Source organism: Trichomycterus rosablanca, chromosome 5, assembly GCF_030014385.1.
Source record: "Trichomycterus rosablanca isolate fTriRos1 chromosome 5, fTriRos1.hap1, whole genome shotgun sequence".
In the NCBI taxonomy this organism is placed as follows: domain Eukaryota; kingdom Metazoa; phylum Chordata; class Actinopteri; order Siluriformes; family Trichomycteridae; genus Trichomycterus; species Trichomycterus rosablanca.
The window spans coordinates 32,953,134-33,063,573 of record NC_085992.1 but is presented as its reverse complement, the minus strand read 5'-3'; the positions used below and the strand labels follow the sequence as shown (position 1 = coordinate 33,063,573).

The 110,440-nt window shown below is 39.4% G+C and overlaps 3 protein-coding genes across 4 annotated transcripts; all 3 read right to left on the bottom strand.

The window, feature by feature from the left end:
* Positions 1-12,958: 12,958 nt before the first annotated feature.
* gabrg1 (gamma-aminobutyric acid type A receptor subunit gamma1) lies at positions 12,959-28,476 on the bottom strand. The gene is made up of 9 exons (XM_062996026.1): positions 28,306-28,476; positions 23,235-23,399; positions 19,871-19,934; positions 18,106-18,326; positions 17,744-17,826; positions 17,091-17,228; positions 15,237-15,389; positions 14,297-14,496; positions 12,959-13,234 (listed from the first exon to the last, which is right to left on the bottom strand). The coding sequence occupies exons 1-9, from the start codon at positions 28,383-28,385 to the stop codon at positions 12,959-12,961; spliced, it is 1,380 nt and encodes a 459-aa protein (XP_062852096.1). The 5' UTR covers positions 28,386-28,476.
* A 17,006-nt stretch (positions 28,477-45,482) lies between these two features.
* Positions 45,483-68,271, bottom strand: gabra2a (gamma-aminobutyric acid type A receptor subunit alpha2a). Its single transcript, XM_062995069.1, has 10 exons — positions 68,156-68,271; positions 66,240-66,311; positions 64,343-64,458; positions 62,726-62,793; positions 58,775-58,995; positions 55,250-55,332; positions 54,323-54,466; positions 53,977-54,129; positions 46,515-46,717; positions 45,483-45,776 (listed from the first exon to the last, which is right to left on the bottom strand). The coding sequence occupies exons 2-10, from the start codon at positions 66,296-66,298 to the stop codon at positions 45,483-45,485; spliced, it is 1,341 nt and encodes a 446-aa protein (XP_062851139.1). The 5' UTR covers positions 66,299-66,311; positions 68,156-68,271.
* A 14,371-nt stretch (positions 68,272-82,642) lies between these two features.
* On the bottom strand, positions 82,643-98,892 carry gng2 (guanine nucleotide binding protein (G protein), gamma 2). 2 transcript variants are annotated; one of them, XM_062995068.1, is made up of 4 exons: positions 98,851-98,892; positions 84,549-84,608; positions 83,570-83,693; positions 82,643-83,460 (listed from the first exon to the last, which is right to left on the bottom strand). In XM_062995068.1, the coding sequence occupies exons 3-4, from the start codon at positions 83,654-83,656 to the stop codon at positions 83,332-83,334; spliced, it is 216 nt and encodes a 71-aa protein (XP_062851138.1). In that variant the 5' UTR covers positions 83,657-83,693; positions 84,549-84,608; positions 98,851-98,892; the 3' UTR covers positions 82,643-83,331. The 2 variants fall into 2 exon arrangements, with proteins under 2 accessions (XP_062851138.1, XP_062851137.1); XM_062995067.1 differs by lacking the exon at positions 98,851-98,892 and adding an exon at positions 98,563-98,653.
* Between the last annotated feature and the right edge of the window lie 11,548 nt (positions 98,893-110,440).

Sequence of the window (110,440 nt, the reverse complement as noted above, 5' to 3'; positions counted from 1 at the left end):
GGGAAGTTAAACAAATATTAATGTGCAAATGAAATAGATATATATCAAAGTACTGTCACTGTTTATGTAATTATTATTTAGCTCGTTAACAAGTATAAATTACAAGAAGCTGTAATAGCCACAAAGGTTGGCTAACGCTATATTTATACTAATGGTTTTGGAATAGATAGTATGAGCCTAGAATGTACATCAAGGAGGTCTTATTCTTTTGACCATATAGTGTACATAAAAAGACAATATGTTTATATCAGAATTAAGCACTCTGTATCCAATAATATGTCAGGTAGAATTTACCTTACTAGTTTGCTAGCCTTTTCCTCTGGTGTTTAGAAATATTTTAATCACAAATTATAAATATCGCTGTTGTTAAAATGTAAACTAAAGGCGCTCAGGTGGCGCAGCGGTAAAACATGCTAGCACACCAGAGCTGACATCTCTAACTCATCGGTTCGAATCTTAGCTCTTCTACCAGCAGGCTGGGCACCTACACGAACAACGATTGGCTTGTTGTTCATGGTGGGTGCTGGATGATTCCTCATAACTAATGCAATTATGAATCTTCTGGCTGGTTGATGGCGCCTGCACAGTGACAACGGATAATGTGGTCAGTGTGTGTCTTTCCGTAAGCAAAGCTGATACACAACATGTTTGCATGACACTGGGAGAACATGCAAACACTGCACATAAAGGACCCGGACCGCCTCGCCTGGGGATTAAACCCAGAGGCGACAGTGCTACCCACCGAGCCACCATTATAAATAGAATTATATTTATTTATTGTAATATATTTAAAACACCAGTTACTAAGGATGTCACTGACCTGAACTTAATAATTAGGAGAAATGTTTAATCTCCCCAGACTAAGATCTTTCTGGAGATGTTAACATGATGTTTTTCAATAGCAGCCACTACGACTTCCCAAATACACTTTCAACCCTCTCACAGAAATGAGATCTCTATGGCAACAACAGGCCATGAATCAGACGTCTGTTTGTCACAGTAAATTGCAATGTTCTCCTCTGCTACTTCTGGCAAAGCTACAACAGGAATCATAATCAGAGATTAAATTGGAGCTCACATACACACACGCAAGCACACACACAAACACACAATGCAAAGAAAAAATTGCAAGGTAACAATAACAAATATTATATTGTTTTAACTATACAGTACATTAGCTCAATTATTATTATTACTAGTAGTTTGTTTGTTTGGATTTTTAACATCATGTTTTACATCCTTCGGTTACATCCACGACAAAAACGGTAGTTACTCGTTACACAAGATTCATTAGTTCACACAAGGTTATGTCGAACACAGTCATGGACAATTTTGTATCTCCAATTCACCTCACTTGCATGTCTTTGGACTGTGGAAGGAAACCAGAGCTCCCGGAGTAAACCCATGCAGACACGGGGAGAGCATGCAAACTCCACACAGAAAGGACCCGGACTGCCCCACCTGGGGATCGAACCCAGGACCTTCTTGCTGTGAGGTGACAGTGCTACCAACTTAGCCACCATGCTGCCCTAGTAGTAGTAGTAGTAGTAGTAATAGTACATATTAAGGCTTAAATTAAACTGTTGTCAGGGCTTGGATTAAAAACATCACCTATTTGCTCTAGTATTCCCTTCAAAAGGTGGTGAGGACTGCTCAACGTATCATTGGTACACAGCTCCCTACCATCAGAGACCTTCACCACCAGCGCTGTGTGCGCAGAGCACACAGCATCATCAGGGACCCTACCGCCTCAGCCACACACTGTATAACCTTCTGCCATCTGGAAAGAGATACAGGAGCATACGTGCCAGGACCAATCGGCTCAAAAACGGCTTTTTTCCCACCTCAATTACTTTATTGAACACCACTCTTCACCGTTAACACCACAACACCCTGGACTACACACTGGACCTATTATTTATTATGTATCATTTGCACCGTTAATACCATCAACACCCTGGACTACACACTGTTGTGCTGGTATGAGTGGATCAGACACAGCAGTGCTGCTGAAGATTTTAAATACTGTGTCCACTCACTGTCCACTCTATTAGACACTCCTACCTAGTTGATCCACCTTGTAGATGTAAAGTCAGAGACGATTGCTCATCTATTGCTTCTGTTTGATTTGGTCATCTTCTAGACCTTCATCAATGGTCACAGGATCCTGCCTACAGGGCACTGTTGGCTGGATATATTTGGTTGGTGGACTACTCTCAGTCCAGCAGTGACAGTGAGGTGTTTAAAAACTCCATCAGCGCTGCTGTGTCTGATCCACTCATACCAGCACAACACACACTAACACACCACCACCATGTTATTGTCACTGCAGTGCTGAGAATGATCCACCACTTAAATAATACCTGGTCTGTGGTGGTCCTGTGGCGGTCCTGACCATTGAAGAACAGGGTGAAAGCAGGCTAACAATGCATGCAGAGAAACAGATGGACCACAGTCAGTAATTGTGGAACTACAAAGTGCTTCCATATGGTAAGTGGAACTGATAAAATGGACAGCGAGTGTAGAAACAAGGAGGTGGTTTTATAGTTATGGCTGATCGGTGTATGTATAGTTATACATATTTAGCAATGTCCTTATGTAGTTATAGTTACAGTTATATAGTTATCTATTTACACATATTTTATTATTGTTACTGTTATCATTATAATACACACCGTACTAATATTTTATTATTACTGTTATTATTATAATATACACCTAACTAATCAGTTTATTCATATGCTTATTATTATTATTATTATTGCTATCTGTCTGTCTGTCTGTCTGTCTGTCTGTCTGTCTGTCTGTCTGTCTGTCTGTCTGTCTGTCTGTCTGTCTGTCTGTCTGTCTATCTATCTATCTATCTATCTATCTATCTATCTATCTATCTATCTATCTATCTATCATTTCTATCTAGTATCATTTTCCCCCTATTTTCGATCGATCGATCTATCATCTAGTATCATTTTCCCCCTATTTTCTGCCGTAAGCCACCATCTTAAAATCACTATCACATCCATTTATGAACACTACTTTCTCAGTGTCATTTCACTCACATTGAGGAAACTTATCACAAATAGCTGTATCACTTGTGCTGGCTGTTACACAAAGGTGCCATTGTTCAAGAAGACTAATAACATTAGTCGTGCTTCCTGTGGCAGCGCTCCTTAGATTTGATTTACGGACGTAATACTCACTCAGTGCTACCAGAGGTGAGTCCACACTAAAGCGTACAGAGATACTAGACTGAATCAGTTTATTGAATGATTGAGTAGAAAGGTCAGATTGCTTGTAAATGAACTTGGATTGTTCAAATAGGAGTCAATGAAAAAACACACTTGGTTAATACACTCAGTTAAAACAGTGCTACACCGAAGAGTAATGACGAAAGTGGAATGTCAGTAGTGTAATAGACACAGTACAGAAGTGTGCCAATATCCTCATAGATCACTGCAGATCTATATATCAATCTGTTCATTAGTCAAGTGACAGCTCGATCTCACTATACTGCAGTATAATAATGCACAAAGAGGAGCCAATGCAATTAGCAAATTACCTACAGCCTCTCATTCAAAATACATGTTGTGGAATACATAAAACCACTTCACCTTGATGCCAAGCTGGTGGCCATACTTTGTTTGCAGGTTACTAATTAAGCTTTACATCCTCAATGACAGAGATGAGGACCTACAAATGTATTGGACATATCCCACAGCGGATACTCTTGCAGAGCAAATTGGCCCCTCTTCTTTATATAACATTAACAGTTTTGTAATTCCATAGGCTTAGGATGTATAGCAAGCTCCATGTAATGTGTTATCTAGTGAAAGAAATTTGTCAAGACTAGTTACACTAGAGCTGCAGTTGAAATAAAATCACACTAAAATTTGATTAATATTCTATATTTCTATTTTTAAAAAACCCAAACCCAAAAATGCTGTAAAATGCATACAAGGGTTTTTATGTAAACACCTGAAGAACATTAGTGTGCCAAAAAGAGCCGCACACAAGGCTAGCACACAGAGGACCATGCTACTTTATCCATATTCTTTCACTGCTTGCTTAGTGCTTTGATCAAACAGTAGACACTATTGTTGCAGTGGCATTGAGGTGAATCCCCATGCAGCCTCACCTCCATCAACTGTGTCTTTTGAATGCCTGGTCAGGCATGGGAGAGACTAGACTCTGTGGGCTAGTTTATTAGACATGTTTCTTTTATTTATTTTTTTCAATTATAAACACCTCCTTGATTCGGTTAATGAAGGGAAGGAAAGGATCAAGGATAAAGACATCAGGGCTAAACATGTTTGTGAGATGGCCTTGCTTACTAAAGCAGTACTTTTAAGTGCCAGCACTTAATGATGATGTGTTCCCAACTGTGTGGGATGTTAATGTAATTGTTTAAACAAGGCTAATTATATTAACATAACATAAAAAATAAAGTCCTACATAAAACAATAATAGACCTAAAAGTTTCGAAGCAATAAAAAAAAAAACTTTCCATGCAGTACCGTTGAAGTGAATAGACGCTCAGCTTCTACGGGCAAATGCATTGACGCTACGGGAGTTAACAAAATCGAGTCAGTCGATTTGTGATAAGTAGCTGATTCTGAATGAACTCGTCTTCGAGATGAACATGTTCTAACGCATTTGTAGTCAATGAAATGTTAACACAGCTGTACATATTTGACCATTTAATTTTTGACATTTTAGGGGAAGCTGAGCATCCCTTGCAGATATATATATATATATATATACAGTATATATATATATATATATATATATATATATATATATATATATATATATATATACTGTATATATACAGTAGTGTTCAAAAAAATAGCAGTGATTTTAAAAAAGTGAATAAAGCACAAAATCATTATAATAACTTTTATTTCCATAAATGCAAATGCACTGAAAATACTACACTTTTAATTCTAAATCAAAACATTAACAACATTTAGCCAGTTTGTGTTCATCCTTTACAGAAAGTTAAGAAAAATGAATATTAGGCTGTTCAAAAAAATAGCAGTGCCAGCATTTTTCTTTAAAAACTCAAAAAATGTATCTATAAACTGAAAATGTTTGAGGTTTCACTTTACTTTAAATTACTGAACTAATATTTAGTGGCATAACAATTGTTTCCGAGATCTGTGTTGCATGGAGTCGACAAACTTCTGGCACCTCTGAACAGGTATTCCAGTCCAGGATGATTAGACTACATTCCACAGTTCTTCTGCAATTTTGGGTTTTGCCTCAAAAAACGCGTTTCAGATATCAGCCCACAAGTTCTCTATGGGATTGAAGTCAGGGGATTGGGCTGGCCACTCTATTACCTCAATCTTGTTTGTCTGTAACCAAGATGTTTTGGGTCATTGTCATGTTAAAATACCCATTTTAAGGGCATTTCTTCTTCGACATAGGGCAACATGATCTCCTCAAGTATTCTGATATATTTAAACTGATCCATGATCCCTCGTATGTGATAAATAGACGTAACACCATGGTATGAAAAACATCCTCATATCATAGTTTTGTACCACCATCATAGTTGTGCTTTACTGTCTTCACAGTGTACTTTGGCTCGAATTCAGTGCTCGAGGGTGCTCTGACATACTGTGTATGGCCACTTGACCCAAAAAGAACAATTTTGCTTTCACCAGTCCACAAAATGTTGAGCCATTTCTCTTTGGACCAGTCAATGTGTTCTTTGGGAAATTTGAACCCATTCAGGACACGTCTTTTTCTTAACAACGGGACTTTGCAAGGAGTTCTTGATGGTAAATTGGCTTCACTTAATCATCTTCTGTACTCACTGGGAACTTCAGATGTTCCTTGATCTTTCTGGAGGTGATCACTGGCTGAACCTTTGCCATTCTGGCTATTCTTTGATCCATTCAAACAGTAGTTCCACGCTTCCTTCAGCATCTTTCAGGTTTTGGTTGTCACTTTAAGGCATTTGAGATCATTTTAGCTGAGCAGCCTATCATTTGCTGCACTTCTCTGTATGTTTTTTCCCTCTAAAATCAACTTTTTAATTAAAGTACGCTGTTCATCAGAACAATGTCTGGAACAACCCATTTTACCCAGTATTTCAGAAGGAAATGCGCTATGACCAACCTGTGCAACATTTGCCACCCTCCTACCTTAAATAAGGGCCAAAATTGACACCCGTTCTTCTGCAGAATGAATGACTTCACCAATTGAACTCCTCACTGCTATTATTTTGAACAACCCCCTTTCAATCAATGCTTCGATTACTCAGAATGAGCAACATGCATGTCCTAATTGTTGGGTTTGTTTTGTTTTCATTACTCTACTACACTTTCAAGTACATTTTTTGCTATGTAGAAATAGCATTTCTACTAAAAACTTTACTGATTTATCAAGTTAATGGTGTTGGACTGTTATTTTTTTGAACACCACTGTATATACAGTATATATATATATACTGTATATATTCCCCAAAGAAAATAAGGATGTGACTTTTCTGCAGAGCTAGATTTGCATAAAATTAAGTCTTAGTTTAATGATACAATAAATACAGTAAATATATAGTGTATCACATAAGTGAGTACACCCCTCACATTTCTGCAAATATTTTATTATATCTTTTCATGGGACAACACTATAGAAATAAAACTTGGATATAACTTAGAGTAGTCAGTGTACAACTTGTATAGCAGTGTAGATTTACTGTCTTCCGAAAATAACTCAACACACAGCCATTAATGTCTAAATAGCTGGCAACATAAGTGAGTACACCCCACAGTGAACATGTCCAAATTGTGCCCAAAGTGTCAATATTTTGTGTGACCACCATTATTATCCAGCACTGCCTTAACCCTCCAGGGCATGGAATTCACCAGAGCTGCACAGGTTGCTACTGGAATCCTCTTCCACTCCTCCATGATGACATCACGGAGCTGGTGGATGTTAGACACCTTGAACTCCTCCACCTTCCACTTGAGGATGCGCCACAGGTGCTCAATTGGGTTTAGTCCATCACCTTTACCTTCAGCTTCCTCAGCAAGGCAAATGTCATCTTGGAGGTTGTGTTTGGGGTCGTTATCCTGTTGGAAAACTGCCATGAGGCCCAGTTTTCGAAGGGAGGGGATCATGCTCTGTTTCAGAATGTCACAGTACATGTTGGAATTCATGTTTCCCTCAATGAACTGCAGCTCCCCAGTGCCAGCAACACTCATGCAGCCCAAGACCATGATGCTACCACCACCATGCTTGACTGTAGGCAAGATACAGTTGTCTTGGTACTTCTCACCAGGGCGCCGCCACACATGCTGGACACCATCTGAGCCAAACAAGTTTATCTTGGTCTCGTCAGACCACAGGGCATTCAAGTAATCCATGTTCTTGGACTGCTTGTCATCAGCAAACTGTTTGCGGGCTTTCTTGTGCCTCAGCTTCCTTCTGGGATGACCACCATGCAGACCGAGTTGATGCAGTGTGCGGCGTATGGTCTGAGCACTGACAGGCTGACCTCCCACGTCTTCAACCTCTGCAGCAATATGCTGGCAGCACTCATGTGTCTATTTTTTAAAGCCAACCTCTGGATATGACGCCGAACACGTGGACTCAACTTCTTTGGTCGACCCTGGCGAAGCCTGTTCCGAGTGGAACCTGTCCTGGAAAACCACTGTATGACCTTGGCCACCATGCTGTAGCTCAGTTTCAGGGAGTTAGCAATCTTCTTATAGCCCAGGCCATCTTTGTGGAGAGCAACAATTCTATTTCTCACATCCTCAGAGAGTTCTTTGCCATGAGGTGCCATGTTGAATATCCAGTGGCCAGTATGAGAGAATTGTACCCAAAACACCAAATTTAACAGCCCTGCTCCCCATTTACACCTGGGACCTTGACACATGACACCAGGGAGGGACAACGACACATTTGGGCACAATTTGGACATGTTTACTGTGGGGTGTACTCACTTATGTTGCCAGCTATTTAGACATTAATGGCTGTGTTGAGTTATTTTCAGAAGACAGTAAATCTACACTGATATACAAGCTGTACACTGACTACTCTAAGTTATATCCAAGTTTCATGTCTATAGTGTTGTCCCATGAAAAGATATAATGAAATATTTGCAGAAATGTGAGGGGTGTACTCACTTTTGTGATACTGTATATATAATATGCGAAGAAAGAATTTCATTGTACTGTACACGTGTATATGTATATATGACAAATAAAGGCATTCTATACAAGTTTTGATACCTTTACATAAATTTGAGTTTAAATGAAAACATATACTTTTCTTGACATGTCTATGAGAACTATTATAAATTCCCTCAAGCCTCAGTACTTCATGAAATATCCTTTTGGTTTGATAGGCTCTAACAAGCAATTTTGGTAAGTGCAAACAAGTGTCTGACACCTGTCTTGTGAAATCTTTGCCAGGTTTTCATGTAAAAAGCTTCTGGTGCTTTGAGATTAAATTGCTTTTTTGCTGCAAATGCTTTCCCTAAATCATGCCAAAGATTTAAAAATTAAGGGTCATTTTTTAGTTCCCCATGGTTTAATTATCTTGTAACCCAACTACAGTTGATAGAGACTAGCAGTAGATTTTAAGATCAGCAGTATGCTGGGGGCTGAATAATTGTGACCAAAATATTACATCATCTATTTTATTTCTGTATTTGCTGCATCATTCAACTAAGACTTAATTTAACCAAATCTAGCTCTGCAGAAAAGTCACATCCTTATTTTCTTTGGGGAATTGAATATTTCTAATTGCAACTGTTAGTATTGTATACTAACTTAATATTTTTTTTTTACACAACTGTTACTTTTTTACATTACAAAAAGTGAAGTGTTGCCTTCAGGCAGGTGCTACAGGTCACTGAAAACGCAGACCACCAGACTCTCAAACAGTTTTTTCCCATGGGCCATAAGAACACTAAATATGCATAACCAAATAAGCTTACTGAGTAATAACCCCACAACATAGTAGCTGTTCCAACGATGTGCAACAATGTGTCTCCTGGTGAAACTGCTGCTATAGGGGTATCATTGTAATTATTGTAATCTATTGTCTGTCCTTGCACGTATCACATGGTCTGTCTGTTACATGTCTGAATGTCCGTATGCACTATTGCTCTCATGTTTGTCTTTAACTGTTTGGACCTTGGGATAGCCAACGTAATCTCGTTATATGCTCCATATAATGATAAATAAAGCTTCCTAATTTCTGATTCTGATACTAAAACACACACAAACAATGAGAAATTCAGATCATGTATGTCATTGAGTAAATTCAGACAAAATGTGAACTATTTTGCAGCCTCTCCTTCTACAACAACACAAATGACTTAAAAGTTCACAGACAAAATAATAACAATTTCAGACAAAATAAACAAAATTTCTGACAATTACAGTGCTTGGGTAAGTTATTCATGGGGCTAAATCTTGTCCTGATCCACCTGAGGCTGCAGCTGTGGCAGGCAAAAGTAGGAGATACCAGTTTGTTATTATTTATAGATTTTTTTTTTACTTGTGGCGGGGGAAGTGGTTTTAAAATGGTAGAAAGTGACTACAGGAGGCCACAAGAAATGTAACAAATCACAAATTATTGGTTTTAATGTATTCATCCAAAACTTTTGGGGGGGTTGCTTCAGGGATCTTCTTTAACAGAGAAAACATTTATAGCAGGTGTGATGTAAAAATTAGTGGTGCACAAAATCTGAGATTAAATTATGCAAAATAGATTTGGGGTTTAAAAGTCAATTAAGCTACTGATTTCATGAATAAGCTGATTTGTTAAAGGTCATTTTGACCCTTAGGACAAGGGAGTATATTGAATTTTAAACCTACATTAGAGTTAAGGCTTATTAGCTTCTTCATTTATCACATAACCTATTAAATAAATGAACATTACATAGATGAGTTGCTAAATATTCACAGCAAGCAGAAAGAGCATAAAAATGTATTTTATATTTGCACTTAAGTTTTTTACATACCACATTAATCTGTAAACATGTAAATACTGCAGTACAGAAAAAAGACTGACAATGTTTTAAGAGAGATATGGCCTTTAGACAAGACATGCAAGTCATTGACATTTATTCAGTAATTAATATTAGCAAACAATGGCTATGAAAAGTACAAGATTTTAATGATGCAATGTTCATCTATTCATACAAAAATATAAATAGATTGTATTTTACACATATCTGTTGCTGTTATAGCCTGTGTTCTGCATAGCATAAGCTAAATGTTCACTATGTACTAAGTGAATCAGTGTGTACTATTACACAGACATACTAGGCTAATACGTCACAACACAGATCTATACTAAATTCTACCTACAACAGGAAGAGGCTACACTGCAAGACTGATGAGGGTTTTAACATGTATTAATGTATATGGCATTTGTTCCAGTTAATAAAATAAGAAAAGTAACTAATACTGTATCATTAGTGAACAGCTGCTATCATTGCTTGGACAGTATGACACAGCAATATTGATCTGGAAGACTGGGGTTCTATCCTTCTCTCAATCCATTTTCCTATGCTTTCTCCATGTCCATGTGGGGTTTCTCCTTGTACTCCAGTTTCCCTCACATTTAAAAAAAGACCTGTAGGTGGATTGGCTGTGCTAAATTGCCCTCAGTTGTAAATGAATACATAAATGTGGGTGTTGCCCTGTGATTGGTATCAATGTTTGTATGTGTTGCTGGACCCACTGCAACACTGACCAAGATGAAGCAGGTAATTGAAATAAATGAAGTTATTTTAAACTAGAAAACTCACTCACTCACTTTCTTAACCTCTTATCCAATAAGGGTCACGGGAGGGTTACTGGAGCCTATCCCAGCTTTTCAATGGGCGCAAGGCACACAGTAACACCCTGGACAGGGCGCCAGTCCATCGCAGAGCAGACACACATACACACACCCATTCACCTGGGCAATTCAGTGTCTCCAATTAACCTGACTGCATGTTTTTGGACTGTGGGAGGAAACCAGAGCTCCTGGAGGAAACCCCCGCGGACATGGGGAGAACATGCAAACTCCGCACAGAAAGGACCCGGACCGCCCCGCCTGGGGATCGAACCTTGCTGGGGACCTTCTTGCTGTGCTGGCCACTGTGCCGCCCCAAACTAGAAAACTGAAATCAGTAAATGCTCTTTATCTACACTTTAACACATAGTTTCACCATGGATACCAGCTAATGGTCTAATAGGCAAAAATATACTAGGAGCTAAACTAAATACAAAGAGCTAAACTAAATACAAGAGCTAAACTAAATACAAGAGCTAAACTAAATACAAGGCATCAGTGGTTTAGACAAAAGCTCAAAAGAGTCTGTTGATTTTTTGTTTGTAGTTTTGTTAATAAAGCTACAGAAAAGACAGAGAAAAAGATAGTGACAGAGAAAATAGAAATGCTGCCTAGAAAAGCAACGTTTGGATAAATTATCTACAGGAATTCAGATGACTCATTAAATGTGCAAAGCTCACGTAAAAAAAAAAACAATTACAGACAAGATCTGCTTTCAATTTCAATTTCAAACATTACATGGTTATTAGTTTAATTACTTATGGCTTCATTAATGGCTATGTTTATGTTTACTATCTGACAATTATGTCAATTACATAATGACTAATTGTGTCATAAACTACAAAATAGTGAAAATTAATTAAATGTACATTTAAAACCATTTATGAAGAAAATCAGACCAATATTCTGTCTGGATCAAGAAGGAAGAAAACTTCTAAGATTCAACATAGTGGCACGTACTCAAGAAAATGGTCAGAAATAGGATTAACCTACTTGGCTCCATTTATTGGCTAATTCCAAAAAATGGCTTTACAGTAAATGTTTAAAAAGCTTTGGTTGGATCAGAATCTGAATATTGTCTTTAGGAGTGTCTTTTACTATACTATAATAGGCTAAGCTTTCCTAAAAACTTAACTACACACAGTACCTACTTAAAAATAGATCTTAGTGTTAAGCACATCATTTATTGTCACCAGTCTATGAACACACAAACACACACATTTTCACACTTAGGCCAATTTCTGTAGTTCATGTTCGCCTAAACACAAGTCTTTGGCCTTGTGGGAAGAAAACACAGGCACAGGAAAAACATGCAAACATCCCCTGACCAGGGAATCAAATCTAGGCCCCTCTTGCTGTAAGGCCACAGTGCAACCCATTGTGCTACAGTGCTACCCTTCATGGTAAATTGCTATAATCTATTACAATTTCAGATTTTTGTTAGCTACTTTTCAAGCTGAAGATTTTATAACAGGATTACCTGAATTATGTTCTTCATCACACCATAGATCAGTTTTAAATGGTTTAGCTTGGGGAGACAATAAACCTTTTACCTTGCTACCATAAATTGTTAGAAATGGCAAAAACTGTTGGATATGGTAGTATAAAGGCCCTGATTTACTAAGGCAATGCATGTGGACAGCTGTGCAAAGTTGTTAATGACAGCCAAAGAAACGTGCTGGCTGGTTTACTAATGGTATTACTACTACTGCTATCATTAAACCAGTCCTTAACTATTGTTACATGGCCGTTCTCAAAAAGAGACAGAGGGTTTGTGCACAGTAGTTATGCCCTTGATTCAGCTTAAGCTAACTGAATAAAAACCTGCTCTCTTTATTTATATACACTGCTGTATTTCATCAGAAGGACTCACCACATGACCACTGCATAATCAAATATGTAGTGATTTTTTGGGATCTTAGTAAAACAGAGCCTACATGCATTGTACAGCTCATCATAAACACATTGTCTTTTACCTTATTAACTCATTCTAACTCAACATTTAATTTACTTCCAAAGGCTGAAAACATCACTAACAAAACATTCGACTCACAAATGGTGTCAAACAGTGTATCAAGAGGATAAAGAATTAACAAATCATTTTTAAATATATCTTATAATTTGAGTAAGTCTACTACTTTCAGGAGCTGCTGCTTTATAGATACAGATATCCAATCCAGTAGACAAGGTTGAAGAGCCCAAAAGCTGTTGGAAAAAATATTCGAGAGTAGGAGTCAATTTTGGACACATGAACATGCATCCGGTTTTCACGCCACGCCCCTGAGCGACAGTCATCAAAGCAACAGAAAAAACTAATACAATCTTTTCCATCCAAACACTCATAGATGTAATCATCATCATTGTGGTAGGGTGCGATGTTGTTCATCTGGAGTAAAGATGTTCCTGGTCTGAGGTTCATCATGCTTGATTTCTAAAACCAAACCAGAGAATACAAATTCACATGAATATTCTGACTAAGACTTTGCCTAAAAAAATTGAGACTTATTACAATATTAACTTAATTTGGGGCCATTTTATCTTTAGATAATATGAAGTGTGATTTTTAAAAAATACGCTTTGTGTGGGTTTCCTCCAAGAGCTCCGGTTTCCCCCACAGTCCAAAGACATGCAAGTGAGGTAAATTGGAGATACAAAATTGTCCATGACTGTGTTTGACATTAAAAGACTTGAACTGATGAATCTTGTGTAACCAATAATTACTTGTCCTGTCATGAATCTAACCAAAGTGTGTAAAATATGATGTTAAAATCCTAATAAGTAAATAAATAAATAAGAATTACTTTAAGCCAAATGAATTAAACCCATTACATTGCTGCCATTTGTGTGTATGGTTAAATTGACCTTCATTTAAAAATAAAATGGCTGTGTGTTGAAAAGTAAGTTATAATTAGGCTTACAGACACTTGGCATGTACCATATGCCCTTGTAGTGTTTGGATAGTGTTTCAATTAACTGAGGACATTATTTTTCTATTATTCTACTACAGTGCAACTTAGGAGAAGTGGGAAAAAACAATTACCAAAATGTCAATAGATATTACTTAAAATTATTTTATATATTTAATATCGCCATTAGAACTTTTCTGTACTTTAATTTGCCCAAAACATGACTTTCATGGTTAAAAAATAAAAATACTACACATTGTCAGACAGTAACTTTGAGGCTGCACTTCCCCAGGGACAATGCTTATTTTACTTTAGCTTAATACCTATTTAAATCAGTAATTTATACCTTAATTACCCCTTAACATAATGGACAGGGATTCAAGCAGCATTTAAAGGAGTTAGATCTATGCACATTAGTATACATGCCAACAAGTAGTTAGTTACATAAATGTGGACATGTGGTTGGATTTAAGGCAGTTAGGCTTAAACTTAGTAGTACACATTTTCTATAATATTCAGAAATGATTTGTTTTTTGTTCTGTTTGTAGTGCTTGTTCATGCCCAACAGGGGAACAATGTTAACTCACCTGTGCACTGCTGGTCTTGGTCTTCTTGTTTTGCCGGTTACTGGTAAAGTAGTGCAATGTTCCATACTCCATTAGTGCAGCAAAGGTGAAAATAAAACAGACAGACACAAACAGATCCATGGCTGTCACGTATGATACCTTCGGTAGTGACTTTCTGGATATGGTGCTTAGAGTTGTCATTGTGAGTACAGTCGTGATACCTGAACCAAATAAAAGCACAAAAATGTCTCTGTTCATCATGTTTATCAAGTTTAATGAAATCTGACAATATTCATTTATTAAATACTAATGAATGTAACTAACCCATTTGTAATAGGACCAGCGCCTAGTGATATGATTGTTATTTTGTTTTAGTAGTCACAATTATCTGTACTATCATGGCATTTTTTCTGACTACTGCCTAACCATAAACAAGGCACTCATTATGATACCATTAATATCCAAAAATGTTGGCTGAAAAAAACCTGGTGTTAGGAGATTAACAATTGGAACACCAAGCTAACCCTGTCTTACTCTTTCTGGCTCTTTATAACTGAACCCTATTAAATTTGTTTACACTGTAACTAAGTACTGCATAGTCAAGTCCCCCACCCCAATTATTCTGTTAAGCTGCTTTGTGACCCCTTTTCCCACCGACCACACTCCACTTCTCTGAGGTATTTACATTATTTTGATCTGATTTTACTACAGTACTACTGTCTTTTTCTCTACTCTAAGTAAAAACATCACTTCTACACAATATGTAGTGACACTACCATTTTACTTTTTGGTAGGTTTTGGATGACTAATTTCTAGTGTAAATGTAAAGGTAATAAAATTTAAATATTGCTAGGTTAAAACTGCATGACCTCTAAGCTGGTGTACAAAGGGGAACATTTTAGCATGCCTGGCATACAAATGTGTCGTGTTGTACCAAGTAACATTGCATCTCATACATTACCTAATGATGTTCTTGCAGGAACAGCATCTTTGTTAATCCAGAAGGAAACCCAGGACAACACTACAATCATGCTGCAGGGGATGTAGGTCTGAATGGTGAAATAGCCCATTCTCCGACTCAGGTCAAAAAAGATCGTCATAGTCACATATTCCCCTAAAAAGAAATCAACATATTATGTAAATAATGTTTCTGCTCTAGAAGAGTTAAATAGATGTAAGCCTAGCACACACTACACAACTTTAAATGAATAATTGGTAAATGGTGCACATTAGGTGACTTGTAAAGTGCAAGGTATGCAACTCTTGCATGTGCATGTCAGTTTGAAATCACAGGGGAGTCCACACTACAAAATCAATTGCTAATTAGTGGGCTCACACTACAGTTTGTCAGTCCCGACAAATACATGCTGTTATAGTAAGTTAACTCACAATTATCTTGCAGAATCAGAAAGTAGTACTGCAAAAGATATGTTAATTAAAAAATGATTATAGCCATGTAAACAAACATCCTACAAAATAACAGAATTTCAAGTTATGCTTTTTAGGATGTGTACGACATAGAATATTTGAGTATAGTATCCAAAACTTACAAATAAATTTACAAATAAACTTACAAATAAACTTGCATAAGGAGCAGAGAAAAACCCACTGTTTCAGCTGTCAAGCTGGAGGGCGGTGTCTTATACCACACTATATTTACCTAACAGGCAATGCTTAAAACAGTAACCTCACCAAGACAAATTATAGGGACTGTCTCACTATACTGCTTAAAAGTAAATAAAACAGTGACAGCTAGTACACATTGCACAACACACAGCAGAACAATTCACAGTAGAATAATTCACAAACACTCGCATGCATATATTTGCTGCATATTTGATTGTGAGAATTATTTTTGTAATGGTTGCAATTAAACCAGACATTTTTACATTCTATAATGTTTTAACCAAACAGCCAACATTAGCATTTGAAGAGAGAACAAAACAGCATTTTAGTCATAATTAGTCATAATTTAGTCATAATTAGTCATAATTATTAGGAATTTCTTTCCAGGCATTATGCAATCTTTAAAACTGGCTATGTTACAGCATGCTCTGATATAAATATTATTTTCAGCATTTTTATGGGTATTATTATTTGTATTTATTCTTTACTATAAGTTAATTTAATAGCTTGCGAGTTACAAGCAAATGTTGTCTACATACATTTGCACTTATCCTTTTCTTCCAATCTAATCATTTCTACATTAAAAAAGCCAGATTCAGTTCTTATAAATTTATGAATCCCAACAGACCCTTGGTTTAAATGTATTCATTTATTAGGATTTTAACGTCATGTTTTACACACTTTGGTTACATTCATGACAGGACAGGTAGTTACTCGTTACACAAGATTCACCAGTTCACAAGTTTAATATCAAACACAGTCATGGACAATTTTGTATCTCCAATTCACCTCACTTACATGTCTTTGGACCGTGGGTGGAAACTGGAGCTCCCAGAAGAAACCCATGCAGACACAGGGAGAATATGCAAACTCCACACAGAAAGGATCCGGACCGCCCCACCTTGGGATCGAACCCAGGACCTTCTTGCTTGCTACCCACTGAGCCACCGTGCTGCCCTTCAAGTTCAAGTTATGCTTTAGGATGTGTATAGCAAAAAATATTTGAGTATAGTATCCAAAACCTGTTGTATAAGTAGCAGTACCCACTGAGTCACCGTGCCACCCAAACCCTAGTTCAAAATAACATATGTCTGTTTACATGTCTGTTTCTTTTGATTAATATTTACAAATTTGCAAGAACATCTTTCTGTATAGTGTCACAAGCCAACTTCACAGAGACTATACCCACCAGACTGGGTGTGTACCACATCAGAAGTGTTCCGCATACCAACAAAGGCAAACTGGTACAGTCTCCAGTATCGCTGGTCTGCTACCTCAACAGCACGTCGCTGCCATCTATACTGGATCTCATTCTTTGGATACCCATCTGCAAATCAACATAACACACATATACACAGGTTTAGTTACATACACTACATTCCATTTACTAAAACCTACACACTCAGCTATACAACACAGAACACACACAAACATAAGAATGGCAGAATGGCACTGAGACATACAACAATGAATTTATTGTCAAAACATGACATGTATTTTTCTCAAGTTCTGCCCATGGTGGTTGATGGCACGTATGAAAAGCAGAGAACGAGCACAAAGCAGATGCAAGGATGAAAAATACTAAAATACAAAGCGGTGTAGACGGCTGGAGAGGTATGAGTATTTTGCAGAACAATGGTACTCTCTTCTTCCTCATTGTGTTATAGGAAGATGGTATTCAGGGCAGGTCTGAGGCAATGTTGGGGAACCAGTTGGCCAAAATAGGTGGTAAATGAAGATTGGTCAGCTGAAAGAGGCAATGTGTGGGGATTATTTGGCCAGCAGCGCTCAAGGCAGGGCTGAGGCTAAGTGACAGACTGATGGGAACAGCGTAACACCTACAGCTTGAAAACTCCAGCGGACACGAATGTTCATCCATAGGAAAGTTATGCAGCTTAAGGTAGCATTCCGCATTAATAGTCAACCTGACAGAAACAGAATAAGATCAGAAGAACAAAAATACTAAGTCTGGCAACACTGACAACATGATTCTGTCCTCTTAGTCTAATATCCAGTTTCTACATAAATATAACAAAGAAATATGGCTTAAATGAGATAATGAATTTAACTATATGACAGCAGGGGCAAATTACTTTACAAAAGCGAGTGCTAGACAACAGGAGTACAGAAGCAGAGACTACAGCTGCACAAACAACAATTAACCAAAAACCAGCAGATGCATAAAAACAGGTAAAATGACACACCTCAGAGTGTACATCACTCGTCCATTGCCCCAAATGCGCAGGAGCCGGTTGGGTGTTGTAATCCAGTGCGCATCGGATTTGCGTGAGTTGCGGAAAAATGTGTCAGGGATCCAGATCTTTCCCACCATATTACTGTTCAGCATGAGAATCTTTATGGTGCTGTTGAACTTAAGCCGACTGTCATACCACGTCTGAGCAAAGAAGATGTCTATAGTGTACTCCTATAGACAAAAAACTAATATCACCAAAAAGCTTCATTGTTGTTGCAAATGTTACTGTAAAGACCCACCCCCGATTTTGAAAATTGCTGATTCAAATTATATACACTGATCAGCCATAACATTAAAACCACCTCCTTGTTTCCACACTCACTGTCCATTTAATCAGCTCCACTTACCATATAGAAGCACTTTGTAGTTCTACAATTACGGACTGTAGTCCATCTATTTCTCTACATACCTTTTTTAGCCTGCTTTTACCCTGTTCTTCAATGGTCAGGACCACCACAGAGTAGGTATTATTTAGGTGGTGGATCATTCTCAGCACTGCAGTGACAATGACATGGTGGTGGTGTGTTAGTGTGTGTTGTGCTGGTATGAGTGGATCAGACACAGCAGCGCTGTGAGTTTTTAAATATCCACTCTATTAGACACTCCTACCTAGTTGGTCCACCTCATAGATGTGAAGTCAGAGATGATCGCTCATCTATTGCTGCTGTTTGAGTTGGTCATCTTCTAGACCTTCATCAGTAGTCACAGGACGCTGCCCACTGGGCACTGATGGCTGGATATTTTCGGTTGGTGGACTATTCTCAGTCCAGCAGAGACTGGAGATGTTTAAAAACTCCATCAGCATTGCTGTTTACTTATCCACTAATACCAGCACAACACACACTAACACACCACCAACATGTCAGTGTCACTGCAGTGCTGAGAATGATCCACCACCCAAATAATACCTACTCTGTAGTGGTCCTGTGGGGGTCCCGACCATTGAAGAACAGCATGAAAGGGGGCTAACAAAGCATGCAGTGAAACAGATGGACTACAGTCACTAATTGTAGAACTACAAAGTGCTCCTATATGGTAAGTGGAGCTGATGAAATGGACAATGAGTGTAGAAACAAGGAGGTGCTTTTAATGTTATGACTGATCAGTGTATATGAATACTGCATTCAAATTAGTCGTTCCATCACAAAAAAGATTATGAGTTTCAGATTATTACAATCAGATGTGATCCTAGGCATTTGTTCTTTATTAGTACTTAATTTTTTGTAACTATTTGTAAGCTATGTACTTATTTGTACTTATCCTTTTTTGCCCCCAAACTAGTCCATTCCAATTCCCCATTGTAGTTCCAGTGCTGCTTGCACCTCCACTGTAAGAAAGCTGCGGTGGTCCAATTTACTGTTCACACAGAAACTTGTTAAGCCCTGTTTGATTTGCTCACTGCCTGTGCCGGTGCCTAGACTAGTCCCCGAAATCCAGGGGACGCGGCGTAACGTTATTATGACTTTTTGCTCCGTCTTCTCAGCACTTGTACCTGATTTACACTTTATATGAATGTATAAATGCATGTATACGCACATCAGCGCGTGCACGCGCTCGCACTTTTATTTCTGGTTGAACTGATAAAAAATGTTGATTTTGGAAAATTAAAATACAACCCGTTTTTCAATTTCTGCTTATTTGTTATTTGCTTTTTGATCTTAAAACGAAAAACGAATAACGCTCCGTTTTCTTGTATATGTTTGGTATGAGCTCACCATATTGATTGGATCCACTGGGCCGATGCTGTTCACGTACACGGCCGTCTCAATCACAGTGGGTCTCACTAAAAGAACACAAACTTCTATTATGATGTGGGTTTAGGTCAGACTTATACTTTCCTATTTCTTTTTGGATTTAAGTAATTCACATGCCCTTTCGTAAGTTCTGAAATATTTTATGCCCCACTAGTTTTCACATTACACTGAGTAATATAGAACATATTTATATGAAAATGTATGACCTCACCATTTTCAGCATATCAAAGCAAAATAATGCCGTTCGGAAAAGGACGATGAAACACAAAGAACCCACAGTCTATCTTCCACTCCCTTACTGTGGGCTCTGAGCACTAATGAACTCTACTGATGCTCTCTTGGGCCCATACTCCATCACTGTCTTTCTTTTTATCTCTATTTATCATTCAGATGCACATAAACACAGATAAATACATCAATACAGCTCTAACTGTGTTTTTTTCTCACTGTGTTTAAACAACTGAAATGATCAGCAGTGTCTTCTTTTAGCAATGTTGAGAGCATTAGCATATACCACTGTGCAGTAATACCCCATAACACAAAAAACTACATTACTTAAACAAGCCATTAGGTACATCGATAGAGCTTCATTAGTCTTTCATTATGTTTCATTTTTTATTTATGTGCTTTATTTTCCTTCTTCTAGTAATGTGACTTTCTATTTTAAAATCTTATTGAAATCACCCCTCTTTGGAAGCTATAATAGCCTCTGCCCTTCTGGAAAGGCACTCTAAAAGGTTTTAAAACTTTTGAGATGATGCCAGAAGGCTGTGCAGGCCAATGGTGTTTCTCCACAACAAACCCATCAAACCATAAAACCATGTATTTATGGGCCTCACAGTTGGCACAGGAGAGTAGTTATGCTGGAAGAGCCTTCCTCAAATTATTGACACAAAGCAAGCAATCTTTAAATTTTTTATAAGTGATTTTAAACATCAATGCAATGTGTGTGGCTAATACATATAAATTATCCAAATACTTTTGTACATTGTGTTATTGTGTATATATACAGTATATACAGTGTATCACAAAAGTGAGTACACCCCTCACATTTCTGCAAATATTTTATTATATCTTTTCATGGGACAACACTATAGAAATAAAACTTGGATATAACTTAGAGTAGTCAGTGTACAACTTGTATAGCAGTGTAGATTTACTGTCTTCTGAAAATAACTCAACACACAGCCATTAATGTCTAAATGGCTGGCAACATAAGTGAGTACACCCCACAGTGAACATGTCCAAATTGTGCCCAAAGTGTCAATATTTTGTGTGACCACCATTATTATCCAGCACTGCCTTAACCCTCCTGGGCATGGAATTCACCAGAGCTGCACAGGTTGCTACTGGAATCCTCTTCCACTCCTCCATGATGACATCACAGAGCTGGTGGATGTTAGACACCTTGAACTCCTCCACCTTCCACTTGAGGATGCGCCACAGGTGCTCAATTGGGTTTAGTCCATCACCTTTACCTTTAGCTTCCTCAGCAAGGCAGTTGTCATCTTGGAGGTTGTGTTTGGGGTCGTTATCCTGTTGGAAAACTGCCATGAGTTTTCGAAGGGAGTGGATCATGCTCTGTTTCAGAATGTCACAGTACATGTTGGAATTCATGTTTCCCTCAATGAACTGCAGCTCCCCAGTGCCAGCAACACTCATGCAGCCCAAGACCATGATGCTACCACCACCATGCTTGACTGTAGGCAAGATACAGTTGTCTTGGTACTTCTCACCAGGGCGCCGCCACACATGCTGGACACCATATGAGCCAAACAAGTTTATCTTGGTCTCGTCAGACCACAGGGCATTCCAGTAATCCATGTTCTTGGACTGCTTGTCTTCAGCGAACTGTTTGCGGGCTTTCTTGTGCGTCAGCTTCCTTCTGGGATGACGACCATGCAGACCGAGTTGATGCAGTGTGCGGCGTATGGTCTGAGCACTGACAGGCTGACCTCCCACGTCGTCAACCTCTGCAGCAATGCTGGCAGCACTCATGTGTCTATTTTTTAAAGCCAACCTCTGGATATGACGCCGAACACGTGGACTCAACTTCTTTGGTCGACCCTGGCGAAGCCTGTTCCGAGTGGAACCTGTCCTGGAAAACCGCTGTATGACCTTGGCCACCATGCTGTAGCTCAGTTTCAGGGTGTTAGCAATCTTCTTATAGCCCAGGCCATCTTTGTGGAGAGCAACAATTCTATTTCTCACATCCTCAGAGAGTTCTTTGCCATGAGGTGCCATGTTGAATATCCAGTGGCCAGTATGAGAGAATTGTACCCAAAACACCAAATTTAACAGCCCTGCTCCCCATTTACACCTGGGACCTTGACACATGACACCAGGGAGGGACAACGACACATTTGGGCACAATTTGGACATGTTCACTGTGGGGTGTACTCACTTATGTTGCCAGCTATTTAGACATTAATGGCTGTGTGTTGAGTTATTTTTAGAAGACAGTAAATCTACACTGCTATACAAGCTGTACACTGACTACTCTTAAGTTATATCCAAGTTTCATGTCTATAGTGTTGTCCCATGAAAAGATATAATGAAATATTTGCAGAAATGTGAGGGGTGTACTCACTTTTGTGATACACTGTATATAGTGTGTGTATATTGTTGTATATTTCATGTATTTTAACACAATATACACTGATCAAGCATTCCTAATATTGTGTTGGTCCCCCTTTTGCACACATTAGCTCATACAGTAGCTCGTCTGTTGGATCAGACCACACGGGCCAGCCTTCGCTCCCCACGTGCATCAGTGAGCCTTGGCTGCCCATGACCCTGTCGCTGGTTTACCACTGTTGCTTCCTTGAACCACTTTTGATAGATACTGACCACTGCAGACCGGGAACACCCCACAACAGCTGCAGTTTTGGAGATGCTCTGACCCAGTCATCTATCCGTCACAATTTAGCCCTTGTCAAACTCACTCAAATCCTCACGCTTGCCCATTTTTCCTGCTTCTAACACATCAACTTTGAGGATAAAATGTTCACTTGCTGCCTGATATATCCCACCCACTAACAGGTGCTGTGATGAAGAGATAATACACTTATACACTTTACCTGTCAGTGGTCATAATGTTATGCCTCGTCGGTGTATACCATAAGTGATTAAAGACTTCTTTTTCTCAACGTAATTACATTTATATGTTACATAAGTACTCCCTATTTTTAACTTCATACTTATTGTGCATTATTTTTACTTTTTTACTAAAATGTTTTGTATTAATAATCATAACCCGGCTCCCCATGTCATAAAACGTTCAACAGATTAGAAATAGAAATTATTCCAGAATTGCAAAGTACACTTGCCTCCAATATCTGGTCGCAGTTTGTTGTCATAGCCCTGTAGTAGTTTATTCAGAATCAAGGTGACATCACTGTCATAAACCTTTGGTGATAAAACCCAAGTTTTATTTATTGGAATGTCTTCATAATCTTCCTCCTCAGCTTTACTGGACCCAAATACAATGCTGGTAACATGCAGAACAAAATAAAAATCTGTTAGACAAGAGACAATATAAGGAGAGAGCCTAAATGTCATTAAGGAGTAGCCAAGGGCTGGTTTTCAATGGGTATGATTAATATTAATTCCAGTCTTTACAGTCAAATTGGTCAATAGCCATTGGTTAGTTTTTTATATTTAGCATTTGATATATAGCATAAATAAATATTTCATTTTATTTTCATCATCTGCTTTATCCTGGTAAGAGACACAGACAGTCTGGTTCAACCAGGAAACACACCTTGCCAGAGATTTCAGCCTCACCTTATGCACTCGTCATCTGTTTGAATATAAAATTGAGATCTGCTAAGAACTGACAACCTTGAGTGTGTTTATTCTTTCTGATCTTCTGGCCAGCAAGAGGAACCAAAATGGACAAACTGAAGTAAACAGAAAGAACCTTACAGTAAGTATATGCATTAAAGCCAATGTAACCCTGACCAGGATAAAGCTGTTAGTGATTTTCCAAAGTACTCCCTAGCCACTGTGGCTATGTCCATCACGGTGGCATGATGGGTTCTCAAACAAAACGGCCCAGTAGCTTGATGGTCATGCACATTCAGCAAGATGTGCCTGAATCTTTTTATGATATTATGAATTACAGAGTTAAAGGACCTAAAGTGGTGAACCACGACCCATCCTTAAATGCAAAGACTAAGCCCTTGGTGTATGTCCCTTTTATACTCAATCTTGACGACCTCACTTGTTACTAGTTAAACAGCTAATCGTGGAACCTTCTAGAACAGTGTTACTTATATAACTTTAGTCTTATTTTTCTTCTGTCACAGCTTTTTAAAGTGTGTTGCAGGCATCACATTATATTGTTCTTACACCTATTTTATAGAGTTATTGAGTAACAAGAGACAGATACACAGAAAGAGCCAGAGACAGAGAGAGAGTGAGAGGGAGAGAGAGATAAATTACAGATAGGATTGTTTTCAAGTGGAATATTTTAATAAGCTGAAAATGATTATCAACTTATCAAATATTAATGTATCAGGATAATCATCTGTTATATAAATGAATCATATCTTTCAGACAGTGAAAGTAATCTAACAGAGTGCAGCATAACAGACAATAAGCAGGTGATGTGATAGAAAAACAATGATTAATGAAAATGTGGTTTGGCTGGGGCTCAAAAGGAACAATTGAAGGTTAGAGTTTTAAATTATCACTCTTGCCATGCACTCTGACTTTATACATAAAATTTCAGATTCATGAAGCTTTAAAGATTTGTAAGATTCATAAAAATGTTTACAGTAATGTATTTATTTTTAACACATTGTGTCCTAATATTTTTTCAATGTTTCAGATGAGTAGCATTATTTATTATTATTTATCTTTGAGATCATGAACCAGTGATCAGTATTATTTTAGATTTTGGTTCATATCTGATTAGATATGACAGACAGATTAAGTTATAGATGTACTGTATGCTGTGCACTTGTCTGATTTTGACATATGATTGAGTTTTAGATATTTAATAACTGTGTGATTGACATATTACAGATGATTGTAAAATATATATATATTTTAGTGTAGTCAATTAGTCTTCCACTGCTGGGGGATTCCCGATTTTTTGCAGTTGAGGTGGGTATATTGCTGCTTGCGCCTCCTCCGACCCACGCGCAGCCCTCAATGAAACCCCATTCCACCCATGCACTCTGTACAGGCGCCTCTATCTGCCAATCAGGGTCCTTACACAGAGTTTGAAGACCCCGCCTACATATTCTGGTCATCCCTCCCTGCAGGCACTGCCAATTATGCCCGCTAGATGGCGCCCAGTCGACCGGTGGCAACGGCAAGTTTCGAACCGAGGAATTCAAAATCTTTAGATTTTTAATAGTTGTTATTCCGCTAGCACACCAGCGCTGGGATTCTGAACTCCTCGGTTCGAAAATCGGCGTTGCCACCGGTCGGCTGGGCGCCATCTAGCAGGCATAATTAGCAGTGCCTGCAGCAGACATGTTTCTGCTAGGGCGGGATGACTCAACTATGTGGGTAGGGTCTTCAAACGCTGTGTAAGGGCCCAGATAGAGAGGCACCTGTGCATAGGTGAAAAAGGGTTCCGCAAAGGGCTGCACGCTGGTCGGAGGAGGCATGAGAAGCAATATACCCACCTTGACTGCAATCAGGGATCCCCCAGCAGCGGAAGTCAGATTGACTATGCTAAATGGGAAAAAATGCATCAATAATATAGAAAAAAATACATATTTTTAATAATTGTGTTATTTTGACAATTACAGATTACTGAGCTTTAGATGTCTAATAGCTGTGTGAGTTTAACATATTGTCAAAGAAATAAAGCACAAATAGATAATGGTGTTCCAGAATATTACTATGACAGCTTCAATACATCTTGACATAGGTTCTCCAAATACTTTAAATGTACTTTTTTTCCCTTCATTTAGTGTTTTGATGAAGGTGGTAAAAGGTGCTGTTTAACATATCAGTCCAAAATAATTAGACTTGAGTTGAGTTAAAAGCTGATGACTGTGAAAACCATAGCATATCATTTCCTGTGCTTTGTTGATATTGCTAGTAATTTACATTACTGACAAGAGGTCAGTTCTCCTAGGACAAAGATGTTCCATCATATTGATCAGGTAATTTAGAATAGCCTTTATCTGTACTGACCTTTTCCTTTAAACTCTTCACCTAACAGCATTCAGTCCTCTACCATTAATTAAAGACGTATAAAGGGCTGTTTATGTCTCCTGAAGGTAGAACTCAAAGTAAATAATTATGGACTAAAACATGATTTTACCACCATCATCCTGGTCAGGGCTGTGTTGGGTGACAATACAGTAACACAACAGACACAACATGCCAATCCATTGTGGGCCCCCCCCGAGCTGACTTAGACAAAGCCAGTCATGTCTGTATGTAGACACCCAACCAGCTGAAAGCTTTTCATTTACATTTTACATTTACACCATTTAGCAGACGGCTTTTATCCAAAGTGACTTACAGTACTGTGACAGTATACCGTCTGAGCAATTGAGGGTTAAGGGCCTTGCTCAAGGGCCCAACAGCAGCAACCGGGCAGTGATGGGGCTTGAACCAACAACCTTCTGATTACTAATCCAGTACCTTAACCGCTAGGCTACAACTGCCCTACTGCTTTTCAAAAATTTATTAAAAATAAAAAACCTAAAATCAAAAGCATTCACTCTTTTTTTACTCTTTCTTACTTTGTAGATTATAGTTGCAAGTCTTTTTTGCACATCTGGATTTATCAGTTTATTTAATTGTTAATGACATATCCTTTTAAGCTTTATTGGATTGGATGGCAAGCTTCTATAAAACTGCCATATTCAGGTCTCTTTACAGCTGTGTGATGGGGTTTAATTATGAGCTTTTACTAAGACATTCAAGGACATTTAGAGATTTGCCCAGAAGCCACTTAACTATTATTCTGGCTGTATGCCTTAAGTCTCTGTCATGTTGAATCATTAACTGTTGCCCCTGTCTGAGTTGGCATGCGCTTTGGAAGAGGTTTTCTTTAAGAATGTTTCTCTATTTTACTGTATTCATCCACCCTTTAATTCTGATTCAGTCTCCCTGATACCCTGTTGCTTCCACCACCTAGGTGATGTCTGTTTTTGCCCTGCATTGTGCTTGCTGTTCTGCTCAAAGAGTTTTTGTCTCATCAGACAAGAGCTTCTCATTAGACTGTCAGAGGTAATTTACTCAACAGTGGCTTCCATCCTCCACTCCACTGAATTATAGAGTACTGCAGAAATGGGTGTCCGTCCAACAGGTTCTCCCATCTCTGCACTGGACATTTGGAACTTTCTAAATCGAGGCCTTTATTCCTGGATGTCCAATTTGGCCAGACAGCCCTCTCAGAATGATTGTGGTCACTGTGGTACAGGGAACTTTTTCTTATTGTTTTATACCCTTACCCTCCTTACCCTTAGATATTGTTTTATATCCTAACACTCAAAACCTTTTTTAGATATTGTTTTATATCCTTACCCTCCTTACCCTTAGATATTGTTTTATATCCTAACACTCAAAACCTTTTTTAGATATTGTTTTATATCCTTACCCTGATCTTGACTGCTGAGATTCATGTACACTTCTTTGGGATTAATGGCTTGGTTTATATCCTGACAATGCAGTGTAAATTTGGCTTCTTATACCATGGTAAACTATTGTACTTGGTATGGTATGTTAAATATTTGGTCTATATATTAAACATTATACTTTTGGACATATAATTTAGTGCATATGTACTGTAGAGCATAGTATCGAGTTTATGAAACAGTATCTGATTAACAGATACTATTTATATTTGTGCAGTTTTGTGGGGTTAAGGCCTCAAATAATAACAACACATTAACATGTAACAGTCAAAATTAAACAGACAACTCTGTTAGAATTTACAATATTGTTGTAATACAAGAAAATACAATGATGTTCATGCTGTTAATTCAAGAATGCAGTACAATTATATAATTATATTTAATAATTTAACACACACACACACACACACACACACACACACACACACACACACACACACATCAAGGATCTTTGCAATCAATACCTCATAAACACCACCACTGCCAATAATTTACTACTGCCTAATAGGATCTAGTGCATTATTGACATAGTATTGTGATACAAAGCTTTCTGTTAGTACTGTTTTGTGACAAGGTTTGTGGACTTTTATATGACAATTTTTTGATTATTAAATTTAAGTATAAAAGACAATCTTCACTGGGGGACAAAATTTATAACCAACTTAAATTTGAGCCAGTAGTTTAGCACATGTTTAACACATAAAGAAATACATAATGAAGGTTCTATAAGGGTCTGAAGGGTCTATAATCGACTGCATATGACAGAGTGAGATTCGAACTTACCAGACTCTGAGCAGCACAGATAGAAGCCAGATCCGAGCTTCTCTCCTCCCCGGTGAAAGCAGCACTGCCATCACGGACATCCACCAGCTCTCAGTCTCACACAAACTGCCCGCAATAGAATACCGAGCGTCAGAGAAAGCCGCCCATTGACGTGAATGACGGTGCTGGTGCTGGTGCTGGTGCTGGAGCTGTGGTTTATGTGGTTTATATGGAATTAGATCAGCGGCAGCGCTGTGATCCAGTAAACCGATCAGAAGAGAAGGAACGTGCCTTCACACGCTGAGACTCAGAGCGTGCGTGTGTGTGTGTGTGTGTGTGTGCGCGCGCGTGTGTGTGTTTACGCTGATTGCTGCGGCACTTGGTTCGTTCTTCCGTTCTGTGCTGACTGAAGCGAACTAGATACGCTGAGAAAGTCATAAAACAGCTGACCGTTCACCTCAAAGCCAACATGATTAATTAGTTTATTTTTTCATTCAAACTTTGTCTTTGGAAGATACATGGATGAGGCATAACCTTATGACCACCTTCCTAATGTTGTGTTGGTCCCCCTTTTGCTGCCAAAACAGCCCTGACCCATCAAAGCATGGACTCCACTAGACCCCTAAATGTGTGCTGTCGTATCTGGCAGCAAGATGTTAGAAGCAGATCCTTCAACTCCTGTTGCGAGGTGGGGCCTCCATTGATCGGACTTGTTTGTCCAGCACATCCCACAGATGCTCGATTGGATTGAGATCTGGGGAATTTGGAGACCAAGTCAACACATCAAACTTGTTGTTGTGCTCCTCAAACCATTCCTGAACATTATCCTGCTGAAAGAGGCCACAGCCATCAGGGAATACCATTTCCATAAAAGGGTGTACATGGTCTGCACTCTGCAACAATGCTTAGGTAGGTTGTACAGGTCCTTCTCAAAAAATTAGCATATTGTGATAAAGTTCATTATTTTCCATAATGTAATGATAAAAATTAAACTTTCATATATTTTAGATTCATTGCACACCAACTGAAATATTTCAGGTCTTTTATTGTTTTAATACTGATGATTTTGGCATACAGCTCATGAAAACCCAAAATTCCTATCTAAAAAAATTAGCATATTTCATCCGACCAATAAAAGAAAAGTGTTTTTAATACAAAAAAAGTCAACCTTGAAATAATTATGTTCAGTTATGCACTCAATACTTGGTCAGGAATCCTTTTGCAGAAATGACTGCTTCAATGCGGCGTGGCATGGAGGCAATCAGCCTGTGGCACTGCTGAGGTGTTATGGAGGCCCAGGATGCTTCGATAGCGGCCTTAAGCTCATCCAGAGTGTTGGGTCTTGTGTCTCTCAACTTTCTCTTCACAATATCCCACAGATTCTCTATGGGGTTCAGGTCAGGAGAGTTGGCAGGCCAATTGAGCACAGTAATACCATGGTCAGTAAACCATTCACCAGTGGTTTTGGCACTGTAAGCAGGTGCCAGGTCGTGCTGAAAAATGAAATCTTCATCTCCATAAAGCTTTTCAGCAGATGGAATAGCTAATAATATAAAATAATAGCTGATAGCTAGCTGCATTGACCTTGCCCTTGATAAAACACAGTGGACCAACACCAGCAGCTGACATGGCACCCCAGACCATCACTGACTGTGGGTACTTGACACTGGACTTCAGGCATTTTGGCATTTCCTTCTCCCCAGTCTTCCTCCAGACTCTGGCACCTTGATTTCCGAAAACAGTACTTTGAACCACTGAGCAACAGTCCAGTGCTGCTTCTCTGTAGCCCAGGTCAGGCGCTTCTGCCGCTGTTTCTGGTTCAAAAGTGGCTTGACCTGGGGAATGCGGCACCTGTAGCCCATTTCCTGCACACGCCTGTGCACGGTGGCTCTGGATGTTTCTACTCCAGACTCAGTCCACTGCTTCCGCAGGTCCCCCAAGGTCTGGAATCGGCCCTTCTCCACAATCTTCCTCAGGGTCCGGTCACCTCTTCTCGTTGTGCAGCGTTTTCTGCCACACTTTTTCCTTCCCACAGACTTCCCACTGAGGTGCCTTGATACAGCACTCTGGGAACAGCCTATTCGTTCAGAAATTTATTTCTGTGTCTTACCCTCTTGCTTGAGGGTGTCAATGATGGCCTTCTGGACAGCAGTCAGGTCGGCAGTCTTACCCATGATTGCAGTTTTGAGTAATGAACCAGGCTGGGAGTTTTTAAAAGCCTCAGGAATCTTTTGCAGGTGTTTAGAGTTAATTCGTTGATTCAGATGATTAGGTTAATAGCTCATTTAGAGAACCTTTTCATGATATGCTAATTTTTTGAGATAGGAATTTTGGGTTTTCATGAGCTGTATGCCAAAATCATCAGTATTAAAACAATAAAAGACCTGAAATATTTCAGTTGGTGTGCAATGAATCTAAAATATATGAAAGTTTAATTTTTATCATTACATTATGGAAAATAATGAACTTTATCACAATATGCTAATTTTTTGAGAAGGACCTGTATGTGTCAAAGTAGCACCTTCATGGATGGCAGGTTTCCCAGCAGAACATTGCCCAAAGCATAACACTGCTTCCGTCAGCTTGCCTTCTTCCCAAAGTGCATCCTGGTGCTATGTGTTCCCCAGGTAAGCGACGTTCACGCACCCGGCCATCCACATGATGTAAAAGAAAACATGATTCATCAGACCAGGCCACCTTCCTCCATTGCTCCGTGGTCCAGTTCCGATGCTCACATGCCCATTGTTGGTGCTTTCAGCGATGGACAGGGGTCAGCATGGTCTATGCAGCCCTATACGCAAATATTTTAAGATAACTTCAGTACCAAATACTATACCATTAAATAAACGTGGTTCAGTTTTGGATCTTTCATACTGGCAAATGGTCTCCAGTTCCCTAATGTTAAATGGGCCCATAAGCAGGGGGACTCTGGGAGATGTGATACAAAATGGTCACACCTAGCTGTTATTCCAGTGCACCATTCTGCATAAACAGGATATAACATCGTTTTTTTTAGAAGCTTTATTACATCAGACAGTCAAAATTAGCTCAGCATTTATTAATTAAAACTGGCAGACCTTAATAAACAAATATTAAGCATGTATTTATGTCATATGGTATTATAAAAGTTGTTTTCTGTTAAGCTATGTTTTTGTTAAATATATGTCCAATTTGTATATACATTTAAAACTGCACACAATGTTATCTGTCTCCAATACATATTAACAAATATGTGTTTTAGATGAATAAATAAGCTTTATGTGACATTTCCAATTGTGCTTGGCTTTGCTTTGTCTTTAAATTTTTTCATGGAGAATTTCACTAGAATTCCTATACTTTTAATAGGAATTAATTTAGAAGACTGTCTAGGACCTTTTGAGTTTTTCCCTGTATGTTTGGGTCATTGTCCCATTGAAATCTCAATAATTTCACTACATTGTCTTTCTTGGCTGATAAAATATTTTCATAATGTTATGTGTGGTAGGAGGTGAAATACCTGAATTATTTACAATTGTGCATTAAGAAAATTGCTTTAGCTTATCTTAGCCTTTTTAGTCTGTTCCCCTTCTCCTCCACAAAGAAGAAGCTCTGAGAAACTTCTCATCAGATTTTGAAAGTTTTCTTGGACCCCAGTTCCTTTTTGTCCTAGACCCCTCCTGATTCTTCAAATGTATTTGTAACAGCTTAAATAGCACTTTGAGTAACCAGTTTGCTGATTCCCCTTTGAAAGTGGCCTTGTTGATGTCTGTCAATGATGTGAGTAAAAGGCTAGCCGTAGCCTAGTGGTTAAGGAACTGGACTAGTAATCAGAAGGTCACTGGTTCAAGCCCCACCACTGCCAGGTTGCTGCTGTTGGGCCCTTGAGCAAGGCCCTTAACCTTCAATTGCTCAGACTGTATCTGTAATGTAAGTCGCTTTGGATAAAGCTAAATGCCGAAAATGTACATGTAAAAGTTGACTGTATACATATTAGCAAGCTTCCAATGAATTAAACTCATACAACATGTGTATGTGATGGTTAAGCATATCTTGCACAAACCTGGTGTGAGAGACCCTCTTTAGACCAATCATTCTAACATGAAATAGTAGGACAAATATGGGTGTTAGCAGGGATATTAATTAAAATTTTAATCCCCCTAGGTTTAAGAGAGCCAGATTCCTGTTATTGCTCAAATGTAAAGAAAAGATCACACTAAATATTTGCCAATTTGGCCTATAGAGGCTGCTTTTTTGTTACTGCATACACATTTCCTGTATTGTCTGGCTGTAGTCTAATAAGGGACTGAGAAATAAGTATATATGGTCATTTTTACTGGTCACCTTTACTAAAACAGTCTTAGTGGCCTAAGACTTTTGAACAGGACTGTATTGATATTTTAGAAACATTGCACTCTTAATTTGCTTCTTCAAAATAAAAAAAAATCTTACAAAATGCAATCAAGTTGGTCAGCCAAAACAATAAAAGTCATTTATTTGTACTTTTGTCAGTTAAATAAAAGTAGGGGAGAATAAACAAATTACAGATTCTTGTTTTCCTGCATTTTACCAAATGGCCCAATGTTTTAAAAATAGGCTTTGTATTATTTGTATTCAAACAAACAATAATATTTTTTCCAAAATCCAAAGTACAAGGTGAAGGTCAGTTTTTATGACTCCACAATAAAAAATAGGGAAAATAGGAATGTATGGAAGGGTAGTAAGGAGTAAACAACTGCCAACCAGTAGAGGCATCCGTGGTGGGAGTATTTCAGATGTTGAGACTACACATGTGTCAATACTTACTCAGTATGACTAATCTGTAATGAAACATGCAATCATAAAGTAAGCTATGTATAGATACTGGTAACAGGTCAAACTGTGGCTTGTGCTTTTCCCAGCAAAAGTGAGTTCTGGTCAATGTGCATTAGTTCCAAGTGAACTACTGGGGCTACTTCCCAGGAGCTACTCTGTTCATTAGTGCTAATGCATCGCACCTGAGCTCTGAACTATAAAGCCGCATTTTCAGCTCAGTGCAGTTATTTTCAGCTTAGAGTTGTGCATTCAACCAGACTAAGCCGGTAAAGTAGACGGCCTATTAATCTCTGAGAGCTCGCTCATCGATATAAATCATTTTCTAAAACATTAAAGCCTCAAAGATATATGTCTTCCCCTGCAGCCAAGGCAGTTTGTGAATGCCCGCCTTCCTCATCCCAAACCTGAACCCCATGCTCGAAGAAGTCGAGGCTCCTACAATGGTAAAGAGAGCATCACGATTGGCTAGTTTGAAGCTCCAGTTTAAAAGGCAGGGTCAGTCTCAAGGAGGGGGACCTGTCCATTGGACATAAGGGATTTTTCTAAAAGCCACTCATATTGGGCTTCCAGGTTGTAGCAGCACAATCATACAACATAATGGTGCACTTGCTCAATTTCACTCTGGGTTCCTTTATGTCAGAACTTGTGTCTTAGATGGGACCCAAGCGTACCTTTCCAGGCTGCTGCATCAACCTGTTAGTGGTTACACCAGAGTACCATGACCTCTGGGCAGCCTTTAGCAAACATGAGTCACAAAACAAAGTTCTCCCACCCCGCCACCTCTACGACCTCAATCAACATTCTCCTGGGCACTATACTACCCAAGGGATTCAGTTCTCCTTGTCTGCCCCTGAGCAGAGGGCCAATGATAAATACATTTGTTTTTTTTCTCCCCTCTAACTTACATGCTGGGACAGAGCCTTGTATCCCTGCATTGACTATAGCACACTGATTTAAATCACTATGCCATGTCTTGCCACTCCAAAATTCTGCATGTGAATCATGCAGGAGGCCTCAGTGTTCACCAGATTGAACCAAAACTTCAATACCATTGCTCTTGAGTTGATTTGACAAACTCAAGAAGCACCTTCTGTCAGCACCAGTGTTTAAACTGCCAGGCCCCGAGGTCCCTTTTATTGCTGAAGTGAATACTCCAGGTCTTGTGCTGAATTTTGGAGGCCTTCATCAGCCTGTCCTCTGGATTTCACCTGCAATGCAATGGACAGATAGAGAGGGTCAACCAAGATGGGGGGCAGACACTCTGATGTTTATATAACATATATGTCACCTTTCAAAGGCCAGTTTGGATATTGTTAGGATTAGGTTTAGTCCATATTCCCTGAGCAAGAGGCTGACAAGAGGCAACCATTGTATCTAGAACATGTGCTGCAAACCAGAAGAGGCATTTTGATTGGCTATCAGCTAAGGATCCTTGGGGTCCAAGAAAATGGGTCCCAAAAAGGTGGGATTGGGACACTAAATCTTTTAAGATCACGAGGAGGGTTAATCCCGTTGCATACAGATTACATTTCCCTGATTAATGCAGATTAACCCCACATTTCACATATTGCACCTCAAGCCAGTACTGTGTAGTCTCTTCCCCTAACCCTAACCCTCCCCCATCCCAACTGGTAGCTGAATCCTTAATGTACTTCATCAGGCAGCTGCTTTACATTTGTTGGGTCAAGGGTAGAACCCAGTATGGGCTTGACTGGGAGGGACATGGCCCTGGATTAATCGAAATGCCAGGAGATGTTTTTAGTTTGTAGTACTTTTAAGTATCCCACTGCACTCATTACTGCTAATACACCTGGACTCAGCACTCTTTACATTTACATTTAAATTTATGGCATTTAGTGGATGCTTTTATCCAAAGCGACTTACAGTTGTGACAGTATACAATCTAAGCAATTGAGGGTTAAAGGCCTTGCTCAAGGGCCCAACAGTGGCAACGTGGCTGTCATGGGGTTTGAACCAGCAACCTTCTGATTACTGGACCAGTACCTTGATCACTAGGCTACAACTGCCCTTACTATGCCCTTACATTACTATAAAGTCGAGCCTTTAGTTCAGTGTGAAGTCTTTGCATTATACTAATCCAGTAAGGTAGACAGTCAGTGTTGCATTTGTCTATTAATATCAGAGTAACTCTTTCATAAATATAAATCATTTTGTAAAGCATTAAAGCTCTAAAGGGATGTCATATTTTATCTGTTCTACTTAAATGTAGGGCAGAGGAAGAAGCGTTGGTTTGTGATCATGTCATGGCATGTTGGTGGATTGAGTAGCTGACATGTCTTTCTTGAATGCAGTTCTACCTAGCAACTGCATTGGGTTCAGAATCAGTTTGGTGGTAAGTCAATGCAGGTCCTTCCTTACATTATAGATACCACTGGTATGTTGTGTTGTACAACTGTATCTTTATCCTGGATGCCGCACAGAAACGTGTCTTAAAGACCTTGATTTGATTTTCACCACAGGTGTCATTGTTAATTGCCCTAGGTGTGAGTGACTAAGTGAATATGTGAGTGTGTAGACCCTCCCACATTGGATTGACATTCTGTCCTGGTTTGCACCCAGAGCTTCTGGACACTGACCAGAATAAAGCATTAAGTGTAGATAAATGAATAAAATGATGAATGTTAAATTATTAAGATTAGTTCTGGGATTATTCAGGTAAAAAAAAAGAAAAGAAAAGAAAATGTTCAGCCAACCATAAAATCCATTATCTGCTGACCAAATAATGAAGCATTTGTATTCAGGTGAGTACTAATAAAAATGAAAGGTGAGATGAAAAATCACCATGGAGATGTCAGTCATTAATATTCAGAGACAGTGTTATAACGACTTCTAAGGCACATAGAAAAACCTACTGAGATAGGCATTCTCCACAACACACACAAAAACAGTTTCATTATTCATTGTGGATTGTTGAGGAGCAAATAAGGGGTGTTGTTTAAACAGGCAGTGTTGGGTTATTATAATATATTAGAGATTCAAAGCAGCATCACATAGTAATTGTCCAGATCAGTATGTGTTACTGGATAAATGTACTATTAAAGTGTGTTTATATTAATCTACCTATCGTATTATAAACATTTACCAATTTATCTTTTCTAATTAATATCAACACACACACGTAAAACAGTCTTGTTCTGTCAGACACAATAAACATCAAAGCTCTGTGTGTGTTTCGAGTATATGTACATGCATGCGTGTGTGTGCACGCAGTTGCCAAGCAACCTATTCAACATCATCATTCTCTGTGGGCTTGGGGTGGTTTGTTCTATACAGAAATCCCAATGTCATGCTCTCTTTTATTTATCTGCATCATCCCTAAATCTAGTTCATCTGCATCAGCACATGGAATGATTTACACTAATTAGCTATAACAATAAAACCACCTTCTTGTTTCTACACTCACTGTCTATTTTATCAGCTCCACCTACCATATAGAAGAAGTTCTACAATTACTGACTGTAGTCCATCTATTTTTCTACATACCTTTTTAGCCTGATTTCACCCTGTTCTTTAATGGTCAGGACCCCCACAGGACCACTACAGAGCAGGTATTATTTAGGTGGTGGATCATTCTCAGCACTGCAGTGACACTGACTTGGTGGTGGTGTGTTAGTGTGTGTTGTGCTGGTATGAGTGGATCAGACCCAGCAGCGCTGCTGGAGCTTTAAATACCGTCTCCACTCACTGTTCACTCTATTAGACACTTCGGTTGGTGGACTATTCTCAGTCCAGCAGTGACAGTGAGGTGTTTAAAAACTCCATCAATGCTGCTGTCTCATCCACTCATACCAGCACAACACACACTAACACACAACCACCATGTCAGTGTCACTGTAAGTGGAGCTGATAAAATGGACAGTGTGTGTAGAAACAAGGAGGTGGTTTTAATGTTATGGCTGGTCGTGTATGTAGGCATTAACACTTTGTTTTTAATTGCTTATAAAATTTGATCTGGTTCATAAATAAATCATAATAATAGACAAACATACTCTATCTAAATGAAAACCTAGATGATGTACTGTATGTCTTTCTTGAGGGTAACCCTGTGGTTCAAATAGTATAACAGGTGCTGCATAGCAACATAGATGCTAGGAAACTAGGTTCAAACCTTGCCTTCAGTCACTGTCTGTGAGAAAATATTACTAGTTCATCAATAATTTCTTTTCTGTTAATGAGTATAACACAGATGTGACTGGGAATTGTAATTTAGGACTGGTATAATACATGTTTATTCCTTCATTACAGTAATGAATCCAACCAGGGAGAGAGTGTGTAAATTCTAGAGTGTCAATACAAGCCTAGGGCTTTGTTTTTTAATTAAAATTGGAGGGAAACGACTGGAGTCATGGGGTGGAAAAGACATTTACAGTTTACTTGGAACAAGAGGTGAACAAGTACAAAATAACCTAAAATCAGAGCGAATAATCAGGCACCCGGGTCAGAAGAGAAGCACATATTTAAAAACACTGTTCAAGGGCAAACACAACAGTTTGGTACAAAAACAAGAACATGGCTCAGATTTGGGAATGGTAATTGGCAATAATTGGCAGCGGTAGTTGGATAGAGTAATACAGCAGATACGCAAATTGTTGTCATGGGAACCAATATTATTATATTACGTTACATGTAATATAGGCTTCACAGTTAATATAGATACCTTTGTACTTGTTTCCTCCTGCATCTTCACAAGGTCATTTGCTGTTGTGCTTATTAAGTACGTTCATCTTTAGGAGTAAAAATATGCCTAATTCCAGAATGGTATGATGGCTGCGTATTGCATATTGTTATTTGAACAGATAAACATGGTACACTTCTGTGTTTGGGAATTGCTCCCAAGGATGTACCAGACCATGTTTTTTTTTTTTTATTATTATTTTTCTCCGAATTTTCTCCCCAATTTTTCTCCCAATTTTTAGCGCTTCCAATCTGTCTTCCGCTGCTAACAGGCACACCAGACCTGCATCCAAGGAGAGCACGCCGCTGCCCCACGCCTTCTTTACACGTGTACAGCCCTCCTCTTCTCGTCCGTGCATTCTGCACGGGCGTCTCTTCTGCAAATCAGGGTCCTTACACAGCGCATGAAGACCCACCCACCCACATATAGTCCGGTCCCCCACCCTGCAGGCACTGCCAATTATGCCCGCCAGATGGCGCCCAGCCGACCGGTGGCAACACCGAGCCTCGAACCGGGAGGTTCAGAAACTCGGTGCTGGTGCGTCAGCGGAATATCCCGCTGCGCCACCTGGGCGCCTCAGACCATGTTTTTTTATTTTTCCATTAAGTCAAGCAAGGGTAGGCCTTAAGACACTACCGCAGGTACACCTCAAATTGATTCAAATGATGTCACTTAGCCTATCAGAAGCTTCTAAAGCCTTGATAAAGCTTTTAAAGCTATTTAAAGGCATATGTGTGTATTCTGACCCATTTAATTTTTTTAATTTTGATATAGTGAATTATAAGTGAAATTATTTATTTGTAATCATTTGTTGGAAAAGTGCTATATATACACTGATCAGCCATAACATTAAAATCACCTCCTTGTTTCTAAACTCACTGTCCATTTTATCAGCTCCACTTACCATATAGAAGCACTTTGTAGTTCTACAATTACTGACTGTAGTCCATATTTTTCTCTACATACCTTTTTAGCCTGCTTTTACCCTGTTCCTCAATGGTCAGGACCACCACAGAGCAGGTATTATTTAGGTGGTGGATGATTCTCAGCACTGCAGTGACACTGACATGGTGGTGGTGTGTTAGTGTGTGTTGTGCTGGTATGAGTGGATCAGACACAGAGTTTTTAAATACCGTGTCCACTCACTGTCCACTCTATTAGACACTCTTATTTAGATGGTTCACCTTTTAGATGTAAAGTCAGAGACGATCGCTCATTTATTGCTGCTGTTTGAGTTGTTGGTCATCTTCAAGACCTTGATCAGTGGTCACAGGATGCTGCCCACAGGGCACTGTTTGCTGGATATTTTTGGTTGGTGGACTATTCTCAGTCCAACAGGGACAGTGAGGTGTTTAAAAACTCCAGCAGCGCTGCTGTGTCTGATCCACTCATACCAGCACAACACACACTAACACCCCATCACCATGTCATTGTCACTGCAGTGCTGAGAATCATCCACCACCTAAATAATACCTGCTCTGTGGTGGTCCTGTGGGGGTCCTGACTATTGAGGAACAGGGTGAAAGCAGGCTAAAAAGTATGTAGAGAAACAGATGGACTACAGTCAGTAACTGTAGAACTACAAAGTGCTTCTATATGGTAAGTGGAGCTGATAAAATGGACAGTAATTGTAGAGGTGGTGGTTTTAATGTTATGGCTGATCAGTGTATATATATTTCATTTTCAAGAACAGCTAGGAATCAGGGCTGCAGCTGTTGCTTTGTCATTTTATGTTTCATTTAAGCAGTGACTGCAGATGCAGCCAGGAAAGACAGGCTTTACCATAGCATTTAGGTAAAGGAAAGAAGGTGATGTAAAAAGCAAGTAATAACTACAGAAAGAAAGAGGGGAAAATAGATCAAGGGGGTTTGGTTAACACCAAGAGCTCAAAAACCTCACAGCAGGCTGCTGTATTCAGCAAGCTTCCTACAGAGTATTGATTGGAGGTGTCTCAATTCAGAGGCGAAGCTTGTGCCATTCTAGATCCCCTGCTGAGTGTGGCATATGGGTTGTGTTTGATTGGCTGTGGATGAAAATAGATGTGTGCATAAGAGCTTAAAAGTAAAGCTATATAGTAGTAAACAAACTGCTTTATTTAATTGCTGCACAATGTGATTTAAGTTTACCTGTTTACCTATCAGGGTAATTATCAAGATCATAAGAAAATAAGCAAATATTTAAAAGTTATCAATAGAAAACTGTCCTGGAAAGTATGTGAATTCATGGCTGTTTAAGGCTTCATAACTATACTTTATCTTTTACACATTCAAGATAACATAACCACAAAAAGACTAGAAATAAGCCACGAACACTTAAGTATTTAAAACCACCTCTAAGACTATAAGGTTTTAGCATGTCCACAAGTTGGCACCAATTGCATCTAATATTTAGATTATTAAAGGAAGATGAAGCATTGTGGTTGACCTTTTATTCCTTTCTGTTGGCAAATAGTCTTTAATTGCACTCAGCTTCTAGATTTGCCCTGATAGACTAAATTTAAAGATACTGCATACATTTTAATGGGATTCAAATGAGGAGGGACAACAACATCACCTCCTTTTGTCTCCTTTAGGTTTAGGGTTGGGTATTGTGTTCTTGAGTTCATGTGTTCAATACTTCTCTAAACATAATGATGTAAATCAGTTTTATTATTCAATCAGTTCAGCTTTCTACATAATGTTCTGATTTGAATGTTCTAATTGCTCTCTAACAAATTTAGGACATATTTCTGTGCTTTTTTAGCAGAGGGGTTTGTGTCGTACAGTTTTGTACTTATTGTTTACCAAATACCTCTTGTTTCTGCTGTTTTTAGGTCAACCTGCCACTCATCCTGCAACTCTGTTGTCTTCCCTTTTACCTTCCATAACATCAGCCTAAAAGCACACTGGCATGGTGCAGCTGTTATTTACATGAATATTTACCCACTCTCAATCTTTAGGTCCAGATTAAAAATGACTTGTTTGTGTGGCTTTGGTCTTGGGGAACTCTTGTTTGAAGCTGTTGAAGTCTGTTGGCAATGTGTACAGTGAACAGACTGTGGAGTTTTGGCCATCTGGAGCCAGAGTTTTTAATCCCTAGACAAAGGTACAGAGTTTGTAGATCATGTTTATAGAGATTTGCAGTGATGTTAGATTGTCAAATGTTAGATTGCTGACATTCTGCATCTTACATATGACCACTCAGATTTGTTGATGGTGAGGCAGATGGGCGCTGATGTTTCGAGAAAGCCCTCATGGCTGCTGTACTTTTCTCTCTTTAATCATGTTTAATCATGCATTTTCTCCCCATTTTCCTCCTGATTTAGTGCACTCAATTTTGTCTTCCGCTGCTGAGAGATGCCAGATTGCATCCGAGGAGAGCACGTTGCTGTACACACCTCTTCCGACACGTGCACAGCCCTCTTTTTCTCGCCCCTGCTTTCTGCACAGACATCTCTTCCACCAATCAGGGTCCTTACACAGCGTATGAAGACCCACCTACCCACACATAGTCCAGCCCCGACCATGTAGATACGGTGGCCAGTTAGTATCTGCTGCAGGCACTGCCAATTATGCCTGCCAGATGGCGCCCAGCCGACCGAAGGCAACACAGAGTTTCGAACCAAGGAGTTCAGAAAGTTCAGCTGATGTGCAAGTGGAATATCCTGCTGTGCCACCTTTAATCATGTTTTAATCTCATTCTGTACTCTGTGCAACTGACTTCTGGTTCTTAATTATTTTTTATTTGTCATACTTCAACTAAATATTCTCTTATTGTCTCTGGTGTGGTTCTGATAGGTACCTTCCCACATATCTGAGAGCTTGAGACTGCCATGTCACCAAAGCTGCTCCCACTGGACTGTCGTGTGTAATGTGAGTCTGGATTGATTGCAGATGCAATGTCAAAAAACTTGTCAAGAAATCATTAGACTTTATTCTACTAATGACTGAAGGATGATATAATTTGATTACTTTCCTAATGATAGTTTTCTTTTCTTTTTTTTCTTTTCTGTTTAGTATCTCTGTTTCTAATTTAATGAATTACATTATTTACCTGGCCAGCCAAGGATGCTGGCGTTAATACCATCTTACATTTGGCAGACCAAACTGGTGTGGCTATTTTCTAACAGAATGGTAAGAAAGTCACGTAAATAATTTATAATAAAGTAGTAGTAATTTGCATAAAATATTTTTATTCCCAGGGATAATATCTAGAATTTTATTTACTTTTATATGACCTTTACTTTATTTATTATAATAAATGTATAATAATGTATTTATTTAGTAATAACAAGAAGCTTTTACTAATAAACATATCCCATGTAAAATAAAGTGGATATATGGAAGTATATTAAATAAATCACACACACACACACATACAGTGTATCACAAAAGTGAGTACACCCCTCACATTTCTGCAAATATTTCATTATATCTTTTCATGGGACAACACTATAGAAACGAAACTTGGATATAACTTAGAGTAGTCAGTGTACAGCTTGTATAGCAGTGTAGATTTACTGTCTTCTGAAAATAACTCAACACACAGCCATTAATGTCTAAATAGCTGGCAACATAAGTGAGTACACCCCACAGTGAACATGTCCAAATTGTGCCCAAATGTGTTGTTGTCCCTCCCTGGTGTCATGTGTCAAGGTCCCAGCTGTAAATGGGGAGCAGGGCTGTTAAATTTGGTGTTTTGGGTACAATTCTCTCATACTGGCCACTGGATATTCAACATGGCACCTCATGGCAAAGAACTCTCTGAGGATGTGAGAAATAGAATTGTTGCTCTCCACAAAGATGGCCTGGGCTATAAGAAGATTGCTAACACCCTGAAACTGAGCTACAGCATGGTGGCCAAGGTCATACAGCGGTTTTCCAGGACAGGTTCCACTCGGAACAGGCTTCGCCAGGGTCGACCAAAGAAGTTGAGTCCACGTGTTCGGCGTCATATCCAGAGGTTGGCTTTAAAAAATAGACACATGAGTGCTGCCAGCATTGCTGCAGAGGTTGAAGACGTGGGAGGTCAGCCTGTCAGTGCTCAGACCATACGCCGCACACTGCATCAACTCGGTCTGCATGGTCGTCATCCCAGAAGGAAGCTGACGCACAAGAAAGCCCGCAAACTGTTTGCTGAAGACAAGCAGTCCAAGAACATGGATTACTGGAATGCCCTGTGGTCTGACGAGACCAAGATAAACATGTTTGGCTCAGATGGTGTCCAGCAAGTACCAACACAACTGTATCTTGCCTACAGTCAAGCATGGTGGTGGTAGCATCATGGTCTTGGGCTGCATGAGTGTTGCTGGCACTGGGGAGCTGCAGTTCATTGAGGGAAACATGAATTCCAACATGTACTGTGACATTCTGAAACAGAGCATGATCCCCTCCCTTCGAAAACTGGGCCTCATGGCAGTTTTCCAACAGGATAACGACCCCAAACACAACCTCCAAGATGACAACTGCCTTGCTGAGGAAGCTGAAGGTAAAGGTGATGGACTAAACCCAATTGAGCACCTGTGGCGCATCCTCAAGTGGAAGGTGAAGGAGTTCAAGGTGTCTAACATCCACCAGCTCCGTGATGTCATCATGGAGGAGTGGAAGAGGATTCCAGTAGCAACCTGTGCAGCTCTGGTGAATTCCATGCCCAGGAGGGTTAAGGCAGTGCTGGATAATAATGGTGGTCACACAAAATATTGACACTTTGGGCACAATTTGGACATGTTCACTGTGGGGTGTACTCACTTATGTTGCCAGCTATTTAGACATTAATGGCTGTGTGTTGAGTTATTTTCAGAAGACAGTAAATCTACACTGCTATACAAGTTGTACACTGACTACTCTAAGTTATATCCAAGTTTCATGTCTATAGTGTTGTCCCATGAAAATATATAATGAAATATTTGCAGAAATGTGAGGGGTGTACTCACTTTTGTGATACACTGTACACACACACACACACACACAAACACACACACACACACACACACACACACACACACACACAGAGCTAATTATAACAAAGGGACAATCACACAAAGCAGTAGTTTTATCCATGTAAACATTTACTGCATTTGAGAGCCAGATCTTTAGTGAGACACAGAAGGCAGTGGAGCATGGAGAAAAGCACATATGACAGAGACAGAAACACTGCAAGAGTTTATCCATTCACCTCCACTGCAGAACAATAGAAAAATACACTCAAGTGTAACAGAAAACAGGTCACATACAAAAGACTGTAAAAAACAACAAACAAGCAAACACAAAAAAACATTATATCAAGTATGACAGGCTCACAAAAACCTGAAGCAAGGTATCCAATTAAATCTAAAGATACCTGATTACAATTGCTGTTTAGACTAAAAATAATCCTTGGTATAACAGATCCTTAATTTTCTCCTAATTATGTCATATGTAAACAATTAAAGACAGTTTTACAGCTTCATCATATTTTTCTTACAATACCATAAAAATGTGCTACACATAGTGGGAAGTCAACAGTTAAATGTGAATTTCACATCTATTAGAAATTCAGCTACCTTTAACTTCACCAGCCTGAACAATAGACAATAACATTTCGTCCATTCAATCAAACAATTAACACTTAAATTACTTTTCAGCTCTGTTAAACATTTTCAGCAGTACTATATCTGTGCAGACACAAGTGGCTATATCAATACCAAGTGGCTATATAATAAAGCAATACCGCTAGATAGTCCACCACTTACAGCATTAGTATATAAAATACATATATATATATATATATATATATTCTGGTAACTCTGGGTAATTTAGAGAATTATAAAACTATTTATTAGTCAATTCAAAAATACAAAAGGTTTTGCTAAGCATAATGCCACTTTATATCTGACAGTTGTAGTTATAGCTGTGGCAGTGGGGTGGACTTTCTTCCCAAAAGTTTATAACTATGCAATAAATTTATACTTAAAAAATAAATACATTAAAATATCAGTAATGCTACATACATACAAAAGTACAGCGTGAGTCAAAATTATGTTAACACTTGAATGGCGGAAACCATTTATTCACAAAACATACTTCACATGTGTGAGATGATTTACAGGACAGTCTCAACTTCGCTATCATGTTCAACAAAAACAGCGAGCAACAGTACCATTTAAAGCCCGGACACACATTTCGCTGGGAATAGGAATGGGAATTAGTGTTAACATAATTTTGACTCACCCGGTATTTGCCCCGAGGATTTTTGCTAATTTGTCACACTAAACACTTTTAGGTCTTCTTGATAAGATAATAATTTGATATAACAGACAATCTGAGTAAACACAAAATACATCTTAAAAATTTATTTAAGGATAAATGTTATCCAGCGCCAACTAACCCAGTGTAAAATGAAACTGCAACGTAAACAATTCCTGCAGTGCCTCCGATGTTCATCTGGGTTCTTTTGTGACTTCTTAAATGAGGGCAAACCCCTTTTACTGGCACTGAATATATTAAGTGAACACTAAGTGAATATACTTAATATTTTTGTTTTGGCATTTTTGGTATTTAATTATTGGTCTTTGAAGTTTTTAATTGTAAGTGAATTACCTTTTTCTTTCCAAAGCGTATTAGCCTTATAGTCTTAAGGTACAGTAAATGTTGCTCTATGTATTTTAGAAGAATACATTACTTAATACACAAGGTCAATGCATTTAGTAGTAAGTCACATCAAGGCAGTGGTAAAAGTATATTGAAGAAAATGTTTATGGAGAGGAAACCATGTTCTTGATGACGGGCTCTCTGTTGAGATAAGTGGCCCAATAGACAAGATTGAAACTGCCAAAGAGCACAGGGAAAATGATACGGGACATACGATCAATCTTGCTCACACTATTAAATGTCTTCTTGCTTTCTTTAGCTGCTGGCTGGGCTTTGGCTGGTTCAGTTGGAGCGCTTTTGGAAATAAAAGGCAGGGCTGAGTCCTTACCAATGTGGGGGGCGTAGTTAGCCACAGCAACTGCGTAAGCATTGTTCTTCGGGACAGAGCCTTCTTTTTTCTGTGGATGTATTATTGATCAATTAATTCATACATTAACAAATCAATAGTATGTTAATGGAATTAATGGCTATACAATAAGTATATGTGGTGTATTGAGGTACTAAGGTAGTATATTTAAGAGATCAATAAAAGTAATTAGGGTGGGAAAAATACTTGTATGCCCCAGCAAAAGAACCAGCATTAACTTCTTCAGCAATTTAAGCTACAGTAGCTCGTCTGTTGGATCGGACCACACGGGCCAGCCTTTGCTCCCCACGTGCATCAATGAGCCTTGGCCGCCCATGAGCCTGTTGCCGGTTACCACTGTTCCTTCCTTGGATCACTTTTGATAAATATTGACCACTGCAGATTGGGAACACCCCACAAGAGATGCAGTTTTGGAGATGCTCTGACCCCGTCGTCTAGCCATCACAATTTGGCCCTTGTCAACCTTGCTCAAATCCTTACGCTTGCCCATTTTTCCTGCTTCTAACACATCAACTTTGAGGATAAAATGTTCACTTGCTGCCTAATATATCCCAACCACTAACAGGTGCCGTGATGAAGAGATAATCAGTGTTATTCACTTCACCTGTCAGTGATCATAATGTTATGCCTTGTGGGCTCCTTACGCTATATAATATTATGTCCACACCATTATATCTAAATGGTAAAAATTATATTTGCTTGTCAGTTTTTACAATTACCAAATGTGCCAGATGTGTCTCCCTGTATCTAATTATATAGTCATGCTTACCTTGTCATTGAGGATGGTCTTGCCATCCCATGCCCAGCCACGTTTGGTGAAGTAGTTGACTGTAGCAAACTCAATAAGGGCTGAAAAGACGAAGGCATAACAGACAGCAATAAACCAGTCCATGGCAGTGGCATAGGCTACCTTTGGCAAAGAGTTACGGGCACTGATACTCAGGGTGGTCATAGTGAGTACTGTGGTCACACCTGGTGAGAAAAAAGAGAAGAAACACAATTATTTACACAGTTTCTACCTTAAAACTATTTTAACCTGCTTCAACACTGATTAAAACAATAAGGGAACACAATTACACAGTTAAGTTAATTAAAATTCAGGGATGTCAATCTGTCTCATTAAGAATTATAAGCAATTGTGAATCAATGTCACCTGCTTTGGTGCAGAACTAGTATCTGCACTAGCAACAGTAGGAGCACTGCCAGAGTCCTACAAAATTACCCCCTGCAGGCTACTTGTGTTCACGTTTTCTAACAGTCAGAAACATACTGTCAGAAACATACTCCAAGAGGGTGGCATGAGAGCCCAAAGTCATCTAGTGGGACCTGTGCTCACAGCCCAGCAATGTGCAGTTTGATTGGCATTTGTCAGAAAACACCAAAATTGGCGGATCTCTCATTGGCACCATGTGCATATAGGTACACAGGGGGCCATACACACTACTGAGTTACATTACTTGTTACCAAGATGAAATTCATTCGAATTGGATTAGGCTGTGATTTGATTTTTTTACTTTAATTTTCTCAGTGGGTGATGATTTTGGTTGCTATTAAACAGTTTCACATTATTTTCTTCTTAACAAATTTCTTCTCAACAAACTTTAAATCAGTAATAGAGGTTTAACTTAAATCTTTTGATCTGATTTGATCCCTTAATTTTTTATCCTAGCTATAAAATATTCTACTGAATTGTAGTATCTATGAAAAAAAGGTTTTTCATTTAAAAAATGCTCCAGTGTTAATGACACGTTGTTCTGTAATGCAGACATACCGCTATAGAACATAAACTAAATAGGGATATTTATGCTTAAATTAATGTGTTTTATAGAGTTTTATAACATGTGGGTTTTATGGCTTTTTACCTAGGCATTTCAGCAATTATCTGCAATAAAATTAAGTCAAAATGGCACTTTATGTTTTCTAATTACAGTGGGAGTGATGCTGGCCATAATAGTGTTTTAGCAAAAATACAAGAAACACACCATAAGCAATTATAGACATGAGAGTGGGCGCATGTAATTTAAAATGCTTAGATGCCTAATAATTCCAGTTTAACTGGAAGATTTTATTGTCCTATAAGAAGAAACAGTGGGAGGAAAATGTCAAGAAAAAATGCAAAAACATTTAGCTATGTTTGTGTTGTATTACTGTGTATTACTTGTGTATTACTTAATATATCTTAACTTAAAATATCATAGCTAGTAGTAGGATCAATATTGGCCTAGATATTTTTTTTTCTTTATATACTGTAAACAGCAAATATATTGACAGACATGACACAGACCATGCAAATAAAGGTATAAACCCCATTACCATTGGGACTGTGCTTGGTTAATTCTCTTAAACCTTTATTTAACTGTCAAAACCTCCTCTAAGTCAATGGGTACTCCAATACAAAGACAAATGTTGGCTTTTTACCTTTCACTGATAACTGTCTGAATGGTCATTTTTGTCCATGGCACAGATTTCCTGAAATCAAGATAAAATGTGGACTCATTTGACCTGTAACACTAAGCCTCTGTGTGCTCTGGTGCTTTGATGTGCCACGCCCCCTTCTCCATGAGCACACTCTGTCTCCTGCCATGCCTTCTCATGATTGGTTCATGTGGACTAATTATCTCCAGCTGCTCCTTATTTAAGGAGGCAGCTTTTGTGTAGACTTTGGGACCTATTTTGAACTGCTCTGGTGTGGACTTTTGGACAGGACTCGGGTAAGCTCTGTAAGCTCTGTAAGCTCTGTAAGCTCTGTAAGCTCTGTAAGCAGCTCTTGTGTTTAGCTCGCGTTACTAGCTATGTTACTAGCTCTTGTGTTTAGCTCGCGTTACTAGCTATGTTACTAGCTCTTGTGTTTAGCTCGCGTTACTAGCTATGTTACTAGCTCTTGTGTTTAGCTCGCGTTACTAGCTATGTTACTAGCTCTTGTGTTTAGCTCTCGTTACTAGCTATGTTACTAGCTCCTGTGTTTAGCTCTCGTTACTAGCTATGTTACTAGCTCTTGTGTTTAGCTCTCGTTACTAGCTATGTTACTAGCTCTTGTGTTTAGCTCGCGTTACTAGCTATGTTCCTAGCCCTTGTGATTAGCTTTTGTTACTAATAAATTCTTAGTGTGTTTGCATCTCTGCATGTGTGTCCGCCCCATTGTCTTGCCTTAGCCCCCGTTCGTGACATAGGTCCCCACCTTAAGGACGCAGCGAGATGTATTTTGTTCATGTTTTCCCGGAGTTTAACTCCATGAGGTTTCCTCAGACCCTACCGCCTAGTAGGCCAGCTCCATATGATGGAAGCGACTCATTTGTCGACGGCTTCCTTCTGCAGAGCCAGCTCTACCTGCAGAACCTTGAGGACCCCCAGCCAGCTGACAAGGTGCGGTTTATGATGTCCAGACTGAGGGGTGCAGCTCGTGAGTGGGCCAGGCAGCTGTGGTCTGACAGGGGAGTTGTGCTGAACTCGGTTAAGGTGTTTGAGGGCCTCATGAGAGCAAAATTTTCAAGTAGCAAAGCGCCCACTGCAGCTTATACCCGGCATCCAGTGCCCACTGGGGATGTTAAATTTCCCCCAGTGCCCACTGCTGATGTGGTCTGGGTGCCAGTGCCCGCTACTAATGCTCGTAACCGTCCCACATCCATGTTAGGATCCAGTCAGGATCGTTTGTTTAGTGAAGCTCCTTGTAGTAACCTCAAGGGCTCCAGGGGTCCTTTTGTTTGTTCACCAGCTCCAGTTTCAGGTACTCAAGTTCGGGTGAGTGTGACTGTTTCCTGCCCGTTCGGGTAGCTTCATGTTCGCCAGTGTCGAGTTCAGTCCAGTTCAGGTCATGTTCGCTAGTTCAAATTCGTCCAGCCACTGTGTCTAGTCCAGTTAATTCTATTAGTCCGTCGATCTTGCCTGTTTCTAGTCCGTCTGTCCAAGTCTGTCCTGTCTCCAAGTCAGGTTTCAGGAGTTCTAGTTTGTCTAGTCCTGTTCTGTGTTCGTCTGTCTCGCTCGGTCTTAGGAGTAAGTCAACGGGTAAGGGTTTCCAAAACGGTCTGTTTGTACGTTCGGGCCCTCCTGCCACCCAGACAGAGTCGAACAGTTCCAAGTCCTCTCCAGTTTTGTTTCCTGTCAAAGTTCCAAGCTTTATGTTCCAGCCTGCAGAGTTCAAGCCACAGGCTACTACAGACAATTCTCCTTCAGCTCTGCTGCTGCCGCCACCAGGCTTCAAGCAGCTGAGTCAAGAAACCTCTTCAGGTTCCAAGCAGCTGAGTCAAGAAACCTCTTCAGGTTCCAAGCAGCAGATTCAAGAAGCCTCTCCAGGTTCCAAGCAGTTGAGTCAAGAAACCTCTTCAGGTTCCAAGCAGCTGATTCAAGACGTCCCTCCAGGTTTCAAGCAACTGATTCAAAGACGAATCTTCAGGTTCCAAGCAACTGATTCAAGACGAATCTTCAGGTTCCAAGCAACTGATTCAAGACGAATCTTCAGGTCTCAAGCAGCTGATTCAAGATTAATCTTCAGGTTCCAAGCAACTGATTCAAGATGAATCTTCAGGCCCCAAGCAACTGATTCAAGACGAATCTTCAGGTCTCAAGCAGCTGATTCAAGATGAATCTTCAGGTTCCAAGCAACTGATTCAAGATGAATCTTCAGGTTCCAAGCATCTGATTCAAGACGAATCTTCAGGTCTCAAGCAGCTGATTCAAGATTAATCTTCAGGTTCCAAGCAACTGATTCAAGATGAATCTTCAGGCCCCAAGCAACTGATTCAAGACGAATCTTCAGGTTCCAAGCAACTGATTCAAGACGAATCTTCAGGTCTCAAGCAGCTGATTCAAGATGAATCTTAAGGTTCCAAGCAACTGATTCAAGATGAATCTTCAGGTTCCAAGCAACTGATTCAAGACGAATCTTCAGGTTCCAAGCAACTGATTCAAGATGAATCTTCAGGTTCCAAGCAACTGATTCAAGACGAATCTTCAGGTTCCAAGCAACTGATTCAAGACGAATCTTCAGGTCTCAAGCAGCTGATTCAAGATTAATCTTCAGGTTCCAAGCATTTGATTCAAGATGAATCTTCAGGTTCCAAGCAACTGATTCAAGATGAATCTTCAGGCCCCAAGCAACTGATTCAAGACGAATCTTCAGGTCTCAAGCAGCTGATTCAAGATTAATCTTCAGGTTCCAAGCAACTGATTCAAGATGAATCTCCAGGTTCCAAGCAGCTGATTCTGGACGCCTCTCCAGGGTCCTCGCAGCCAGTGATGGCATAGTTACCTTGAAAAAGTAATCTGATTACTGATTACTGATTACTCCTTTAAAAAGTAACTTAGTTACTTTATGAATTACTTGATTTTAAAAGTAACTAAGTTAGATTACAAGTTACTTTATTAGTTATATAATGCGGAATATTTCAAAGATATTCCTTTGCAATACTTTATCATTTGGCTGCCAACTTGTGTGTACTGATGAGACTCAATTGAATCCCAGAACATGCTAGTGTGAATGCATGGAAAACAAATTTTAATTTTCTTTCAAGAATATGATACAGACTGACCAACACTATTACGCTAAATCAGCATTGAAAATGGACTTTACTTTTAATAGCCTTCTACAATGCTGGAGCTTCTTAAAACGGAAGATTTTCTTTTAAATAGAAGTGTTATTTTCCTGCTATTAAATTGTTTTCCAACAAAATCCGCCCAATTTGGCGGATAATCGCCCAATCTGGCAACACTGGAATGCGCAGAGCCAACTGGCGCTTTTACTCGTAGCGCGCCACGAATACTACTAAATAGTACTACTTCTGTAATGGTGTTGGTGGTTGACATTTATGTTGAGTGTATTACTGCACTGTTTTGGTGAAGAACTACTCATCTGAGGTGCGCTGCTCCTGCGTGCAGAAATGCTTCCGCAAAAAAATTGCCGGCAAAGCGGTGGTGGGGGGGCCAGAGGGGTGGCCGAAGATTACTTTATGGTGGCCATGGCAACCACTGGCCACCCCCTGGCTCCGCCCCTGCCAAGAAGAAAGCAAAAATATCTTTTCACTAAGGAAAATGACAAAAATAGTAACGCACAGTAACTTGGATAAGTAACTTTAATCTGATTACTGGATTGGAAATAGTAACGCGTTAGATTACTCGTTACTGAAAAATGTGGTCAGATTAGAGTAACGCGTTACTAAGTAACGCGTTACAGACCATCAGTGCTCGCAGCTGGTTAATGATGTTTCTTCAGTGTTTTCGCCGCTGACTTCGGACGCCTCTCCAGGGTCCTCGCAGCTGGTTAATGATGTTTCCCCAGTGTTTTCGCAGCTGACTCCGGACACCTCTTCTCAAGGGTCCACGCAGCTGACTCCCGAAGCCTCTTCGCCAGGCTCCACGCAGCTGACTCCCGAAGCCTCTTCACCAGGCTCCACGCAGCTGACTCCCGAAGCCTCTTCGCCAGGCTCCACGTTGGCGCCCCCCGATGGCGCTCCTGTTTCCGAGTTGGCGCCCCCCGATGGCGCTCCTGTTTCCGAGTTGGTGCCCCCCGATGGCGCTCCTGTTTCCGAGTTAGCGCCCCCCGATGGCGCTCCTGTTTCCGAGTTGGCGCTTCCCGATGCCGCTCCTGTTTCCGAGTTGGCGCTTCCTGATGGCACTCCTGTTTCTGAGTTGGCGCCCCCCGATGGCGCTCCTGTTTCCGAGTTGGAATTTCCCGATGGCGCTCCTGTTTCCGAGTTGGCGCCCCCCGATGGCGCTTCTGTTTCCGAGTTGGTGCTTCCTGATGGCGCTCCTGTTTGAGTTAATGCCTGCAGATGGCGCTTCTGTTCGTGAGTTGGCGCCCCCCGATGGCGCTCCTGTTCCTGAGTTGGCGCCCCCCGATGGCGCTCCTGTTAAGTCAGCACTCCCAGAGCGTGCTTCTGAACTCTCGTTGGCTGGTTTTCCGTCAGCAGCCTGTGTTCTGACGCTTTTGTCATGCCTGCCTCAAGATATACTTAATGACTTCAAATTTGCCCCGCAGGGTCCAGGACCTCCTTGTGTTTTTTGTTTTCTAGGCACTCCAGGAGGAGTGCCTTTAGGGGGGGGGGTTATGTAACACTAAGCCTCTGTGTGCTCTGGTGCTTTGATGTGCCACGCCCCGTTCTCCATGAGCACACTGTCTCCTGCCATGCCTAGCTATGTTACTAGCTCTTGTGTTTAGCTCGCGTTACTAGCTATGTTACTAGCTCTTGTGTTTAGCTCGCATTACTAGCTATGTTACTAGCTCTTGTGTTTAGCTCGCGTTACTAGCTATGTTACTAGCTCTTGTGTTTAGTTCTCGTTACTAGCTATGTTACTAGCTCTTGTGTTTAGCTCTCGTTACTAGCTATGTTACTAGCTCTTGTGTTTAGCTCTCGTTACTAGCTATGTTACTAGCTCTTGTGTTTAGCTCTCGTTACTAGCTATGTTACTAGCTCTTGTGTTTAGCTCGCGTTACTAGCTATGTTACTAGCTCTTGTGTTTAGCTCACGTTACTAGCTATGTTACTAGCTCTTGTGTTTAGCTCGCGTTACTAGCTATGTTCCTAGCCCTTGTGATTAGCTTTTGTTACTAATAAATTCTTAGTGTGTTTGCATCTCTGCGTGTGTGTCCGCCCCATTGTCTTGCCTTAGCCCCCGTTCGTGACAGACCACAGCAGATAGTTTCCAGTCTTGTCTTTTGACTTATCTGAGATGAGCTTGGCGCCTGATAATTTGGCAGAATTTTAGCAAAAATAATTATGTAAATCTGTTTCAGGTTGCATTTCTTGATGCAGCGGAACAGTTTTTCAATGAAGCCCATGTGGCTATATTTATCACAGTAGCATGACAGTTACGCATGCTGCAGGCTCAAAGGTCACATGCATTTGACAGTGGTTTCCAGTTCTGCCTTCCAGGGACTAAGATTTTTCTTAAATCCCTTAATCTGTTTACAATATTATGTATGGTAGATGGTAAAAAAGATCAATTATTTGCAATCTTACATTGCGGAATTTTCTTTTTTAAACTGACTAAATTCTTACAAAGCTTGGCATAACATTGTGACCCATGACATTGTGGATCCTACTTTTTTACCTAATTATGGTACTCTCACCGGTTACCACTTTATCTGCTTATTGTGAAATGTTTTCAAACCTTTAATGTTCTATACATTTTGTTTGGAAGTGTTACAGGTATCACATTTAGTATTTGTTTATGTTTACAAAATACAGTCCAATTAGTCAGCCAAACCTCAAATAAGAACCCAATTCTAAAATCACTCACCAAAAACTGTTCGAGCTGGTACTGATTCACGGTTGAGCCAGAAAGACACCTGGGACAAAATGACAGTCATGATGCAGGGCAAGTAAGTCTGGATCACAAAATACCCAATCTTCCTCTTCAAATGGAAATGAACTGTCATTACGGTATATTCACCTAGGATGAAAAAGAGACAGCAAGAGTAGGAGATCTGAGGTACACTCTTAAGTTTGCATCAGTGCAACATATCCTGTCTCTGTCAAAAGCAATAAACCTAGTGATCATAAAGCCATGAATAATAATGTACTAGTAACAGATAACAAATACAGTAAGTAATTACTTACGAGTAACTGCTGTCATGATAACTTACCAGTGCTGGATTTAATTGTTTTATTGTCAACAGTTTGCCCCCTTAAATCATACTGGTTCAACCTTGATCCATCTGAAGCCACTTCTACTGAAGACGTGGCATTTCGAGTCCAGACATAGGTCACTTCTGTCATAGTATATGCATCTACACACAGAAATATCAGACCAAGTAAAGCAAGTGTTTTTTTTAAATTATGCAGCTTTAAACAACAGTGATGATGTGTGTACTAATGTGTAATCTACATTATAAAGATGTGACGTAGGCTTCATGTGGAAGAGGGCATTTTTTACTGCATTACTAGCAGGCAACAGGTCACTCATGTAAAAAAGGTTTCTATGTGCATAGTAAACCAATACCATAGATGGGGTGGGGGTGAGAATGGAAATCTAAAACTATTAATGGACTCCCACTTATAACCCAAAGATTATCAGATTCCTGAATGTGTTGCATCCACAATCCACACTTTGTTGGACTGTTTACAAAGGTTCAGATTATAACCTAAAAGCACTATGGTCCAAAAGACATTGTCACACCTAATGGTAATACCAGTGCACCATAAACATTCTGCACAAATTGATATAACACCTCTTTCTGGAAGCTTCATCACAGCAGAACATTAAAATGTAGATAGGACATGAGGTTACTGATAACACTGCTGCTGTGCACTGAGGGTTTGATTATTCAGCAACTGTAACAGCAGCTAGGAGAAAGTTCATAGTTTTGTTGTAATATTGCTGCCAAGAAGTTATTGCTTGTTTGAACAATTTATTTCACCCCCTCTGTATGTGTGTGCACGCATTGTGTGTATGTGTGTGTGTTTCTCCACAATTTTAGATTTAGTTGGCAGCCCCCCAACTTAAAACTTCCTTCCACTTGCCTGAACAGTAATGTCACTGAGCAAGTAACAAAAAGTAAATTCTGACTCACAGCTGCCAAACTTTAGTGGACATGAATGAGAATCCATAGGAAAGTCCTCCAGATGCATTGGACATTCTGCCTGCACAGTCAACCTGGAAAATATACACACATTTATATTAAATGGCTAAAATCATTTGTAGAAAGACGCCCAAGGTGGCGCAGTGGGATATTCCGCTAGCACACGAGCGCAGAGATTCTGAACTCCTCGGTTCAAAACTCTGCGTTGCCACCAATCGACTGGGCGCCATCTAGCGGGCATAATTGGCAGTGCCTGCAGCAGACACGTTTCTGCTAGGGTGGGCTGGCCGGACAATGTGGGTGGGGTCTTCAAACGCTGTGTAAGGACCCTGATTAGCAGATAGAGAGGCACCTAAAAAAGGGTTCCGCTAAGGGCTGAAAACGGGTCGGAGGCATGAGCAGCAATATACCCACCTCGACTGCAATCAGGGATCCCCCAGCAGCGGAAGACAAATTGACTGTGCTAAATTGGGGAGAAAATGGGAAAAAAAAGCATAAATAAAATAGAAAAAAATTAATAAATAAATAAAATCATTTGTATAAAACAGACAAAATAGATTTATGGCCAAATGTATTCATAAATGTATGCCCAAGTGCATAAATAAATAGCCTAATTAATAGCCTAATTAATAACCTAAATTAATTATTTAGGTGTTTTGGCCCCATTGCCTAAAATATATAAGAAAAAATATGCTTCCGAGATGGACCGATCGGGGTTTTTGGCACCGATTCCGATCTCCGATGTCCTTTCAGGGACATCGGCCGATAGCCGATTCCGATCGGGGGGGCGGGGGGGGGGGGGGGTATTAGCAGTAAATAAACTTAAAAAGAGCCTCACAGTAAAGATAAACCGGAGCAGCATGCGTGCGTGTGTGTGTTTGTGCCTTTAGAAGATACGCTTTGTTCACAGTATCGCGAGTGATTCATTGATTCATGAGTTGATTAGTTTTTATGTGAAGCGTAAGTTTCTCTTCTCAGTTATCTCTCCGTGTTTACTGTTATTAATTAAATGTCGTGGTTTTAAATAAACACCAGCTACTACAGAACATTTTGTATGACTCACTTACATTAAAAAGCTTAATTAAAAAGCTTAATTAAACTGCTATTACCACAGATCTGTAACCGAGTCAGACTCGTTCCGTCTAAGGAGCTAAAAGTTTTCTAAAAGTTCAGCAGATGATCCGGAACTAACGAATTTGGTAATGAATAAACTTTTGCCTCGGATTGGCTCTGTAACGTTTTCTGTTCTCATCTACATCACAAGTAAGAACCGCTTACGATTTACCAAAGTGAACCAGGAGTTTATATAACGTGCTGATAGAATCGACTCAGATGTGACCGGGTTGAATTATCTTTTTAAAGTAAATATTACAATCAGCAAAATTACATCGTAAGAGCTTTCACGATGGTTTCTGTACGATTGTTGATGAATTTTGATGCGATGGTTGGTGCTTCGTAGCTCAAAGTCTGGATCAATCCACTGAGCTGTTAACTTAACATGGTCTTTATATATCACACGATTGGATCGGCTACTTTTAGGAAATATCGCCGATCGCCGATAGCATATTTTGATTAAAAATCAGCCGATACCGATTCGTAGCCAATCGATCGTCCCATCTCTAGCTTCCAACTTTGTGGCAAGTGTTAATAGAAGACACTTGTCTCTGCTAAAAGGAATATTTTGCCTTTAAAACATGTTTCACTTTGGGTCTTTGAGCTGGATCTTACACTTAATTTTGTTGCTCAGACAGATGACTGCTGTACACTGCTAAAATATGGATTACCACTACCTGTTGCTCTGCAAACCTGATTTCAATACACACCTGGACAATGACTGTGCAAATACAAATGAACTCATGTCCATACTGTGATGTTTTAACTAAAAACAACAAGTGGATGGTCCAACAAATTGTCATCTCATTTACTACTTCTGACCATATCCTTGGTAAATGCTACTTTAGTCTTTAGCCTAATAAACTAATAAACTTGAACTTAACTAAGTTACCACTGTGTTGCACTGTGCTATTGCAACTTAGTCCTTTTCCACCTTTATTTATGCTTTAATTTTTTTAACAGGCAATACTGTACACTCCTGTCAGTCTGAAAGTTTTTTGCAAACTGCAACCATACTATTTCTAAAGCACTAGATAAATGTCTATTTTTAAAGCACTATATGAAGTTGCTCTTACAAAAAAACTAGACATGTACACTCAAATCATTCCTCCATATGGTTTAATCTGGAACTTCTTGTCGTCCATTCAAAACCATATGCTGACCACCTGATCAACATTGCCTTAAATGCTGCCCTCTTTACCTCCTTTTACTGATCAGCAATTTTAACTACAGGCCTATTACATTGTTTAAAAGAATAAACAAACCGATTCAGCCTCTTGTTTGTGCAGCTTGGGTTCTCATGTGCTCTGTAAATCTTTTCCTAATTTTGTTTAATTAAAAAATACTTCACTACATCACCACCTCTAAGAATATTCATCCATCTGCTCTACACCATGTGCTTATTGAACCACCTGTTCACTCACTTTGCAGATTTACTTGTACAAGCTCATCAGCTATCAAGGAGGTAATTATAAAGTCTAATTTATCCTCTTGTCAATTAGAATCTGCTCCAACTTGTATCTATAATTTCTGTCTTTATTTCCCTATGAAGCTTTATGGTGTTAATACATGTGCTTCAAGTTTATAGAATTGTGTGCATAGGTCCATTTTTTGTGTGTACAAATTGGGGGAAAACTTTGCTGCAGTCACCTCAATTCTGGAAAAAAACTGGCCAAGATCCAACTGTGCTGATCAACTACAGACCAATATCCAATCCTCCGTTTGTAACAAAGGTCTTGGCAAAGGTCGTTGCTTCTTAGTTGCAGACTTACCTCGCAACCAATAACCTGTATGAGCTATTTCAGTCAGTTTTTCATCCATCACATAGCACTGAGACATCTCTACTCAGGGAAGTCAATGATCTTTTTCTATCTGCTGACTCTAGTGATCTTATTATTTTTGTCCTGCTTGATCTCAGCTCAGCCTTTGATACTGTCTGCCATGACATATTGCTTGCCTGCCTCTCTTCAATAGGCATGAACCAGTCTCCTAGTTCATCTTTTACCCCACGGACAGATAGTGCTTCATCTCCATCAAAAAAGACAAATCATCCACCTCTCTACTCATGCAAGTTGTTCCTCATGGAGCTTTTTTGGGTTCTATTCTTTTCATCATCTACATGCTTCATCTTGGGCACATTATCTTAAATTACAACCTCAGTTTTCAATATGCTGTGATACTCCGCTCTGCATCAGTACTCCTTTCTACATCAGCACGTATTCATTCTCTTTCATTAACAGCATACATATGTGAAAAAAGGGCTAAATACATTCCATTCTTTAAGCTCAGGTAAAAAAGCTCAGACTTTACAATCGATACTGATGAAATGGTACTCAAACCTTGGTGTTATTTTGCACACAATCTTTGTTTAAATAGCATACATGCAATGAGTAGACTGGATACCTCATAGTGTAGAGCAGTGTCCCATTCTCCATAATCCTTAGTAATTTGTTGGGCATGGTCATGTTATGGGCCACAGACTTCTTGCCGTTGTGGAAGAAGGTGTCAGGTGTCCAGATCTTACTGGCCATCAGGTTATTGAGTCGCAGGATGTTCATTGGCCCATGGAACTTCAGACGCTCATCTGTCCAGCGTTGACGGAAGAAAACGTCAACTGTGTACTCCTAATCAGTAAAACATCGTCACAGCCAGTGTTTAAAGAAAAGAAACTATAATATTTTCATTTTCATTTTCAGCATTTAGCAGACGCTTTTATCCAAAGCAATTGAGGGTTAAGGGCCTTGCTCAGGGACCCAACAGTGGCAACTTGGTGGTGGCGGGGCTTGAACCGTCAACCTTTTGTTTACTAGTCCAGTACCTAATACACAGTACATTATGTCCTCCTAAGAAACTCCTACAGCTTCTAAAAATTCTTCCCCTTTACTGTTAACAGTTTTCTTTACCTCACAAGCTCTTTTAAGATACTTTATGAATAACCTTTATCTTTACTACAATCTAGTCTTAACTTTATAGGGGAATTATTGAGAAACAATTCTAAGAATTTCGTCACTAGGAACAACTCTCTGCACTAGAATCTTTATGAATACAGAACCTGGTGCATTTGTCTCCTTTTAACAAGAACTAATAAAGGAATCATTGGCCTTTAGCTGTGTGTCATCGTTTAGCCTCATTAGAGTGCCTTTACTGAACACTGTCATGTGGCCACTGTCCATGGTGCTGAACATGTGCTATCAATAATTGAGATCCACTATTACACAATAAAAACACAACACAACTGAACATTTGTGACTGATTGATTGATACCTCATATCCATCACATGTCTTATATATTGCCTAATTCTAACGAAGAGAAACACAAGTCAATCACCTTCACAAGAATCTGGCTACATAAGTTCCATACCAGAAAAGAGTAAAATTCAGCTACAGTGGTACCTTGAAGCTCAACGTCAGTTGGCTCTTGGAGTAGTGTTAAGTTTAAAAGACATTGAGTTTTAAGGTATTTTTTCCCATAAGGATGTTTGGGAAACCTGTTAATGCGTTCCATGGTCCCGTGGAACTGAATATATTTTATGCTTATGCAAAAAACTCAATAACAAATACAATAAAACCTGCACTTTAGCTTTATTTCTTATTGTTTCTTTATGCTTCTTAATCGTGAAGATGTTTGATCTTAGAATACCGTATTCAGTTCAGTACCGGCGAATTCACATCAGAAGCGACACATTAGCTTTTGCGCTGCTTTTTAACAATATGCATTTTAGACTCTCAAAAAAAAGCTGATTCTCACAATTTCTCAAAACCTCGAGCTGTAACTAAAGTTTAAAAGTGAAACAGTGCAGAAAATCCAGATAAACACAGATACAGTGTATCACAAAAGTGAGTACATCCCTCACGTTTCTGCAAATATTTCATTATATCTTTTCATGGGACAACACTATAGACATGACACTTGGATATAACTTAGAGTAGTCAGTGTACAGCTTGTATAGCAGTGTAGATTTACTGTCTTCTGAAAATAACTCAACACACAGCCATTAATGTCTAAATAGCTGGCAACATAAGTGAGTACACCCCACAGTGAACATGTCCAAATTGTGCCCAAATGTGTCGTTGTCCCTCCCTGGTGTCAGGTGTCAAGGTCCCAGGTGTAAATGGGGAGCAGGGCTGTTAAATTTGGTGTTTTGGGTACAATTCTCTCATACTGGCCACTTGATATTTAACATGGCACCTCATGGCAAAGAACTCTCTGAGGATGTGAGAAATAGAATTGTTGCTCTCCACAAAGATGGCCTGGGCTATAAGAAGATTGCTAACACCCTGAAACTGAGCTACAGCATGGTGGCCAAGGTCATACAGCGGTTTTCCAGGACAGGTTCCACTCGGAACAGGCTTCGCCAGGGTCGACCAAAGAAGTTGAGTCCACGTGTTCGGCGTCATATCCAGAGGTTGGCTTTAAAAAATAGACACATGAGTGCTGCCAGCATTGCTGCAGAGGTTGAAGACGTGGGAGGTCAGCCTGTCAGTGCTCAGACCATACGCAACATACTGCATCAACTCGGTCTGCATGGTCGTCATCCCAGAAGGAAGCTGACGCACAAGAAAGCCAGCAAACAGTTTGCTGAAGACAAGCAGTCCAAGAACATGGATTACTGGAATGCCCTGTGGTCTGACGACACCAAGATAAACTTGTTTGGCTCAGATGGTGTCCAGCATGTGTGGCGGCGCCCTGGTGAGAAGTACCAAGACAACTGTATCTTGCCTACAGTCAAGCATGGTGGTGGTAGCATCATGGTCTTGGGCTGCATGAGTGTTGCTGGCACTGGGGAGCTGCAGTTCATTGAGGGAAACATGAATTTCAACATGTACTGTGACATTCTGAAACAGAGCATGATCCCCTCCCTTCGAAAACCCCAAACACAACCTCCAAGATGACAACTGCCTTGCTGAGGAAGCTGAAGGTAAAGGTGATGGACTAAACCCAATTGAGCACCTGTGGCGCATCCTCAAGTGGAAGGTGGAGGAGTTCAAGGTGTCTAACATCCACCAGCTCCGTGATGTCATCATGGAGGAGTGGAAGAGGATTCCAGTAGCAACCTGTGCAGCTCTGGTGAATTCCATGCCCAGGAGGGTTAAGGCAGTGCTGGATAATAATGGTGGTCACACAAAATATTGACACTTTGGGCACAATTTGGACATGTTCACTGTGGGGTGTACTCACTTATGTTGCCAGCCATTTAGACATTAATGGCTGTGTGTTGAGTTATTTTCAGAAGACAGTAAATCTACACTGCTATACAAGTTGTACACTGACTACTCTAAGTTATATCCAAGTTTTATTTCTATAGTGTTGTCCCATGAAAAGATATAATAAAATATTTGCAGAAATGTGAGGGGTGTACTCACTTTTGTGATACACTGTACATGTGGAGCTTTTAGATTATTTGACGGTTATTTCACACTAATGCAGATTCGTCTCATATTCGCACACTGATGATGTGTTACCGCTCAAGCCGAGCGCTGAACAAAGTGGCTGTTTATTGTTAATTTGAAATAAAATAAATATATATATATTTTTTTTAAAGAAACTGAACATGTTGAGTTTAAGGGTACAAATTTCTTGATGAAGGGCATTGTGTTTCAAAGATTTTGAGTTTAAAGGATGTTAAGTTACAAGGTACCACTATACTTATTCAATTTAATTCAGTTTTATGTATTTTGCTTTTTAATTTTTTTAACAAAATAGTTCAATACATTAAAATATTACAAAGATCAAGTCTACAGTAAAATAAGCAACCCAAAAAAAATATTGTGGCAGGAAAAAAATTCTTGAATGCACAATGGAAACAACACCCTCCTCTGGGTAACACCGGGCAGTGAGGTTAAAATAAAAATAAAATATAAATATCAAGTACAAAAAATGTAGTCATGCCATGTCCTGACATAGAAGATGTCTAAATAAATTATGTCCATTTGAAAGTTATTTGGTCATCTATGTGTGTCAAATTTTGTTCTGCTGGTTTTTACAGAAGCTTAAAAAGAGAATAATAATGGAAGCCTCAGATCTTAACGATCCCTCTACTTTATATTCTCTGAGAGTGTTTGATGGGGTCAGTGAGTACCAGTGTAGAGAGGTAAAAGAAAATAAATAATACACCAGACACTTTTTCACTGAAACCTCTCTACTGTTTTATTCAAAATATTCAAGAAGAGTGTGTGGAAATAGAAGAAAATAGAGTACTAAGAAAGCTTTTAGGCACAGCAAAAACCACTGCTATAAACAAAATAGGAGTGAGACATGGAGACAGAAAATAAATAATAAAAAAGACACAATCAACCAGCAGGGTCGGTTGTAAAATTATTGACAATGAATACACGATTGGTTACATCTTTTACCATGTCTGTATCTGATACCGGCCCAAAACTTGTCACGTAGATATCAGTCTTTACCTCTGTTACTCGATCTACAAAAGCATCAATAAAGCACCATTAGTGTCAGCTAAGTCAAAATTAATTCAGACCACACAGTGACACGCTGCAGTGACTCATCCATGACTCTAATCCGTTCATCTATCTTTACATCATTTATGTAAATTGTAGCATTTTTTTTTATGCATTTTCTCCCCTTTTTCTCTCCCTTTCGTGCATCCAATTGCCCAATTGCATCATGCTTCCTCTACGCCTATGCCGATCCCTGCTTTGACCGAGGAGATTGAAGATAACCCACGCCCCCTCCGACACGTGGGCAGCAAGCCGTATGCATCTTATCACCCACACATTGACGAGTGTTGTGCCACCTAGCGTTGTGTACGGAGAGACACACCCTAAGAGCACTCTTTTCTCATCTCTGTGTAGGCGCCTCTAATCAGCCAGCAGAGGTCGTAAATGCACCAGTCTGACAGAGAGAGACCCATATCCAGCTTAGTCCCGCCCATCTGAACAACAGGCCAATCGTTGTTCATGTGACCGCTCAGCCTCAGCCGGCAAGGCAGAGCTGAGATTCGATACAATGTATTCGAGATCCCAGCTCTGGTTGCAGCGTGTGTTTTTACTGCTGCGCCACCTGTGCGGCAGCATATTTATTTTTAAAGTAAAATCACTTAATTAATTTTGAATGCTACTGTGATTGCAATCACCCGTGATCAGAATGTTTTGATATGTAGTTAGCACATATTACCGAAATTTCTGCCACAATTATCTAATTTCAGATACCAAAATCAGCTGAGTGTCTGTCAAAATAAAGTGTCAATTATACAACCAAGTTAGATTTAGAAAACTAGTGCTTTTTGTTTTTAATCCATATCCTTGTTTTAAAAATTCCCACACCACATTCAAGCCTTGTATTATTAACATGGCCTTATGGAAAAATGTGCAGTCTCCTATACACAAATAGAAATATTTTAAACATTTAATATTTTTTTATAATACTTATATTATATATTTAATAATAACTTTGACTTGATATAAAAAAATATCTATTGGTCTAATTATATCTTCTCTATCTAAGCTATTGGTCAGTTGCCAGGGCCAGAATAGATCAAGACTAATCTGACCCTTAATTCACTCAGATAACAATAAAGCCGCTGATAATATTTTTCAATGACAGTTGGTATTACACAGTGACAAACAGCAGAGCAATTTCTGGCAACATGGTGTCATTGCTACACCATTTGTGGTTTGGGATGTGTCCTGTGTAGTTTAAGATGCAGTCTGTATACATTTAAGCAGTTGTTGTTGGCAACAATTTCCCTAATTGTTATATATATATGGCACCCTGTCACCTTATGGCACAATAATTTGCCACTATCTGTGAGTAAGTCCCACCCTCAGAGATAGCCAATCATGTCTGTGTAGATGCCAAACCAGAAATTAGAAATTCCTCTCATAATTACATAATTTATTACTTTATCTTTCAACAGCTATAATGACTGATTAGACTTATTAGATTAGGCTTTTTAAACTGTTAGCCAATAATTTCATGTAGCTATTTACTTTAGAGACACTGTCACTCACCTCCAAGACCAGGCCTCAACCTGTTATCATAGCCATCCAACAAGCGGTCCAGGATTCTTGTGAAAAGTGTTATGTTGTTTTTGAAAGCCTCAGAGCCAGAAACATCTGCTTTAGACCTTCACAAAGTGCCAAGACAAACACAATATTAGACAATTATACCACAACCTCTTAGACCATCTGCAACCAATTCTTATTTCCAAGTAATAAAGTATGTAAACATTTAGCAATAGCACTGACATACTTTTAGCTACTAAAGACATCTGAAACATGCAGCATGTACTCTGACTCCATATATATACTCCAGGTTTCATTTAATTTATAGTAAAGAACAAGCTCTTAACAGTTTATTCTGTATCTCCACATTTCTTGTTTTATAGTTTATATGAGCAAAAATATACCAACTATACATTTATGTAATAAAAATAAAAAGAGGACTATGAACTATGACATTGTATTCATTTATCCATTACAACTAATCACTTTTTTGTGCATTTTTCCCCAATTTTCATTCTAATCTGGTCGTATCCAATTACGCGATTGCATTACGCTTCCTCTCTACTGATGTTGACCTCCACTCCTAACTGAGGAGAGCTGTGACTAACACACGCCCCCTCCGACAAGTGTGCAGTAGCCGACTGCATCTTTTCACCTACACGAGGCGGGTTTATATGTGGATTAGCTTTGTGCACGGAGAGACACACCCTGATCCTTATTACTCTGTGCAGGTGCCATCAATCAGCCAGCAGAGGTCATAACTGCATCAGTTATGATGAATCCCCTTCTGACACCTCCCTCAGAACAACAATCCGAGCTGCTCAGGTGGCGCAGCGGTAAAACATGCTAGCACACCAGAGCTGAGACTTCGAATACATCGTTTCGAATCTCGGCTCTGCCATCCGACTGGCCTGGGCGGCAACATGAACAACGGTTGGCTGTTGTTTACAGGGTCGGATGAGCCGGACCAGGGTTCCTCATAACTGATGCAATTACGACCTCCGCTGGCTGACTGATGTTGCCTGCGCAGAGTTGAGGAATAATGTGGAGCAAGGGGTGGCTCTCCATACACAAAGCTGATCCACATATGAACTCGCCTTGTGCAGGTAAAAAGATGCAGTCGGCTACTGCACACGTGCCGGAGGGGGAGTGTGTCAGTTGCGATGCTCCTCAGTCAGCAGTGGATGGTAGTATCGGTACAGAGAAAACGTAATGCAATCAGGGTAAACGGATATGACTATATTAGGGGAGAAAACTGGGGAAAAAATTGCAAAAAAAAAAAATAAATAAATAAAAAATAACAACAAGCCAATTATTGTTCATGTAGGCGTCCAGCGGAGCTGAGATTTAAACCGACAAGTTCGAGATGTGCCAGGGTTAGGGTTAGGGTTAACCCTGACCCCATCATATCCTGGATAAAACGGCAATTAATTGTAAGACACCACACACTGCCAAAATTTACTCCCTCATTTAGACCAACTCTGGTTTTTGCATGTTTTCAAGGTGGGGAATTAAGTTGGAATTAGTGAAATTTAAGTGGAATTACAGCTGAAACAAATTAAGGGTCAGTATTGAGTTTTATTATTTTGTAACCGAACTTTAGATCATACAGACTAGCAGTAGGTTTAAAGCTCAGCAGTATTATGTAGGGATTGAATAACTGTGCATGGCAGTATTAACAAAATATCATGCTACACTGAAGTACATTACTCATTTCTGTATCATTTGCTGTATCATTTAACTGACTGCAATTAAAGCAAAACCTAATCTTGCATAAGAGTTCAGAGTTATAAATCCTTATTTTTTGGTGGCTGAATTGTTTCAAAGTAACTGTAACGTGCAAGTATTACATTTCTTATTATGAAACCATAATTAAAAAAACTGAAAAGCTGCATGCACTTACCCGAATTTCCAGACCCCACTGAGCAAAAGGCAGAGCAAAAATCGGTATGACCTCTTCATTTCTGAACAAGCCCTGTAGATATAAAAAAAATAGACTAATTAACCTCAAACATTCTGCTCATGCAACAGCCACATCTCAAAGGCTAAAACACTGAAGTCTTTGAGCAGGGGTTTAATTCTAGATTTTGACTATTCACTTTATTTATTAAGTATATTATATTCATCAGTAAAACCTTAAATCTCACACATGTGATTTAGCAAAATGTCATGCCATTTAAGCAAAAATATTGAGTTTTCTTCGCAAATGTGTCTTATGTTTTATGTGTCAACCTGCCTGTTGTAGCAAAAGTGTTATTTTCAGACTCTTTACATTTTAAGGGCATTTTATTAATAACAAAAAAAAAAACATTAACAATGCCTCGCTGAAGGGAGAGTTTAATAGAGAATGACCAGACTTGTCTGAGCTAAAACGTAGGCTATGTTAACTTAAATTTCTACTTTATACAAGAGGAAGGGCATCTTGGAACTGGGGTGATTTCAAAATGCTTAACATCAACCTTAATGTGCCTTAATGTACTAAAACAATGACCTAGAAACCAAACCAAACTTCTCTTATGTGTTACTGGTCATAAGTACTCTCTCCTGCTGAAATGATAAACCTGCTACGTGTCAGTGCAATGGTCGCATTGAACAAAATAGTTAGTAGAGATAAATTAAAATATTAGCAAATGCACTCATTTAAAGTGTTTTGAGAAAATTGACACCACAACTTATTGCACTTTAGGTGTTCCATAGTCTAGACTACTTTAGTGCACCCAAATAACATGTGCATCTTTTAGAGTCAGTGCAAAAATGCTCTGCTATACTACACCTAATGTCTTTGGCAAAGGTTTTGAGAAATATAAAAGGTTTTACACATTAATGTAATTATTATGTCTTAATAATTTAATTATTTAATTTAAACTTCTCTTATGTGTAACTGGTCATAAGTACTCTCTCCTGCTGAAATGATAAACCTGTGGTCCAAATGAAAAGTAATAATTTTATGTTAAGATTTTTGTTCCAATTTAAACCTATTATGAGGAAAAAGCTTAAGGTTGGTTAAATGTACTAAAACAATGACCTAACATAAACCTTACTGGTCTCTTATGTGTAACTGGTCATAAGTACTCTCTCTACTGCTGAAGTGATAAACCTGAGGTCCAAATGGAAAGTAAAATTTTAACGTAAAATTTGTTTTATGTTATTTTCTTATAATAGGTTTAAAGGGGCAGAAAATTAGTACACTGAGCCACGTAAAGCTTTTTTCACGTAAAGCGTTTTTGACTCTCTTCGGAAGGGCTATTAGCCAAATTCAGACCATACCATCTGCATTACAAGCACTGAGATTTTTCAGACTGGTCAACGTTTATTCCAGTCGTTTATTTGCTACGTTTCAGTGCAATGGTCGCATTGAACAAAATAGTAAGTGAAGATAAATTAATATATTATAATAATAACTCATTTAAAAAGTGTTACTTCAGCGCACCCGGTAACTTGTGCATCTATTAGTCACAGCAAAATGCTCTGCTATACTATACCTAATGTCTTTGGCAAAGGTGTGAGATATATGAACATTTTACACATTAATGTAATACCCATTGTCTTAATAATATAATTATTATTTTAATAAACATTTAATAAGCAAATGTATTGCCAGAACAAAATGAAAACAATACATGCATTTTAATCATATAAAATACATAGGGGGCATGAAACCATTTATAATAAAAGGGTCGTTTGTAGTGTGATATAGCACAATAACCGATAACCAGAACAAACCCTGTTCTTTACTTACTCAACTTTACCAATTAATGTTACTTTTGAACTCGGTTTTTGAACTAACTACTAACTATAAGAAATTTCCTAAAGTCTTACCTGCAATTGCACAGTCTCTCTTCTCCTTTCTGCTGCACACTTATGAAGTTGTCCGCCAGGACGCACCTGTTGTACTGCCGTATAAACACCAACACAGTTCCGATTAACTAAAAAAATGAAAAGTCGTCCAGACTAGTATAGATGTGTTCAGTCCTAAAGCAGTTCGTGTTTTCTCCAGTGTTCTCACAGACACCTGTAAGCAGCTGCTGCGCCCAAACAGAGCTTGTGAGCAGAAGCCTTAGACGCTTCAAAAGCCTGAGGTAAACGACCACCGTGGAAAAACGCAGGGTCCTAATGCGAGAACAAACCACATTCACAATTATAACTTTTACACAATTTAAAGTTCATATTACACCGTTTTGAACAGAATTGAATGTTTTAACATGTCTTTTAAACGATTGCATAAACAAAATCAAAGCAGCTCTCTTAACACTGTTGTAAGGAATGGTTATTCTGAGCTGCTCTTAAGAGAACTAAGCACTCCCTTGTTCTGTTACAGTCACTGCTATATCTATTTAGGCCAATATGGCGACATATACTATACACTTGTGGAAAATGCCAGAACAAATAAGTAATTTTCGATACAATAAATTACAATAAATACGTTTTCTATTTAGTTTATCTGTACGTAAACTTACACAGCAACGTAATGCAACTGCAGCCCAGATTGGCTCTTCATTGAAAGTTTGGTTACAGTTACAATTGCAGTGGTACCTTGAAACTCAACCTCAATTGGTTCTAGGAGTGACGTTGAGTTTAAAAGGCATTGAGTTTTAAGGTATTTTCCTATGAAAATGTTTGGAAAACCTGTTAATGCATTCCATGGTCCCATGGAACTGCATATATTTTAGTTAAGTTTAAGGGAAATGTTGGGTTTAAGGGTACAAATTTCTTGATGAAGGATGTTGAGTTTCAAAGATTTTGAGTTTAGGGGATGTTGAGTTACAAGGTATCACTGTACTTGTTTCAAGTTAAAGAGCTTCAGAGTTATTTTAACCCAACAGTAATGAGGCTATACCAACGTTTTCATACACAAACACACACACACAATACATACATACAAACACAAGCCACTTAAAATACCTTACTAATACTGGGTAAGACACTCCTCTTACCCCCATGTGTGGCATGTATTTTACATGGTATTGGAAACACTCCTTTAAGATAGTGGTAGAGGTCTGACATAATTGCATCACACAAATTCATGTTGGGAATCTTAAATTTTACTATGACCAAAAGGTGCTTTGTTAGATTTAGATATGGTGACTTTACTAGATATGGCAAATGTCTGTGTGCACAAAGCAAAGTCTCTGTACAAATGGTTTGCTACATTTGGAGTAAAAGAACTTGCTGACTTCGACAGAGCCATGACCTTAACCTCATTCTTTATCTTTTGGATTAAATTGAACTGCTAGGACTTGTCACCCAAAATCTGTGTCTGACTAATGTTTTTGTGGCAAAAAAAGAAGCAAATTCTTAGAACCATGTTCAACAGTCTGGGGATTAAATTAATATGAATACAAAGGTTTGAATGTGATGGAGGTCACAATTTTCTTCTCATCCTTGAAACTGCTAGTCATTATCTGTATCCCCACACATCTCTGCACATAGTGTTTACACTGCACAGCACATGTCAGGACTTATCGCTTAGAATAGGCATCATGGGAAGAATTAAGTCATTTATCTATTCATCCATGATTTAAATATCCTCAGGTCAAACTAGGGTCCTGAGCAGACAGCTGGATGTTTTTTATTTCATGCCCAGCTGTTATCTGACAAGGTATCAGTCCTACTACTTTCTCTACAACACTCTGCATTGTGGATGGGCTCTGTGAAAGTATGCTGCTGATGTCTGTATTATATAGATAACATGTACAGTGTATCACAAAAGTGAGTACACCCCTCACATTTCTGCAAATATTTTATTATATCTTTTCATGGGACGACACTGTAGACATGAAACTTGGATATAACTTAGAGTAGTCAGTGTACAACTTGTATAGCAGTGTAGATTTACTGTCTTCTGAAAATAACTCAACACACAGCCATTAATGTCTAAATAGCTGGCAACATAAGTGAGTACACCCCACAGTGAACATGTCCAAATTGTACCCAAAGTGTCAATATTTTGTGTGACCACCATTATTATCACTGCCTTAACCCTCCTGGGCATGGAATTCACCAGAGCTGCACAGGTTGCAACTGGAATCCTCTTCCACTCCTCCATGATGACATCACGGAGCTAGTGGATGTTAGACACCTTGAACTCCTCCACCTTCCACTTGAGGATGCGCCACAGGTGCTCAATTGGGTTTAGTCCATCACCTTTACCTTCAGCTTCCTCAGCAAGGCAGTTGTCATCTTGGAGGTTGTGTTTGGGGTCGTTATCCTGCTGGAAAACTGCCATGAGGCCCAGTTTTCGAAGGGAGGGGATCATGCTCTGTTTCAGAATGTCACAGTACATGTTGGAATTCATGTTTCCCTCAATGAACTGCAGCTTCCCAGTGCCAGCAACACTCATGCAGCCCAAGACCATGATGCTACCACCACCATGCTTGACTGTAGGCAAGATACAGTTGTCTTGGTACTTCTCACCAGGGCGCCGCCACACATGCTGGACACCATCTGAGCCAAACAAGTTTATCTTGGTCTCGTCAGACCACAGGGCATTCCAGTAATCCATGTTCTTGGACTGCTTGTCTTCAGCAAACTGTTTGCTGGCTTTCTTGTGCGTCAGCTTCCTTCTGGGATGACGACCATGCAGACCGAGTTGATGCAGTGTGCGGCGTATGGTCTGAGCACTGACAGGCTGACCTCCCACGTCTTCAACCTCTGCAGCAATGCTGGCAGCACTCATGTGTCTATTTTTTAAAGCCAACCTCTGGATATGACGATGAACACGTGGACTCAACTTCTTTGGTCGACCCTGGCGAAGCCTGTTCCGAGTGGAACCTGTCCTGGAAAACCGCTGTATGACCTTGGCCACCATGCTGTAGCTCAGTTTCAGGGTGTTAGCAATCTTCTTATAGCCCAGGCCATCTTTGTGGAGAGCAACAATTCTATTTCTCACATCCTCAGAGAGTTCTTTGCCATGAGGTGCCATGTTGAATATCCAGTGGCCAGTATGAGAGAATTGTACCCAAAACACCAAATTTAACAGCCCTGCTCCCCATTTACACCTGGGACCTTGACACATGACACCAGGGAGGGACAACGACACATTTGGGCACAATTTGGACATGTTCACTGTGGGGTGTACTCACTTATGTTGCCAGCTATTTAGACATTAATGGCTGTGTGTTGAGTTATTTTCAGAAGACAGTAAATCTACACTGCTATACAAGCTGTACACTGACTACTCTAAGTTATATCCAAGTTTCATGTCTATAGTGTTGTCCCATGAAAAGATATAATGAAATATTTGCAGAAATGTGAGGGGTGTACTCACTTTTGTGATACACTGTATAAATGTTTATATTAATTTTTACAGGTCTTCACTGTGCTATATGTCTTTTAGTTTGTATATGGTAGGTTTAATTGTTGCATTAATTGTAAAACACTGAGAAGGGTGGTTGACAAAAAGTATTTGCTTTAAAAGGCATAAATGAAATACAATGCCACAAAGAAAAAAAGAAAGAAAAAAATGCAAAATAAAATATACCAATATAACATTTTTTATTGGATTTATTATTTTTTGTTTTTTAGAATAAAAAATGTAAAACAATTAGAAGAATTTGTACAACTATACAGTTTTGAGAATGCTTACTTTACAAGACAATGTTGATATTTAACATTTACTTCATTCAAGAGGATTGTAAACATTCATTCAAGAGTATAAACCTGCAGATGACCTTGTCAGGATGTTAGAATAGCAAGGGTTACATGTTTTAATAGATGTAGTAGAAATGGCTGATTTAAGGTAAGTCAATTAGGCAAAGTATAGAATGAACCAAAGCTAACTGATTATAAAGAGGCATGCAAAACATCAAATAAATTCTAAACTAAACAAAAGGGCATGTACACTAATTGGATGACATCTAACCAGCAAACAAGAAAATTGCAACATGACCATTGTACAATTCATCAATCTTAAACACTGAAGATGAATTCATGAATGGAACTCCAAGTCTTGAATGCAGGCTGGCTAACTCTCAGGCTGTGTCTATTGCTGCCAGCCAACCCACCAGAAAATTCCACTCAAGACCGCTGATGGTTGACAACAGCATCCCAACTGTAGAAGGTAAATTTGTAATTTACTCTTATTATTTATTTTTGTTTAAAGCTTTTTTATGGTTGTACAGTTTTTTACTATTGTATTTTGCATTGTGTAATTTTTTATATATGTTTTAATTATTATATTTTGTTTAAACAAACTAAACTAGCTGAGATATACATTTGTGTCAAGCAAATGCTTCTATCTGAGACCACTAAGAGTTAACAGCTTTCCATCCTGTGTATCTGGAAAAGGTACTAGTGCAGCTGCTGGTACCAACCAAAATGGTTCTCCAAGACTACACACTGTGCATCAGACACTAAGCATTGGTAATTTGGCTGAAAACATAGGTGGTCTTAAGCTGTGGATTTAAAGTGGTCTTGTTAGAATGAAGGTTGCACCAAGTACTCTGGCCTAGTGTGAAAGCAAGAACTGCATGTGTCAAAATGGTTTCAGAAGGAACTGCTAGTTATTGATTTTTTTGGGGTTTTTTTTAAAGCGAAATAAACAAAGAAACTCTCCAGAGATAAAGAGCAAGAACCACAATGACGTGTGAAATGGCAACAAACAAAAGAGAAAATCAGAGATGATCATTGTAGAATAGCTGCTATTATTAACCATACATTTTGGAATAGAATTCAAGAAAACAACTCCAGGTCTTCAAGGAAGGCTGAGATCTGCATTCCTGCCATTGCTCAAGGCATTTTAGCTGCCGAAGGTACACAACATCCTATCATAAATGACAGTGTGTCTCAATCATGACAGAGTGTCTCAATCATCCATGTTATTTATACCTTGCCTCCAAGTGTCAAAATATGCTGACTAAACAGATAAGTGTACACCTTAGTTTTTATGGGAAAAAAATCAATAAACTTTTCTCCATACATTTTTATGATATGCCTGTTAGTAATGCAGACCCGCACAGACTATATATCACAGCTACCTGGGGAGCACCTTGGAATCACTCAGAAGTAGCTGGAATGTGTCTGGGTGGTGTACTCATCCTGCTGCCACTGCAGACCTCCCTAGAAGTAGATGAAAGATGGTATCAAGTTTTGTTTTATGTACTATGGTATATTTTCTCATTTTACTTCATTTTTTATGTTATTAATTAATTAAGTTTCTTAATTGTGAATTAGTTTTGTATTTAACATGTGAACTACTGTACAAAAGATTTTTTTGTTATTGCTTAGTATCATTTTGTTATAATTAATTTTGTTTTGCATATTTGTAAAATGGCCGCATTGGATCCAAATGTATCAAGTGTGGGATGGAAAATAATTCCAAATTGGACTAAAGAGCCACTACATCGAGTGGATGATATCTAACCTGCAAACAGTGACCTGCAAGATCGCTGTACAACAGCAGTTAGATGTCATCAACCTGTAAACTTTAGAGCTGCCTAACTCATTGCTGCCAGGCAACTTACCAGAAAATTATACCTGAAACAGAAATTCGAAGGTCTGGTGAAGGTAATTTTGTATTTTATTAAATAAGTAACTCGTTATTGTTACTTATTGTAGAATGAACAAAACTATCTGTGATTATAAAGAGCAAGAACCAAACTGGCACACAAAACATCAAAGGAATCCAAAGTAGACAAAAGGACCTCTACACCATTACATTTACATTTAAATTACATTTACACCAACTAAATAACAGCTTACCAGCAAACAGAGATGTGCAACATGACCGCTGTACAAAAGCTTGTAGAATGAATCAACCCTAAACAATGAAGATGTCTTGCAGAACTTGCCAAGGTTTTTATTGCTGCCAGAAAACCCTTCAGATGACTGCCAAAGATTGACAACGGCACCCCATTCTGAAAGTCTAAAAAAGGTACTGGTACTGCCCCTGTTAGATGAATCAGCTGTGGATATTAAGAATGTTTGTATTTAAACCTAAACAGGACTATGACAAATCCGCACAGCCTCACCTTAGCAGTGAAAGTGCAAGCTCTCAAAGGGTGTCCAAGAGAAAACAGAATGTATGTGGGGGATGTTGTTTGTGAATGTTTTCCTGGCAAATCCCCAATTCTCAGTGTCCAATATGATACCCAATATGCGTTTTACAGTACCTGATAGGGTTGGCTGCAGCTGTATGTTCTAGTGGCTGTGGTTTCACCTGCTTCCGATGCATTTCTTTGAAGTTAAAAAAACTAAACCAGAGAGCAACCTTCTCAAGCAACATCAGCAACAGCTGATGTAACAAGGCATAAAATAGCTCCACGCTGTTTCAAAGTTTCAGCAATCTCAGCAAGCCCGAGAGGATACAGCACAAAATAAGTTTTTTTACAACACTGGAGCCACACAATTGACAATAAAAGTCTATCAGGACTTTTGGAGAAATGGTTAAAGTGAAGCTGGCACCACCAACCTAACTGGGTCTCCTGGACTGCTTGCTGTGCATTAGACATGATGTACTAGGGATTCACCTGAAGACATACACAGGCTACAGCACTGACCCACAACTTATACAAGCACAGCAAACAGGAATACAGGCCTTACAAGAAGGTTGTATGCCAGAGATTGTTGATTTGCAAGATTGCACATGGTCTCATCATAGTGAGGATTGCATGGATTTGTGTGAGTGTCCTGTGGGTCTCCAGTTTCCTCCCACAAGTCCAAAGACATGCAGTTAGGCCAATTGATATGGAGAGAAATTAGTGCTAAATTGAAATGTAATTACTACAGTGGAAAATCTGAAATGCAATACACAATTATAATTGCTTTTCCATAGTAACATGAATATTATGTGCCAAAATGAGAAGCAAAACTTCTGTTATAATGTTTTCAAGTCGCTTGAAATCTTTACTGAAAAACAAGGGCACAGCTTTATTGATTTTCACTGTGCTGTGCTAAACAGTGCCAGAATGAAAAGTAAAAGATCCATTGCATTGATTTGACGTCACTCAACCTCTAAACAGAAAAATACTACATGTAGGTTTGCATTTGTAGAAAAGAAATGCTGAATTCTCGTCAGAAGTGAACAGCTTGAAATGCACTCAACCTGCAGCTGTACTACATTTCACTGTGTGGAGCTTTAAATGTGCCAGAAGAAAACACAGTACATTCATTATGTTTTAGTCCAAGTAGTGATGTATTCATGCCACAATGAAAAATAATCACTGTCCAATCACAATCCTCGATAATCCATGATACCAGTCACACTTTCAAGATTTCCAGTTCCTGCAGCAAAAAACTGATCAGGCTCCATGCTTGACCGTGGGGATAGTATTCTACTGGTCATAACCCTTGCCTTTCTTGCACCGGACAAACCATTGATCCATATCACCACTCAGTTCCAGTTTTATCCATCATTCCATAGAACTGTGTTCCAGAACTCTGCAGTATATAAAGTTTAGTGCTATAATCCTTTTTTTAATAATTGTGTGTGACAGTTGTTGGCACCCCTATATTTAGCACTTTGTGCTGCCTTTCTTTGCTGCGATAACAGCTTGCAGTCTTACAAGGCTTAATGGAGAACACAAAGTATCTGAGACCAATCATCTACAGAATATTTCAAGGTCCTTTCTATTCTGAGCTCCATGCTGGTGCACTGTTTTCTTTAGGCTTGTGTGTCACTTACAATTTATACCCCAATGAAACAGAGCATCATGGCTGGCCATTTAAGTGCTTCTCATCACTCAGATGAACTTTAAAATATGAATAAGAATATACTATTCTTAGATTTTATATCTAAGCAATAATTGTGGCACACATAGATTAAAGAAAAATATTTTACTTATTATAAGATTTGGTTAATAAAATGATATATATAACGTGTAAAATGCTGGTAGGAACATTAAGCAATTGGGGTGCTTCTCAGTGGCAAGGACAAGGTGACTGGTAAGGGCAGTGGTAGCTCAGCAGTTAGGGTACGGGACTAGTAATCAGTTGGGACCCTAGGAAAGGCTTTAACCCTTAATTGTTCAAATTATATTTAGTGATACCTGAAAGTTGCTTTGTATAAATGTGTCTGCTAAATGCCACAAATGTAGATGTAAAAATGTAAAGATGGTTAAATGTAGCAAATTACAGGCACATTCTTTAAACAAACATTCTCCAGAGCACAGGTAAACAGGGGCACCTGTTTACCCGGTAATGTAACAAATGTAAGAATTTAAAAGCAGATGATGATTTTATATAGTCACTGTTAAGGTCATTTAATCAATTTTGTGTAAATGAAAGACTTAGATCAGGCTTATATATTAGTGACGTCAAAAGTAAGCCTAAATCATGTTCTTAATTTAGCACACATTCATTGTAATATGTCCCATGCGACCATGCACTCATATGGTTGTGTGTATATGTACATGGCCAAAACCACGAGATGAATGGAAAAGAGACAGTAATAGACAGTGTTGTGTGAGTGTGTGTGTATCTGTGTGTGTATCTGTGTGTGTGTGTGTGTGTGTGTCTGTCTGTCTGTCTGTGGTGTGTGCGTGTGTGTGTGTGTGTGTGTGTGTGAGAGAGAGAGAGAGAGAGAGAGAGAGAGAGAGAGAGAGAATCCAATGCAGTGACTCACACACAACTAATCTCTATGGCAACATGCTACACACCATCTACAGAAAGCTGTCATGATTGGTTTATTTTACTAAAATATAAAGTGTTAAATTATATTTTTTTAAGAAAGAAATAAGGAATTACAACCCCCAAAGAAATAAGGAATTACAACTCTAACCATTTCTGTAGAGCTAGCTTTTGCTTTTGATTTTGTTTATACTCCCATGTGACAATTATTCAACCTATACATAATACTGCTGATCCTAAAACCTACTGCTAGTCTGTAGGACCTAAATTTGGGTTACAACATGCTTTAACCATTGGGAACTTAAGAATGACTCTTGTTTTTCTTCAGCTGTTATGTGTATGCACCAAAAGGGCAATGGGTAAAAGAAGAGTTCCAAGACACTTAGACCGTGTGCTGGGCAGTTAGCCTAAATCTTCACTGACATTTTCAACCTGTCACTAGCCCAGTCTACTGTTCCGACATGCTGGATGACAGTCACCATCATACCGGTGCCAAAACATTCTGCTGCAACATCTGGGCGACTTTCACCCTGTCGCACTAACCCCAATTGTAATTAAGTGGTTTGAGAAATTGGTTCTCAGTCGTCTGAAGGTGGTACTTGACACTTTCATCCCTACCAGGCTGGTGGCAAAGCTTAGTTACCTGGGAATCAGCACCCCTATGTATAACTGGGTGGGGCAGTCAAATGTCCTTTTAGCCTTATTCTGAACACTGGTGTGCCGCAAGGCTGTGTGTTGAGTCCCATGCTCTTCTTCCTGTTTACCCATGACTGTGTACCCCTGGACAGATCCAACATCATCATCAAATTTGCATATGACACCATGGCAGTTGGCCAAATCAGTGACAGCAATCTTCCACAGGCCTTAGCAATCTCTTCAGGACAACAAACAAGTCTTACTGCAATAGACTTACAGGTTGACCTGATGAAGGCTGGGAGAAATGTGTCAGTGACAACCATAAAAAGATCACTTAATAAGAAAGTAAAGACACATTCAGAATAAAGACACATTCAGGCTTTTGAGAACAAGTGCTTTAGAAAACTACTAAAATCTCATGGATGAAGATGAAAACCACTGAGCAAGTTTACAAGATAGCCAGAACAGAAAAGGAGCTACTGAACCACATTAAGTCCTGCAAGTTATTTTGGGCATGTGATGAGGCATCCACATGACAACGTTGAAGGCAGTGTTATGACAGGACTTGTAAAAGGACTCAGAAGGCGAGGAAGACCAAGAATTAGCTGGATTGACAACATCACAATGTGGATTGTATTATTAGAGACTAGTCTGCAATAGGCAATACGAGACAGAAAGCACTGGAGAATGCTGACCCGTCTGCACAGCCAACCATCACAAAGGGATTTGCTAATATTTTGTCAAAGAAATCTACACCTTTACTTGTGAGCAGTGAAGTTTAGAATAAGGGCTCTTAAAAGCATGTTTTTATTGTTACTAGTATAAGGTAGTATAAAATAAGCTAACTCTGCTCTGTGTTGATGAAATATTTGCTTTTAAAATGCAGTTTTATTAGGTTTTTAAGATATGTCTACTGTCTGTAAGCATGTGTAGGGGTCAGCTATAGCCTTCCTGATAGTCATTGAATCAAGCTAACTTTTTAGAAAAATCCTGCAGAACTATTTTAATCACTGTTGGACTTTAGAACCCTTTTAGAGAAGCCTATACGGTTGAGAAGTCTTTTGAAATGTTGTCTTGAATATACACTACATGCCTATTTTCTGTTCATAACAGTTGTTTTTAAATGTAGAAATATTATGCTTAGCTAAAGAGCTCCCTCTAATGCTAACATGTTAATAGTACAACCGCTCCATTACACAGATTTCAAAATAATTGTTAGCATTTTGTTTAGTAAGGAGGAAACGTTAGTATTGGAAACGACAGTTTATTTACACATTATATATTACATTCCTACATGGCCAAAAGTATGTGGACACCTGTCCCTCACACCTAATTGACTTTGCTGAGCATGCTGAACATCCCATTCCGAAATCAATATGGAGTTGCCCCCCTTACATGGCTATGAGAGCTAAGCCTCTTTAGCAATGGCACAGAAAGCCTTGTAGAATGCCTTTATTTGTCATATATACATATACACATGTACAGTACAACGAAATTCTTTCTTCGCATATTCCAGCTTGTTCGGAAGCTGGGGACAGAGCGCAGGTTCAGCCATTGTACAGCGCCCCTGGAGCACAGACACAGGTTAATTAAGGGCCTTGCTCAAGGGCCTAACAGTGGCTGCATGGCAGAGCTGGGATTCGAACTCTCAACCTTTCAGTTGGTAGCCCAAAGCCCTACCCACTAGGCTACCACCGTGCTAGGGCACAGTGAAATGTGTATGGGCAGTATCCGACTCACCAGTAAATCGACTTGCTCAGTAAATCCAAACACAAAAGCACCTGATCAATGAAGGCACAAATCCACACATTAAACTAAACCAGGTGTTAACAGATGTGGAGAACAGAATATGAGTGACATCACCAGCGACAGTATTTGATCTCACACAACTGGTATATTACCTTGATATAGAGCATCACATTTGACGGTATACTGCATGACTCTCGTAGGGGGCCTCAGTGAGCCTAGAGGTGGGTCCTGTTGCATTTAATTAAGAAGAGTAAAACAGAATCACACGTGATAGGAAGGAAAAATCAATAGGCTATTGGCATATGTCATATACTGTAGATCTATTTTAAACTACAGCCTAAACTGGGTCTTTAAGAATGAACACATATTTGATTTGCCCACCCCACAAGTCAACATATGGTGACTAAGATTCGGATTCAGTTTATGATTCACAACACATTTTGCCATCCTTGCTGAAAGCATCAGAAAAATATCATAACCTGTGCCAAGGGGGTCCCAAGAAAAAAAACACACCTTGTAATATTGGAAAACAGACTTACCAGTGATTAAAAGAACAGATGCACGGCAGCCTTTCATCTGGTTGAACTTTTTTGTCCACCTATCCATGAATGAAGTTCAATTTAACTTATTATGTTTTGCTCTTACTAGTGGCTAACAGAACTGTGATGACTATGGCTCGCTGCGTAGCTGGGCCAATAACGTAAACATACTAAACATCTTGACATAAAGCTGTTTTTATTGGTTAGACAAATGCCGAGGGGCCGGCCCCATGCTTACCAAACTAAGACTTCTGGAAAAAGTACTGGCCTTAACATAACAGGTATGGATGGATGGATGGATGGATGGATAATCCCACCCCAACTAATGTACAGGCACATCTGCTCTTCAGGAAAGGCTTCTTGAAAGTTTTTTTTGCTTGTCTGTGTAAATTTATGCTCATTCATTCTAGTACTGGTACTGATGACAGATGAGTAGCCCTGACTCAAAGGTCCCAAAGGTGTTAAATTGGGTTGAGGTCAGGGATCTGTACAGGCCACTAGAGATCCTTCACCCCAACCTTGTCAAACCATGTCTTTATTGACCTTATTCTGTGCACAGTGGCACAGTTGTGCTGGAACAGAATAGGTCCTTGCTCAAACAGCTTTGTTTACTTCAGTATGCTGGGGCATTAACACCACATGTTACAGCATTAAGGCATTCTTCTGCATGTGTTAACATATCAAACAAACGCAGACCCCTCTAAATAGCCCAAACACCATCTGAGAAGGTCTTAGTTCAGTTTGTTTGTGCTTTGTTTCTTGGTCCACTTGATTTGTGCATTGTGAAGCCCAGGTCTGCTTCACATTTTAGTTAATGAATAGAACCTTGAGGCTTACAGCTACCATACTCCAGGACTAACTATGACTGTACATGGAATAGCATGTTGGTCTCAGGAAGAAACCAAAGCACTTTTGGATGTTGGAAAGAGCACCACATTAAACTTCTGCTCTCTGTAATGCACAAAAATGTAAAGGTTTCTTTGTTGTTTACATTGTTGAATAGAACAGAACAGCACTGCAGTGTTGTGTGAAAGTAAAGAAAACTAGATAAAAGTACATAATCCAAGCAAGCAGAGAGTCTAAAATTTAATAATGTGAAAAAAATTTCATAGCAACATGAAAAGCGTTTCTAGATCTCATCTAGTGCTGAAGAGGACCAGAAAGAGAACTTCACCAAGGTCATTTTCTGCTGGTTCCCTTTCAGGTTCACCTTAACAGAACAAAGTTTGTGTGAAAACACCCTTAGATCATTTTCTCACCTCCAGCAAACTTTAATATTGGTACTGTTTTTTAGTAAGTAGTACACTGCTGGCATTCATTAAACCAAAATTTGTTCGTAACACTGCTTTGATCATTTCTGCTTTTGACATTTAAAAGAAATTTTATCTAGATAGCATGCATATTGGCAATACACATTTTAATACAATCCCAAAATTTTTTTTTACTGCAAATTGTATTGATAAATAGTACAAACCTGAAGGAGGTTTGTTTCTGTCATTTGCTTACATTAAATTCAGTTGAGGAGGTTCCACCTTAGGCCCTACATAATTCACGGACATGAAAATCGCATCACGGACCGTGTAATGAGCTGTTTCCTGTGAAATATGCAATTTGTTGTGACATTCAAAATGTAAGGTTTGTGTTTAGCTATTTAACATTTTTCATTCGCGTAGTGTGTAAAATATAAGGTCTTAGCAATCATACGACAGTTAAGTTTGTGTAACAGACTTTTCTGTGGTGTAGTGTGCTGACAATGTTTAATGTATGTTTTTACATATTGAGTGCATTTTGTCCCTTTGGGGATTCTATAATCAATGGAAAAGTGTGCTTCCCTACACACGTGATCATCTCTGTGCTGCACCTCAAAAGAACAAGCCAGTAAAGTATTATGCTCCTGATTTTTTGTCTATATACAGTTTATTTCTTACTTTATAAACTCAGCAAATTCTAAAGACGCTCAGTTACACTAGCAATAGATTAATCAAAATGTCCAAGATGTCGAAGTGTAAAGCAGCTAAAAACACTACCCAGGTAACTGAGTTTGGAAAACCAGTTTTGTGGACGCAGAGGGGAGTGTGTCAAAACACAGACGAGAATTTTCGGCTTTTAACTATTAAGGTAGGCTATGCTCTGTATTGTAGCTTCCATTTATTCTATCGTTCAATGTATGTGTGTTAATTAATGACTGCCGTGAAATGTGGCCCTTTTAAAATTAACAGTGGAATGATTGTTACCTGCAATACAAATATTAATTCATTAATTCATTGTCTGTTTTACCACCACTTTACTTGGTTTAGGGTCACGGTGGACGAAAGGTAGGCCAGTCACCAGTCTATTACAGGGCAGACTCATGCACACACACACTCACACACTAAGGGTACTTTTTTTAGTAGCTCAAGTTGGCCTGACTGCATGTCTTTAATATTGTCAAAGGAACTCCACACAGAAAGGACAAACCCGAGCTCTTCTTGCTGTGAGGAGACAGTATGCCACCATGTCCTCCAGCAATAACATTGTAAAATATTTATTTCATTTTTATTCTGCTCAGGGTTGCAGTGTGTTCGGTTTCCTCAGAGGCCTTGAGTACAATGCAGTAACACACTGGACAGGACGGCAATCCATCATTGGGCCTTGGCCACCCCTCTAGCTATAGTGCTCAGTGGAATTTCACACAGACACAGAGAGAGTATGTGTAAATCCATACACATTCTGTAATGTAAGATGAGAACTAAATAATGGTCTGTTAAGCTCTGCTGTACCCAAACTACCTGATGTGCCACTGTGATTGTGGATTTAACATACAGACAAAAATAATGCACCAGTTCTCATGCAATTATTATTGAAATCACCACAAATTATTACACCTTACAGCACAACACAAGTGATTTTTTTTTACAAATAGTATAAAGAGACCTACTGTTCTGAAGAACATGAATTTCCTGCTTTACATACTGAAATATTGTAATCAGTTGTGTAAAGAGAAGTATATATTAGGTATATCTGTATGTGTGCAAATATTTAATAAAAATGTGTATCTATTATATTTAAATAAAAAAACTTACATACATGGAAAGCTACCTAAGTGATATATAACAAATCCATTTCAGGGAAATTAATGATCATTAAAAGAGTGCAAACAAAAAAGAATGACAATCCATGGTTGTATGCTCAGTAATCAGCTTCATAATCACAACTTAATTTAATCTAACAAAACATTTGAATACCTCAGAGGGACCACAAAATACCGCATTAATACTTCAATTTACACATCACTTTCAACTTGAGCTGCTCACGTTGGCTGTGCTCTCCCATGTAAACATGCACAGCGCTGATTCTCCCTCCCTGCTGTGAACTCTGGGGATTTGCACTGGGCTCACAGGTAACCAGGCGAGGTTGAGAAGTTGCCAGGCCACTGCCCCTCAGCCTTTGCTAAAAGATTTATGTTCGTAACATCTATGTGTGTGGGTCCCGGAGAGAGCAGGCAACCCCATGGCTGACCAGCACTGCTTACAAGATGGCACAGAAGAACTTTTTCTCCCTGAAGGGGTTCTCAGAGGCAGGCACCGGTGACAACAATGGGTCCTCCTTAGCATGAGCTTCACAGTATGACATCAGGTCTGCTGCTGCTTTAGACACCTGCCAGTCACAAACAAACCACACATTTTAATTACCTCTGTTGCCAATACTACTATTACAGATGTGTAATTAGTAGAAGGTATCTGTTAGTCTCTGTTCGTCTAGTTACCTTTATCCGATCAATGTTGGCTTCCATTTTGAGCTGCTCTACCAGTTTACGGGCCTGAGCGATGCTGGCAGTGTTGTTGCTGGCCATGAGGTTGCTGAAGTGGTTCAAGTGAACAAAAACAAAACTGCAATAGGAGACATGCTATTATAAGTTATGCTCATATATTATTTATAAGTAGGAATGACATGTTATTATCACTTATGCTTATATGTAATTAATAAGTAGGAATGCATCAATCCAGTCTGAAAAGGCAATATCAGGGCCAATCCAGGTGGATTATAATGATTAGTATTTGATATATGTTTACTTTTATTATTTAGGTGTTGACCTGGATGGCCAGCTGTCCTTATAGGCTTGTGTAGTTAACATGACAAGATCACACTGCTGTCTCCTCTACACTGTCAGAAAATATACCATTTCATTCTATGGCAGCCTCTCAGATTCTTGTCCAATCACTCAAGAGTGGACCACTGCAACTTCCTCCTATACAGTATCACACCCCTGCAACTGGTTGTAAATCCAGCTGCTGCCTGTTTTTAACCAACCCAAACACTGCCACATCACCCCACTGTTGTGCTGCTGTCTCTTAAATAGGGCCGAAAACAGGCGCAATACATTAGTACTCATGAGTGCTGCAATTCCTGGAATTTGTAGTCTTATTCAGACTACAGCAGGTGGATTTGCCTGTCTGTTTACACTAACAACACTTAGTGTTATATGTTAATTATTGCTTTTTGTCAGATTAATTGCTAGTTGCTGTACTATGCTCTGTACATTTATGAACATGTGGGTGTAAAAACTAAAACTAAAAAAAGTAAAACCAAAAGTGCAACCAAACATAAATTTAGGAGATGCAAAAGCCATTGAAATATACAGTTTTAATGAAAGCACAAGATATTTGTAATAACTGACAGCTTATGTATTCATTATCTTGTGGATATTATACCTTACATCCTTTCAGTCTATATCAGCCACTTACTTGGTTTGTTGAATTTTACAGCTTGGTGATCACTCCTGTGTCCTTCTTTCACACTTCTACCTAAGGAAAAAAGACAAATAACTATTGAGATTCTGTCAACCCAGACATTAGATGATGTAGTGCATTAAAGAGACATAAAAGTTCATTATACTATGGATTCACATTATAAGATACTTTTTTGAACAGCCCATGTCCTAATCAATGCAGTCACTGAGTCGGCTTGTTGTGGTATGGGCATTGAAGATTGAACTCATAAGAAATGCATGATCGTTCATAGGTATTAATGTGTTGTGTGTGTGTGTGTCTATCTGTCTGTCTGTCCAAGGAGAGTTGGCAAATTCACCACTAATAAAAACAGCTAAAGTTCAGTCCAAGAAGTTCTGCCTTGGTCTCATCTGATCACAAAATATTTGCCACATAGCACCAGAATCTTACAAGAGACCTAATGTGACACCTCATAAGAGGCCATAAAGACTTGTAAATCCTTCAAAGTTTCCATTGGGCTTTTGGTAGCTTTTGATCAATATCCTCCTGACTTGGGCATCCAGTTTGAAGCGATGGCCTGATGTAGGTGGTGCAATACACTTTTCACAAATTTAGAATGCTTTAAACAGAACACAGTGAGATAGTAAAAACCTCTGATGTCTACGAGGACCTGCAACTTAGCATCATCTAAATGGAACAAAAATGCAATGTATGGTAACCCTTGAAAATAAAAGTTTATTATTTGGTTATTCTTATTATTTATTACAGGTTATTATTTGTCTATAAAGTCAATCATTGAATAAATAAGTATAAAATTGTTGTGTACTTGTTATGTTTGGCTAAATAAACATATGGCAGGTTATTTGCCTACTGCTGATTTGTGATGAATTGCCATCAAAAAAGCTCCATATATTTTATACAATATTTTTAACAATTGCTAATTTTGCTTCTGTGTTTTGTGTGTAAAACTAAAGAACATTTATTATGTAGTTTTAACATTGTCGGGTAGATTAATGAACAACGTGGACGCAATGCTGTGTTATGTGTGTGTGTGTGTGTGTGTGTGTGTGTGTGTTTGCTACCACATAGGTATTGACAGCAAGCTGTGACACACCTGTCAACACTGTGAGCTCAAAGGGTGTGTGATGTATTAGAGGGTTTAATCTCAGTATGCCCTTCTGCACAAAGGTTAACCACTAATGCTACTAATGAGAGTGAGCAGCAGGGGGCGCCAATGCATCAGCTATCAGAGACGTCACGCTCTTCGATGAGTCCATTTCGGCCTGCTGGGTCAAATAAGTCCTGAAGGAGCACGAGCCAGAAACTGAGAGGAACGGTTGAAAACAAGTAGCAACTAGCAAAACTACTTTATTGTTTTGGTATTATTACTTTATTGTTTATAGTATTAAGACATTCACGAATTTACAATTTCAAGATTAAAATACATGAAAATTGATTTATGCTGTTAGTGGTTTTTTTGTTGTTTTTTGTGCATTTTCTTCCCTTTTTCTCCCCCTTTAGCGTGTCCAATTGCCCAATTGCATCATGCTTCCTTTCCACCGATGCCGATCCCTGCTTTGACCGAGGAGATCGAAGATAACCCACGCCCCCTCCGACACGTGGGCAGCAAGTCGTATGCATCTTATCACCCACACATTGACGAGTGTTGTGCCACCTAGCGTTGTGTATGGAGAGACACACCCTAAGAGCACTCTTTCCTCATCTCTGTGTAGGCGCCTCTAATCAGCCAGCAGAGGTCGTAATTGCACCAGTCTGACAGACAGAGACCCATATCCGGCTTAGTCCCGCCCATCAGAACAACAGGCCAATCGTTGTTCATGTGACCGCTCAGCCTCAGCCGGCAAGGCAGAGCTGAGATTCGATATGATGTATTGGAGATCCCAGCTCTGGTTGCAGCGTGCGTTTTTACTGCCGCGCCACCTGTGCGGCTGTTAGTGGGTTTTTTTATGTGTCACAATAAAACTGAACCAAGTAAACGTTTAAAAACAGACTATAATTATATATAATTGTAAATTGTGGTAGCCTAGTGGATAGAGCTTTGGGCTGTTGGGCTCTTGAGCAAGAGTCCGTAACCCTGTTCGATCCAGGGGCACCGTGCAATGGCTGACCCTGTGCTCTGTCCCCAGCTGCCAAACAAGAATTTCATTGTATTGTACACGTGTATATGTATATATGACAAATAAAGGTGTTATTTACATTACTAAGAATGTTATGTAAGCTTAGGGCAATTGTAGCCTAGTGGTTAAGGTGACTAGTAATCAAAAGGTTGCTGGTTCAAACCCCACCACTGCCAGGTTGTCACTGTTGGGCCCCTGAGCAAGGCCCTTAACCCTCAATTGCTTAAACAGAATACTATCACAGTAAACAGACGTCATGTCTAAAGACCTATATTATCCCACTTTCACAAAACATATATAAATCTATAACCAACAAATGTTAATACAACTTTTATTAACCGACAAATGTTAATACAACTTTCATTTAGTAAACTTGTAGATGGAATTTCCTCATAATTCTTATATAAATATGTATCGTGATCTCCTGAAAAATGAGTTTCGAATCCATTGTGTCAGTACTGTAAATAAATATATAAAATTAATATTTTTAGCAAATTATTGTTTCACAAACATGTTACACTTTTATGAAATGACTATTGCATGAAGTAATCTTAATATTCTTTGAAATTTAACTTGGTACATGTGAAAATGCATGATTCAGTTCTGTTCCTAGTCAACTAACACTGATCACCAAATGAAACAAAAGACTCAGATTCATTATATGGTATGTTCCCTTTGGTACAAGACTATCTAGACTTGCATTTCTTGCACTAATTGCTTTGGTGAACTCAGGTACCTGCATCATTATATATGCAACCAAGAAGCAAAACCCACTATGAAAATTCAGTATCAAAATAGTACTTAAAATACTCAGCAGAACAGCTTGCATCTAAATTGAGCTCCCTCATTGTTCAGCCTGGAAATAGGAGATTAAAAAAACAGTAACTTAAGTTAACATTTATATATTTATGTTTACATCTGGTTAACATGACAAGTTAGCAGTTCCATCCATTTTAAGGCAATGTTTTTATTACAACCCTTTATTAATACCCGAAAAAGAGAGTGGCACTGAACCCCCGTTTTTGCAACGGACCTCAGTTGCTAGGCAACCAAGCTGGAGAAGCATCCAGCAGAGGTGAAATTTTCTACTCTGAAATCAACAGTGCGGCCAGATCCAGACCAGGCATTAAGCAGCTCACATTTAAAGAGCTGAGAATGAATCTCACAGCTGTACCTTGCAAAGCTCTGTCTTGCTTTATTAGGTATAAACAGGCTTTTTGAAACTCAAGACATAAGTATACATCAGGGCTAGTAGGCCTAAATATTTAGATGACTGAGATTACACTATACTGCCCAACGCTTTACCTTATTAGGGCTTAGATAAAAAAAGAAAGGAGGATACTGACAGAGACACACTTAGAGAGAAATACAGAAAACGAAATAAACAGATCCAGAGGGAAGCAACAGTAGGAATAGTAAACCTGGCACTTTTGCTCCAGAAGGTTTGCCAGATCAACAGTGTGACTGCTGTGGTATGTGAGGTGCGTGAGGTCAAGACATAATAGTGAAACAGTTAGTAAATCTTAGTGGGAAGAAAGTCTGACACTACTTACTATCAATCATTTCAAAAATAATTGCTGGAAAATTGTTCAGCCTACGGATGGTTCAAACACCAACAATAAATAACCCATAACAACACTGGGTGGTATTTTGAGTGACTTACAAACCCAACACAATTCGTCAGTAGCTGAAAGACAGGTCTTGAAATTGTTTAATGTACATTTGACCCAAGGACCTAGGACTTAGTATGACTTAGAATGACTCAGTATTGAATTTAAAAAAGGGCACTGTCTGTAAACAAACATTTAAAAGGTGTGTGAGGATGCTGTGAGAGGGACAAGGAGAGGGGTGTCAATTATTTTGTTTAATCTAGACTCCCTAAAAGGAGGCCATATGCCTGCTCTTTACTCAGTACTGTCCCCTACTAGTAGGCAGGAAGGAAACCAACAGGCGATCTGAGCGCCTCCCTGCTCAGAGACTTTTAGCACATTTTACTGTTCTTGAATATAAACTTAACTCAAAAAAATGTTTATTTTGTGGTGTAAATAGTTAAATATACTAAATATTATTCTGACTGCCAGTGAGCATGATAAGCACAAGGAAATCAGGCATACAAACACACATACAGTTACACGCTTATCTCTGCTATGAGCTGCTCTGGTCTGCTTTCTTATTATCTAACATTCAGTAAGGCACATGACCCTGGACCACAGGGGGTTGCTTTATTGGTCAAATTAAGGAGTCAAAAATAAGGGTGAGGTCTTAGAAATCTGTATTTTTGTCATTATAACCATAGGACAGATGTATCTGTATCTGGCAGTTACTGTACTAAAGCAGTAGCTCATTGCACTAAATGCACATTACTTCATAGAAAAATGAATAGTAATATAAAAGAAAATTCAATTAATTTTAAAAGATCCTTGCCAGTTTAATCAGGGTTGCCAAATATGAGTTAAATAAGATATACAGACAGTCTAATAGACAAGAAATGTTGAATCCATGTCATTTAGCTAAGTAATTTAAAGTATTCCCAAAATTGTTAATATATATTTAAGTGAATAGAAAAACCAAAAAACATACAGAGCTAATGTTGAAAATAGGATCAAATGGGGGATATACACCGATCATGCATAACATCATGACCACCCCTTGTTTCTACACTCACTGTCAAGTTTATCAGCTACACTTACCATATAGAAGCACTTTGTAGTTCTACAATTACTGACTGTAGTCCATCTGATTCTCTACATTTTTAGCCTGCTTTTACCCTGTTCTTCAATGGTCAGGACCCCCACAGGACCACTACAGAGTAGGTATTATTTGGGTGGTGGATCATTCTCAGCACTGCAGTGACACTGACATGGTGGTGGTGTGTTAGTGTGTGTTGTGCTGGTATGAGAGAATAGTCCACCAACCAAATATATCCAGCCAACAGCACCCCATGGGCAGCGTCCTGTGACCACTGATGAAGGTTAGAAGATGACCAACTCAAACAGCAGCAATAGATGAGCGATCGTCTCTGACTTCACATCTACAAGGTGGACCAACTAGGTAGGAGTGTCTAATAAAGTGGACAGTGAGTGGACATGGTATTTAAAAACTCCAGCAGCGCTCCAGCAGCACCACTCATGCCAGCACAACACACACTAACACACCACCACCATGTCATTGTCACTGCAGTGCTAAAAATCATACACCACCTAAATAATACCTGCTCTGTGGTGGTCCTGTGGGGGTCCTGCCCATTGAAGAACAGGGTGAGAGCAGGCTAAAAAGTATGTAGAGAAACTAATGGACTACAATCAATAATTGTAGAACTACAAAATACTTCTATATGGTAATTGGAGCTGACAGGAGGTGGTTTTAATGTTAAGGCTGATCGGTGTATAAGACCACATGAATGTTCTCTTGTTTACCAGGGTGAACCGTGGGTTTTGGATCCTGTGGCAGTTTTATGCCTACCACACAAAGTTTTTAGGCAAAATGCACCTGAATTGCACCTGAAAACAGGTTCAAACTGCTTAGTACATCTAACCCACACACTGTCTCTGTTCCTACAAGAAAGTGCACCATCTTCCTCTTTTTACATCTTGCTGTGTTATACCACACACATACACATTTCTTTCTTCCCTATTCTAGAAGTTCAACCTTCACTGGTGAAACTGCTGCTATCCTCTTCTTTACTGTTCTATACTTGCTAGAACAGATTTCTCTACTTAACCTCTGTTAAGAATCTGATCTTATGGTCCAAATATATGTCATTAATATCACAAGAAACAGATGAGTTGTATTTGTGCATTTAACACTACACTAATAACATCCCTAATATTGTTTTTCCTGAAATGTTTAAACACATTTCCAGAAACAGTGGCTCAATTACTTGAAACTCTAAATCTTGCAAAATGAAACACATCATTCAAAACCAAGTTCTCTCTTCTCAGATCTGCTTCCTTCCACCGAAACAATACACACAACTACCACATGCTTATCTCTTACAGAGCATTAAAAACACTGATGTGATATCATCAAAAGTGTTCATGTAGGGTTTGGCTTTATATGTCCGTGTTACATATTCAAATGCAGACAGGTGTGTGGAAATAAGTTTTCTCTTTCGCATTTTGGTGAAGTGGAGAGTTTTGTAGGGTCACCAAAATAGTTTTTACAGTCCTACATGTATACACAACACAAATGTTACCTATTTTATGTCGTATGTAGCAATCCTCAGTAGATTTCATAATGTAAGAGATTTACAAAACTGTCATTTAGAATGATATTTAAGAGAACAAATGGAATTGTGATTCTAGTTAAGCAGTGTGGAGTCATATGAGTTAAAAAAGAGGAAATAATATGTTTCTAATCAATAATTTATTTTATTCTTTATTTATTAGGATTTTTGATGTTTTACACACTTTGGTTACATTCATGACAGAAACGGTAGCTACTCACTACACAAGATACATCAGTTCAAGTTTTAAATGTCAAACACAGTCATGGACAATTTTGTATCTCCAATTCACCTCACTTACATGTCTATACACTGTGGGAGGTAACCAGAGCTCCCAGAGGAAACCCACACAGACACATGCAAACTCCACACAGAAAGGACCCAGACCGCCCCACCTGGGGATCAAACCCAGGACCTTCTTGCTATGAGGCGACAGTGCTACCCACTGAGCCACCAAGCCGCCCCTTCTACTCAATAAACATTTTGGTTGGATAAAATAGTTATCTACTGAGTGGATTTACCAATTAAAAATACATAGTCTAAAGAGAAAGACAAACATTTGAGCTTTCTCTGCTCTCCGACAGTTTTTCTCTTTTTGATAAATGGATGCATTACTCCCTCAATAAAGCTTTGCAACAGCAGGGCATTCCATCTTCATGAATCACTTCCACATGGCATTCCAACAACATTTTACCTCTCTTGTGAAAATACTTACTGAAACAAGAGTTGTTTATACATACTCTAGAAATTCATATGAACAGAATGTAATTTTCAGTCTTCAGCTGACTGTTTAAGAAATGTTAAGCCCTCATCCAGGACTTCCTGTGTCACTTGGATATAAATGTTCTGACACAGAGGTCACATTTATTTAGTTATTTATTAGCAAGGGTAGCATTAGGAATACACAAATAATATGGGACAAAAATGTGTCAATCTTTATAAGTCAGTGGCTATAAAAGCTACATGCTTGAACTTATCTATTTATTAGGATTTTACCGCCATGTTTTACACACTTCGGTTACATTCATGATAGAACAGTTAGTTACTTGTTACACAAGATTCATCAGTTTACAAGTTCAATGTCAAACACAGTCATGGACAATTTAGTATCTCCAATTCACCTCACTTGCATGTCTTTGGACTGTGGGAGGAAACCGGAGGAACCCCACGCAGACACGTGGAAAACATACAAACTCCACACAGAAAGGACAGCTCCACCTTGGAATCGAACCCAGGACCTTCTTTCTGTGAGGCGACAGTGCTACCCACTGAGCCACCGTGCCGCCCTGCTACATGCTTGAAAGTACCCATATTCACTGTTATTCACATTAATTGAGAAGTTAAAAAAGTAAACTATAATTAACCTGTATATTTTGTCCTCAAGATGTTTAGAGAGATATTTTAAATAATTCATTATGAATATTTTCAAATGATGATAGCATTTCATGGTCATACATTCATTGTCTGTTTTACCACCGCTTTATCGCAGTATCGGGTATGATTCACTAGGTGAAAGGTAGAAAATACCTTGGACAGGTCACCAGTCCAGCACAGCACATACACAGACACACGTTTACATGACAATTAGGAGCTCCTGAAGGAAACCCACACAGACATATGGAGAACAAAGAACCTGTACCACTCCACCTAGGAATCAAACACAGGACCTTCTTGCTGTGAGGTCACGGTGCTACCCATCGAGTCACTGTGTCACCCAATTGTGTTGTGGTAAGGGTTTTATTTTCTTGGAATACGTTAAGTTCAATTAAAGGTTAGATTTCTAATATCTTTCTAATATCTTATATCTTCTAAGGGTTTAAATAGGTCTGGAGTTGACTGTGACTTACGATGCACAAATTCTCTGCCAGACTGCTTATACGAGCATCTGAGGTCAACCACACACCAGTACATGACTCATAAAAAGACACATCTGCAAAACAATCCCCTTTTCTTAATTCCCAATTGCTCTCCTTTATGTATGCACTTTCATGGATGAGTGTGGATGAGTGAGACTGTCCTTGTTTCCTGTCAGCATGATCTCTGTTGGTGAGCATATGTAGTTCCCTGAAGATAGTCATAAGATAAGATAAGTTTCCCACATTTCAGTTCTTTCACAGTGCTTTTGCACATGTATTTTTTCCCATCATGTGCTGGACTGAAATCCAGGCTAGTGATTTGCTAACTAATTTCATTACATCCCTTCATTTATACTGATTAATCTTTTATATAATGTTAGTTTTTGACACGTTGCCACTAAGTCACAATAGTGAAGCTTTTTAGTTGTTTTCCTAATTTTGAGATAACAGTGTCTTCACTGGGCATCTCTCAAATCATAAAGAATCTGTACCTAAAGAAGGTACCTTAAGGTAAGGTGGCACAATATATAACAGAACAGGAATGGTCTGGCCTCACTACTGAAGCGCAAGGTAAAGCCCCACACCTGCAAGAAATAAAAATAAACCCAAGTGCCGGATGCTTGACCAAAGTAGAGCAACTAAGAAAGTGGGTAGAGGAGGGTTAGTGTGTTGTCACAATATGACAGGCTACTCTGGCCGTCTGTGACAACTCGGTTCTCAGAAAAAGAGTAAAAAAGGGAACTTTTAGAACAAGCCAGGGGTGGCAATGCATGAGCAGTAACCAAACCCCAACCAACTGGCAAGGCAGTCCATAACGTGGATTTATGATAGGGACAGCTCGAAAAAAGAGACATCACGACATGAAGGGGCTAGCAATAAGTTCAAATCTAAAACATGAAGACATGGAAACATGGAGTAGTTGGCAAAAAAACAGTGGTCTAAAATTCCAAAGCTTGTGCCAATAATTTGGTCCAGTCCAATTCTGGAGCTCTGTGTGGAAAAAAACCAGATCTTTTCATCTTTATGTGTTATTCCTTTTTTTTTTCTTTTTTTTTTCCTCCCACTTTTTAGCACATACAATTTCTGCCCATCAATCATCCTCTCACTAATGCTGGTCCCCGCTCCTGATTGGGGAGGACGAGGCTGCTTCACGCCCCCTCCGACACGTACACAGCAATTGAACATCTTATCACCTACACTTGACGAGTGCAGTGCTGTACAGCGCTGTGTACGGAGAGCCACACCCTCTACCGCACTCCTTTCCCATCTCCGTGCAGGCGCCACCAACCAGCCGGCGGAGGTCGTAATCGCACTAGTCTGAGAGAGAGTCCCCATCCGGCTTAATCTCGCCCCTATCTGAACAACAAGCCAATCGATGTTCATGTGGCCGCACAGCCTCAGCCAGCAGGCAGAGCCGAGATTCGATACGATGTATTCGAGATCTCAGCTCTGGTGAACACCGTGTGTTTTTAGCACTGCGCCACCTGAGCGGCTTTATGTGTTATTTCAATGCACATTAAGGAAATAAACATGTCAATACCAAATCATATGTTATTGCAACATCTTTCTGGGAGAAGAGGTGTATTTTCTGAAAGAAGAGCTGGGGTGCCATTAGTTTTGACCATGACTGTACATGTAGATGTGGGTGCCCATTACAATATCCCAGCAGACAGAACAGAGGCAGATGATTTTTAATTACACTGTTCTGGTTTCACACAACTGCTTTTCAGTGGTTACTTACACTCATGTCTCCAGCCACTCTGCAATTTAAACATGGTTTCTCATGGTTTCTTAACCACTAGGCTAGAGCAGTTGTAGCCTAGTGGTTGAGGTACTGGACTAGTAATGGAAAGGTCACTGACAGGTTGCCACTGTTAGACCCTTGAGCAAGACCCTTAACCCTCAATTGCTTAGACAGTATAGTGTCACAGTACTGTAAGTCGCTTTGGATAAAAGCATCTGCTAAATGCCAAAAATGCAGATGTTTCTCAGTTCCATTCCTGATTGCCCACTGCCCTGCAGAGTTTCACCTACTCCCAACTTTGGCTTGTGAGCTTATTATCAAGCCTACTACAAAGTGATGGGCCTACAGAAACCCTGATTTAAGACTATTTTATGTTACTGTGTTGTGCCCTATGCTACTTCATGCTGCTGTGAATGAACCATAAAGGTGTGCAAATGGATGTGGTGAAAATTTAACTTCCGTCTTGGTTGACAAGTTCAGTGTGCTCATAAGCCTACTGGAAGAAGATACAGCTCACAAACTAGTAGCCCAACACTGTTTGTATTATGCAACAATGCCAAAGCTTCAACTGACCTGTATGAATGTTGATACACAGATGTATTGAGGGTGAATATTGCAGGTTTTACAGTATCTCAGACACACTGGGGACTACAAAGGTGCAGCAGCTACTCCCTTTGGCAAGGCAATATATTATTTGAGGTCAAATGTCAATAAAATGTTTAGCAGCATCTACAAGAGACAAAAAACCCAGGCTATTATTCTGGTACATTTCTCATAAACATATTACAGAAAGGGTCTGTGAAATGTTTACTAGTAGCAAGTGCTTTAACCATGCAACCCACCCTGACCTGATTTTAGCATACAGCTGCAAATAATGAGCACAGACATAGCAACACCATGACTCACTCAGGAACTTCATGAACTGTTTCAAACCCCTGTCTTTTGTGATCACTGTAGGAATACATCAAAGCAAAATTTAACTTGTGAGTTTGAATTTTAGCTTTGGTACTGGCAGGCCAGGCTTATACGGACAATGATTGGCTTGTCCGTGGATGGGATTGCCGGAGGGAATTCCTAATAACTGATGCAATTATGACCACCACTGGCTGATTGGTGGCGTCTGCGTAATGTGATGGGAATATTGGAGATTGTTGTGTGACTCTCCGTGCATGAAACGGATCTTCATATGAACCTGCCTTGTGCGGGTAAAATAAAGCTGCTGGCTAGTGCACACGTGTCGGCTGGGGTATGTGTAAGTCACGGATCTCCCCAGTCAGGAGTGGAGGTTTGCAGCTGACTTGGTAATTGGATACGGCTAGATTGAGAGAAGTAATGGAAAAAATAGCATTTTAAAAAAGCCTAAATTGACATGCGAGCTTTACAGTTTGTTATAACAGCAGAAAAATCACACAGATTTAAACAATCAAGAAATTATACAGTATTATTTTAAAAATTACTTATAACTTCTAGTAACTGTGTATTTAAATTAATGTTAGGTGCAGTTGTAATTTGTGCAAGACATACAGCAAAAATTGCAGGTCTTTCACCTGAATTAGGGTTTGCAAAAGCTTTAATGATACCAGTTTCAGAGTATCAGAGTACACTTTGTTTCCAGGGAAACAGAACCAAGTGTCTGAGGGTGTGTGTCAGAGAACGCGTGTGTGTGTCTGATGAATTGGTATAAACATGACTCCTTTTTGGATGGACTACTCTCGAGACTCCCACTCTCCCAAGACTCCTATGTAGTTAATAATATGCAGATAGTTCAGGCGCTCTGCATTCGCCACATTCTACTAAAAAGTATGTGCATACTAAAATAGAAGCACATTCACCAACATGTGAAGAATACTTCGCTAACAGCTTTAATTTGCAATGCAATAGAATGCAACCATGATTTTCATCATAGGAAAATATAGACTTACAACCTTATAAGATTGGCTTACCATAAGCTACATGTGTTATAGTATATGCTTCCATACAAGCCATAAGTATAAGCCCAATTTTTAAAAAATTATAGTAAAGCCACTCAGGTCAAAACTCAGCTCTGCCACCTGGCTTGGCTGGGCGCCTACATGAACAATGATTGGCTGTTGTTCATACAGTTGCAATAACGCAACTGATGCAATTACGACCTCTGCTGGCTGATTGATAGTGTCTGCACAGAGTCGAGAAATAATGTGTTGATCGGGGTGTGGCTCTCCATACACAAAGCTGATCCGCATATGAACTCGCCTCGTGCAGGTGAAAAGATGCAGTTGGCTACTGCACACGTGTCGGAGAGGGCGTGTGTCAGTCTCAGCTCTCCTCAACCAGCATAATGCAATTGGGTAATTGGACGCGGTAAAAAGTCGGGAGAAAAAAGGGGAGAACATGCGTAAACAAAAATATAAATAAAAAACCTTTCTATGATTACATTGTACAATATGCTAAACTCAAACCACAGCCAATGATTATTCATTCTGTCTGATTCATTCTGTGTACATGCAGGAGGATTCTCAGGGCCCAGGATAAACTGCTGCCTTGCACTTTTATACTTTTTAAATGCTGATTTGACAATTAGAAGCAGTGGTTTTCAATGTATGGCCTGTAAAATAGTAAGGTACAGTCCATGATTCTGAATGATAGGTCTAAAGTTCCTACAGAATAATGTATGCATACAACCCAACACACTGTGTCGCTGACAAAAAAGGACAAAAAAACTGTTTTAAGGTTTTAATGTGGTAAAGTATTAACAGCAGAAACATATATTTAAATTTTTTTTTATTTCTATGTTGTGTCGTTGTGACATGTTGCGACTAAAATATTAATTATTTTACTTTTTAATTTTTAATAACCAATCTGTCCAGGTGAGAGGTCAGTTCACGCTCACTTATTTAAATTTAGAGACGGTTTAAAACATCTGTCTACTTTAATCTAAACAAAGAACCAGGAGAACACACAGAGAGATGCAAGGAATATATGCTAAACTCTACACAAACAGTTAACAGGTCACGAGAACTGAACCTGGCTTAATGTAGCTGTATGGCCCCAACATTGCTGCTCACCACTGCTCGCCATTCAGCTGTAACAGTGTTTGGTATATAAAACCATTTTCAAATATGCTATAGTATTCTGTAAAACAGGTGTCTTTTAAATAAAGTTTTTTAATGAGATTTGATTATCATATACTGTATACATAATGTATGTACAAGTACAACATGGGCACAGAAGAAATGTTAGAAATGATTTATTTGTCACAATACCCAACTGTAAACAAAACGCTGACTGTTACATAACACGGCATGCAGCTGTGGTTACCACAAGAGGAACAAAAATGCAATCAACTGAGGATTGAAACGACGGATCATGTGAGAGTTACATCAGGCTGACTTTGGTCAGTATTGTTTTAATATTTTGATATACAGCCCCTATTTAGTGCGATAAATAATAAGATCAAACGTACACCTTGATGTGTATTTCTGTTTTACAAAGAAGCAAAACCAATCTACATTAATGTAAATTCACATTGGATTCCTTGGGGATTCCACTCAGTTTTTCTCCCACACAGCCATTGCTTTTGCTTCTTTATGTTCCTTATCCCTTCCCCCATGCTGTCCTTTCAATCCATCCCTTTTCTCAAACACATAAAGGATGATCCAAATGCTATTTTCTAACTAGATCTGTTGTGCACATGGTTTCGGTGGATGTACATTAATTTCTTGTTCTGTATGTCTATCTTTTATTGTCTTTTATAATAATCTACATTGACATCTGTGCTTTGGCAATGGACAAGTGGTCTTTACTCAACAACGCCCAGATGGAACATTCTATGCACGACCACACACCCACACATACAAACATTGTCCACACATTTTGTTAATCAAGAACAGTTGTACAGTTAGAAAACACAAACTCATACACTACTTATGATGCTACAAAATGCTACATTTTCTGAGAGAGGTTTTTATATAGTTCTGCTAAACAGATGAGTCTCCCTCTCAAACCTGCAAGCACAAGCCCATTTCCACAGCTAATCAGGCTTTTTCCCCCTTCCCTACAACAGGCTGATGTATATTTATAATCTTACCTTTTTGCTGTGATTCTTTTCAGAATCTCAAATGCTGTATGAAATGCAGTATAGTAGCCAAAGGTTCATTCACACACTGCCCTGCTTCTTAACAGTTTTCAGCACACACATTGGCACACCAGTCAGGCTGACAGCCCTTCTCATGCTCCGCCCATCAGTTAGTGGAATTATTCAGGAAGCCAACTCAAACCCACTTCCCCTTGTCTTTGAGGGAAAAAAACACACAAACACACACTCCAAACTACCCCTCACACTGTCCACATCGAAATACTGTATAAAGGTGCCTACCTGTTTTCAGGCTCCAACAGCTGCTTCCTTTTACAGTCACACAGCTGCATTCACGTCCTCTTTAATAGTTCTGCAAGGCACAGTTTATATCTCTGCACCTGTGACACTAATTCCGGTGAAAGTGATCTTCTGCAGATGCACGTCTGCTCTGTATAAGTGTTCACAGCCTGTGAAGTGGAGCCTGGTCTTGGTGCTGTAGCTCTGTATGGTGCTGACAAGAAGAACGGATAAATATGCACAACTGCCCCTCCCCCAAAAACCAAAGAACGAAATCATTCTTTTCTTTCTTGCTACACACATGCTTTTTTCTTCATGTGTTTTACAAAAACACTTCATCTGATGGGTACCTACACTCTTTGGCCAAATAGGTATGAAATAGGTATGTAACAACCTTGTAATTAATGAGTGTTAGTTTTTTTTATTCACATTAATTGCTTATATGGGTATAAATTCAATTATATAAAATAAATTATATGCTTTCAACTTTGTGGCAACTGTGTTGGGAGGGTCATTCCCAGTTTCAGAATGATTGAGGTCTATACAGTTTAGGTTTGATGAGTTTGGTCTGTAGGTACATTAGTGTCCTGCACAAACCCTGCACCTTGGGTATGAATTTGAACACTGATTGTAAGCCAGTGTTATGAATAGCAAACTGATTGCTACTTTTGTTTATGTACACCAATCAGCCATAACATTAAAATCACCTCCTTGTTTCTACACTCACTGTCCATTTTATCAGCTCCACTTAGCATATAGAAGCACTTTGTAGTTCTACAACTACTGACTGTAGATTATCTGTTTGTCTGCATGTGTTTTTAGCCTGCTTTCACCCTGTTCTTTAATGGTCAGGACCCCCACAGGACCACCACAGAGTAGGTATTATTTGGGTGGTGGATCATTCTCAGCACTGCAGTGACACTGACATGGTGGTGGTGTGTTAGTGTGTGTTGTGCTGGTATGAGTGGATAAGACATAGCAATGCTGATGGAGTTTTTAAACACCTCACTGTCACTGCTGGACTGAGAATAGTCCACCAACCAAATATATCCAGCCAACAGCGCCCTGTAGGCAGCATCCTGTGACCACTGATGAAGGTCTAGAAGATGACCAACTCAAACAGCAGCAATAGATGAGCAATCGTCTCTGACTTTACATCTACAAGGTGGACCAACTAGGTAGGAGTGTCTAATAGAGTGGACAGTGAGTGGACACGGTATTTAAAAACTCCAGCAGCTGCTCTGTGGTGGTCCTGTGAAAGCAGGCTAAAAAGGCATGTAGAGAAATAGATGGACTACAGTCAGTAATTGTAGAACTACAAAGTGCTTCTATATGGTAAGTGGAGCTGATAAAATGGACAGTGAGTGTGGAAACAAGGAGGTGGTTTTAATGTTATGGCTGATCGGAGTAGATCAAAATCATATACAGCATTACAACTGTATTAATACATTCACCAAGCACTCATCAGACAGGTGTACATAATAAAGTCCTCAATGAGTGAATGTGAAGTTGTAAAGTGTATTTATGAATGCTCCATAACAGTGCTACCAAAAAGTCTTTAAGAATCCAGCTTTGCTTTATATATATACAGTGTATCACAAAAGTGAGTACACCCCTCACATTTCTGCAAATATTTCATTATATCTTTTCATGGGACAACACTATAGACATGAAACTTGGATATAACTTGGAGTAGTCAGTGTACAGCTTGTATAGCAGTGTAGATTTACTGTCTTCTGAAAATAACTCAACACACAGCCATTAATGTCTAAATATCTGGCAACATAAGTGAGTACACCCCACAGTGAAAATGTCCAAATTGTGCCCAAATGTGTCGTTGTCCCTCCCTGGTGTCATATGTCAAGGTCCCAGGTGTAAATGGGGAGCAGGGCTGTTAAATTTGGTGTTTTGGGTACAATTCTCTCATACTGGCCACTGGATATTCAACATGGCACCTCATGGCAAAGAACTCTCTGAGGATGTGAGAAATAGAATTGTTGCTCTCCACAAAGATGGCCTGGGCTATAAGAAGATTGCTAACACCCTGAAACTGAGCTACAGCATGGTGGCCAAGGTCATACAGCGGTTGTCCAGGACAGGTTCCACTCGGAACAGGCTTCGCCAGGGTCGACCAAAGAAGTTGAGTCCACGTGTTCGGCGTCATATCCAGAGGTTGGCTTTAAAAAATAGACACATGAGTGCTGCCAGCATTGCTGCAGAGGTTGAAGACGTGGGAGGTCAGCCTGTCAGTGCTCAGACCATACGCCGCACACTGCATCAACTCGGTCTGCATGGTCGTCATCCCAGAAGGAAGCTGACGCACAAGAAAGCCCGCAAACAGTTTGCTGAAGACAAGCAGTCCAAGAACATGGATTACTGGAATGCCCTGTGGTCTGACGAGACCAAGATAAACTTGTTTGGCTCAGATGGTGTCCAGCATGTGTGGCGGCGCCCTGGTGAGAAGTACCAAGACAACTGTATCTTGCCTACAGTCAAGCATGGTGGTGGTAGCATCATGGTCTTGGGCTGCATGAGTGCTGCAGGCACTGGGGAGCTGCAGTTCATTGAGGGAAACATGAATTCCAACATGTACTGTGACATTCTGAAACAGAGCATGATCCCCTCCCTTCGAAAACTGGGCCTCATGGCAGTTTTCCAACAGGATAACGACCCCAAACACAACCTCCAAGATGACAACTGCCTTGCTGAGGAAGCTGAAGGTAAAGGTGATGGACTAAACCCAATTGAGCACCTGTGGCGCATCCTCAAGTATAAGGTGGAGGAGTTCAAGGTGTCTAACATCCACCAGCTCCGTGATGTCATCATGGAGGAGTGGAAGAGGATTCCAGTAGCAACCTGTGCAGCTCTGGTGAATTCCATGCCCAGGAGGGTTAAGGCAGTGCTGGATAATAATGGTGGTCACACAAAATATTGACACTTTGGGCACAATTTGGACATGTTCACTGTGGGGTGTACTCACTTATGTTGCCAGCTATTTAGACATTAATGGCTGTGTGTTGAGTTATTTTCAGAAGACAGTAAATCTACACTGCTATACAAGTTGTACACTGACTACTCTAAGTTATATCCAAGTTTTATTTCTATAGTGTTGTCCCATGAAAAGATATAATAAAATATTTGCAGAAATGTGAGGGGTGTACTCACTTTTGTGATACACTGTATATAATGCTTGAAAATGATAATTGTAGCTTCTAATCATCCAGTCTTGTAAAATTGAGACCTTTTATTCTTAGACTAGCATTAAAATAACGAAAGGTTGAAAATGTATTGACAGAATACATTTAACTGACACACTTTAAATAACAGGTATGAAATTAGTTAATTAGATAATAATAATTAAATTACTGAGTTGATAACAGAAATGTTTTACATCAACTAATGGAATCGTTTACAAGATCTAGCTGCAGTGAATATTCACTAATGGTTGCCGTCATAAATAACCATGCAGGCTCATCCTGAGCAACACATCTGCATTAGCCTGTGGTTAACATGACGACAAAATGCTAATATCTAAGAGAAAGAAACGAGAGAGAGAGAGAGAGTGTGGTATATGTGTGTGGTTAATTTAAATTTGAGGCCATCTGGTGCTGCTGGCCTGCCTCACTGCCCCATGGGATTACTATAAGGTCATCAGTGAAGACACAATCACCCAGAGATTCACATGAAAAACATCATTCAGCCATTTACACAACAGCATGCACTCATAGCTTTGGTATGAATAAAAGTCTTTATCTAGAACAGTGGTTTTCACACTTATCCACAAAGAGCCACAGAGCTACACAGTTTCATAGTGACCAAACACAAACCACACATTAATTAACATGCTAGTCAAACAGATTTCATGCTTATCAAACTCAGGTGGCACAGTGGTCTATTACGGTAACCCTTCACTGCTGAGATTCAAACCCAGCTAACGACTGGCTGGACGTCTACACAGAACTTAATTGTCTATGTCTGAATGGGAGGTTGGCCAAAACCCTGCAATGGATTGGCACCCTGTCCAGGGTACTCCTGCTTTGTGCCCAGAATAAATTGGTTAATGAAAAGGAAACAAAATATTTGAAAATCAAACATATAAGTAAAAGTAAATTTCCATCCTGTAAAGTATAAAAACCTGAAGCCACTGAAGTACCACTGATCTGTAACATTACAGTTCTTAAAATCAAAAACGTATAGCCTACTGTAAACACACATCATGTTGCACACAATGCCAGTGGGCCAACAGGCAAAGCATACAGCAGCTTGCTTTAAGAGAAAGCTGGCCAGGGTAAATTCAAACAGCCTTATCTTCTGTTCTGTGTCAAATGTAGGGGAAAAAAGAAGCAGAGAGCAAATAAATGAAGAAAAAATGAAAAAAAAATAAGGTGGGGGAGGGACGAAAAGGAAGAAGAGGAAGGAGGGAAAGTGGGTGTATGACGAAGACAACTGATGAAATGGATTTCCCCCCTAGTTTCCATGGCAACAGTAGTGGCAGATGAACGATTTCCTGTACAGGTGGGTAGCTGTAAGGAATAGAAGTGCAACAACAGCATGTTTTCATCTAAGACAATATAAGAGCATTTAAGATTAATTACATTTTACATTAAATTACATTTAATATAATGTATTCAATACATTTGGTTCCGAATGTGCTATATCATTAAATAAACAACCGCAGCAAAAACACATCCTGCAATAACTGTGCTTGAGGGACATTAAATAACCCAACCCAGCACTTAGCCCAGACCTCATGCTTCTATCTTACAATGATTTATAGACGACAGACAGATAGACAGACTGACAGATAGACAGATGCATAGAGAGAAGACAACTGCAGTCTAGAGTTCAGTTCAATAATGGTTAAATCTGGTCATTAAAAAGCCAGGAAATGTGCTTGACTTCATGCTGGAGGCCATCAGACCACTATGTCTGGGGACTTTATGGGATCAGGAATTGTTTTCACTATATGCTGCAACTGGCCTCAAAACAGTCCACAATGTATTCAAAGATATCATCTGACCTAAAATAAATCTTTCCAGATGGTAAAAGTGAAATCACTCAGGATCCAGTTCAGGGATCCAGAGCCCCGTGTACAGTGCCCTTTGGTGTACTGGTCTTTGATCAAATGTTTCGGTAAGGCGTTCCTGTCAAGAGTTTCACCCTTGTAAAGCGTATAAAGCTTTGACCTGCGGTCACCACTGTTCCTAATTGCTGTTGTTTGTCCATTTAATTTATAAAATATACTTTCATGACTTTTAGGATTCCAGTTTGAGGTACTGATGTTAGATGTTGAGGTACAGGTTGATGGGACCGTTGTAGCCTAGCAGTTTAGGTACTGAACTAGTAACCCAAAGGTCGCTGGTTCAAACCCCACTACTGCCAGGTTGCCACTACTGCCAGGTTGCCACTGCTGCGCCCTTGAGCAAGGCCCTTAACCCTCAATTACTTGTATACTGTCACAGTACTGTAAGTCGCTTTGGATAAAAGCGTCTGCTAAATGTCAAAAATGTAAATGATGTGCCTGTGTTTCAGGACCCTAGCATATGGAACTTGTCTTTGTCTGTTTAAATTACAGATTACATGTTACATTTGGCATGTGTAAATGTTATATCACATTCAGTATTTTATTTGTTACAATAATGCACTCAAAAATTTGCTAAAAATTGCTAAAAAAAAAAGTTTTCTGTAGAGGTGGGTTTCAAACTTGTCATTAGATTGTACCTTACACATTGTGTTAATTTGTAATTAACTTTGTATCACTAATCTGTGGTGCTTTGTTATAATATTGCCATTACAATGCCTAATATGACTAAAAGAATGCTTAAATGCTTAAAAAGAATACGAACAACAGTATTTAAATACCCTCTAATAACAGCAATAAAAGACACCATAGAGTTGGTCCTTCTTTATATAGCGTTGGCTTTAACCATGATTTTGGTGGTACAGTGGCACAGTCGTGTGGGTGTGACACAACTCCAGGGTCCTGTGGGTTCAAACTTTACAATTTTTTTAAATGGTTCCAGCGCCTATTCCAAACTCAGTGGGCGCAAAGTGGGAACACGCCCTGTACATAGCTCCAATCCATCACACCTACACACACACACACACACACACACACACACACAAGCCAGTCGTTTAATGACATAAAACAAAAATACACTATTATGTTAACATTTTTACTGTGTGTATAGTAAAATGTTGACGAAGAGTTCAATAACTCCATCCAGGCCTATACAACACTGCCATCTTGTGACTAGAATTATAAATGTAAAAAAAGATGTAGACAAGCCTCTCTGGGGTGCAGTATTTTTCTTTTTCTGCATCATAACTCTGCAGCACACCCATTGACCTGCATAGTGGTGTAGTGTTGAAAGCCACGGTTAAGTAAAAGTCATGGAAGTATATTTTATAAATGGACAAACAACATCAGCAATTAGGAACAGTGGTTCAAACTTGTCATTAGACTGTACCTTATACAATGTGTTAATTGTTTAATTGTAATTAATTTTGTATCACTGATCTGTGGTGCTGTGTTATAATATTGCCATTGCAATGCCTAATATGACTCCTTTATAAAAGAATGCTTAAATGCTTAAAAAGAATACCAACAACAGTATTTAAATACCCTCTAATAACATCAATAAAAGACATCATAGTGTCATAGCACGTAGAGTTGGTAACACAAAAATAGATAACCTAGCCACTGTTAAGTGGAAGTCATATGACAGCTCACTGAACATGGCAATTCACAGACTTTTGCCTTTCAATCTGACAGAGCTTAAGAGGACCTGCCATGAAGAATGGGATAAACTGCCTAAACTGCATCCAGGTGTCCGGTTTGAAAAAGACATTCAAAACGACTTGCTTGTAAATTATACTAAAATATATTCTACAATGCACTGAATAAAGTCTGGATATGTTTGTGAACAGTATATTTCAGTTTTTGATTTTTAATCAGTTTTCATAAAAAAAACTTACTATCATGGGTGATTAAGTGTAGACGTATGGGTAAAGATGTGGAAAATATCCATTTAAAACAAAAAAAAACACTTGCACAACTTAAGTGTTTGAGGGGCAGATCTTTTGGGGGCAGGTACACAAGCAAAATAAGGACACCCCTCTCATAATCATTTATATAAAAAAAATTATGTAACATACAAAAGCACATCTTTTACTTATTTGCATATTTATTAATGTAGATGTTTAATACTAGACTTTTTATGTACCTTTTACATATTGAATAAGAATAGGCTTAACTACTGAGTCTGTCTGTGCGTCTATCTATCTATCTATCTATCTATCTATCTATCTATCTATCTATCGATCGATCGATCGATCGATCGATCTATTTATCTATCTATCACCCCTGCATCTTTGCCATTTAAACATTTAAACAGCACAGGTTTTCTGCGGGCTAAAAGGTCTATCATTTATCCATTTTCAGTTTTTTTTTTTCAGTTTTTTTTTCTTTTGCAGAGGCAGACAAATGTAGATTTATAAAGACACGTTTTTCTATACATAATGCAATGCACTCTAACAAGGTTCCCATGCCCCACACAGCCCCACAGCATCTAAGACACTCCACCAGTGGGCATCAGGTTCTTTTCAGTGTAGTCAACTTTAGTTAACTTCAGTGTTAATTGCCAAAACTTCCTGCCGTGAATATAACCATGGTGTAAGCACGGCGTAAACTAAATAAATAAATAATTATCTTTTCATTACAGTTGACCATAGTACATGATTCCAACTGAAGTTCCAGTAGCATTTAGCAATCTCTGGGAACTTAGGTTTGTGACAGGAAAGGGTTTTGTCTGGTCTTCCAAATAATTTGTTGGAATGAAGGTGGCATGAAACTTACAAAAGTGCTTCCATAGTAGACATTAAACACAATAAAGCAACTTTGACTTTGACATTATCTTACTCTAGTTTAAGTAGACAACAGTCCAAGAATACAAATCTGTTGAAAACCCTGTTAGAACCAAAGTTTTTTATTTCTTTTTTTATTGGAAGTTTATATGTCAGCTTAAGTGCTTAGTAAAGAGGTGGTTTTTAATTGTCTTTTAAAGACAGTGAGAGACTCCGATGTTCGGACAGACAATTGAAGCTTGTTCCATCACCTGGGTGCAAGTGTAGAGAAGAGCCTTAATGCGTGTCTTCCTTGAGTTCTGGGGGGAGAATCAAGTCGGGCGAGACTAGAGGCTTGAAGGTTGCATGGTACGGAGCGGGGTTTTATTAGACCTTGAAGGTAGCTTGGGGCTGGTCCATTTTTGGCTTTGTAGACAAGCATCATTGTTTTTAACTGAATGCGGGTAGCTACAGGAAGCCAGTGAGGGGAACGCAGCAGTGGAGTGATGTGGCAGTGTTTAGGTTGGTTAAAAACCAGCCGAGCAGATGCATTTTGGATGAGTTGTAAGGGTTTAACAGTGGACATAGGAGCACCTGCCTGCCAGGAGGGAGTTGTAGTAGTCCAACCGTGAGATTACAAGTGACTGGACAAGAATCTGAATGGCTTCCATTGAGAGAAATGGAAAAATCTACTTGATGTTGTAGACGAGGAACCGGCACAATCTCCTCTACAACATCAAGAAGATTCGTCCATTTCTCTCCATGGAAGCCAATCAGATTATTGTCCAGTCCTTTGTAATCTCACAGTTGGACCCCAATAAATTATTTTTCCTCTGATAGTTTTCCTTGGGGGATTATTTGCCTTTCCTTTCATCCACCACACTGTGCGCAGGGGCAAAACAACATTGTGTCTTTCTTTAGGCAAGTTTGTCTCAGTCATTCATAACTCATTCATAAACTTTCCTGCAGAGCTAGGCTGTACTTCAGTCAGTTGATTAATACAGCTTGTTGAATCTTTTTAAGTCATGGTGTGCTTTTCTTTTTCCACAAGTTTGAAATATTTATTTAAAATATATATCACATGTATGAATGACTACCGCCCCATCGCTCTCACACCCATAGTGATGAAGTGCTTCAAGAGACTGATCTTGGGTCATATAAAGAGTAGTCTTCCTAGCACCCTGGACACTCATCAGTTTGCCTACCGCGCCAACAGATCTACTGATGACGCAGTTTCTCTGGCAATGCACACCGCACTCAGTCACCTGGATGGAGTTAACACATACAGTGTATCACAAAAGTGAGTACACCCCTCACATTTCTGCAAATATTTTATTATATCTTTTCATGGGACAACACTATAGAAATAAAACTTGGATATAACTTAGAGTAGTCAGTGTACAACTTGTATAGCAGTGTAGATTTACTGTCTTCTGAAAATAACTCAACACACAGCCATTAATGTCTAAATGGCTGGCAACATAACTGAGTACACCCCACAGTGAACATGTCCAAATTGTGCCCAAAGTGTCAATATTTTGTGTGACCACCATTATTATCCAGCACTGCCTTAACCCTCCTGGGCATGGAATTCACCAGAGCTGCACAGGTTGCTACTGGAATCCTCTTCCACTCCTCCATGATGACATCACGGAGCTGGTGGATGTTAGACACCTTGAACTCCTCCACCTTCCACTTGAGGATGCGCCACAGGTGCTCAATTGGGTTTAGTCCATCACCTTTACCTTCAGCTTCCTCAGCAAGGCAGTTGTCATCTTGGAGGTTGTGTTTGGGGTCGTTATCCTGTTGGAAAACTGCCATGAGGCCCAGTTTTCGAAGGGAGGGGATCATGCTCTGTTTCAGAATGTCACAGTACATGTTGGAATTCATGTTTCCCTCAATGAACTGCAGCTCCCCAGTGCCAGCAACACTCATGCAGCCCAAGACCATGATGCAACCACCACCATGCTTGACTGTAGGCAAGATACAGTTGTCTTGGTACTTCTCACCAGGGCGCCGCCACACATGCTGGACACCATCTGAGCCAAACAAGTTTATCTTGGTCTCGTCAGACCACAGGGCATTCCAGTAATCCATGTTCTTGGACTGCTTGTCTTCAGCAAACTGTTTGCGGGCTTTCTTGTGCGTCAGCTTCCTTCTGGGATGACGACCATGCAGACCGAGTTGATGCAGTGTGCGGCGTATGGTCTGAGCACTGACAGGCTGACCTCCCACGTCTTCAACCTCTGCAGCAATGCTGGCAGCACTCGTGTCTATTTTTTAAAGCCAACCTCTGGATATGACGCCGAACACGTGGACTCAACTTCTTTGGTCGACCCTGGCGAAGCCTGTTCCGAGTGGAACCTGTCCTGGAAAACCGCTGTATGACCTTGGCCACCATGCTGTAGCTCAGTTTCAGGGTGTTAGCAATCTTCTTATAGCCCAGACCATCTTTGTGGAGAGCAACAATTCTATTTCTCACATCCTCAGAGAGTTCTTTGCCATGAGGTGCCATGTTGAATATCCAGTGGCCAGTATGAGAGAATTGTACCCAAAACACCAAATTTAACAGCCCTGCTCCCCATTTACACCTGGGACCTTGACACATGACACCAGGGAGGGACAACGACACATTTGGGCACAATTTGGACATGTTCACTGTGGGGTGTACTCACTTATGTTGCCAGCTATTTAGACATTAATGGCTGTGTGTTGAGTTATTTTCAGAAGACAGTAAATCTACACTGCTATACAAGCTGTACACTGACTACTCTAAGTTATATCCAAGTTTCATGTCTATAGTGTTGTCCCATGAAAAGATATAATGAAATATTTGCAGAAATGTAAGGAGTGTACTCACTTTTGTGATACACTGTACGTCAGGATGTTGTTTATTGACTTCAGTTCTGCCTTTAACACCATCATCCCATATAGACTGGTCTCCAAACTGAGCACACTTGGGATTAGTCACACAATATGCAGCTGGATTATGGACTTCCTTACCTCCAGACCACAATCTGTTAGGATGGGCGACCACACCTCCCCTGTCCTCACACTCAGCACAGGATGCCCACAAGGTTGCGTCCTCTCACCTATGCTGTACACACTGTACACATACGACTACATCACAAAACACAGCTCCAACACCATCATCAAGTTTGCCGACGACATCACAATAATCGGCAGAATCACCAACGATGATGAGAGGCCGTACAGGGAGGAAGTGAGGATGCTCACAGAGTGGAGCACTGCTAACAACCTCTCCCTCAATGTTAGCAAGACCAAGGAGATGGTCATTGACTTCAGACGGGGGAGTAGAGTGCACACACCACTGAGCATCGAGGGGATAACGGTGGAAAGAGTGAGCAACTTCAAGTTCCTCGACGTCCACCTAGCTGAGGATCTCACCTGGTCACTCAACACATCACATGTCATCAAAAAGGCACAACAGCATCTCCACTTTCTTCGAAGACTGAGGAGAGTCAACCTGCCACAGCAGCTTCTCTGTAACTTCTACAGATCCACTGTGGAGAGTATCATGACAAGCTGCATCACGGTCTGGTACGGCAGTGCCACAGCTGCTGAACACAAGGCTCTTCAAAGGGTGGTGAAAACTGCCCAGCACATTACTGCATCCGCACTCCCACCCATACTGGACATCTACAATAAAAGATGTCTGAGGAAAGCCAGGAACATTTCCTCTGACCCCACACACCCCAGCCACTTCCTGTTCTAGCCACTGCCATCT

Excerpts from the sequence above, each read along its gene's own strand:
- gng2 (XM_062995068.1), bottom strand. The coding sequence starts at position 83,656 with ATGGCCAGCAACAACACTGCCAGCATCGCTCAGGCCCGTAAACTGGTA. Across the intron at positions 83,461-83,569 it reads CCAACATTGATCGGATAAAG|GTGTCTAAAGCAGCAGCAGA; the intron begins GTAACTAGACGA and ends TGTGACTGGCAG.
- gabra2a (XM_062995069.1), bottom strand. The coding sequence starts at position 66,298 with ATGAAGAGGTCATACCGATTTTTGCTCTGCCTTTTGCTCAGTGGGGTC. Across the intron at positions 62,794-64,342 it reads GTTGAGGCCTGGTCTTGGAG|ATCGAGTAACAGAGGTAAAG; the intron begins GTGAGTGACAGT and ends ATGCTTTTGTAG. Across the intron at positions 46,718-53,976 it reads ACCAGCTCGAACAGTTTTTG|GTGTGACCACAGTACTCACT; the intron begins GTGAGTGATTTT and ends TTTTCTCACCAG.
- gabrg1 (XM_062996026.1), bottom strand. The coding sequence starts at position 28,385 with ATGTCCGTGATGGCAGTGCTGCTTTCACCGGGGAGGAGAGAAGCTCGG. Across the intron at positions 17,229-17,743 it reads TCCGCTGGAGTTTTCAAGCT|ATGGGTATCCAAAGAATGAG; the intron begins GTAGGTGTTACG and ends GTTGATTTGCAG. Across the intron at positions 15,390-17,090 it reads TGTGGTACACACCCAGTCTG|GGGAATATGTGACTATGACG; the intron begins GTGGGTATAGTC and ends ATTTCTTTTTAG.